This window comes from Ruditapes philippinarum, unplaced genomic scaffold (assembly GCF_026571515.1).
Source record: "Ruditapes philippinarum isolate M1 unplaced genomic scaffold, ASM2657151v2 ctg2096_1_1_1_1, whole genome shotgun sequence".
In the NCBI taxonomy this organism is placed as follows: domain Eukaryota; kingdom Metazoa; phylum Mollusca; class Bivalvia; order Venerida; family Veneridae; genus Ruditapes; species Ruditapes philippinarum.
This window is the reverse complement of record NW_026857858.1, coordinates 1-118549: the sequence shown is the minus strand read 5'-3', so window position 1 is coordinate 118549 and position 118549 is coordinate 1. Positions and strand designations below refer to the sequence as shown.

The 118549-nt window shown below is 30.6% G+C and overlaps 1 protein-coding gene and 2 long non-coding RNA genes across 7 annotated transcripts; all 3 read left to right on the top strand.

Annotated features, from left to right (window-relative positions):
- The first annotated feature begins 2913 nt into the window (after window positions 1-2913).
- Window positions 2914-4706, top strand: LOC132751265 (uncharacterized). The gene is made up of 3 exons (XR_009628664.1): window positions 2914-3079; window positions 3780-3817; window positions 4584-4706. It is a non-coding gene; the product is annotated as an uncharacterized LOC132751265 (long non-coding RNA).
- A 5248-nt stretch (window positions 4707-9954) lies between these two features.
- Window positions 9955-12492, top strand: LOC132751264 (uncharacterized). The gene is made up of 3 exons (XR_009628663.1): window positions 9955-10087; window positions 10767-10883; window positions 12441-12492. It is a non-coding gene; the product is annotated as an uncharacterized LOC132751264 (long non-coding RNA).
- A 31643-nt stretch (window positions 12493-44135) lies between these two features.
- On the top strand, window positions 44136-107178 carry LOC132751262 (cadherin-23-like). 5 transcript variants are annotated; one of them, XM_060741415.1, is made up of 6 exons: window positions 44136-44270; window positions 56238-56326; window positions 60892-61144; window positions 61515-61639; window positions 62744-62812; window positions 84656-86111. In XM_060741415.1, exons 2-6 carry the CDS (start codon window positions 56260-56262, stop codon window positions 84904-84906), a joined length of 765 nt encoding a protein of 254 aa, XP_060597398.1. In that variant the 5' UTR covers window positions 44136-44270; window positions 56238-56259; the 3' UTR covers window positions 84907-86111. The 5 variants fall into 5 exon arrangements, with proteins under 5 accessions (XP_060597398.1, XP_060597402.1, XP_060597399.1 ...); XM_060741419.1 differs by lacking the exons at window positions 60892-61144; window positions 61515-61639; window positions 62744-62812; window positions 84656-86111 and adding exons at window positions 103236-103485; window positions 104227-104351; window positions 105455-105523; window positions 106284-107178 and having other exon boundaries at window positions 44207-44270; XM_060741416.1 differs by lacking the exon at window positions 62744-62812 and adding an exon at window positions 83725-83793 and having other exon boundaries at window positions 44209-44270.
- Window positions 107179-118549: the final 11371 nt, after the last annotated feature.

The window sequence follows — 118549 nt, the reverse complement described above, 5'->3', positions numbered from 1 at the left end:
TTTTCCCTATAAGGCACATTCATGCCTTAGAATCATATAAATATTTACTTGTTTTTAGAAAAGGTCAAACATGTGTATTATAACGTTAAGATGATGCTTTCTGAGTATGTCCAGATGCTTTTACCTGAAAAAGTAGTGCTCTGTTTTTTTTTTACCATAAAAGTATCAAATGTAAACAAAGTAGAATTTTGACTTCCGTACAAACTAATAAATTACTATAACTGTAATAATTGCAAAAATGCAAAGAGCAAAAAAAAAAAATGGTTTAGATTAATTGGCAAATGATTAACATTCTGGAAACTATAGTACACTAAATATAAACAGCAGAAATGTAAATTAAAACATTTCTAAGGCATATTGGGCCTTTAACTACTTTCCATGGCAAGCAAAAAGATTCCGGAAGATTTACTCAGCATTTTTTAAGTCAAATTGCTGTATTTCTAGTTTTTGTATACATTTTTAAATTATTATAAATGACTTATTCAACACGTGTTTTTTTTATATTTTCTTCTAGATAATTCACTTCCAAACGTCAATCATCGATTACGGAGGGCGGCTGATCGAACGTTCGTGAATTAATGATTTTGGTAGACTATAGTCTGTACTCAATTGTATGTAACCTTTATAGTACTTTTTTAGAAATTGTAATAATGTTGAATTTCTACTTAAATTCTGTATTTTTATATTAAGAAAACATTTTAACTATTCCGTATTATTAGTCTTAGTATTTATTGTTAAAACGATTTTTTTTGTGTCCACTTGACCAACCTTTGACCAAGCTTTGAACTAGAATTTTAGGGACAAGTGTTGTAATGATTTAAGATTGCGAAAAAAAAAAAAAAAAAAAAAGAGACGGCGGACTTCTTCCTCGCAACACAAACAAACTGTTTCCTTATAAAACTGCGAAGATCCCAAAAAGAAACGAAAGTCAAGTCGCAAAAGTTTGAAAGGTTTCTTATTTTACAGTTGGCGAGCACAACTACCGGTACAGAAGTTGAGCGTGATGCGGCAGCCCTTGACCTTATACAGAAAATGTATACTTTCCTAGGAAATGGAGTAAGAATGATTGACTTTCTTAAGGATACATTGATTTAAGTTTGTCTGTTGGTCATACAAAGGCGTTTATAACTTCTCAATATTTCTATATTATAGCACCTCTGTCCATATTTTTTTTTTCGTTTGATGCTCACCAATCTTTTAAATCGAGCAAATATGATGTATACCACTGAAACACGTGCTTTGCATCAAAGCAACGTGTCTCCAGACTGATTCATGCTTGTTTCATGAACATTTTGAAAATGTATACGTTATAAAGAGTAAAATATTTTAAAGTGGCCAAAGAAGTTAATTTACACATTGCAAAGTGGTACATGTACTTACAATCCAATTAAATTACCAAATTAATGCCATATAAGTATGCATTAAATAAATAAATAAATAAATAAATAAATAAATAAATAAAAATATAAAAATATAAAAAAATAAATAGATGAATGGCGACAAATACAAATACTTGTTTATACTGCAAATCAGTAATTCATTTCGAGTAAAATGTAAATTTTATTTGAATTGTAAATATTTTTAATTTTCATAAAATATTAGTACATGTACATTTTTTCTTGAGGTTGTTTATATAGAGTTTTGGTCATCTCCAGCTTTAAACACGTGCATTCGCTGTGTCTGTAATTTGTCTAATATTAGAAGAATGTTTCTGGAAATTAGCTCGTATTGAGCGTTTCTACAAACCTAATCCATCAAGGTTTTGTTTAAAAAAATTAATGCAATTTGGCGTCAGAAATAAGAAGTTTGATTATCTCTTTGTGTTATTAACATTTCGTTCGACGTAAAATACAGCGTTACGTATATACTCTACGTTACGTATTTCTTACATATATGACGTGATAGTACAAACCAAAGTGTGTGTTTGGTTTATATACTATTTTTCATCATTGCATTAATCGCCATTGTAAACTACGGAAGACAACTGTGAACATTTCAACTTCATGAATCCACTATTTCAATTTCATGAATTCACGATTTTCAGTTTCATGAATTCACGATTATAACTTCACGTGATGAATTCATTAAGTTGAAATCGTGAATCAACGAAATTGAAGTCATGAATTTGCGAAGATAAACCCGAGAATTCAAAAAGTTGAAATGTCTCCCCCGGTTTCCGTGGTATTTTTAAAACCTTTTGAAATTTATTCTTTTGGTACTTTGGTTCCCCTTTTTCAAAAATAGTTTTTTTTTTTAAACCGTAGATTCTTTTTGCGGAAACCGGGGTTTTTACAGACTCCCAGGGTTTTGGAAATTTATCGACGTGGGGGCTAACTGGCTTTCTATGTCCCTTCGGTAGAGTTTAAAAATTTTCCCTTAAAATTTCTTTGAAATTGCATGCATAAAATTTTGGGCGTTAAAAATCAAAATTTGGTTATATAAAACAAAAATTTCTTTGGGTCTATTTGTCTGGGACGCCCTTTGGCGAGTTTTTAAAGGCCATTAAACATCAAATAAAACATCCCCTTCCCACGGTTTTTGGTTTCCCAAACCCCCAAAGGGGACTTTGATTTTTTCATGTGGAAAGCACCCGGGCCAGTTTTATGGAACGTTTGGGGGTTTTCTATTTCGGGTCCCCTTTCGTACCTGAAATCATGAAACGCGGGGTAATTTAAGGTTTTTCTCCACAAATTAAAAACGGGAAAGTTCCCCCATAGGGGCCCCCCAATGTGCTGTTGCGCCCTTAAATGTAAAAAAAGAGATACTTTGAATACGCTGTCAGGAGTGAAAGAAGAACAATGTTGCTGACATACCAAGATTTATTACGATCATTGCAAGATAAAAATAATAATTGCAAATTTAATTATTGGAAACTGTTTGTTTGATTGTTTTGTTTTTTGTTTTTTTTTAAGACAGCAGAAGAGTCGGCATTTACACAGAATGCGGACACAACATTATTTTCACGTGGAGTAATTGACGGAGAGATCCTCCTCGGCGAGTTTGAAAAATGGATAAAAATACAAAAAATCAGCAATCGGGACACATTTATGAATAAGGATCACTACATGCTTCTCACAGCGTATGTGTTGTTGTTTTCTTGTTTTTGTTTTGTTTTTTCTTGAAATCTTTTTCTATTTTTTTTACCAAAACTTAACAATATGTTGACCTTGTTGCAATTCACTGACCTTTTAATTGCATGTCACACCCACTACTTAGGTTTTGAGAACAGGACTGACGTGCTATATGAAAAAGGCGGTCTATAACAGGTTAAAAAAAGAAGTTTAGTGGTTTTTACTTAATTAAATGTCGGCTCATGCATGACACAATGATCAAATGCACACCGCCATCATCAAAACTGATCGTAAAATGACCATAGCATTGTTAATGTTGCTTAAGATATATGTTCATCATAACTTCACCTTTTGATAGGTTGTGAAAAAAACAACACAACTGATGCAGTTGAAACAAAATTATTATAATCATCATCATCATCATCATCATCATCAACAACAACAACACAACAACAACAACGACAACAAAAACAACAACAACAACATCATCATCATCATCATCATTATTATCAACAACATATTCATCATCATCATCATCATCATCATCATCATCATCATCATCATCATCATCATCATCATCATCATCATCATCATCATCATCAACAACAACAACAACAACAACAACATATTCATCATCGTCGTGATCGTATTTTATGGCCGCTATTATTATTTTTATCATTATGACTTTGTATTTATCATTTATTGCAGACGAGAAATTGCTCTGACCGGAAACGCCGGTGCTGCAGGTGAGATCTTCAAATGCTAAAAAAATAAATCCCTATTTGTAATAATTTCGTTAATATGATATTGTTGGGATGCCGGTGCAACTTATAGTATGAGGATATTATATTCACATTGTTGAGTACAAAACTGAATTCCATGGGATGAGTACACAGCTGTTAAACCTATATTGGACGAGGCGCAAATCGAGTCCGATAAGGTTTTGCAGCTGCGTATGGGTCCAGTATAATACGTATTGTTCTTTACAATGTATAATGATCACTATATTTGACACCACCATTTATTTGACATTTTGACAGAATTTTTTTTACTTTATGTACAATAAGGATTTGATATAAATTTTTGTACTCTGAAAATAAAAGCAAATCTTGATGAATTGATATGTATTTGATATAGTTATTTTGGACTCTGAAAATGAAAACAAGGCTTTATATGGTACAATATGCATTGAATATGGATTAGTTGGACTCTGGAACTAGAAACGAGGCTAAAATGATATGATTAGATACAATAAAGATTTATTTTGGAACATCACGTGGTTCGAATGCGGGAGTTTATTGATCAATTTTTTTTAAGGTGTGGAATAACATGACTTGTAATCTCCGTGTTGTACAGGCTTAAGTATTTCATTTGAACCTTAAAATCTAATTTGTTATTAAAGTTAGTATTTACAAACTGAACTATTTAATTTCTATTTCATACATAAATGTTATGTCAGAATGAAAAGCAAATTCCACTTACAAATCATTATAACTATTGTTTATATTCTAGGTTATGCATATACTGGAGAAATATGCACTGATAAGTCTGTATCAATCGTAGAAGACAAGATTAATTTTATATCCGTGGTAACAGCGGCACATGAACTCGGCCACAGGTAATTCTGAGTTTGTAGTTATATAATTACAAAATGTATGTGGTAATAGCGTTGCATAAGCTGGGTCATAGGTAGTTCTGTGTTTATATAATTATGTGGTAGCAGCGGCACATGAACTCGATCACAGGTAGTTCTGTTTTTATATCATTATGTGTAACAGCGGCCGATGAATTCGACCACAGGGAATACTGAGTATATAACATTATGTGGTAACAATGGCACATGAACTCGGCTTCAGGTAATTCTAAGTTTTGGTTTTATATGATTATGTGGTAACAGCTGCACATGAACTTGGTCACAGGTAATTCCGAGTTTATAATTATGTGGTACACGTGGTAAAAGCTGCACATGAGCTTAATCACAGGTAATACTAATTTTATTATTGTGGTAACAAGAACGTACTACTCGCACAAATAGGACATAACGCCCCATTAAAGCAACAAGGTACCAAGCGACATTTTGGCCAAAAATGACTTTTTAACATTTTTCATTATGTTTTAATGTTATCTTTAATCTGTAGAAATATCTAGGTAGTATCATGTTTATTTACAGACATATAAGGTTATGTAAAAAGGTACAATGTCAATATTTTCCCATTTAGTAATGCAAAAAGGTACCATATGTATACCAGTTTGAGCAAAAAGGTACCAAGTGTCACATAGTACCTTTTTGCATTGAATGACTATATAAGTTTTGAGCACTTATTTTGATGCAAATAGGAACCATGTGTCACGTGGTCCCTTTCTGCACACAAAGAATTGACGACCCTTAAGATTATTTTATATATTAAATTGTTTGCTTGGTACCTTTTAGCCTTTAATTTAATATACACAATCTAGATGTTGATAAGGACATTAAATATAACTTTATATCCCAGAGTATTGTTTATGTTTTAAATTGAGGAATGATAACAGTGTGAAGATAATGATAGTGTATAAATGACTTCTTCACAAAAACGTGGACATAAAAAGAAAAGTAATTGACTATACTCTTGCCAACAAGATACATGGGTTATATGGAAGGTTAAATATGACATGGAAGCGTACATCTGCAAATAAACTAGATTATGATGCAGTTAAATTGGTGAAACAGCATAAAGAGTAATTTCCTAAAATGAAATCTCATTATACAAGAAAAAAACTGAAAGAAACAATACCTATCTCATGACTATGACTTAAACATTAAAAAGATGTGGAAACTGTAAACTATAGAATGTGAAAAGAAGGAAATAAAACCTGTTAAGCAACATACGTATAGGAAGGCAGTTGGCAATATATTGAACATCAAAAACAGAAAGAAAATTCACAAGAAGAAAAGGTTAAAAATAAAGTTGGAGCAAAAGGTGACACATGCGTTTATGTTGCATGTTTTGATCTAAGGGCCGTTGTAACAATCTCATTAGTGAGTGAGCTTTACTATTCAAGAAAACTCTGTTGCTACACAACTTGACAGTATATTCCTTATGAGACAAAAATGTTGTATGTCATGTATGGGATAAAACCAACTGCAAAGAGAGGCATGTGGAAGAGCTTCCTGCTTGATAAAAACCCTTTTTACTTGCCAGAGTGGTAATGTTAAAGTCATATATTTTTCAGATTAATACGGAGGACAAAACAGAAATAGATTCGTAGCTACGTCTCTTCTTTTATATTATCACAAGTTCCAAGTTTAAGATTGATCATCACAAATTTCTTGCATCGGGTCTTGTATCGGGTCACTCACAGATGGAGTGACAACTTGACTCTTGAAGGGGCAAAGAAAATAATTCCTGTATAATTATGTATCATTCAGTTGTGTTCTCTTATATCACTGGCCAGAAAATCACAGTCATACACTGCTATGCGAATGAAATATAACCATGTTTTTGATTTCAAATACTTCATTTAGAATCAGTGTCTGGGACTCAAAACATCCATTGACGGACAAAGGGTAAACTGGCTACAGGTGAAATGTATACAGGTACCAAAGGAAAGCCCAAAGTCAGTAATTGTAAATTACAGCTTCAATGCTGAAGATTTTATGGAAATAGAAGTTCAGAATACAGAATCTAGACAGAAAGAAAGTTTCACTGGACAAATGGTGAACAAGATATGAAGTTATGATACAAAACCGCAAGTTTTTATTCAAAAGAAAAATGACTTCGTTACTTTGTGTGCAAAGAAAATTATCCCATACAGGACAGAAAAGGGTTATGTCACGATGGAATCTGATGAGAATAATTCTCATTTTGACTAACAATGTAAGAGATTTTGACATAGGCATTAAGATTGATCACAGAGGAAGACTTTAAAACAATGCAGTGTGATTGTTGTATCAGACATTTACTGAAAACACAAGAATTACATATTTTTATTTGCATCATTGTAGAATAAAACTGTAACCAAATGATGCTTTTTGTTAATATTGTTGGGACAAAAAGGTGCCAACTGCCATATGGTATCGTCGGATACCCACGGCCGAACCATAAACATTTATCAGCCGTGGGATTTTTAGCCGATATTCAGTCGATTAGAGGTGTGTAAAAGACAGCTATTTCATTGGCTGCCTCACGATTTCATGATGCGATTAAAACCAATCAAAACGCTCGTTCTGTATGACGTTCGGTATTACAGACACTATTGCGACAACCATAGACGACGTGAATAGTTCAACATCGAATAAATTAAACGATTTACAGCAAGAGAGTATTGATAATTTACTTTTACAGCGTGATATTTTCCTTTCTGATTAATAGCGAGCTCGACGAGCTTTACGGTAACGCGAGTACCTGCTAAGTGATGGTTTTGAAAACTTTCGTCCAAAGTACCGAATTGGACACATCGCAACCTTTCGAATTTAAAGATAACGATAAAAACTGAGGAATTCTGACTGAAAACGGATGCGTAGACTTGGTCACCCGCGCACGTCTATGAGAACCATAATTGGACAGGGAACCAGAATAACGGAAGCTGTGGTATAAAAATGAAAAAATCGAAGGCGCCATTTTGTTTTGAAATCTGATAAATAAAAACAATTTTTGTCGAATTTTGTTGTGAAAACTATCTAGAAATGAAAGAAAAGGGTCTAACTAAGAAAATGAATTCCGAACCAAACATATCTTTTATTCAGTCGTTAACGCTGTACAGACGTTTTAAAGTATTGTTTACGTGACGTCACAATGTAGCGCCAAAACAGCACGTGCAAAACAAACAAATCAAGTACGCTATTTTAATGTCGCAAACGTTTTAAGTTTACATTTATTTCACTTTAAATAATCTTTATTTCGCTTGAAAAATTATAGAGTGGAATAAAAAAAAACAAAGTTTTATCAACGTTTTTTCAAAACTCGTTATTCATTTCACGACAGGGGCGGATCCATATTGAACACAGTACGTGTGACGTCACACGCACTCGTTACTGGATTTTAAATAAAAATGAGCGATTATTTTCATACTATTTCACGTTCAAAAGTAATCGAGCTCGCTTTGGGGCTTTTGCCTTTTTCATATTATTGTTTGCAGGAGAAATGATTTTGGCGATACTCTTTGCCATTGATTTTAGCAAGACACGTAACAGTTTTTAACCGTGGGCGCTGCCATTTTGTTCTTATTGTTTTTTTAACTACGCTGTTGAAAGAATATAGATTTGCATAAACGCGATGCATTGGTAGATACTTTAACGCACCGGTTGCCGTATATCGACGCAAAATCGATTCAATTTTACCCAGTTTGATTGCATGTTATCGTAACAATGTTTTATAATTGTGGGTATCCGACGATGTGGTAAAACTTTATCTGTGATATAATTTTACAGCAAATTTTAAAAATCATACGAATGCAAAAAGGAACGAAGCGATCATATGGTACTTTTTGCATTTGTCAGTCAAAATATTTATTAGTGCAAAAACGGAACCATTTTCCTTTAATGATTAATTACACTAATTAGTAATATATAAGCTTTACAAACTTTTTTGAGCATGTACATTCAAATATAATCTAAATATATGTGAAGTTTCTTGGCATGTTAAAAAACCTGATTGATATGGAACTTCAAATCTTTAAACGCGATTTTCTCGAAAACATGAAAATGTCACTTGGTACCTTTTTTGCTTTAATGGGCGATAGATATATAACTACTAGTATTTACAGCTACACATAAGCCTGGTTGATGTTCTTCTGATTTAATAATAATATGTGGTATAAGCTTGATAAAAGCTCAGCCATAAATAATTATGCTGTAGAAACTGGATAAAAGCATCACATGAGCTCAGAACACATATATAATTAATGGTGGCTGATTGGCCCCCCCCCTTTTTTTTTTTTATTACACGTGCATTTTTGCCCCGCGACAACGACAAAATTTTAACAAGTTAAAATGGAAGGGGCAAGAGGACAAAAAACATGCTAAAAAGCAGGGGGAAAGGCAAAGTTAATAAATAAACCATAGGTAATTTAAATATTTTGGTTATATAAAATTGTAAAGCCTTAAAAATTTTTAAACCCCAAAAAACCCTTTTAATTTTGGGTTTTTATTATCAAGAGGTAAAAACGCACATAGGGCGACTTTTTCTAAAGTGAAGGGTGCAATAAATTATTAATTTTTTAGAAGCAACTAGAATTTAAGAAAGTATTTTATAAAAGAACCGGTAAAATTTTTTGATAAAATAAAAAACCTTTTTTGTAAATTTTTAGGGGTTTGCACGACAAAAGCCGGTGATGAAACGCCGGGAAATAGGGTTTTATACTTTCCTCAATCAATTTTTATATCACTCGGGGGGCGAACTCGAATTTTCCCATTTTCGCAAATGCCTTCAAACAAGCTGACATCTGAAAGCTTTAAAAATTATTTTTTTTTACAGCATTAAAGTACATCACGCTCATTTATTTCGCCGTCAAGTTGAGTTCAATAAGTAATATATATATATATCATTATTGCGGTTTACAAATAATTATAAATGAAAAATGTGCATGATACTATTAAAAAACTACATGCACTACAAAAATGAATTAGGCATTACCAATACATTTTGAGCAATGTTTATAGAAAATTGCAGTGGTCATCTGGATTATTGATTAATTTTTCCAAGCAAAAAAAAGAGAGAGAAAAAAAAAAAAAAAGGAAATTGATTCAATGCAAATTATTTCTTGAACTGGGAATATTTTTGTCTTGAAATATTTAATCATTTTTCTCAATGTTGACTTTCTCGAAATTGAAATAAGTTGTCTCATCTGGAGGCATGCAGCTTTAATACTCTCACTATATACTTTTTTCGTGTCTTTTATCTAGGTCAGGAAGTAACTGTTTGAAAGAAGACGACACCGAAACGGTTCTTCAACCGACCGGAAGTCCACCTGGTCAGTTATTTCCACCTGACAAACAGTGTCAGTTAATGCTTGACCCTGACTCAGTCATGTTTCGAGTATGTAGTGCCTTTTGATACTTTTATAATCATTTAATATACACTTCACAATATTAATGAGATTTTTCTAAAATTCATAACGTTATTAACTATTATCATCAAAGGCACACTATGCCTCAGAAATGGTTAATTTTTACCTCTTTAAATAGGGTAAACATGAATTAAGTAACATTTAGATAAAAATCATTATTAGGAAAGAAATATTGATAAACTAATATTTTCATTTAGGATTTTCTTTTTTAAAGTAGCGTATACATTTACAACTTCATTCATAACGGTAAAATGACATCAGTTTAAGAACGGAATTCATTCATAAAAGGGCGCGTGGTTTAAGTAAACGATTTATCTTACATGGGGGACAGGGAGGGACAGGGTGGTGTAAGATAGGATTTTCTGGCACCGGAGTAAACAGCATATAATCCTGTGTGATATGCAAGAATGTGTACTGTATCTTATTCACCCCCCCCCCCCCCCCCCCAAAAAAAAAAAGTTTCGCATCCATGTTAAAAAAATAAGAAATATATTCATAAAAAAGTATAAAAATGAAAACGAAATAAAATGAAAAAAATATTCTACAAGCATTATTACGTAGAAGGAGTTATAATCATACACTGGCCACACATTAAATAAAAATATTCGGGAATATCATTATATAAATATATATTTATATTTTCTCCAGCAAAGGCATTCTACTGCATGGGAGAGGATATGTACGGCCATGGCATGCACTCAACTTGGATTAACAAAAGTAACGTATGTTATACCTGCAGATGGTACAACTTGTGGAAATAAAAAGGTAAGAGTTTCTTTAAAAGAAGTTTTCTTTTTATGATTTTCATTTTTTTTTGTGATATAGGATTTTAAATTGAAAAAATGGAATATTACTCACGGTATTTTTATTTGTGAACGGCTTTTAAGTTTTTTACAATTATAACATAATTTTAGAATGAATTCAGGTTACATTGAACAAATGATAAACAGTGATTTCCCCATCGGCTTACTTGGGAAGTAACTGCGATTGAAAAAAATAGGATTGATAAAATTAGAAGACAGTTGCCTTCCTTTAACATAGTGATGATTGTCGATACAAGTAGAGTGTTTTTTTTGGATAATATTTAAGTGGTTTATCTACTGATGCACGAGGACGTTTTTAAAACCCGAGCCGATTGGGTCGAGTTATTAAAAAAAGTGTAAGGGCTTTTGCACAAAAATACTGCACTTGCGGAATAATTGCAGTGTGCTATTTTCAAATGACGCCCTGATTCACGCATATTCAAAATCGTGCAACGACGACACGTGTTCCAGTGATGTTACATCTTTGTCGTCTCCGTTTATGGTCTACTGCGTGCAAGAAGAAATTATATTAAATTGCGCAACATCCTTAAATATTCAATGCCAATTATAATATTGTTTTTTCTTAACAATTTGTTTTTTTATCACTTCACTTGCAAAGGTGTTTTTATCCATTGCAAATGTAAATATCAAAGAAAGGAATAAAAAAATGTAAAGTAAACGAGCCTTATTATCTCATTATATTGTTATCTTTACCTTTAAATTTGAAGTCATTTGATTTAATTGCCAACTGAAGATTGTATATCCCAGGCAACAAAGCTTCTGCGAACATCTAAACAATAAAAAAGAGTTTATGCACCTTTCTCTTAAGCATTAATTGTGCATAAACATCTGCAAAAGCACGTAGACGAGTTTAAAGCCGACGGTTTTAACCAGTCCGAGGGCACAATAAATGCATTTAAATGCGGTTCCGTAAATGTACAGACGGTAATGCACGAACAAATATGCTTTTTCCTATATTCAGACACAAATTAATGGAATTGTATTTATTAAACGTCTTCGTGGAGTGCAAATTCAATTTATGAATGCGTTTGGAAAATTACGGTAATGACAAAATTTCAAAAATAAGTTTGTTTGTTTTTATCAGAACAAAAAAATCATGAATTAGATTTGCATGTTTTTAAAATTTTGAGAAATTTTGTATGCTGTGAGATTAAAAAAGAACAAAATAACGTTTTAACAAAATAAAAATGGAATATGGTATAAAGTAAAAATGAAATCTTGATGATTTTATATGAGCCGCGCCATGACAAAACCAACATAATGGGTTTGCGACCAGCATGGACCAGACCAGCCTGCGCATCCGCGCAGTCTGATCAGGATCCTTGCTGTACGCTTACAAACCCTAGAATAAGTAGATAAACTGATAGCGAACAGCATGCATGTATCCTGATCAGGACTGCGCGGGTGCGCAGGCTGATCTGGATAAATGCTGGTCGCAAACCCTGTTGGTTTTGCTATGGCGCGGCTCATTATGTACTTTTTAATATTGTTTTAACAGTGGTGCTGGAATGGTAAATGTGTGGCGGCAGTGGAGGCCCCCGAAGCAGACGGTATGTTTCTGGCAAAAATTAAGAAAATCTTTATCAGTTACTATTTAACATAGATCGCCGGCTTGTGAGTAATATACGAACCGCCATTTTGGGTTTTCCCTCTAATAATGACGTAACATCGATAGCATCCTCTCACGTGACAATCATGTTCTAAATATAGGAAAAACTGCCAGCGGAATTTAAGCCTAAATGATTATTGGCATTTCGCTAACATGGTGTTGTCTACGAAAAGGAAATTGTCTTGTTTATCTAGCGTACGTTGACATCTTTATTCCTGCAATTAATGGTCAAGCTGTTTTCATTATTCAAACAAATAAAACGCTCCGCTTGACAAAACAAACCGTACTCCATATAGCTACATGTACTTGTGTATCAAAATTTGTTGGCCGTTTTCTGTACGAAATCTGCTGTGGTCAAAGTATTTTTTTTTACAATAGGTTTATCTCTTAGATTTGGTTTGCTATTGCTAATCATGGCCATGCAACTTCATAGTTAGGTAAAGAAGCAGACGCTTGTTTTGGTTGAGTCTATTATGTTTTGTTTGGGGGTGAGTTGTCATACACAAAATTCATACAATTTATAAAGCATTTATGTTTTTTCAAATGATTGTTTTAAATCTTAAATGCTCTGGGATTGTTGTTTTATCAATTCATTTGAAATAAAAGATTGTTATAGTGTCTATAACGGAATAATTTTTTATTGAACACGAAATTACGTTCACTACCTTTCTATAAATGTGTATTGACAACGTGATTGTTTAAGCCAAATAAAAACACAATCATATTATTACAGTCAGGCAGAAAAAAGTGTGGCAAAGAGTAATCGATAATCTTTATGTGGCAAAAAAAACTTTGAATTTTTGAGGTATTTTTTCATATCTTTTCGGAAGGATAAACTGTCCGAGAGGCAGGCATTTTTCGTATCGTAAAATGGCTTGCCATTTACAGTATCAAGTGATTATCCAAAGCACCCACCGCGACTTTGCGCGGAGAATTTTAATTATAGCTAACCTCGGGCCGCGTCTAAGGATGGAAAATACCTTTTTTATATTTTTTTGTAATAGATATTTTACAAAAACCGTCCTTTCGGTTTTTTTATATGTAACCCAATAAATGATGTTAATATGAATAAATAAATCATATCTCAAATCTGTGACTATGATTTAAAATAAAAAAAGTTGTCATTTGTTATGTTTTAAACGTCATTTTTTTCTGAAGAAGACAAAAGTCGAAAGCCTAAAAAAGCGTTTGTTTTTTATTTGAAACTGAATATCATGATTTACAGTGAAATTCTACCTTAATTGTATTAAAAAGGTTTTTTTAAATTTCCTGCAATTTTATTTTTGGGATTATGCTTCAAAGCATCAATTGACCGTGAAATTTTTTTCAATATTTTGAATTCCTTGAAATAATTTTTTCTTTCTGAGGCATGCAACTTTAATATGATGATACATTAATTACATTCCATGAAAATAATTTAAAGATATAAAAATTCTCATGACATGTTTTGTTCATTTTACATTACATAACCTTTAATTCAGCAAACATAAAGTCCTCACAAAAAGAAAGTTGCAATCGACCTATATTACATACAATTATGTAATATTTTTCTTGTTTATGACTTTGTTGTTATCAAAGGCACATTATATCACACAAAAGAATGAATTTAACGTTTTAAGATAGAGCAAACATGCATTTTACAATGTTTAAATATTGACTTTAGAGCATGTTATACAATTGTTACCGGAAGTGACAAAGCGCCAAATGTGAAAAAATGCCCTTCAAAGTAGAAAAATGCAAAAAAAGTTGTATTTCGTCCAAAAACAAAAAGAGAAAAAAAGGCAGTTTAGGTATTTGGCCAATGATCATTTTATCTTATTTATTTATTTATGTTTTTTATTTTGAAAATATAAAAAAAAAACATTCCTTGGGCAAAATGAGCCTTTAAAGTATGAAAAGAAATCAGCAACATGTCAATTATAAGTAAATGAATAAATGAATAAATATCTAAATAAATATTTAAATAATAAATAAATAAATAAATAAATAAATAAATAAATAAATAAATAAATAAATAGTTTTGACAAGTACATTACTATTTCTAAACACAGAATCGTGTTTACACGGAGCCCAAAGAAAGGGCAATTTTCCTTTCAGGGGGAAATCGAAATCTTGCGCCAAAAAAACCTCTTGCGGGGAGAAAAATTTTGGAAAAATTTTTAATCAGGGGGACTAAAAGAACACCCCTTTGGGGGTTGCGCAACGGTTTTTTTGGTTTTTGGTTGGAAAAAAAACCAAACTAGAAGGAAAAATTATTTAGTTTCTTTTAAAAGGAAAAACAATATCGGTTTTTTTCAAATTAAAGATACACTTTTCTCATCTATGAGAAAAATATTCTTTTTTTGCAGAAAAAAATTTTTAAAAAAAATATCTTTAAAATTCGAAACTGGATAAGCCCTTTTTTTAAAGAAGAAAACGAAAAGCTATAAATTGAAAAATGCGTTCCGTTTTAAACGGGTCAAAAAAGCTAAATCCTTTTTTAAAAAAATAAAAAACACAAACCCTTTTTTTAGTTCCAAAATTTTACGGGTCTTAAGTAAAGCTGGCTTTTAACAGAAGGTTGAACCTGCAGCCCTTGTTTTAAATTCCTGATGTAAAGAGTTTTTCAGGGCAAAGGGGTTATATTAAAACTAGTTGTTATTTTAAAATTCGTGTACTCTATTTTTTTTATTTCATTTTTTCCTTATCATGTAAATAATTTTGGGTTTTTCAAATAGGGTGATAAAAGGCGATTCCCTTTAAAATTGTTTAAAAAGTGCTACGACAAAAACCCATACACGAATCACAATGCGGGCAAAACATCCCACGATTTTGAACAAGCCCATACGTAAATTTTAACCGGGCGGGAAAACCCACTTTACTTTTTACAAACTTATTTTGGATGGGTTTGAGTGTTTAAATTCCCAACATCGATACGATTTTGAAAAGTCCAAATTATGGCGAAAACTGTCCAGCTTTCTGTGGTGAAGAAAGATGTTTTTTCGGGCGTAAATTTCGTGGCTTTATTTCGCATACTTCCCATAAGCTAGCTGGTTATCTTCCTCACATTTAAAGAATCATGGGATCCCTTGGCAGGGGTTTTGAACCAAAAAGTGGTAAAGGGCAAGTTGATTTGAAGTAAAGGCAACTTAACCAACTCGGGCTACGGAAGGAACTTAAACCTTTAAATCACTCTGTGTTGACCACAGGTATCGAACCAACGGATTCGTGGGTTGAGAAAGATACCAAAATTACTTTACAATTACTGGGATTAGGAAAGAAGACGCAAAAACAGCGTTAAGAAAGTCCCTATTACGTATGAAGATGTTTCTACATAAATGGTTACCAAGAACACGTTAAATAAGCACAAAAGCACTTAATCAAAATAGTTGTTGAAAACAATATATTAACTGTAAAATTAGATGTTTCCGCGAGGGATAATATTTCGCTAATTTCGCATGTTAAGACCAATATAGCTACGTATTAAAGTACCATGGTATGAATTTAAAGCTGCATGCCCCCAGATGAACCAAAATATTTCAAGAAAATTAAACTTGGAAAAACCATACTAAAACCTTGAGAAAAGTGATCAAATTAAAGATTCAAGTGATAATTTATATCTTAAGTGCAATTAATGACTGTATTTTGTCGTATTTATCACGATATTTCTACTGCGTTACTAACGCAGTAGGGGCTATTTATGCATATTTTGACCTCTTTTTGGTAAGTTACGTGGATTTTAAGTGCCTATTGTAATGTGCCAAGTACTGTCTTTGTTCACTTCACAATATTTTACCTTTAAATACATTTTCAAAATTTTCATGAAAATTTGGATGAATCTGGAGGCGTGCTGAAAAAACAAACAAATTAAGAACATCTAATCTCACTGAAATATTGAGTTCGCGGAAGTTTGACCTCGTAAAAATTTCTGAATTTACAAAAGGAGCCAAAATATCTTTTCGTTCTGTATAGATTGCAAGTACGGGGACAGGAAAGCAGGTTGCGAACGTTCGGACACGACCTGTTCACGTTTCTACTCAGATTGCTGTGCAACATGTAGTGGATATACGCCACCATCTACCCTAATAGCAGACAAAGCAACGACGCCACCAGTGACGTCAGATAATCAAAACACACCAGAGAAAACGACGCAAGAAGTCACGACGTTGGTAACACCTTTAGGAAAAAAGGAAGAGGGACTCCCGAGTAAGATATCTAACACAGTCCCTGTAAAATGCCGTTTTTGTACATGGTTTTATAATAAATGCCCGTTTTCCTAATACTGTTGTATATTGTTATAATATATTGTGATAATAAGGTCTGTAACAAAGCACTTTGGGGTCAAACGCACTTTGGGGTCTCAACCCAAAGTGAGTTCAAATTTTGACCCCAAAGTGCGTTACACAAGTACATACGCAATTTCTAACATTAGAAAAACGACCGCACTTTGTGGTCATACAAATCTAACCAATAAAAATGAATTTTAGAATATGTTGTTGTTAATGCCAAGGGTAAACTTAAAATAAGGAATGAAGTACTTGGCGAAATATATAAAGAGGATAACAATAACAGATGATCGCTCTGCTTATTTTCCAATTTGCAATTAATTATATTTTTATATTTCATTATGTGTGTCATAGAATGATGGCCTTAATGTAAGGTACATTTATATATAAATATGTTTGATGTGAATACAATAAATAACATTTACAGCTGTATACATCTTACACCGAAAGCAGCTTACCGTTAGCTGTAAAGGCCAAGATGATGCATATTATCGTATATACAATGTACTAGTAGCTCATTTTGTTAGATGATTAAACTTGTGATCGTCCTAACAACTTCGAGACCACAACAATGACAAATACCACGTTTATATTTTTGCGACTTTTAATTCGGCTCCGATCACTACGACTTCAATCACGACCAGGACTTCGTCTTCTACACCATTAACGACTACGAGTACAGCTATGACTACGAGCCCTACTCAAGTTACGATCACTTTTTTTTCTCATATGACACTAGTACCAGGAAGTGGACTAGAAAGTGATTTATATAAGTTTCAAAACTCGTTTCATAATCGAGCTAAATAAATATGTTTAAACTAACTAACAAAAATAGATCTTCGTAAGCTGTATACGTTTTCAACTAGGATTCTTTCAACTAACGTTTACAGCTCACGCGTAAGCTATATACGTCATAAGATGTTAACGGTGAATATTAAGATGAAATTCACGTGTATTTATGGCAGGAATTATTTTCAAACATACATGTATATAAAAGCTAATTTTTCCGAAAATACGAAATTATCTTTTTTTATATGGCAGTCATTTATAAAAATGAAGCATTTTTGGTTGTATATCAAAAAAGATGCATTTTGTAAAACCTTATAATTCTCCTAAATATTTCTGCAAGATTTCAATGAATCAAAATATGAAATGTCTGGTGGCGTAAATATACGTCTGCATTAAATTTCACTCGAGTCATTTCATTTTAAGTCTCAAGGTAGCGTTCAAAATGGCCACAAATCGAAAATAAGTCATTCCTGACATATCATTGTACAATGTATATCTAAGAATACTTAACATTTACTAATAGAAGCAGTTACTCCCATGACATAACATGTTATACCTGACTAATACCATGACATACGTAAAAGTCATTTCTATTTCAAAGCAGAAGTTTACGAGATAGCAACCAAAAACATTTACTTTAAGGCATTCACTGATCGAGTGATTCTGGTCATTCCCGTCGTTCATTATATATGAACGGAAACGTGAAAATTGTGAAATAGGTTTGAAATGAATTTACAACTGTAGCCCTCGCGCTACAATAATGAAAGTTACTCCTAACATACTTGTTATACAGAATTTTATTTACATGTTTTTGAAACTTAAGAAAATTGATGTTTACTACATTTTATTTATCATTTATCATGTTTACCCATTAAATTTAATTTGGAATTTAATATGACACCAAAACATCGAAACATCTGTTATTTTACACTTACATTTAATAAGCAGCAAAAACATTTTACTGATACATAAAAAATTCGGCGATTGCATAGTTGTGTATCTACGGTCATCTTGAACTTCACCTTAAATAATTTAAAATTTCAGATAAAAAATAAGTCAGTACTCAGTATTTAAGCAGAGATCGGTTAACATTTTTAGAACGATGGAACCCAAAGTGCGTTAATATGTAGCATATCAACGCACTTTGGTATTCATTTCTGGATTTTGACCCCAAAGTGCGTTTGGCCCAAAAGTGTTAACCCCAAAGTGCGTTTGGCCCAAAAGTGTTACAAAGGTCGACTATTCCAAAAATAGTGATAGTATAGGGATTACAACACTATAATATTTGCGTGCAAGTTCGTATCTCAAGAATTACTGCAGGCAATGAGTTGTAACTTTACACATACATGTATATTTGCTAGAATAATATTTATTTTTGTGTGTTTTGTTATTTCAAACACTAAACTGTATACATATAACAGTTGTAAATTTCTACACACTACAACTAATTAAAGTAAGCTACTTTTATTCTGAAAAAGCATCTGCTACCTCAAATGAAAAGTTAGACATATTCTCGAAACTTAATCAAGCATACCGACTAAAATGTTCCCTACTTTCAGCGTTTGGGAAGGCACATTCGAATGTCCAAGACGTTTATGTTTCTTTACTTGCAGGAAACGTTAACGAAGATAAGCGCTTAAATCTAATGCCATAAACAAAATAAATTAAATTAAATATAAAAATATGCAAAGAAAATATGTTTTAAGAGTCTTCTTTGGTAACTACAGTGGAACCTGTCTAATCCGATCCCGTTTGGACTAGAATAAAGTTCGGATTAGAAAGGTTTCCGGATTTGAAGGTAATTTTGCATATCTGTATATTAAACGATATATGAACAGAAATAACATAATTGTTCTGATTTTTTTCCATTCTAAAGGTTGGGAAATTCCGGTTGCGGGCAGGGGGCAGCAGGGGGGGGTTTTTATGTTCTTTCCATTATAATCGGATCTGTGCATACTGCATGAAGCAGAGTCCTAGTAAAAATAACAAGGCGAAGGAAAATACAAATTATAAGTAAAAGTCATTAATATAAAATTATATTAAAAAGTGTTCAGTAATGAAAATGAATAAAGAACAATATTGCATAAAAAGCTGCTGTTAAAGTGACATTATGCTCTTTTTTTATTGCACAGTTTAAGTTGAGCAGAATTGACTATATATTTCAAAAGATCGACTGATATAATGGTGACTGACCAAACAGTTGATATCGGAAAATGTTTGTTATAAATATAGATTTGCCTAAAATATAAAAAAGACTGGGCCCCATTTTTGTTTTTATATAAATTGAAAACCTTAAAGGAATTTCCGAAAGATATTTATTTTCTTATGTCATGTGAGTTTATTCTATCGTTTCACGGCCCCAAAGTTAAATTTTTTAAAATACCAAAATTGAATAGAATTAAAACAAAAATGTAAACCCTTATTTTGACTTTCACATCTTCACTCACTTTATAAAACCCTTCGATTGAACAAAAATGTCGCCTAAAGAAAGTTTAATTCGCTAAATCATAGGTCCGCCATTTGAGAAAAAAAAATCCTTTTACTGATTTAAAAACATCGTGGTAAAGACTAAATGCTTAATTTGAAATAAGCAATGAAAATCCAAAGATGAAAAAAATAGGGTATCATAGGAATTTTTTATACCGTATTATATAAATGATGCTGCGAGCTTATAGACATCATCTCGAATCCGATCCTGGTACGAACATGTAGTGAATAAAGGGTATTAAATAATCATGGTCAAGGAAACAACGGCATGCCCTTAACGGGGTTTGAACCCACGCGGTTAGCGATCCTTAGATTTTACAAGTCCGACGCATCAACCGCTTTAAAATCCCGCCGTTTTGCGAATTTATGCAGTTGTATTTGGCAACCAAATTTATCAATATATAATAAGAAAATTATATCATTTAGTTTATTTTAAATTCTCGGATACTGTCCACATTCAAGTGAAAGTAATAAGGGGAGGTAATTGATACCATTACAGTCATGCTGATTGTAGTTAGTGTCATGCCTAATAACAAATGGATGAAAACATGATCTTAGATGACATATTTATATATTCCAGATAGGAAATTGTTTTAGATTAACATATATTAATATTGTTCATACTTTATCTACCAGGCCTTTAGGTTATAAAACTTGAGACCTGTCTCGAATCTCAAGATTTTCATTGGTCAGTTTACATTCCGTGATAATTTCTGACCTATCAAATACCTGAGAAATGAGTTTTAGATCAGGTAATTTTTTATAACCTCTGACCCAGAATTTTATCAACATTATATATTAAGCATTATTTCCATAAATGTGACGATATCCAAATGCTATATACATTTTAATTGTAACATATATTTTATCAATATTTTGACATATGCCAACTGTGGACCAGTTCACTTTAAAGCGTTAAATATATAATTTTTTAAGACTGGAAGATATCGGCAAAAATCCTCGGTCGACACGGGGGATAAACGCAAACGACACCGATCCGAGGACAACCGACGAACGTCTGACGACAGAAGAGATAGGCGGCGTCGATCAGAAGATGTTAGGAGGGAAGATAGAAGAGACAGAAGGAGAAGTTCTGAAGATAGCAGAGGTGGTCACAGAAATTATGACAGAAGACCTTCTAACATGTGAGTGGCAAGAAGTGACCTGCAGTATTTATTTTATTTTCTTATTTTGTTGTACAGTCAACATCTGTTAACAAAAGCCATCCATCCAAAGGAGAGACTAAACTCAATGTCTTTATTAAAGTAACGTGTTTTGGAGGTTACTATATCTTTAAATTATTTAATCCATGAAAGGTTGTCGATGATTGGCATTATTAACAGGGTGAATTTTATCCGTATCTGGTTTTTATCAAATGTTAAACTGCATTATATGTATTCCCCCTCATCAAGGAATTTTAAAATGGTTTTAATAAGATTTATTCACCTGCAATGTACAGTTATGCAAATGCTTAGTTATATGAAAATATTTAAACAAAAGAATACCACGAAAGAGAAATGGAACAAAACTAAATACAAAGAAGACGTCTGTTCTGGAAAACCTCTTTCACTACCTAGCAATCGGCTAAATTAGTATTCAGTATCGCTATCTAATGAACGCATCTAAATCAATGAAAGTAAGGTTCCATTATTGTACTGCACATCCTGGCTTTCAATATATAACAGGTAGATCATTGTTTTGAAAGCAAGCCAAACACAATTTCTATTATATATATATTTCTATTATATACATATTGAAATTTCTCAAAACGTGTCTTAATTTTCATATAATTTCATTTGCATTGCTTCCGGGGGATAACCCTTTTCCTTGCACGCATCCCCTGGTAACTATAATAAATTTAAAAAAGATAGTGCACTATACCTGAAAGTCCTTGTTATGTAATTTCAGAAGTAACCACAGCAGATATTAGACGAAGGCAGACTGAAGAATACACTTCATTGATAGGAATATAGAATATGACTTTTGAAAAAAAAAACGCTCAATTCTCTTTCGAATAACAATGAAGGATACATTTTATCTGAAGCTTGTTGCGCAGTTGTGCGTATTGTGTAATATATAAAATTTATGTTCAACATAGAAGAATTATATATATTCTTTTTCCACTGTGGTTTGTTATATAAATATAGAATTTGCTTAAGACGTTGATAGAATGACATGTGTATTACGGATAAGATTTATTGTTTATTTGGTTTTACGGCTTACTAACATAATAGAAATCAGTCATATGTCACAGAAATATGAAAGATGACTTTGGCTAACCTCGGAAGTTACAAACTTTAAGCAACACCTAGTCCCGTGTTAACTAAGAAAAGATCAGGATCGGGATCAAATGACCCTGTCTCTATTTTCATTGTTTCATAAAACTAAAACTGATTATTTTGCTGGAATTAAATTGTACATATTAAAATGTACAGAAAATGCTGGTATGCTAAGACGCCAACCTATTTTGGGACAAAATCAACAAATAACATAACAAATACAAAAATATGCGGATTAAAAAAGGACCAATTCAAAGACTAATATCAATATTTGGATCAACATCTATCAAAAATAACTATAAATGTACTGAATTTCCTAAATTTCATAAACCAAGTTAATATGGAATGTTTATACGAGTTCACAGCTGTCTAACCTATATTTGACAAGTTGCTAGCCGAGTCTGATATGGGTTTTGCAGCTGTTTTCGAGTCCAATAGAATCAGTATTGTTCTCAAGATGTTTGATGACATCTTTATAAACACCACAACTTTTGGCATTATGACAGACCTTTGTTGTATAAGTACAATTTGGATTTGAGATGGTTTTTTTCCTGAAAATAAAACCGAGGCTAGTTTGGCATGCGATATGCGTTTGATATAGATATTTTGTTCTCTTAAAATGAAAACGAGGCTGAATCGATAAGATTGAATCCAACAGTGACTTTTATTGGAAAATCAGTTAAATCACGTGTTGCAAACATTAAAACGTCATTGGTTACATTTCATCAATTAATATTAATATTGCATTTTGTAATAATGAGGAGGAATCCCGGGAGGAATTAATAACCAATACTTATTCCGTTGAAGTGTGTAGTTTTATAAATTAGTAGTTTATTTCAATTCAGGCAAATCTAACCAGAGAATGATCAATTAAGTTTGAATTTGTTTTTAAAATGAAAAGAAAATATGAAACACATGAAATATCATTTTTTACTCTTTATATTATTATTATAACCAATATACATATATATTATAATACACACGACTCGTGTGCTAATTTAGAAATCAACCTTGTCCAATGTTAGGTATTTGTTAATAAACAGACAGTTGTAAACGGAATGGTTTCTTTAAGCATAATAATATCATATAAACATTTATCGTGCGAATATTGTCATTTTCCAATGGTACATAGTATAATTTCTATTAAACTGTTGTACTTTCCCTGATATGCGTGCAGAACTTGCGAAGCAATGTGAGCCCTACCACATTTTATCATCAAAATATAGCCGTAATTACAATGTAAATATTTCTGCAAACACAAAGAACAAAAAAAAAAAAAATACAATAAAATTAATACAATAAAATGTTACAACTTATGTAACCTAAGAATATATGTCTGAACCATGGTATTATGTTTAATATTAAAAGAAATAATGAAGTAGAAGATGATGATCATGAGGAGGAGGAAATAATGATAATGATGATCATTTTAATGATGATGATGTTACGTCAGTTTTTAATAGCGATATTGTGATGATAATTATGATGATGACGATGATGATGACGATGATGATGACGATGATGATGTAGATGATGATGGAAATGTGTTGTAAGTTTACAAAGAGACATGTTTCGATGGCAATAAGAAACAGCCAGTAAGCTGGTCGAGAGGGTCCGAATCAAACAGGCCGACGTAATATAAAAGATTGAAGTTGAACAAAATTGTAGAAGCTCGTCAGAGTATATGAGGTCAGTAATAAGTCAACGGGTGTTATTCCATTGATCTGATTTACCATAAATTGCTACGGAGAATGTCGAGTACTCTTTGAGGTTTCGCAATTTAAAAAAGGATGGGCAAAATCCATCAATTTGAATTCCATTTGATTAGACATCAGTGTATCCATGGGTCCCATCAATTTAACTTAAAACATGCTAATTGTTACTAATTAGATCTACCTTTGATCATTTTGTCACATACGAGGTATCGATATCTCAAAGGAAATAAATTCCCAGTCGACTTTGTTTTTTTTTCTAAACCGCTTTGTGGTTTGTAAACTTAATTAGATCACACTTTAAAAAACTATATGTCTCGGGGTGGAGGACATTAAGCGTTGTTAAACATGATTAAAAAGGATACCGGAAAGCTTGATCCGTGACAAAACATAACTGATAATGTACCAGCGGGAGCTATATTTGACGGAAGATCTAGATGGCGTAACTTTTGATACAAAGCTGTCAGCTAATATGAGCTTAAATAAATAATGTTTAAACCCATGATAAAACTACATTTAGCTAAACTCATTTAAGCATCGCACATTGCATTGGTTTAGATAATATTTCATCGTAATTATTTATAAATTGAACTTAAAAAACAATAAATTATAACGTTCCGCCACGTTTATAATGCGTAACCTTATAATGTGAAATGATTCCCAGACGTATTGTTAATATTGTTTGATTAGTAACCCTTATAGCCATATAAGTTGTTGACTTAACAAGTGGGTACTGTTAATGGTTTTGTTCGAAGAAGGATTAGTTCTTTAATCTAATATTAAACAGCTTAAGTTGACTGGCAACATGGCATAACATTGTGTTGTTGTTTCACAAAGAAGATACCTTTGATATCCATTGTTTACATATAGAATTGTTTTGACTTAGAAACATCAAGTATAGAGGTACGCAAAACAGCAAAACAAAACCAACAGCCGGCAGCAGCATAAGGAAAACAGAAAGAATAAATGAACAATTAAAAGATAAGAAAAACATGAACGTCAAATATTTGCAAAAAGATCTAATATTAAACAAAGATAAAAGAAAAGACAGTGAGAGAAAAGAAGGCATTGCCACATATGTATAGAAATTACATAAAAAGGAAATAAAGGTTTGATGTATTAACAATTAAGCGTTTAATCATTATTAATTATCATTTTTATATTTGGCTTTATAGTTCCCATTGATAAAAACAAAATGATATTAAAACTTAGGATTTACAGATATAAGATACTTCTACATATTGTGTTATACTATAAACTAAAACGAGACACATCCCGACCTGTGACCAAATTACCCATTGCTAAGGTTCTATGTTTATTCTATTCACCGCAAAGTAACAGTAGAATAATCCTGCAAAGAAAAAAAAATATTGTTTTGGCATAATTTTATAGTTTGCATACAGGACGTTAAGTACTTGCAAGCAATAATACCAATTGCAAATTCTGATAAGATTATCCATTCAAGTAAACTTGTTTTTCAATAGTATTCGCCAAAATCGAAATTCAACCGGGAACTTCGACAGATTGATTTGTTTACGCACGTCAACAAATAATAGATGTTTATGATGTCAAACATATGGTGAAGGTAATAAACATAAAATTGTGTATTTTGATCATGAATTACTTTTTTATCTTTTTTTTTGTCTATGGCCGTAATGATTCTAACTTTAGACTTATCATTTCAACACAAGCAATACATGTTTTTCAACAGAATCGGGGATATTCAAAATAACGCAAAATGCTATTATTTTATAAAGCTTTTAAAGCGGCCTTCAGCTTTTCTAAATGTTAAATATGTTATATAAAAAACATCGTTTTATATAATTGTCAAATAAAAAGGGTATAAAATAAAATTTGTCGTCGATAAAATACACAGACAATAAGGTACCCCATCGATACTTCTAATCTACAGGTCCGTTCTCAATATGTCATTTAGTTTAGTGGACGATTCGTTTCTTAATCTTCTATTTTTTGGAAAAAAAACATCACAACGCATAATAAATAGCTTTCGGGGAAGGCTTAATAGTGCATTGATACACTCTTCCTAGGTAAAATAACTGGAATACATAGTTTGCAAAAAAAAAACCAAAAAAAAAAACACAGAATTGTTCTCAACAAAAAAAAAAAAAAAAAACAAAAAAAAAAAAAAAAAAAAAAAAAAAAAAAAAAAAACACATAATGAAGGCCGCTTTAATAGAAAATGATTTAGGCCGTAACACTTTACTGCTTGAGCGGATGGAGCGTTTTTGGTCGTAAAACAGAAGCATGTATTTGATGTTTGTTTCCAACGTGGTTTAATGTATTTTTTATGTTAACGTTACATAAAACAAACGATTAATTTTCTATTGATTACCATTAAACAAGTCTGAGTACTTTGATAAATTGTTTGTCAATTATAAAATATCATCTTGTTTGCCTTTGCCAAAGCATGCGTTACTTGTACAATACCTAAAACAGTAAATAATTAATGTAAAAAAAAACACTGGGCTGCAAGATGTTTTCCATTTTATTATAAGATATATTTTGCTTATCTTTAGGTAACATACGTTTTTTTGTTGTTGCAGAAATGTATTCAACTCCATGATTTCTCTTCTGAATATGTCTAATTTCAATTAAAAATGCGTAAAACTATGAATGGGAAGCTGCATTTCCTAGTACAGGTCAAATAAAGGTAGTCCTTCCTGTAAAAATAATCTTTCATTTTGAATGACACTGTGTATTTTTACGGTTTTTTGTTCTATTTTGCGCTATCATATTAAGATTTAAGCCAAGAAAGAAAAAGTTATCTTTATCTTATGACTATGAATCTACATTAATCTTCATTGAACAACATGCATACCTATAGGAATGTGGACAAATATTTAAAGCTTGAAATATAAGTTAACTGTGTATTATAATTGTTGATGAAATATTTAAAAAGACAACAATTAGAAACCTTGAAAAAATGAAAAAAAAAATGATTAGAACGAATTCCCATTGAATTGAAAATAACGAAATTTGAAAATAAATTAGTTAAATAAGTATCATTAAAAATTTGTGGATACTTCATTTAGAAATATTACACTTTATTCTAAATATTTATGTATATAATTGCTATTTAGTGTAGTATGTTAAACGTCTTTAAACCTAGCTGCACATAGTTATAGTTAAAGATATACTATGCTCAAATTTGATTTTTTTTTAATTTTGATTATTGCTACATAGTCTTTTTGTACATTTTAAACTCCATATAAAATAGATATGTTATGTATTAAATCCTACACTCTATAAATGGACACTCTATGTATATATAGTGACATTTAATAACTGGCTTTTTTTTTCAAGACAGGACCAGCTTTATTTGACCCGCAATAAGGAACGTAGATGCCTATTACATAGTTTGAACGTTATATTATTTAATTTTAAATAAGAATCATTTAGTAATAATTTTGTAGATTTCAATAAATTTCTGCCATAAACATATTTCAATCAAAGATGATCACAGTATAGCTTTAACAAGATAATTGATCTTTATTGATCTTTATTCTTAAAAAAGGAGACTACTTTCCATATTACTCGAATCAAAGACTATGTTTGTATAAAAGAGCGAATGACACACATTCGAAATATTGCTAAACGGTCAAAATTCTACTAAGTATAGCAACATGCTAGTTTTTTCATAAACGTTTGATTCTGTCTATTAGTGGGGCGGGAAATAAGGCATCTGCTGTCAAAATAGTGCAAATTGTGATACAAGCATGAAACTTTTAGGAAATTATCTTTAGACCATGTAGATTTCAAAAGTGAAGTGGGCCCAAAAATATCTCTGCTCATTCAAGATGGCCGCCATTTTCAAGATGGCCACCATATAAATTTGACGTACATAATAGCTCATTCATTCCAATTTTTTGTACAGACCTGAAACTTACACCAAAGCATGCACTTAGTTTCCGCTTTTCAAATATTTAAATTTTAAGCAATTTCGCAGGCATATGTCTTCAGAATCCAAGATGGCGTCCAATATGGCTGACAATTTTAATGAAAACTGATATATCTATTTTGTAGTATAATTTTTTGCACACAGTATGCTTATTTCCATATAAAATTGTTAAGCACATTAGAAAAAAAAATCAAATTTTAGGTTAACCACATTGTTAGTCATGTTTTAAGTTGTAAAGTTGTAAAGTGTTGTTTGTTTTTTTTGTACAAAAAAATCTTCAAAATTATCAAAGAAAAAGTGCCATTTTTTGCATTTTTCTCTAACATGGTTCAATTCAAAAAATTCAAAAGTTACATACTTTCTTAAAGTGTATTTGATATTCAATCAACACTATGTTTTATTGTATGATTGTAACAAAAGCAAAAAATGTGAAGGTTTTATACTAATTCAAAGTGTGTGTGTGTGGGGGGGGGGGGGGTAAATTTATCAGACAATTTTAGTACAAAATAACGTCTGTTATGAATTCTTATGCAAATATTCACTGTAAAAGTATTTTATTGTATTAAGGTATTTTTGTCTTCCTTCAGGTCTAGAGGGTGTACAAAAACTATCAATAAATGCAGATACAATCATATGTATACATTCAGTAATTAAATGTGTTTGCATGATATAAGTTGTTTCAATATTCTTCAGTTAATGTAATGTGATAATTCACGGTACAGAATATTCACCAACGAACCATATGTTAGATAAAATCATGCCTGAACCTTAGTGAAATTTTGTCTTTTTATGAATACAATTATTTCCTGGACAATTTAGTCTTGTTATAAAGCTTGTAACAGAATGATTCAAAGTTATATTTACTTACACAACTAAGTAAAATTGAGTTAGTACTGTCCATTTCTAATAACTTATGTAGACATGATATTTTCAAAAGAAACAAAAAAAAAGGCGACTGATATTCATATTATCTATGTGTGCTAAAATAAGTATCAATAAAACCGCTTGACCCACATAACATAGCTTATGATTTGGAATATATTAACTAAATGTATTCATACTTTATTTTCCCCCATTAAACAATAGAGAATTGTTGACCCTAGATCACTCGCCTAAGATCCACTGCTGGAAAAAGTCTATAATTGAAATTCTTTAATACTGAAGAATGCTGAAATCATATAAGGAGTATTACTTTTTTTCACCAAATACAGTCATAATTTATAAACTATTTGAAAAGAAACATGCCCAATAACTAGGCTCTCAGAACTAAAAGAAGACTCATATGACTATTCTAATAAGAGTCCATGTAAACTAAGTGATTTTGACCCTATGCCAAAATAGTTCATAATCTTTATATAGCATCACAATGTGATAATATATGATATATTTTCTTCTCTGTGCACTGTAGTTTTTGAGAAGAATTTTAATATATAAGTCAATCTAAACTAAGTGACAGGTAAAGCCATTTTGGACTGCAGGAGCATGATTTAAAGGCCCTCACGAGGAACACAGTTTTTAAAGACCTGTGTAGGGAATCTTATTGAAGTTGTTTTGTTGTTGTTGTTATTTAAAAAAATAATCAACAAACAAACAAACTACAATGCCTAGAGCTTAGATAGTCACAATATAACCTTGCCAAGTAAAGAAGGCATCTTTTAAAGTTACATAATACACTTTTGGATCATTAAGTGTACATGCAAAATAAAAAGTCTTCTCAAAAATCAAAATGCACAGAGCACAGGCACTAAGCATGTAGCATTACCTTGTGTCTTTATTAACATATTTAAAGAATCATGCTCATAGAGCCACATGGGTTCGCAGACTTGTATAGGGAAACACATTAAAAACTTCTAGTGTTAAACTACAATGACTTGAACTAAGATATTTGGGATGTAGCCTGATATAACATGCATAAATTTGTATGATGCTACTGCAGTCTAAAATGGTTTTGCAATGAGTATCACTTAATTTACAAAGACTAATGTATTAAATCTCTTTTCTCTTAACCTACAGTATCCGACGCATAGACATTAATCACGTATGGTCATAATTTTGTTATACTCTACAAATATTTGATATATCATAGACAACATGGTCCAAATTTACCAAACACAAGATGTCACTAAGTTTATATGGACTCATATATGAATATATGTGATTCAGGGTCATCATTGCCCTTTTATTGAAAGAAAAAAATGAGATATGATAACTTTAGGAAATACACTTAGTTTGTATCTTAACTTTTTAGAAAACTGCATGTAGGCCAGGCCATATCATTGATATATCTGTTTCACATCACATACATTTTGTTGGCTTTTAAGCCATGTTTATATTATAAATATAAAATTGTGAAGGAGTCAAAAATATGCGTTAATGGACTACCTTTATACCTTACATTCATGTACATGCTTGCTGTTTTAAGCACATTCAGTTGATTTATTGTTTTCTTATATGTCTTTACAATTAACAATTAATATGTGAAATCAAATATATTGAAACAAGAATTATCATGCAACCAAATTTAATAACTGAATGTTACTTACACATGTTTGTATGTGCATTTCTTGCTTAGCCGCTTGGCCCGATTAGGAAGACAAAGATACTTTCATCCAATAAAAAGTACTTTTTAAGTTGGAACATATGCATGAGAATTCATAGAAAAGTAAAAAGGCAAAGAAATAGAATGAACTTAGCTATGTTTATTTTCTGTTGTTTTTTCTTTTACAATTATCGTACGAAATTAATTACCCCACCCACTTTCACAAAATATAAAACCTACAGATTTAATGTTTTTCTTACATTTTTTACAATAAACACATGATATAAATGGAATGTCAAATAAAGTTTAAGATATAAAGTAACTTTTTTAACTTTGTACTTTAATTTAGAAAATCAAATTTGAAAAATATGAAAAGTTGGAATTTTTTCTTGATCTTTTTAAAAGATATTTTAAGACAAAAACTTTTAAAATGTTTACTTTTATTGAGATTAACATATAATTTGATTATCTCTGATATGTTTAAACACTTTTTATCATAATTAACATAATTTGTGCAACAAATTATACTATAAAAATGATATAACAGTTTTGCACAAAATCGACGGCCATATTGGACGCCATCTTGAATTTGGAAGACGTATGATAGAGAAATTTTGTAAGATTTAAATTTTTGAATAGGAGAAACTTTATGCATGCTTTTGGTGTTAAATAAAGGTCTCTACCAAAAATTGGAATGAATGAGCTTGTATGTACGTCAAATGTATATGGCGGCCATTTTGAAAATGGCGGACATCTTGAATGAGCAGAGATATTTTTGGTCCCACTTCACTTTTGAAATCTACATGGTCTAAAGATGATTTCCTGAAACTTTCATGCTTGTATCACAATTTGCACTATTTTCTCAATTTCCCGCCCCACTATATATGTTGCACGTATTCATTATCCCTCATGTACAGACTAAATCAAACCGAGTCTGCAATTCTTATATGTGATATTGCTGTGATTAATGCTTCCGAGGGATACTTTGTTTCCGAATTTTATATATATTAAAAACAAGGACATAAAAACCAAAACATTGTAAAATGGATATAGAAAACCAAAATTTATCATACAGCCTTGATTTTGCCAAAGTATTGTTTTATTGTTCAAAACAAATTTTTACTATTTTCTTTTTGTTGAGAATTTACCATATAATAAAATCATCATAATTTTAATGTTGATATAATTTATAAAATAATTGTATTGGATATAACTTTATTCTCTTAAAGTTTCGTTTTCATCATATAAATCTTTACACTGGAAACGGTTAAACAATATATATTTAATTTTATCATTGTTAAAGGTTGTATCGATATCGGTACAACCTTAAACTGTGATATAGTATTTTTGGCTTACTTGAAAAATGTACCAGTTGTCAGGGAAACCATGCTGAGATATACCATTCATTGAATTCAAATAACAACAAAAAGCACTTTTTTTCCTACCAATATTGAAAGAGCCAACTCTCTAATGTTGTTCAACTTGTGGCCCTACCCTTTTGCTTTTTATGATTAACTTTTGCATCCATGAAATAAATGTAAATTGATTCGTTATTGTTTTTTTTTCATAAGTTTGCATGTGAAATTGTTTCTGTTCGTGTATAGAATGAAGAAAGGAATGTAATATGATTAAACTTAATTAAACTAGCCGCTATTTCTTCACATTATCAGATGGAGAAGTAACATCACCTGAAACGATCGATTTTAACAGTGTTATGAAACTGTGCACATCTCTAAATTGCCTTCATGGGCAATACGTCCCGGTTGAATTAATTGGGAGCAACAGATTAATCGATGCCTTATCTTACCAAACGAGTCGCACTTGATTACATTGTGTTTGGAATAGATCTATGCCTTTTTATCACAGAATGAAAGTTTTCATGATATAATTAACCATGCAGCAATAAAACAGACAACAGCATTGTTTTTCTTAGGGAACTGTTGCATGTTTCACGCTTTTTTTTACTGTTACGTGAACCTTCTTATTTTGATGTATACTCAGTTTTATAGGGTCACATTGAGATTGTAAATATTTAATGTTTGAACTAGAGTAGGTCAAGTGTGCATAAAACGGCGACTAAGGAACAGAGTTGAAAATAGTAAGCTTGGTCATTATTTACATAGTTTCACGAAGGTTTTTATTAATAAGCATACCGATTTATACAGAATTGAACTTTGACAAAACTGTACATATTGCATCTGGTTCTGTTTTCATAAAAACATAATCCGATTATCATACTTATTATCAAAATGATATTTAATAGATATAAGTTATTTCACAACAAGTGGTCTACCTTATATTCACTGTGCATGTTAAATCAGATAGTTCAACCCAAATCAAAGAAAAAAATATCAAATACATCTTAAAAAAGCGTTATATAAATTCTACTATCTTTATCCTGTTATTTAAAAAAATAAATTCATTCTGTATCTATCTCGTTGGATAATCGCCCTGCAAAGAAATCTGCATGTTATTTTCTAATTAATCATATTTAATTAAAGAGCAATTATCATAGTTTCAGGTTTCTTTATTTCCCACAATAAAACAACATCACCATCAATTATTGATACCAGGTACCTGTCTAATCAACTACACAGAAAGGTGTCAGGTGTTTGGGTTTTCAGCTGGCGCTATATCGATCGAGTCCCTGACAACTAGATGCAATTATTTTGTCTCCTGTTTGAAAAATGATAAATGATTTCTGTACACATGCCACTTATTTAATTTGAGAAGTTTTGAATCCGCGATAATTGAATCCTTTTTATTTCTCTACTAGTGTTAATAATAGACTATAATAACTGAGGCCGGTGCTAGCGGGCATGGACGATGTTGCACTTTTCTATAAACTGTACTGAATATACTTTATAAAATCGAGATTGCAACTTTTCAGCTTTTTAATTTGAGTTCATTTCTCTCGTAGACTTTTGTATTTTCCAATTTTATAACGTCAGTTAATGTTTAATGTTTTTGCTTTGAAAAAAGGGAGCGAAGATAATAATGTTGAGCATCCTATTGCATACACATTTTTGTATTATGAAATAAGAGTAGTAACAAATAGAATATTGATTAAAATAAAATAGTCGAAATTCTTTACCTGAAACGAAGTAAGAAATGTTATTAAACCCTTAAAAATAAACATAAAGCAGGGAGAACTTTATTTTTCTCTTAATGGATTACGCATATGTAATGACTGCTTGCTCATATAATCACATACCTAGTTTAATATTTCATTACAAAATTTGTCATGAAGGTAAACTATAAAAGCAGTCATACCTTCAAATAACAAAATTTATGTAATATATCACTAAGTCAACTAGAGGAAACAAACTTAAGGCCAGGTACCTGAAAATTTATCTTAATTAACATTAAGTAGGTATTTTAGAATTAATCATCAAAATGTCATGTGAGTTTTTTTTCAAATATCAACCAACATGTTTCTTTAGCAATAATTGTTTCGAAAGAATGAATTTACATTTTGCACACTGTTAACATTTTACAAACGTCTTTTAAAAACTAATTAAAATTGGTAGACTTTGCAAAATTACCACAGCAGAAAAGGACAATTTTAAGATATAAACATCAACTTATGATATGACACCATTAATATTTTCATCTTGACTCAAGTTTTAAAACTTAGAAATTTAAGTTAACTTTGCCTGTATTGTCGTTGTTGATGAAATGTTATCATTTGTAATGTTATAATGTTAAAAAACTAATTGCCATCGAATTGGAAACTCACAATTTTATAAAAAGAAATCAAGTACCCAAAATTTAATTTACATATATCATTATTTAATTCATAATAGAAACAAAAACTTTCATTACAGATAGTTTTGATTCAGTTTTGTTTTCATCATAATATATTTTTGTTAGTTTTTTTAACAGAGTTGATATCAAAATAGTTCCATATTATAATATTTATTTTGCCTCACTCTCAGAGGTTATGTCGGTCATTTATATCCTGTTTAGATGTACTATTAAACCAGCATTCCGGTATTCTTGTATAAAAAAGATAACAATCTATTTTATTACATGCTTAGCAGTGGAGCAGTGAAATTGAAATCATACTTACTTGAAAATTTTACAGAGAAATTATATTTGATTATTCTGTCGTATGCAAATTTTGCTTCTTTAGGAGAAGCAAGGAAATAACTGCATACATTGTATTAAAAATGTAACAAGTTTCGAGAAATTTTACAGAACTAAATTGCAACATTGATTCGTTGACGTCATGATGTCATAAAGAAGAACGCATGGCGTTACGCGGCAAAACAAGTAAAATTCACTTAAAATCACTAAAGTGCATGGAATAAATAGAAATTGTGTTTGTTTTTCATATAAGATTGATATATAGTCATTCGCCAACACCAACTATTATCTTTTTACTCGTGGCTACGCCACTCGTTATGTCACCAAGGATGATCAATTTTAAAATTGTATTGAAACTGTGAGACTCATCTGATTGTCGTCAAGGGCAAAACGTTCCGGTTAAATTGGTTTGGAATAACCGATTAATAAATGGGTTATCTTACCAAACGCATCAAACATGACTTACACTGTTTGTATCTGGAACAAATATAATATCTCAGGTGACAAGGTTTTAATGAAATAATGCAACTAACCATAAAGCAATAAAATTGACAATCACACTATTGTTAAAGAAAAAGTTGCGTTTTTTTTTATTTTGTTACAGTTTGAGTGAAAAAAATGGAAAATGTGAAAAACCTTCTTATTCGATACATTCACAGTTGTATGTAGCCACATTTAGATTTAAATTTTCTAATATTTGTACTTGAGTTGTGCAAGTATGAACAATTTCAATACGACGCCTGAAGTAGCAACGAGTAAGCTTTGGAACCCACAACAGCTTGGCCACTAATAACATCATTAAATAATGTTTTACTTAATTAAAAAATGTACTTCCAAAACGAGTTTTACAAAAAGCTTAAAAAGCATGGTAAGATTGTACTTTAATCCTGTAATGTAAAACATAATTTTTCCTTTTGTAAAAATAAAACAATCGTATTAGATAACCGCCCTGGAAGGAAATCTGCATGCTATTTTGAACTAAATAACATTAATTAAAGAACCATTATGGTTGTTTCAGGTTTCTTTATTTCTTTCAATAAGACAACATCAAATCAATTATTCATACTAGGTATCTGTCTAATTAAGTTCACAGAAAAGTGTCACGTGTTTGGATTTTCAGCTGGTGCAATGTAGTTTCGAAAACTACAGGCCCCAATTATTTTATCTACTGTTTGAAAAAAAAAGATTATCGAAACACATGGCACTTATTTCATAAACAATTTATAGTTCCTGGATTTCATTGCTCTTGGAGATTTCCATTGTTTTTGAGTTTTTTTCTTTCTTCAGTAATATAACAAAAGCTCTACATGATTCTGTTGAGAAAGGGAGAAAAGAAAAATAAAGTGACATTCTGAATTAAGAAACATCAGCAGATGTGTTCATACGGCGGTTATCATGGAACCGTCAATGAAAAGCATCGTATTGTGCTCTAAAGGAGAAAACAATGTAAAACTCGTAGTATTAATTGACCACTCTTTCCCAGTCTATTACTATGGTATATTGTCTCCGTGACTTAAAACTGAATATAATTCACTATACCAGTTTACAATATCCGCGGTTCTTTTCCAATCTCAACAACAGAATCGATATTTATCTATTTTGTATTAAAACTGCAATTGTCGGTACGGATGCCTGTTGCTAGAAACATATTAATCCCATTGTCATCAAAACATACTGATCACACTTAAATAATATAGTTTAACGCAGAACAACAGTTCGCTTTTGTAAGAAAAGGATAACCATTATCTGCTCCGGAAAAAAATGAGCAATCATGCAAGAATTGCAATAATTATATAAACGTAGTTTATGAACAACTTATGTAACATTAGAATATATGTCTGAACCATGGTATTATGTTAAATATTCAAAAAAAGATAATGAAGAAGAAGAAGATGATGAAGATGATGATCATGAGGAGAAGGAGGCTGAAGAATAAGACGATACTGATGGTGATGATGATGATAATTGTAATTGTGGTGATGTTACGTCAGTTGTAATAGCGATATTTCGATGATGATGATGACGAGGATGATGATGATGATGTTGATGATGATGATGATGATGATGATGATGATGATGATGATGATGAAAATGTGTTGTAAGTTTACAAAGAGACATGTTTCGATGGCAATAAGAAACATCCAGTAAGCTGGTCGAGAGGGTCCGAATCATACATGCCGGCGTAGTATAAAAGATTGAAGTTGAGCAAAAATTGTAGAAGTTCGTCAGAGTAGATTGTAATAAGTCAATAAGTGTTATTCCATTGATCTGTGATACTATAAATTGCCCCAGAGAATGACGAGCATTCATTGAGGTTTCGCAATGAAAAAGAAGATGGACAAAAACCATCAATTTAAATTCCATTTGATTAGACATCAGTGTATCCCGGGGTCATATCAATTTAACTTAAAAACATGCTAATTGTTACTAATAATCTACCTTTGATCATTTTGTTACATACGAGGTAACGTTATCTCAAAGGCAATAAATTCCCAGTCGACTTTGCTTTTTACAAGCCGCTTTGTGGTTTGTAAACTTAATTAGATTACACTTAAAAAAAATAACTTAATGTCTCGTGGTGGAGGACTTTACGCGTTGTTAAACATGATTAAAAAGGAAACCGGAAAGCTTGATAAAACATAACTGATAATGCTCCAGCGGGAGGTATATTTGACGGAAGATCTAGATGCCGTAACGTTTGATACAAAGCTGTCAGCTAATTTGAGCTTAAATAAATAATGTTGGAACCAATGATAAAACTAAGTTTAGTTAAACTCATTTAAGCATCGCACATTACATTGGTTTAGATAATATTTCATCGTAATTATTTATAAATTGAACTTAAAAAAAGCTATAAATTATAACGTTCCGCCAATTTTACATTGCGTTACCTGATAAAGTGAAATAATTCCCAGACGTATTGTCGGTATTGTTTGATTAGTAACCCTTATAGCCATATAAGTTGTTGACTTAACAAGTGGGTACTGTTAATGATTTTGTTTGTAGAAGGATTAGTTCTTTGATCTTATATTAAACAGTTTAAGTGGACTGGCAACATGGCATAACGTTACGTGAAGGTTTCGCAAAGAGGATACCTTTGGTATCTATTGTTTATATATAGAATTGTTTTTACTTAGAAACATGAAGTATAGAGGAAAACCAAAACAACAACAAGAAAAACAAAAACAATTACAACTTAAAAACAGAAAGAAAAAATAAACTAAATTAAAAATAGGAACATAAAGAACATAAAATATTTGCAAATATAAAAAAAAAAATAAGACAGGGAGAGAAAAGAAGGCATTGCCATATATATTTAAAATTTACATAAAAGGAAATAAAAGTCATTTTGATACACTTAATCATTATTATTTTTATATTTGGTTTCGATAAAAACAAATTGATATTAAAACTTAGAATTGACAGATATAAGATACTTCTGCACATTGTGTTATACTATAAACTAATATATGTACGCTACACTCCCCGACCTGTGACCAAATTACCCATTGCTAAGGTTCTATGATCATAATATTCACCGCAAAATAACAGTAAAATGATCATGTAAAGAAACAAAGATTGTTTCACATAATTTTATATTTTGCATAACTATTTTCAAAAGTATTCGCTATTTTCAATAGTATTCGCAAAAATAGAAATCCAATCAGGAAAAAACGATATATTTTATTTGTTTACTCACGTCATCAAATACTAGATATTTATGATGTCAAACATATGGTGAGGTTAATAAACTGTATCATAATAGATTTTGGTCACGAAGTATTTTTTTTATAACTGTGGTGATTCTAATTTTAGACTTGAATTTCAACACAAGTTATCTATGTTTCCTTTTTCAACAGAATCGGGACCAACGTAAATTGTTAATATTTTGTAGAGCATTATTAATGCGGCGTTCGGCTTTTATAAAGGTTAAATACGTTATTTTCAGAAAAATCGTTTCATATAATTGTCAAAAATAAAAAAGAACGTCACATCTCTCGGGCACTGTATTAATGACGCCTTTATAGTCAAACGATGCATTTTTTTTCTAGGTAATATTACTGAAATACTTAGTTTGAAAGAGCACAGAATTGTTTTATTTTTTCAGCAGAAAATAAAAGCTGATAGCCGCTTTAATAGAAACTACGAGGTTAAAATGATTTAGGCCGTAACGCTTTATTGCTTGAGCGGATGGAGCGTTTAGGGTAATAAAACAGAAGCATGTATTTGATGTTTGTTTCCAACGTGGTTTAATGCTTTTTTATGTTAACGTTACATAAAACAAACGATTAATTTTCTATTGATTACCATTAAACAAGTCTGAGTACTTTGATAAATTGCTTGCCAGTTATAATAAATTATTTAGTTTGCCTTTGCCAAAGCGTGTGTTGCACGACACCTAAAACAGTAAATAATTAATTAAAAAAACAACAATAAAAAAAAACAAACACTGGGCTGCAAGGATTTCAATTTTATTATAAGATATACTGTGCTCATCTTTATGTAACACACGTTTTTTTTGTTGTTGCAGAATTGTATTAAACACTATTATTTCTCTTCTGAATATGTCCAATTTCAATAATGAAAAAATGCACAAACTATGCATTTGAAGGTGCATTTCCAATTAAAGGTCAAGTTACGGTGGTCCTTCCTTTAAAAAACTTTTATTTTTAATGACACTATGTATTCATACTGTTTTTAGCTTATTGTACTATCTAAAGTTTAGGCATTTTTTATGTGTTATATTTTTTTTCGTTTTCATATAAAGGTTTACGCCAAGAAAGAAAAAGTTATCTTTATCTTATTTCTATGAAACTATTTAAATCTTCACTGAACAACATGCATGTGGCTTGAAATATAGATTAACTGTGATTTTGTATTTGGCTTGTTGATAAAGTATTTAAAAAAAAAAACTTGATTAAATGTTAATCTGATTAGAACGAAATCCCATTGAATAAAAATAACGGAATTTGAAAATAAATTAAGTTTATAAGTATCATTTTGTCAATACGTAATTTTAGAAAATTTAGATTTTATTTATGTATGTAATTATTGTTGTTTAGTATAGTATGTTAAACGTGTTAAAACCTAACTGATACACATAGTTAAAGATATACTATGCTCAAATTTGATTTTTGAAACTTTTGATAATTGCTTCACAGTCTTTTTGTACATATAAAATCTTCTTATAAAAAAAATATGTTATGCATTAAATCCTACACACTATATTGGACAATCTATTTATATATAGTTACATTTATTACCTGGCTGTTTTTTTTCAAAACAGAACCAGCTAGCTTGAACGTTATTTTATTCAAATAAGACATATTTAGTATTAGTTTTATAGATTTCCATAAACTTCTGCCATAAACATATTTCAATCAAAGATGAGCACAGTATAACTTTAATAAGCTAATTGATCTTTATAATTAAAAAAGAGAATACCTCCCATATTACCCAAATCAAAGAATATGTTTGTATAAAAGAGCGAATGACACAAATTCGAAATATTGCTAAACGGTCAAAATTCTACTAAATATAGCAACATGCTAGTTTCTTTCCTAAACGTTTTATTATGTCTATATGTTGCACGTATTCATTATCCCTCATGTACAAACTTAATCAAACCGAGTCTGCAATTCTTATATGTAATTTTGTTGTGATAAATGCTTCCGTGGGATCACTTTGTTTCCAGATTTTTATATAAAAATTATATTAAAAACAATTAAGGACATAAAAAACTTAAACATTGTAAAATGAATATAGAAAACAGAATTTATCATACAGGGTTGATTTTGACTAAGTATGGTTTTATTGTACAAAACTAAATATTTTGAGAATTTACCATATTATTAAATGATCATAATTTTAATGTTTATATAATTTATGAAATAATTCAGCGACATAGATAACATAGTTATTTATGTCTCTGAATAAATGAATTGGATATAACTTTATTCTCTTAAAGTTTCGTTTTCATTATACAATTCTTTATACTGGAAAGGGTTAAACAAAACTATTTTCATTATAAAGTATTAAATTTTATCATTGTCAAAGGTTGTAACATTAAAATGCTATATATTATCTTTTTTCATAAAGCATGTACCAGTTGTCAGGGAAACAAATCGACCGGAAAATCAGCGACACTTTTTCCAACCGTTATTTCTTTAAAAAAAAAATCTATTTCTTAAATGATATCATGTTGACTGCTGATATATACCAATTATTGGATTCCAATTTCAACAGGATCTATGCACATCTTTTTACTTCGAGTGAGGGCCAACTCTCTAATGTTGTTAAAACTTGTAGCCCTACCCTATTCCTTTTTTTTATGAATAACTATAGCATCTGAAAATCGTTATTGTTTTTCATAAGTTTGCATGTGATATTGTATCTGTTCCTGTAAAGAATGAAAAAAAAATCAACAATAAACTAAATTAAACAAATGGTTATTTCTTCACATCATCGGATAAAGAAGTTACATCACCTGGAACGATCGATTGTAACATTGCTATGAAACTGTGCACATCTCTAAATTGTCTTCATGGGCAATACGTCCCGGTTGAATTGATTGGGAGCAACAGATTAATCGATGCCTTATCTTACCAAACGAGTCGCACTTGATTACATTGTGTTTGGAATAGATCTATGCCTTTTTATCACAGAATGAAAGTTTTCATGACATAATACAATTAACCATGCAGCAATAAAACAAACAAAGCCATTGTTTTTCCTAGGGAACTGTTGCGTGTTTAACGCTTTTGCTACTGTTACGTGAACCTTCTTAATTTGATATATACTCTTGTATAGGGTCACATTGAGATTGTAAATATTTAATGTTTGTACTAGAGTAGGTCAAGTGTGCACAAAACGGCGACAAAAGAACAGAGTTGAAAATAGTAAGCTTGGTCATTATTTACATAGTTTCACGAAGGTTTTTATTAATAAGCATACCGATTTAGACAGAATTGAACATTGACAAAACTGTACATATTGCATATGTTTCTGTTTATCATAAAAACATAATCTGATTATCATACTTATTATCAAAATGTTATTTAATAGATATAAGTTATTTCACAACAAGTTGTCTACCTTATATTCATTGTGCATGTAAAATCGGATAATTCAACCCAAATCATAGAGAAAATGGCGGAGATATCTTAAAAATCAGGATAAAATTTCTAATATTCATCCTATTATTTACAAAAATAAATTCATTCTGTAACTATCTCGTTGGATAATCGCCCTGAAAGAAATCTGCATGTTTTTAATTAATCATATTTAATTAAAGAGCAATTTTCATAGTTTCAGGTTTCTTTATTTCCCACAATAAAACAACATCATCATCAATTATTGATACCAGGTACCTGTCTAATCAACTTCGCAGAAAGGTGTCAGGTGTTTGGGTTTTCAGCTGGCGCTATATCGATCGAGTCCCTGACAACTAGATGCAATTATTTTGTCTCCTGTTTGAAAAATGATAAATGATTTCTGTACACATGCCACTTATTTAATTTGAGAAGTTTTGAATCCGGGATAATTGAGTCCGTTTTATTTCTCTGCTAGTGTTAATAATAGACTATAATAACCGAGGCCGGTGCTAGCGGGCATGGGCGATGTTGCACTTTTCTATAAATTGTACTGAATATACTTTATAAAATCGAGAATGCAACTTTTCAGCTTTTTGATTTGGGTTCATTGATCTCGTAGATTTTTGTATTTTCCAATATCATAACGTCAGTTAATGTTTAATGTTTTTGCTTTGAAAAAAGGGAGTGAAGATAATTATGTTGAGCATTCTCTTGCATACACATTTTTGTATTATGAAATGAAAGTAGTAACAGATAAAAGATTCATTTTTAGAAAAGTCGAAATTCTTTACGTGAAACGAAGTAAGAAATGTTATTAAACCCTTAAAAATAAACATAAAGCAGGGAGAACTTTATTTTTCTTTTAATGGATTACGCAGATATAAAGACTGCTTGCTCATACAATCACATACCTAGTTTAATATTTCATTACAAAATTTGTCATGAAGGTAAACTATAAAATCAGTCATAGGCATACCTTCAAATAACAAACTTTATGTATTGTATCACTAAGTTTACTTAAAGCCACTTCATTAATATTTTAAATGCATTGACATTTCTGTTTCTCTATAATATCTTAAGACATAAAAATATTTTCTCAAGCCATTTAGTTTGTAACACTCATTATTTGACTATTCTTCTTTTGTATGTTACTATGTATATCGTCTATGAATTCGTGACTTAAAACTGAGTGAAATTCATTATACTATTATACAATTCCTGATGTTCTTCTTCAGTTTATTTCATCACAGCAACAACAGAATCTATATTTGTTTTGTATATAAACTGTATTTTCCTGTCCGGATGCATGATGTTTGAAACAAATAAACCGCAGTGCTATCCCACCAAACGGATTCAACTTAATTGATATACTTTGAACGCTGACCCAACCTTTAAAATATGTCTCATGATTCTGACTCAAGAAAGCATGGAACCGTAAGGTACATCTCTCTGCAATGTTGTTTTTACCATTTATGACAATTGTTTAAACTAAAATTGAAACTACGTTTTTGACTTGTATATCAATCTATTTCCTCATTTTTGCTAAATAAATTATAATTTATGCATATAAATTTAAATGCATTGCCATGAGATATTTCTTTGCTTAATTTTTAGAGGTATTATTAAGAGAATGATAGAGGTGGTTCAAGTATTTGTTTAGGATGTGGCTATTTTGGCAGTAGAGGGTCAATTATGTTCTGTTTTGGTTGGTGGTGACGTTGTGAAATATTTTTGACTTTCAGTTATCAATTTTTAACATTAAATTCTACCTTCTAATTACTTTCAAATTTTAGAGGAGTTATGTTGCAAAGTGATTAAAAGTCATCTCAAAATAAAAATAAACTCACAATTTTCAAATATTTTAAAAGAATTATTAAAAATGATTGGTCTATAATGTGCTCATACAATTTTAGGAATTTCAAATTTTGATGGAAAAAAACAATATAAATGTGTCATTTGGGTATTCGTATAACATATTGCTTGACACTAAAAAGTGTTGAAAAAGTCCTAAGAGATTGAGTATAAAGTTTTTAACATTAATATTATGAAAAATAGATTTTGTTGTGGAACATTTTATTTTTCTGCTATATAAGTATTTGACACATCGGGTCATATTTCTTACAATTACCAACAAAATCCATACATAATAATGTTCGTTGTTTGTTGTTACGTCTAAATATACTAAATACTGTCAACATAACTACATAGTGTATTTATTTACAGATCTTCCAGTATAGATCAATTCATTTTAAATCTTTTTAAATACATTTTTGCTTAATTATTGTTTGACTTAGTATTGTATTCATGCTTTTAGTTTTGTTTGTGTGATATGCAAACAATAAAACAATTTGATAAAAAAATATTTGTCCCAATAATATTCGCCTGTAATGACCAAGATAGGTTATGCTTCAGTAACTTTAATGAAAATCTGTGAAGATGAAACCAAATTGCATATTTGAAAGTATAAACATCGTTGCTTTACCCGGAAGATTTAGTAGCCTTCTATCGTTCTAAGACGTGAGTTTGGATATTATACTTTCCATCTAGTGAGTTTTTACTTATATTATTCATTCTATTAATGTTTAATCAAAACAATTAATCGCCAAGATTTTAAGTAATTTCTTATTTTTCCCAAACATAATACAGATAATTACGACTCCATTCATCCCACCTCTAGTTTCACATAGCACATGAATTCCTCAGAATTTACCTGTAAGTTCAACGTCTGACAATAATATTCTAAATTATTTATTAATTCTTGTAGCCCGTCCGCCGTTTCTGACAAAAAAAGGAATGAAAAAAACGGCGTCGTCAGCATATAGCAATAAGAAGATGGATAATTAATCTAATGTAAACAATAATCACTATTTGTAAGAAACATCTCTACATAATTTACAATGAGAGAGAAAAAATTATCTCCTCTTGTTATAAGCCTACGTCACAATTATGAATCAATAAGTAGAGCCTCTTTAAACAAAGATCCAATAACTTTGCAAGAATACAACGCATCAAAAGGGGTTGCTTATTATATTAAGAAATGCATTGCCAAGTACTTAGTAAGCTATATCAACCCATTACTTCACGAGCATTTTGTGAAAATTGGATTTTTCATTGAAAAGTCTCACATTACAAGTTCAACTTGCTATAAAACTATAAAAACTGCTTCAATACTAATCAACTTGGCACAAGTGTTGACTGAACCATTGCCTGCCTTTGCAACAACATGATCATTGCTTAAATTTCATGTTACCATGGCAACGAGGGGACATCTCAAAATTGCCAGAAATCACTATTATGCGTTGATTTTTTTCCATCAAAATTGATTTCAAAGTGCTGCAACTTCTCAATTGATTGAGATAGAGTCAATTGCTTTTCAGCGTTGGTTACACTTTAACTTACGATCGATCTGGGGTCATTTTTAGCTTCTTACAAGTCCATAATTTTCTTTGCGATGAGGGAGACTGCCGCCCCCATTCACAGCCCCCAAACAGAAGAGGGCACATCCCCCTTCTGGCAACCTCCTGATGTATCATTTGGTTGTGGTGGGGGGGGGCGCCGAAAAAGTGGTCACTTTTAAAAACAACATTTCTCAAACAAAGATAAGTGAAGGGGGCCCTTATAAGGCATTTTTTCACCATTTAAGACAACAAAATTAGGGTTGGGGTGAAGTTAAAAGGCGTGTGTACCGCGTAATGGTTTAAGAAATTTATTCACATCCTCTTTTATGGGTGATAAATATTAAACAAGTTTATTTGTTAAACTGTATCTTTCAAAGTAATATGACCTGTAAATCTAAAGTTAAAACCAGTTTTTAACGATTTACTACATTTTCTACCAGGAAAATTATGAAATACCTTTGTTCGTTTAATTTTGGTCATATGACAGTAAAAATGATTTTGGCTAACCTCAGGTGTTACAAACTTAAAGCAACATCCGGGATCAAAACCACCTCACCTGCTGTAATTCAAGACTATTTATATCAACAAATTAACAAAATTGTAGGTTTCAAATGAACGAGGACAATAAAATATGAATATAATTACTTAAACCGAGTCGTCTGTTTGCTTGAATAGAACGTTTGGCAAATATCTAAGTCACGATAAAATAAGTTGAAAATGAAAATTCTTTTCTGAATGTTGGGCTTGTACATCTATATAATGACTTGCCTTTATGATAGGATAGTATAAAACTGCAGTTAAATAATATCATGTTATGAACCGACTACGACAATTTTTCTCATGAATTTAGAACACGTGTGACAGTTGATAATTCTGAAAACCTCAATAAATGTGTGTAATATTCAAGGTGACTGGCGATATTATCATAAATTCCAAACTTTCTTAGTTATTAAGAAAACTAAGAAAAAGGAAAACATTAATAATGTAATAAGAAGAAACATGTTTATATTTAATACTTAAAAATGAATTACAAATCACGGAACAATAATTAAAGCAAAATGCTTTACTTACAATGGGGGACTACGTCAACTGCTGTCTTTTAATATTCATTTATTCCAAATCACCTGTCCATTTTTTTCTATGAATAATGTAATATTTTTTTATCTTTTTTCTTTTGTCAGATTTTGGCTCATATAAATTGTTTTTTTTTTCTTGCAACAGAACAATGGAAAACATTCATCAGAAATTTTACCCTTATTTTTCATAAACAACATCAAAGATCTTGTAACAACTCAATTCTTTAATGGTTTTGTATCATAAATATATTGCACAAGTGAAGTTTTATCAGTATTGTAAGTCCCAAAATGCATTATTTGTAAATATATTACCGAATTTTCATTTCATGTTAATAAAGAGAGGTAATATTAGAAATTTATTTTCTATAAAGTCAAGTTTTTCAATAAGAAATGAAAGCATATATATTTTAAAGATAACATTAAATGTGGATAAATATTTGCATTACATATTCTACATATTCTTTGATGTTTGAAGCATAATTATATACATATATTAAATTTCATTTAAGTGTTGTTACAACCTCAATGACAACATACAGGATCTTTAAATCAAATGTGCGGCTTTAAGATTAATGATAATTCGAATTTCTTTGAACATGAAACAATGTCTTAACTGGAAAAAAAACTTGCCAATAACTAAACATAAATGTATGAAATCTTAGGGTCATTTGTTTAAAAACCAAATGTACATAGATTAAATGTGATTAATTTGGTTTCAAGTAGAGAAAAAAAAATCATGCCTGGTACCTGACAATTTATCTTAATCAACATTAAGTAGGTATTTTAGAATTAATGATGAAATGTCATATGATTTTTTTTTCAAATATCAACATATTGTTTCTTTGCAATAAGTGTTTCGAAAGAATGAATTTACAATTTGCACACTGTTAACATTTTACAAATGCCTTTTGAAAACTAAATAAAATTGGTTGACTTTGAAAAACAACCATAACAGAAAAGGACAATTTTAAGATATAAACATCAACTTTATGATATGACACCATTAATATTTTCATCTCTACTTAAGTTTTAAAACTTAGAAAATTAAGTTAACTTTGCCTGTATTGTCGTTGTTGATGAAATGTTATCAATTGGAATGTTATAATGTTAAAAAACGAATTGCCATCGAATTGGAAACACACATCTTTATAACAACAATCAAGTACCCAAAATTTAATTTACATATATCATGTTATTTTGTTTCATAATAGAAACAAAAACTTTCATTACAGATAGTTTTGATTTAGTTTTGTTTTCATTATAATATGTTTTTGTTAGTTTTTTAACAGAGTTGATATCAAAATAGTTTCATATTATAATATGTATTTTGCCTCACTCTCAGAGGTTATGTCGGTCATTTATATCCTGTTTATATGTACTATTAAACCAGCATTCCGGTATTCTTGTATAAAAATGATAACAATCTATTTTATTACATTCTTAGCAGGGGAAATTGAAATCATACGTACTTGAAAATTTTACAGAGAAATTATATTTGATAATTCTGTCGTATGCAAATTTTGCTTCTTTAGGAGAAGCAAGGAAATAACTGCATACATTGTATTAAAAATGTAACAAGTTTCGAGAAATTTTACAGAACTAAATTGCAACATTGATTCGTTGACGTCATGATATCATGAAGAAGAACGCATGGCGTTACGCGGCAAAACAAGTAAAATTCACCTTAAATCACTAAAAATGCATGAAATAAATAGGAATTGTGTTTGTTTTTCATATAAGATTGAAATATATTTCATTCGTGAACACCAACTATTATATTTTCACGAGTGGCGTAGCCACAAGTGAAAATATGCATCTGGTGTACACTCAAGTGTTACATATTTCGATCTTGCATTCAGAACAAACAAATATCCACTATTCAGTCTGTAAAACGGTTATGTCTTCACATTTTGACATATGCAGAAGTTATGTCACCAAGGATGATAAATTTTAAAATTGTATTGAAACTGTGAGACTCATCTCATGGGCAAAACGTTCCGGTTGAATTGGGGTGGAATCACCGATTTATAAATGGGTTATCTTACCAAACGCATCAAACATGACTTACACTGTTTGTATCTGGAACAGATCGTATCTCTCAGGTGACAAGGTTTTTATGAAATAATGCAACTAACCATAAAGCAATAAAATTGACAATCACACTATTGTTAAAGAAAAAGTTGCGGTTTTTTATTTTGTTACAGTTACAGTGAAAGAATGGAAAATGTGAAAAACCTTCTTATTCGATACATTCACAGTTGTATGTAGCCACATTTAGATTTAAATTTTCTAATATTTGTACTTGAGTTGTGCAAGTATGAACAATTTCAATACGCCGCCTGAAGTAGCAACGAGTAAGCTTTGGAACCCACAACAGCTTGGCCACTAATAAAATCATATCTAATAATGTTTTACTTAAATAAAATAAATATACTACTATACCGATTTTAACAAAACAAGCTTAAAAAGCATGATAAAATTGTACTTTTGATCCTGTAATTAAAAAATATAAAATATTCTATTCCCTAAAAATGAGAACAATATGTCATTGGATTACCGCCCTGGAAGGAAAACTGCATGCTATTTTCAACTAAATAACAATAAATGAAAGTGCAATTATTTCAGTTTCATGTTTCTTTTTTCCCCACAATAAGACAACGTCAAATCAATTATTCATACCAGGTACCTGTCTAATTAAATTCACAGAAAAGTGTCACGTGTTTGGATTTTCAGCTGGTGCAATGGAGTTTCGAAAACTAGAGGCCTTATAGAGGAGTTATTTTGTCTACTGTTTGAAAAAAAAAGATTACCGAAACACATGACACTTATTTCATAAACAATTTATAGTTCTTGGATTTCATTGCTCTTGGTGATTTCCATTGTTTCTGAGTTTTTTCTTTCTTCAAGTAATATAACAAAAGTTAGCTCTACATAATTCTGGTGAGAACGGGAGAAAAGAAAAATAAAGTGACATTTTGAATTTAGAAACATTAGCAGATGTGTTCATACGGCTGTTATCATGGAACCTTCAATGTGACACTTCCGTGCCATTCCATAAAAAGCGGCGTATAGTCGCTATGGTCCCAAAATAAAAGAAAGCATGTGTCCTGAACGAGAAAACAATGTTAACTCGTAGTATTAGTTGACCACTTTTTCCCAGTCTATTACTATGGTATATTGTCTCCGTACACATGACTTAAAACTGAATATAATTCTATATACCAGTTTACAATATCCACTGTGCTTTTTCAATTTATTTTATTGCCTCAACAACAGAATCGATATCTTTTTTGTACTAAAAATGCAATTCTCTCTCCGGATGCCTGCTGTTAGATACATATAAATCACATTGTTGAATTCCACTTAATTGAACACAGAACAACAGTTCGCTTTTGTAAGATAGGATAACCATTATCTGCTTCGGAAAAAAATGAGCAATCATGCGAGAATTGCAATAATTATATAAACGTAGTTTATGCCTAAGAAACAAATATTTTTCTTCATCTTTATGAAACGACAAGCATTATTCTATATTGGATAAAGAGTTTTTTTTTAAAGCAGTACGCCTCACTATTCATGCTAATTTTCAAGAAAATTTTGAAAATGTATTTGAATGTTTATTTTTGTGAGGTAACCAAAAGAAAGCAATTTAGACATTATCAATGGCGCTTACAAAGCACGAAAATAACCAAAAAGTGGTCAAAATATGCATAAATAGCCTTGACTGCCTTAGTAACGCAATAGAAATATAGTTATAAAATTAATACTGAAAAATCAGTCATTAATCGCACATAAAATATTACTTGAATTTTGTAACTTTTACGGAATACAAATGGTGGAACGCGGACCAACCGATTTATACGAATACTTTAATACAAAATAGCGCTGAAGTACTTTTTTGTCGTGCAGTAACAGCTGCAGACGCCCTCAGATTTATTAAACCCCTCGTCCGTCCTGCTCAGGTTTTGATTGTATCCTCGTGCGTCTACAAATATAAAAGCGCGGAATATCTCTATTTACACTCTAATGATAAGTTCTTGCTCAAAGAAACAAGGTAACAACGACAGGGCCTTAACAGGACTTAAACCCGTGCTCCAAATCAACATCTGAATTACACAGTTAAGAATTATAGTAATCGATGGAATCATGTATTGAAATATCCAGATAAACATCAGTTCTAAAAAAGTAAAAACAAAAATCCCGATGAAGTGAATAATTTAAAATTCCTTAATTTATCATAATTAGACCATTGCCTACTGAAGATGCCGATGCAGATATTATTGACATACCCGGACAATTATTTTCTAAAACTTTTGAAAGTTTATTTACCATGCATGAAACATAAAATTAAATGTTCAACATGAAATTTAAATATCGGAAAAAATCATTCGAGCCTGTATCATGTTAAGCAACAGGCATAACAAATTGAATTGGATTATATTTATGAATCATCAAATGTTTCATTTTTAATCAGAACTGAATTAAATATAATCTTTTCATTGTTGTAAAAAGATCTGGAAACAAAGTGATCCATCGGAAGCATTAATCACAACAAAATTACAAGAGAATTGCAGACTCGGTTTGATTGAGTTTGTACATGAGGGATAAACCATCTAACGTTTCTAATTAAAAAGGTATGAATTGTATAACCCCGATAAACTATGTACAATATGTAAATATTATATTGTATAAGAATAACAAATACATATCCTCTATACTTTTAACCAAATTTATAAACAAATATGCTAAGATAGTGCAAGATATATATTTCTTTTATTCGGAGTTTAGTTACGTCCCGTTGGAATAAATATTGTCAACAACAATATGGCTTAGATCAACACAACCAGAGTGTTTTTAATCAAGGTAAACCTGTTTAAGAATGCAATAATTTGGTTTCAAATTTCTTTGGTTTATCAATAACGACTGCGACAAATCGATCATGAAAATGGTCTGAATCATTTCCTTTGTTGAAAGGTGTTAAGTATTCTAGAATGAACAATGTTGCATATTGATTGTGTCTCAATTTCCCGCTTTTCGTTTTCTGTTTGCTGTTGTTGTTTCTTCTATAAATCTCTGTTGTTTTTATTCTTCATATAATGCAAGATCATAATTTTAATACTTCCCAAGTCGTATCTAAATAAGACATACATGCAATGTTTAAGTGTTTTACTTATATCCAGCTTTGCCCAAATAGGAAGACAAAATGTATACGCCAAATATTTCTTGCATAGTTGTGATGACTAATTATTCCTGATAACATTTCTCTCTTATCATTTGCCTATCTTTTAGCTTTTTTAGTGTAAAAAGTCAAATTTAAAGATTCAGTCGCATTAACGTAGTACATGTAGTAGAGGTCATTGTAGCTTTGCTGGTAAAAGACCTCAGGCACGAGCGGGCATTTGAGAAAACCAACCGACGTTCCGTAAGCTAGCTGGATAGTTTTATCTAATTAAATAATCCAACAAATAGAGAAAAAGGGAATTCCTGAAGACCGCCAAAAATGAAAATGTTGCAGGTTCGGTTTGACGGAACTTTTCGTTGACGGTACTGGAAATTGCAAATAACGATCAAAGCCCCCTAGCACTGGCTTAAGCATACTTCAACATCTTAACACAAAAATGATAACATTTTGAAGTTAGAAACATCCAAAGATGTATTCATACGGCGTATGGTACCCAATTGAAAGAAAGTTTGCGCCCTTGAACAAGAATAATGGGCTGTACTAAACAAAATGGAATTTTGAAAGTGAATCAGAGGTTATGAAGCCAGCAAATCACAGACATGACATCAAAAGACAAACAAAAAGTTCAAAAGCACAAGAAAAAAACAAAAGAAAAAACCCACTAAAAATAGCACAATAATGTACACGAAACAATTACATGTATGTCGTGCTGGACGAATGATCGAAAATATAACAGGTCTGCCATCAAAGTCACTGGCGGGATTCAAACCAACAGCAGTGAGTGGTCTGCAGTCAACGACCTTAATCGCCTTGCCACGGAAGCCACTACATCATGTTAAATTGCAATACGTAACATTAATATCATAAAACTATCACAATCACATGATCACTAGAATTTGCTTCTAAAAATCTGACTAAAGTTTAGATCTGTTTATATCTTTTAAGAAGAACTGATGACGACCGTATTTACCCGATTTCCCGATAATTTTTTTTAGCCATGCAATCAAACCGGTTTTTAGATAGGCATAAGAAGAAGTATCAAAATATCGTTATCCATGGAAGTTAAACAAATTGTTGATTTTTGTAAGAACAAAAAATGTCTGAAGTATTTTGTAACAAATTGACTCGAAATAATATAGTAAATTTTAATAGCCAGTCTATATACCTGTCGGCTATATGGACAACGCTATATTTGTTCTCTTAATTGTGAAAATTACTACCACTCAGAATTGGTTTTCCCAGGGCTAAAATTAGAAACCACATCGCTTTCAAAATAATAAAAGCTCGCCGATGATTGCAAGTTAGGTAAACAGAAATAATTTCGTATTAAGTCACGGTCAAATTTAAAAGCGGGACATTTTTAGAGTTGATTTTAATCATATTGCTTGCAAAATATCCATTGATTAATTCCATGGCTTCGATTGTAATAGGATTATTACTTTTCAAAATTGATACTTGATAAATAATATACCCCGAACTATAATTGTATCGCTCAAAAAAATAACTGTTTCGAGTTCTGATGCAAAGAATTGCTACGCCCTCGTGACATAATGATGCGCATCCGAACGACAAACATGTATTCTATCAAGCGATAAAATCACCGATTTTGATATATTATTTCGATTTTAACACGACATCAACAAATAAATGCTGTCATATTAGACAGGCATTCAAAATTACGAAGTTGCACTCTAAATATTTGATGAGCTTGTACGCAGCTGCCAAGTTGCTGCAAAAACTGATAAGCAAAATAAATGTGATCACTTATTGCACTTGGTGAAAGTATTGTTATGAAACAACCACATTTCTCATAAGCATGCGTTTTTTTCTATGTTTGAAATAACACAAAACCTGTTCAATATTTTTTAATGAAAAATGATATAATGATTAACTAGCATCTTCAAAGCAATGGAGCAATCAGTTATTCATAAATATTTGTTCGGTTCCAGAAGTTCTATCAATATTTTAGCAACACAACAAATAACTCATTTTTATCATAAGAACGATACAGTTTCATTGATTGTTTGTTATTTCTATACAATTTGAGAATGCAAATGAGCTTGTTGTCTTTAATTATAAAGTGTGATAATAATCAAAGTTAGGTTTGAGCCATATTCTTGGAAATTTCTTTTCAGATTTAATGTGTCTATATACACACGTTTTGATACACATCTTGTTTACTACATTTTTTAAACAAACCGCTTGAAGTACACAATTGTTCTTTTTTGGATCCGTAATCACACAGATCAATAAAATAAGTCAAAAAGGAAACTTGGGAGGCCTGTTTGAAATTGTAACGCGTGACTTATGACCCAAGAAGGAAAGCGATAAAAACTTTTTATATAATTGTGTTTTTCGCTAAGAAGGCTTAAATTTTGTTAGACAGGCAGTACATAACTGTATTTTAGTATCATGTAATTTGTTCGTTTCATACATGAACTAGTTAATCGCGAGTAGAACGATCACATTATTTTGAAACTGCAAATAGCCAACATTATTCCACTTGTCTTTTTTAGCATTACGTTTGTATTGATCAGAAACATACAAGGTTGTTATCTAAATAATCCAAAACATCTGATTGGTTTCTTTTAGTATCGTATAATTATTTCGTGGCACAATAGTCAAAGCTGTTCGAAATGTTATAAAACAGACTTAGATATGTTTTTTCAAGGTATTTAATGTGTTTGTTATGCTCCACTTGCATGAAATAAGGTGATAAAAAGCTGGGTTATCTCTAGAAAAACACTCCCTGCGTAAATTCATCAAAGATTATAAATATTAAATGCTTGTAATCAAGTATGTCAAACGTGAAAGTCTGAACGATAATTTATCATCTAATTCATGCATAAAGCTGATAAAATGGAGAGATAAAACAATTGAGCATCAGAAGTTAAAAAAAAATTTTAGAATAATTTTCATTTCAATAACACAGGAAACAAAATTTCACCTTAGAGCAGTCATGCCGTCTTGTAAATCTATTTCTAACTATAATTTTGTAAATTAAAAATGAGCAGTCTACCCCTTAGAATCCAAACAAGAAGATTCAGCGGAAAGTCCTAATCTCCGTAATGAACGATATTGTTTATGTTGTAATAATTTAGAAATAGAAGATGAATATCATTTTAAATGTATCAAAATTATGGAAAAAAATACATAAAGGACATTTACATCAAAATAACATCTGTTATCAAATTTTTGAATCCTAATTATAAGATTTAGCTCATACATGTACAAATATCACTGCTCGTTAAAAACGCCCTTGCTTTAAGATACTTGTTACTAACTGTAGGAAGGTAAATAGTCACTGTTCTAGCTCCTTAAGCATTATAAATAGTTTTGATTTTCATGTATCGAGTCTCTAACATTTCTCTTACATTAAGTTTTTCTTTTCGTATCTCACGTTGACAAATATATGTATTTATATCTATAAATAAAATGAATCTGAATTAATTATCTGTTCTGTACAAAACAATTTTTGTTACACTTCTGCAAAGAGACATGAGATTTGGAATAATGAAACAGATAGACGGGAAAACAAATTGACGGACAGATATATCGATTTTATAATTCATTCTGGCTCCATAAACATTGATTACTAAGCTATAACAATAAATTCAGAGTCAGATCTTTTTTTAAAGAGTAACAAACTAGTTTTAAAATGGGATATATTTTTCACATATAAATTAATTATTATCAAATGTGCGTCATCCGCTCTGTGTTATTGTGTTGTTTTAAGCACTATTTTTACCTCACCGTCAATAGTGTTGAAATCAATTACCCATGACATGAAATGTAATGGCAAATTATAAACCAATTATATATCAATTTCGGGATGAGAAGTGTCCTTTTTGTCTGTAAGATTATCTGGGATTTCTACGCCGATAAAAACACATTTGTGTTAGTTATATCTCCACTGTAACCATAAATAACCGATATACAACTTGTCCGGGACCAATTGTTACGGTCGGGCCATTTAAACAGCTTGTACTAATTTTCTCCGCATGTGACCGACAACTTATTCGACAATTAACCATTTTACAAATTGCCCTGGACCAATTTTTACGGAGAAACTACACCTCGCTCAAATATCGAACCAGCGAACCCTTCATTACAAATTCGACGCTCTCCACAATGAGTTTAGCGGGCATATGAAAAGTGTTCTTATATTAGCTTTGTACGATCACATTTATTTGTGTCCCAGTTACTGGTAAATTACAGCCGCCTTATGTTTTGATATCGTAACTTACTGATGCTACAATATAAATTGCGATTATAATCTTGTAACCATTTTTGAATGCATCTTTGAAAGAAAGAATTTACCCGAGATATTGCACAAATTAAAATTGTTTACATAATTAGATAAAGCAAAATTGTCTGAAACCAAAATGGCATTAATAACTTGTAGAACTCGCAGAAGTTCATCTATGAGGAGGATGCGTCAATAATTTTTAACTATTTTCTGAAACAAGCAATCATGTAGACAACTGTAGCAATGGCAATTGCAAAAACAAGCTACAGACTTTATTTAATTTCAAACAACTAATCAATGGGCATCAAACTATTAACAAATTGATAATTTGTTATGTTGTTTACCTTAGATACGTTTTGTCACGGTAAATAAAGCCATCCCTGTTTTGCAACGTCATTTAATAATAGTCTGTTGGCGCATGCGCTAATAAATGATCATATGCGCAGTCTCTGTTGCCCCATAAATATCTGCAGAATTTTCCTGCAAGTTAATGTATTCTTAGCTATTTGTCCCAGTACCATGACAACCCCAGAACAACATGAACTTCAGGCTATTTATTGGGCTGCCAGAACCCGAGTGTTTTACTAGACATACTTTTTCTGCTGCAGGTAAATCTGCCTGTACGAAACAATGGCGAAAGGCGTTGGGACGAGTGCTTTTATTTGTCTGATTTTTCTTGGACTGTTTTTAAGATCAGGTAAATATAAAAATTTTGATATTGTGCTTTTTGCTCTGAGAGAAAAAAAACATTGACGTTTTATCGTTTTAATTAATATCATTCATTATCTGTTTTTAATTGTTTGACAATTTTTCGGTGCATCATGTTAAGCTTTTTATAAAACACTTATAGTAACTCGGGAAGTGTAATGATTAAAGGTGTTTTAGATAACAAATAACCGTGCAAAGAAATTACTACAATTTGAAATACTCAACTTTGAACAACAAATATAACAAAAATTTAACTTAAGTTTTCGATATAAACATAAACGTATTATGTTTTATAACAAATTAGAATCTATTTTAATAAAATAGCAGCCATAATACATAAGAATTTTTTTCTACCATAATAATTGTGAGCATGTGAAGCAAAGCAGGATTTTATAACATATTATATTCTCATATCAAAATATATAACACTGAACGGTTAGACTTCTTTCAAATCAAGCTTATTAAAAAATCGAAAGAAATAAGTAAAAAAAAAATATAGCAATATATAGTTCATCATTATTAATTTTTTTTTTGCAAAAAAAGTTAATAAAGTTTTTCAAGTGCCATCAGTATAATGTTACTTATCGTCAATCTACTGATTTGTTTTTATTTTGCAATATCTATGTATTTGTTTATATTATCTTAGTAAATGAATTAAGTTGATAATTAATTGAAATTGATTAATTATCAAATTAATTGATTTTATTTAGTAACTGACATTTATCTAGTAACTGACAGTTTTGTACGTGTCTAAGAATAACAACATTAAAATAAATTTAGTACATGTTATAAACTATGCTAAAGTGTCATCGCAGAATATCTATTGCTGTTATGATAATATAGAAAAAATGGAAATGAATAAAAATAATTGACTCCAAAATTATATCTATTTTACAAACCCATTTAAGTGTTCATTAACCTCACAAATACTTTTATATATAGGCAGAAGATATTAAACTTTTTTTAAATCTGTGTCAAACTATCTCTACCGTATTAAAACAACAAAGTTTATCTTTATACCAAAATAAAGCATCAGAATCAACAACATCGATCTTATAAGTAATTAAATTTTCAAACACGTCAGTTGAAACGTTCAAAAATATTTTCCCTACTACAATATTTTATACAACTTCAAAGTATGGAACGCCATAGCTGCCTTATATTCACTCTTATCAAGTCGTGATGTCCTTTGGATAAATGGTGATGTCGTTTTATAGATGGTGCTATGGTTTTGATAGATGGTGATGTTATTTTCATATATGGTGATGTCGTTCAGATAGATGGTCATATAATTTAGATATATGGTGCAGTCATGTTATAAACGGTGCAGTGGTTTTGAGATATGGTGATGTCATTTTAATAAATGGTGCTGTGATTTCAATACTTGGTTAAGTCTATTTGAAATATTGTGCTGTAGCACTGATCGATGGTGTTGTCGTTTTTACATATGGTGATGTCGTTTTGATAAATGGCGAAGTCGAATTGATAGATGATGCTGTAGTTTTGTTAAACGGTGTTGTGAGTTTTAAAGATGTTGCTGTAATTTTGATACCTGGTGATGTCGTTTCAATAGACGGTGCTGTGAATTGGATAAATGGTTATCTCGTTTTGTAAGATGGGGCTGTAGTTGTTATAGATGGTGCTGTAATTTTGATAAATTGTTATGTCGTTTTGTTAGATGGTGCTGTGGTTTTTATAGATGGTGCTGTAATTTTGATAAATTGTTATATCGTTTTGTTAGATGGTGCTGTGGTTTTTATAGATGGTGCTGTAATTTTGATAAACTGTTATGTCGTTTGGTTAGGTGGTGCTGTGGTTTTTATAGATGGTGCTGTAATTTTGATAAATTGTTATGTGGTTTTGTTAGATGGTGCTGTGGTTTTTATAGATGGTGCTGTTTTTTTTATAAATGGTTATGTCGTTTCGTTAGATGGTGCTGTCGATTTGATAAATGGTTATGTCGTTTTGTTAGATGGTGCTGTGGTTGTTGTAGATAGCGCTGTAATTTTGATAAATGGTTATGTCGTTTTGTTAGATGGTGCTGTGCTATTTATAGATTGTGCTGTAATTTTGATAAATGGTTATATCGTTTTGTAAGATGATGCTGTAATTTTGTTAAATGGTTATATCGTTTTGTTAGATGATGCTGTAATTTTGTTAAATGGTAATGTCGTTTTGTGAGATGGTGCTGTAATTTTGAAAAATGGTTATGTCGTTTCAATAGACTTTACCTCATATAGACGTGATTTGACGGCTTGGTGACCCCCCCCCCTTATGAGGCCTCAGACAGTACAAAATGCCCTATTTAAGCCTTAGACACTGTTTTTCGTTTGAGAAATGTTGTTAAAAAGTGACCCTATTTTCTTCGGCGCCGCTCCCATCAAAATGGTACATCAAGGGGTTGTCAGAAAGGGGATGTGCCCCCTTCTGTTTTTGGGGGGGGGTGTTGAAGGGGGCGGCAGTCCCCCTCATCACCAATAAAATTTTGGACATGTGACAGGCTAAAATGGCCTCAGGTCGATCGTAAGGTAACGTGTAACCAACGCTGAAAAGTCTTTTGCTCTATCTCACATTTATCCACATCAATTTTACAGGAAATTTAAGGTTGAGTATGCTGTAACATGTACAGAGGCTATTGTCCAGTCAACATTTGTGCCAATTTTCATCAGTATCGAAGCATTTTTCATAGTTCCATAGCAATTTGAACTTTTAACAGGAGACTTTCCAATGAAAACGGCCATTTTTGACAATTTGCTCATCAAGGAAAGGATTAAATGTTTTTCTCTGAGATTAATAAATTAAAATTAAACTGGTGGAAAACAAGGGAAGCAATTTTGAAAAACCTTGGAATGGGTAACTTGTGGACAATGTTTGAAAATGAAAAGATCACGCCTGATTTTATCTGCAAATTATTTATGCAGGAAATGAAATACTTAGGGATAAATAACAGTCAAGATGTGATGAAGCTCAGATAAGAGTGTATAGAATTTGGCGAAAAAACGTCTCCATTTTTTTAAAATAACCAATCAAAATGTTCCGGTAAACAAACAGGTCATCTATAAATAGTTCATCATCATCTTAATAAAAAATCACAAAACCATACATCAAAATAGTATCACCATGTATAAAAAAAAACATCACCACATAGCAAAATAGTATAACCATTTATAAAAAGAACATCATCATGTAGCAAAATAGTATAACCATTTATAAAAACAAATCACCACATAGTAAAATAGTATAACCATTTATAAAAAGAACATCATCATGTAGCAAAATAGTACATGTGTATAACCATTTATAAAAACAACATCACCATACATCAAAATAGTATAACCATTTATAAAAACAACATCACCATATAGCAAAATTACAGCACCATTTATAAAAACAACAGCACCATATATAAAATCACACCACCAGGTACCAAAGTGACACCACCATATATCAAAACGAGCTCACCATTTATCATTACTGCAGCACCATGTATCAAAACAACAGCACCATATATATAATTACATCACCAATATTCAAAATGACAAAACCAGCTAGCAAAACCACAGCACCATCTGTCAAAACGACATCACCATTTATCAAAACCACAGCACCATTTACTTAAACTACAGCACCATCTGTCAAAACGACATCACCATTTATCAAAACCACAGCACCATTTACTTAAACTACAGCACCATCAGTCAAAACGTCATCACCATTTATCAAAACCTCAGCACCATTTATTTAAACTACAGCACCAGCTGTCAAAACGTCATCACCATTTATCAAAACCCCAGCACCATTTACTTAAACTACAGCACCATATGTCAACACGACATCACCATTTATCAAAACCACAGCACCATTTATTAAATCCACAGTACCATTTATTTAAACTACAACACCATCTGTCAAAAACGACATCACCATTTATCAAAACCACAGCACCATTTACTTAAACTACTGGACCATCTATCACAACTACATCACCATTTATTAAAACCACATAACCATTTATCAGAACCACAGCAATATCTGTCAAAAGGACATGACCACTTTAGAAGTGTTTATATAAGGCAGCTATGGCGTTCCATATCAAAGGGTCTTCCCAATAGCATATGCTTGCAAGTAAGATATGTAAAAAGGAATGCATTTCATTTCACTTCCAGCTATGTATTTTACTTCATAATAAATTGTTTCCTCAAAGACGAGGTTCAAAAGACTTTTGATAAGGTTTTGTTACTGTTAATTCTATCTATTTTATTTTTTGTTCTAATGACAACTGAAACCTTATACTTTGTTACGTCTAAAACATCTTTATTCGTATACATTTTGTCTGTTTGTTTTCACACACACTCTGACGACTTTATCGAAAATATATCTTCACACTGAACATTGATTCGGTATTATCTTTTAAAAGTGTTGCAATTGAATTTTGTTTAAAATACATTTTGCTATAGTTTGATGTTTTCTTACACTTAATCGATATTATCCTATAAACTTGTTGTCTTCAACACTTTGTTTACATATTTCTAACATTTGCCTATCTTTAAATAGATGCAGACATCACATCATGGACAACACCTAGTATAACTGGGGATAGCGGTACGGGAACATTATCAGTGGATGAGGACCAAGCATTGGACACAACAATTAAAACATATGCTGCAGAGACAGACGAGACTGTTAAGACTATTACTTACGCATTGGTCACAGCGGTCGCACCATTTACTCTCGACTCTACAGGGGAGTTAAAAATAACACAGGCACTCGATCATGAAACTCAGGATTCATATACACTTGAGATAAAGTATGTACATAGTTGTATTGTTTTAATCAGTTTATTAGTCTATTATTTATTTATTTTGTAATAAATCATTTAACAATAATTGATATAAACACTTGATTAATTAATTAATTAAATTATTTAAAATCAGTAAATTTATTTAGGCTCTGTTAGTAACATATGTCTGTACTTGTTTCATAAAAGTAAGATTAATGTTAATGTAAGTTCCAACATTGCATTTGAAAAATGTTGATTTTTTTTGTGAACAACTGAGATAATTAACTTGACACACTGTAACACTGACAAAACTGAATTTTTGTATACTTAAACAATACGAAAAATCAATTAAGATAATAAATGATATGATAGTTTATAAGAAAGAAGTGTGTTTCAGGGCCACAGACAATAATGATGAAGTAGGTATAGCGACTATTACAGTCACAGTGGGAGACGTAAATGAGGCACCATCCTTTGCAAAGGCTACAAGCGGCAAACGCATCTCCAAAGACTCCGCAACAGGTACAATTAGTTTTCCAAATATAAAAGTATATGACTGTGATATGATACACTGGCTATATTAACAGAAAAGATAAATTAAGTTATGTGGTTTTTTAAATCTTGTATTCATATTTGCAAGCTACAAATACAGGATAATTATATTCACACTATTGTTGATAAATTAATTGCTTGCTTTAATTTAAGAAAACAATAAATCAATGTAGAAAGAACATTTTCTGAACCAACAGTGGTGATTGGCAAGTCTTTTAAACTCAATTGCATTGACAAATTGGCGACATCGCCCCTAGTCTTTCATTGAACGTTTTTGTTCTTTAAGAACGAAACAAATGAGCTACCATGCCTTTATAAGTCTTTCAATTGGTAACTTTTACAAACCCTTTTTGATAATTTATTCAAAATTACACTTAACCATTTTTAGTAATAGTTATCTTTGATTTTTGACCGGCTTTATTACCCTATTGAAACGGGTTTTTTTTCTTCTTCATAAACATGTGTATTTCTATTGCATACGGACATCTGATTTTCAAAAAAATATGAATTTATATAACACCAAACTTCCTTTTTAAAAGGGGCAAAATGATTTTTTTCATAAATTGAAAGCGGTATTTTATATAAAACCATATAAATGTCACTATTATCTAACAAACGAACATAATTATTATCAAAACTAAAAAGTGAAGCATGTCATTATATGTGAATTATCATTTAAATTGGAATAAAATCAACGGAATCTAATCACAAATACGGTCAATTTTTTACATGCCAATTTTCAAAAACGCTACTCGAAAGCTCGCAAACTGCTGTGTTCTATATTTAATTGAATGTACATTATTAAAGCTATAAGTTGGAACATTTACGACAGTTTTTCATAAGATATGTATATGTTCATATCGGTGTAATTGTTCGTTGAAATATTAATATGTAAATTTGTTGAAATTCTCATGTTCTTCCTTTTTGTAATTATTATACCGTCTTCTTAACGCCATTTTAATTTTACATAAATTTGATTCTACGTACTAACTTAAGGATAATTACAAAATTGTTTTCTAATTGATGAATAATTATATTCTCATTAATGCATGTTTTTTAAAATTTTATGTTAAGGTACAACCATTATGACAGTCACTGCAACTGATCCTGATGACGGTGATGTTTTGAAATACAGTATCCATTGTAAGTATGTCTTATAGATGAAGGACTAAGAAATATTTAGTTAATTTTCGACTGATGGGAGGTAACACTCGGCTAATATGCTTTGCAAGAGACCTGTGACATTATAAAACGACAAAACATAATGTTTTGAAACTTTTCAGTCACACAATTCCGCCATTACTTTTGTTTATGATAAATTATGATGTAAGTTGTAAACATGCAAAAAAATAGCCATTATTTATCGTTGTTTACGGGACACGGGTCAATGGAAAAAATAGAAGAAAACTTTAAATACTAAAGATGATGTTTTTACGTTTGAGTGAAATATGGTAATATTTTCACGAAACATGATCAAATTCAATATATGTTTCACGGGGGCTGGAACAGCTATTGTAACAATAGCATTTTTAATTTTAATCAATATCCCAAAAAAATGCTGTTTACGAATACAGGCTACTATATTTTCTACGACGTTGCAATTGTAAAGCGCGCGTTCACACATTGATTATTAAAAGATGCGTGACTCGGCTCAAATTCAATGCATAATTTATCACAGCCATAACTGTCTTAAAAAATAATACATGGTATTTTTGATAACAAATACTTTCCGATGATGGATAGAATAGCTGAAGATACTCATTGCAAAAGATAAATATCTGAAAAAGTAGTTCAATAGATAAATAGGAGTATTGAACAATAATATCATTGTAATTATCACTTATTATCGTTGTAACTGCGTATAATATTGCCGTTATATCTCAATAAGTAATACGTTTCATTTATATAGCCGGAGATACAAATAGCGACTTTACCATCGACGAGGCCAGTGGACTTATCAAAACTGCTAAAGCTATTTCTGGTACCACCACAAACGTATACTCCCTAGTTATACATGCAGTCGATGATGACACCACAAAAAAGACTGGGATGACTACAGTGGTCGTTTTGGTAGAAGATTGTACATGCTCAGGGGCAGCATCTGTTACTGCTGGACTAATTTTAGTTCTTACAGGGCTTTTGAAATTTCTGTACTAAAATCGTTCAAGAGATACAATCACATTGCCTATGGTTAAATACCCAAATTTCTCAAAGGACAGTTAAAAACCTAGAAATTAAGTATCGATAAAAATTCAAGAACTTGAAACATTGTTAAAATCATTTTTGAAATTACTATCGTAACGAGTACATCAGCTTGCATATAAAAATTCATTTTGGAATAATCTCATTAAACCAAATGTATTTAAAAATTCTTTTCGTTAAAGTGTTAAATAAATGTCATCATCACTTTAATGTGCAATTTAAACCTGTATGGGACTCTATAATTTGAACATGGGCTAGTCCTATTTATCATATACCGCCATATGATTGCCATATGATTGATTCAGAAAATCTGTAATAAAAAATTTGTTGCTGTGATAACATCCACTGTTTATGCTCAGATACAAAGAAGATGCCGTTTAATATTTAAAGGGACACGACTGTGTTTGTTTCGAGATGTTTTCTTTCATATAAATATTTAGGTCTGCACAATTTAAGATCATTGATTTAATCCCCCTCATTTTTCAAATTAATTAATATCTAAAAGGTACAAAGTAACATAATTCTTAATAAAAACAAACACAATCATTATCTATATTATTCTTAGTATACTTCTTTTGCAAATCAAATTAAAGAACCCAAACTTTTGAGGCATTTGGATTCCAGTTGAACAATGGTCCAGGCAATTAAACATTTCATCTATAAAGGCACAAGTCTCATCACTTTTGTTTTCTGAATCGGATAACCGTCATTTATAGTTGATTTTATAATATTATAATATTTAACTTAATATTTAACTGCTCATTTCTTGAAACCAATTATAAAACATACATGTATAAATAAATGAAAAAATATAGCGGATATCAATATCAAATCTACCTACGTAGCAAACAAAATCATACTAAGATGACTTTTGAATAACTGATATTTAAAAATAAATAAATTAGGTATGCCTTTGAAGGAACGTATCCGAAATCTTGATTTCCATATCTTTATTCTTCGTTTGAAGAAAAACAAACTAAAAATAAATGTTGTTTTAATAAATCTTACTTTTATGTTTTATTGTCATTTATTTACAAGTCTTGGATTACTCTGAAAGCCCATTAATGATATGTTTGAATAACATTGAGACATGGGCTTTCCTTTTACAGTTGCTTTGTGTTTGTATTAGCACGGATACTTATTTTTGATAGAGCTAGTGGTTTGTCTCACGGTTTTGAGATCATAGGTTAGAGCTCTACTCGAGTCACAACCATGCTGTCTTTAAATGACAGCTTTACTGATGAGATTGAAGTTAAAATTGGCTTTAATGCTTTTACCACAATCGAACAGAAACATTTTATTATAATGTATATGCACATATATTTTGATTTGTCTATTTTTATGTTTTACTAATTTACAAATAAAACTTTTGCTAAAAAAGGAAACAATCGTTTATCATTACTGAAGTCCATCTTCATGTCCAGTGTTATTGACATGAACAAGGAATGTTCAAAAGCAATAGAAGTTCAAATCTACGTACACGACTATATTGTACTTTAATATTTATATCGTAGAGGAGTTTGAATGCATGTATATTTAGAACAAATGATATTAATTATGACAGCATTGTTGTATAATAATGCATGGATTGAGTTTAAATGCACGGGGGCTTACATCTTACACAATCGATCAATATAACATAAAAAGTATATCTTAAAATATATAACGAAACTGGTCCATACAATTTCCTGTCATCAAAAAGTATAATTAAAGTATTCTCATATAGGCTTGTAGTATTTACTAACTCAATTTGAAAGGAGACCGGCTATTTACTATTTGATTTATAGTATTTTCGGTCTTCTTTGAACAAATAAGTGAAATTTATGATCTACACCAAAATCGCTAAGCATGCTTATATTAGTCTAGGACTGTGATTTATTAGACAATTTGCAGGAGTTTACGCCCTAAAGTCCTATACTGAAAACAAAATGTTACTATGTCTAAAACATGCACACATACCAATGATATTTTATTGCAGCACTTAAAGTAAATCGTTCTATTATTGAAGGCTTGTTATACAATAAATAACTATGTTAACAGTATTTTGTAAAAGATATATCAACCAACAACGAAAGATATATGGATTTTGTTGACAAGTGTGATATATATCGTACATTATCCAATATTAAATATATCAAATATATCTATATAGTAACCTATTTTCAGGCTAAGACCAAACCTTTCTTAAAATATCTATGAATGTATAAACTGGTTCATTACAATAATCTCAAGGACTGTAACCATTCTTTGGTGCGCTACATAATTTTTGAAAGTCTTTCTATTTCTTATTATTTATATACTTTACCTTCAAATCGGCGGATTTTCTGCAGGAAATGGTCAGAGTGGGAGCATTCAGCAAGTGCTCGATGACATAGTATCTGCCATTGATTTAGCACCTTGGAAATTCTGTAAAAAATCATAGGTATGAATATTGGAATTGATGTAATTATACTTCATTGGAAGCCGGTATTTGATTTTATAATAAGCAATATTTGTTGACAATTAAATAACCTAATAAAATTATGTACTATCCATTGTCAATATGAAACATGCTTGCATACAAGCTGCATTTTAGATTCCTTAATCTTCATCAAATAAAGGAGGTGACCTCATTGTTTTGTATTAATGATACAGGTTGAATTGTTTCCCTTGGATACTTTTTTCCAACTGAATTCAATTATCGCTTACAATCAGATAATTCCAGCTATGCGAATTCTAGGATTTGTATTTGTATGCTATATGGTTCTGTCACGAATTATCAAACATGAATAAATAATTATGCCATAATTTAATTTAAATTGGGTCCAAATCAATTGGACAAACAAAACGATTGTTCTGTTCACATTGCTCTTAAAGTCCTCACAAATATGTAAGCAATTCTAATTATGACATCCCGCTATGTCAGGCGCTTGCTTATCATTACAATTAATGACATTGCTTACCAGATTTTTTGCGATAGTTTTGTTTGATTTCTTAACCTTTCGAATGATTTCCTAAAATGTCTTCATATTCACTGCTGAAGACCATTAATGAACTGTATGTCTGTGAATGGATGGATGAATTCAAATTTGAAATTTTAATATGAAATATTTAAGATATTGGTATTGCTCATGAGGAATGAAATGACTGATGAACAATAATTGAGCACAATTAAAAGTTTTTATTCAAAGTCTCCTCTCTATTGACTTACTTAATCATTTAATGTTTTATTCTTGTGGAAAAAATTGAGACCCCAACTAAAGCAATTATAGCGGAATAATATTAGATGAAAACTGAAGACTCAATTGCATTGAGTATCAGCCTGAACACCAGCAATAAATGTAGCATCACTACACCTCATTGTACCTGGGATTATTTAATCAACACTCACAGTTGCATTACACCCAACTTAGTATAAAATTGGGAGTGAAAAGGTTAAACTAAACATTTCTTTATATTTTGTTATGGTTGTTTTAATTTTGTTATCTTCTTTGCCTAAAAAAATTAATAAAGCCCGTACCCCACTGAAATTTCGATTCGTAACTTTCAAAATATTTCAATCCCGTTCAAATTATTTTGAGAATGAGACAGCCTTTGTATAGTGTGGTCCGTGTTTTAAGTTTATATTTAGCATTTACCTTTTTAATTATTGGCTAATCACAATTTTAATAGCTAATCGTTTGCAAAAAGCATATTCAGCTCATGTTAACAGCGACACAATAAGGATCATACAATTTTAAGCATTAGAATCTTTGATCTAGATAGAAAACATTATCATTTAAACATAAAGCACTGCAAAAATGTACAGGACTTCCATGGTTATATTCCAACTAACTTTTTGAAAATGACAGGTATGGAAAAAGTGAGCCCTAAAAACCGATGATTAGAAAAACAGGTGGATCAATGGCCCAAAAGCGCTCACCTGAGGACAGACTTTTGTTTGTGTAGAAGGTTAATTACAATTATTCGAATTATAGCGTTTGTCACTAGACCATGCATCATGCAAAATATTTTTTATCCCTTTTTACATTACACGTGGTCTTTCTACATAGCTGTACACCAAAAACAAGGAGTTAGGTCTTATTCAGGCCATCTAATACGAGGGTTGTTCAAAAAGTAATGGGACTAAGAGTCTTGCCTCTTTATATTCAATTCAATTTAGAATATTTTTATATTTACAGAGATCGAAAATGTTTTCTTTAATCTAAGTATAAAATTATTGAATTCTTGTGCTTAACGCGTGTTCCCTGTGTTATTGAATAACTATGGTAACACGCACCTGGCGCATAACATAAAACAGTTAATTGAAGCTTAGTTGTACTTCTTTTTTTTATAAATTATTTTCTTTTTTTCCCCGTTCATTCCACCAACATATTTTTTCATATTTAGGTAACATTATTCCCAAATTTGATGTCATTCAAACATGAAACGGCTAAATCATCAAGTTTTAAACCGCAGTGGTCATTACGTTAAATGTGGAAATTTGACGTTCACTGAAAATGTGTGCAATCGTTAAACTTTGCCAACAAATTCGCGATAATCCTTCAGATACATACGAAAACATAAAATTAACACAGTACAATTAATATGCTATCAGGAATCTCATTTTAAGTTTGTGCAAGCAATTTAAAAACTGCACATACGAGATCACAAACGATGAAAGGATGAAAATGATAGCGGGAAATTGACGGGACGGTAGTGACGTTAAATGAAAAAGCGCTACAAAATGATCGACGGTAAACAGTCCACGAACTGTCTGTCCGGCATGTTTGATTTCTGCATCGGGTCTCTTGATTCAGTTCTACCCAAATGTTTTGTTTCAAACAAAATTATATTTCATTTGAGTAGATATACGTGTTATCAATAAATTAATGTAATAATGATTCTCGCTTATTATTTATATTTTTCTTTTAAAAATGATACGCTGTTCCTAGTAGGAAAATATACTTTTCAGTTGATAAATATTGTTATTTATCTTACATAATGATATTATTTTAAGAACGTACGATTATATGTGTAAATTAATGCGCTTTTTCATTAACAGCATACGTTCATGCCTGTTTAATCTATATTGATTACAATAAGAATACAAGAATACGAGAAAAAGCGGAGAGTGGCCGGCTTTCGGGACGGAACGAAAATGTGATCTTTTTCTTTCTCGCTTCATCTCCACATATGAGGTCTGGTCATAGTTACATGATTTAGACACCTAGAACATTATGGAGAATTATTTAATAAGGGATGACGCTTGTTACATTGTGTTTTATTTTTACGACGTCATAAATGTTTTATTGTGCCGTTAGCGTGCGCCGGGTCGAGTACCCCTTGTCATTTGAATTTTTTTACAGACTCGTTATTTTTAAACATATTTTATTGATTTTTTCTCTGTATATAGAGAATATGTTCCGATATCAATATTTTGTAAAATTGCGCACGTAAATTAAAAAATGTAAACAGTAGAACTGCAGTCCTATTACTTTTTTAACAACCTTCGTAGCAACAGACCTGAACCATTTGCACAACGTTTAACTTTTAAAGGGCCAACCTGAGGACCATTCCTGTTAAGTTTGATTAAAATTGTAATCATTGGTTTCAGAGATATTGTTTAAAGAAAGTGTTGTCGGGACACGACGACAAATGACAGGCGGTTGAGAATCTTAAAATGACCGCGTTGTGGTCTGGTAAGCTAAAAATTGAAAGGTGACATATTGCAGATTATTGATTATTGAATCTGTATATGAACATGTCAAAAGATGTAAATATATATGTATTTTAAAGGTGTAATAATTGCTTGGATTGTTTCAAGTGTCAGTCATTTTTAGCTGCTTTATATTGGCAAAAGAACGACATTATGCAAGTATCAAAATTCATGATATTTATAATAACATGCGCACGCAGGAGATGCCTGACAACAATGGTGTCATCCAAATGTTGGATTTGAATATACCAGTTACAAAGAAAAACCTAAAGAATAAGACAAAAAGATCTAGGAAAGGTGAAAATCTTCATCTTCATTAAAAGTACATACTTATAAGGAATGTTAAAGGTATTACTTCAGAAATAAATAGATTTTTCATTTTTGTTGAGATTTAACATTTATAGTGTTGGAATAATTGATTGAGAACACGCAGGATGCTTATAATTTTAAGAAATAACAGAAAGTTACACTAAATGTGGATTTCTTTATTCGAAAAGAAGCAAAATGAAAACAAGGTGGATTTTGATTTCCATTCAAATTACTCACTCACTACAACGCTACAAATTAACAAAGCGCAAAAAGGAAAATATATTTCAGACATGTGGCCAATGTCTTACTTCATGAAACTGTTATAGGTCACAAATCAAGAATTGCTTTTATCAAAATTGGAGGCTTAATTTAATACAATTTGGATTTAGGACAAAAAGATAAATAGTGAAAGAAAATAATAATGACATTCAACAAACACACCGAAACAATGACAAGACCGAAATGCTAACAAAAGGTATGATATTTAGTTTAATGCAAATGCGTACCGGCTTTGCAATATATCATACCATATCTATCTAAGCAGGAAGGTGAACGGTGAAGGATATGTCTGCTGTCTGAAAAGCGCATTTTTTTAAAATAAACACACATGCATTTACCAATTTAATATCGTGTCAAGTCTAATTTTGTAATGTCATGACAAACTACAAAGTCGTATAATAATAAAAAAACGACATTTTGTTCAATGATTAATTGAGGCAATAACAATCTACGCTGTTCTTTTTTCAACTAACCTCATTACATTGACAACATAATCGACATCATTCTGTTTTTTATTTTCACATTCCGGTTTTAAGATTTTAGTAAATATTAATGAAAAATAAATATAAAAATAAAAACAGTGTACTAACAACAAACGGATTCCACTTAAAGGATCTAGTTAAAAAACGCTCCCAATGTTTACTTAAAATGTGTCTCAAGGAATCAATGTAACATAGGGTACATCTCTGTGTTCAATTGAAATTACGTTTATATTTGACATTCCTTGGATTTATTAAAGAAATAAAAAGTAATGTACATGTATATAACTTAAATGTCTTTTCATTTTGTATTTCTTTCCGTTAATATAATATTGATTAAAAAGAATACGATAGTGGGGATGGCGAAAAAGTTGTTGTTAAAGTTTGTTTGCACAACAGTTATCAATTTTCATAACTATCTTTGCCCCTCACCGCTGTGGGTTCGAATCCCGACAGGGACTTTGGATTCTTTCATGTGAGGAAGCTATCCAGCTGGCTTACGGAACGTCGGTGGTTCTACTCAGGTGCCCTTTCGTGCCTGAAATAATGCACGGAAGGGCACCTGAGGTCTTCCTCCACCAATAAAGCTGGAACGTCGCGATATGACCTATACTGTGTCGATGCGACGTAAAACCCAAAACAAACAAAAACAAATCATAACTATCTGCCGCTTTTTCAAATTTTAGAGGATAGATATTGCAAATGATTAAGAAGTGATATCAGAATAAAAATTAATTCACAAAATTTTCAAACATCTGTATAAGATTTATAATATAGGATTAGTATATATTGGACTCATTCTCAATAACAATTTCAAAACTTGATTAAAAAATATATCATTTGGATATTCTTATAAAATATTGTTTGATAAAAAATATGCTGATAAAGTTCTAAGCAATTAAGTATAACATATATATGAAGAATTATAATATTCTGTCCAAAAACATTTCTCATATCTGCTACATAGATATATGCCATATCGGATCAAGTATCTTGACTTACAAATAAAATGTATATATAATGTTTCGTGGTTTGTTATAACGTCTTATACAAAATACTGTCAACGTAAAAAAACATAATACTGTCAACTTAATTAATTTATTGTATAACATAACTTCCATTATAAACCTATTCATATTTTCATTTTTCAGTTTCTTCTGTGTGATATGCAAGCAATGTAACAATTTAATCAAAAGTATTTGTTGCACTAATATTCGACTGTTATGGCCAAGTTTGTTTACGCTTCTGTAATTTTGATGAGGCCGTGTGAAGATGAAACCGAATCGCCTACTTAAGATTAAAATTTGAGACGTATAACACTGTTGCTCTACCCGGAAGATTTAGTAGCCTTCTGTAGTTCTAAGGCGTGCGTTTGGATTTTAAACTTTCTATTGAGTGAGATTTTCATTTTATTATTCATTTTCTTAAATCTTTAATCAATTGAAAACAAACATGTTTTATTTGATTTCAAACATGTATAAATTTGACTGAATACGTTTTCACTCTAAATAACTGTTCGACGTTGTATGTAACTCTTTCAAATGTATCAAAGCATTATAGTGTTGTCATATAATTATTTGAACGATCATTAAAGGTTACTATGTATGCCTAATACAAAAATTAAATGGTAATTTAAACAATCAACCTCACATCAGCAGAATATGAGTAGACTTAATTTGGAAATCTCATTAATTATTCTGAAACAAAGTAAAATAATGTATAGGATTAGTCTGAATAAACTTAAGCTCAACCATTTGTTTAAATTTCTCTGGTATTTAAGTTTTGTATATTAAACCCTTTTTCCTCCTAAAAATATTTTACACTATTTTCTGAATCTAATGATGTGTAATAAATTGTATCGAAATAAAGAGTCTACCAATAACGTTAACAATCATATAAATAAATGCCAATAAAAAGATAGAAAATCACACACCAACAAAATACGGTACTCTCAGTTTTGTATAGTAAGTAAGTGATTGATGTGTTCAATTGATATAAAGTTTATATATATTTTAGACTTTTTTGCATAAGAATAACTATCTTTACTAGTTGTAACCGCCAACGATGATTTCTTAATTGTATTTGTTTTCCAAAAGTTGTTTGATATTACAAAGTTAGGTAAAGACAAAACGTTATTATATATAAACGTCTATTATAATTTTGATTTAATTAAAACTTCAAACGCTGAAGTAATTCTCAACGAACAAAATGGCATTCAGAACGTTTTACATATCTTGATAGGTAAATACCGTTTTATCGAAAGAACATTGAATTGCATTTTCTTGAAGCGACATACGCAATGATAAAATGAATTGAAGAGAACATATTGAGTAAGAATAAAATCACATTGTATATGTTTTGTACATGGTGATTGATTAGTGGACCTGTAATGGTAAACCTCATTTTGGATACGTCAATATGGGTGAAAACTGTAATTAAATATATCATTCTAAACATTAATATATTACTTTCAAAAGTACAAGATAGGTCAAGAATATATCAGAAACCGATGACCATTGAGATTCATTGCATCCATGAAAAAATAACATAAAAACAACAAAAAATAATATGCTCCTACGTCGTAAAGAATGCATTAATAACACATTATATCAACTCGAATTGTCTATCTATATTACTACTGATTCCTTAAATGGACAGTGTCAACTAATGAATTCAAAAATCCTATATCAATTTTGCAAGTAAATACAAATTATTTCGACAGAGTATCTTTTTAAACAGTATTTTTGTTTGCTTCTTAATAAATTGATAAAGAGTGGGGTAGTCTTTTTATATTTTAGGCAGATATTAAATCTTATCCTAAACATTTTCGAATATAATCTGTTGGTCAAACATCATTTAAACAGTCAATCTTTTGAAATATAAAGTCAATTCTGCTCAACTTGACAATGAAAATATGAGCATAATATCACTGTAAAATTGAACGTAAAAGGTAAATTGTAAATGATATTTACAGAAATTTCGTTTGAATCCGGTGGTTATTTATTGTTTATGCGAAGTAAATCTTTAAAGCAAAAGGAATTATGGCAACATGAAAATTTATTTTGACTCTCACCTCTTCACTCACACTATACCTTTAGATGGGCATACTGTCAATTCATTATAGATACTACAGAACAATAAAAAAGAAATATTTAGAGTATTAACATTCACGCGCACTAATAAATCTCTAGATATATAAATGAGATGTCGTCAGCAAAGAGAAATAGGTAGATTGAAAGCTGAAGTAATGTCAAACAAAAATAACTCTGTTATTTGTAAAAGTATCTCTTTATCGTTTACGGAAAGTGAGAACAAACTCGGCGAAATTATCTACCCCTTTTTCAAGTCTTCGTCACAGTTGAAAAAATCTGACAATGAATCAATATGTCAAACACCAAATGTTTTAACTCTTAATTCAAAAATATTACAGCATTGAATAGTCTTACATTTACACATTTACACCATGATTTGTTTTATTAATTTTTCAAAAAGGGCATTTCTGTATATAAATCAAAACATAAAAATCATTACAAGTCCTCAAAACAAATCTAGTTATATTTTTTCCATTTAATTTAGATGTCTTTCAATAAAATAATGTAAGAGAAAAATGGCATCGACTGTCTTATAATATGATTTAAAACGATACTAGGCCTCAGTCAGAATATCTTGTCATTTTTTCAAATACGAGGGTTGATCAAAAAGTAGTAGGACTACAGTTCTATTGTTCACATTTTTTAATTTACGTCCTGAATTTTACAAGATAATAATATCGGAACATATCCTCTATATACAGTGAAAAAAATCAATAAATTATGTTTAAAAATAACGAGTCTGTGAAAATTTCAAATTACAAGGGGTACACGACCCGGCCCATGCTAACAGCACAATAAATGACGTTTATGACGTCGTAAAATAAAAACGTCATCCCTCCTGAAAATGTGTTAATTTTATGTTTTCATATGTATCTGAAGCAGTATCAACAATTTGTTGGCAAAGTTTAACGATCGCACACATTTTCAGTTTTTTAACGAACGTCAAATTTCTACAATTAACCATTCAAAGCTTGATGATTTAGCAATTTCATGTCTGAATGACGTCAACTTTGGGTATAATGTCACTTAAATATAATTAATTGTGTTGGTGGAATAAATGGGGAAAAAATGAATTATGAATAAAATAAAAGTTCAACTCAGTTTCAATAACTTTTTATGTGCTGCGCCAGATGCGTGTTTCCAAGGTTATTCAATAGCACAGGGAACACGCGTAAAGCACAAGAAATGAATAATTTTATGATTAAATTGAAGGAAACATTTTTCGATCGTTGTACATATAAAAATATTCTTAATTGAATTGAATATGAAGATGCAAGACTCTTAGTCCTATTACCTTTCGAATAACCCTCGTATTTACTGTTACAGTGTACCCCTCTTTAATTTATAGGAAAACTTGAATCATCTTTTTTTTTCAAAAAAATATTATAATGCATATGTCTGTATAATTTATGTAAAAAAATGTGCTAATAAAAGACCTTGCAGGTCAGTTATATTAATTTCATTGCATGCAAAGAATATAATGCTTTATAATATGAAGAAATTTAAGTAAGTTATGTGAATTTATTTATTCACATCGCTTTTATGCATGACAAACATTAAAAAAGTTTATTTGTTAAACTGCCATAGTCAATGTAATATTAAGTGTAATTTTAAAATTTAAAGCAGTTTTGAATGGTAGTCTACGTTTAATAAATAGTTCCTACCAGGTAGATTTTGTGATAATTTTAAGATATAAAATAACCGTGAGAAAGTGTGTTATTTAGGCGGGCTTTAAGGTAAGAACCCATCTTGACATCATGTATTCCTTGTTAAAGAAAATTGGTCCATATTGAAAGAATTGTAAAACCATTAAAATGTTGAGAGCATTTTGTATCATAATTACCGTACTTGACAATAAACAACGAACGTTTTAGATTTATGTGGATGTTGTTAGAATATATTACATGAATTGAAACGTCATGTGTTTAAGTAGATACATATCTATATGGTAAATACAAAGAGTTTTACAACAAAAATATCTTATCGTAAAGAAGATCATACTAAATCACTTAAAACTCTAACTACAATTTTTTACAGGACATATTTGATAGGCTAATTCAAATAATACATTTTTATAAGTATTAATACGTTTTGAAAAAGTGCCCATTGAAGACCAATAAACTCTGAAATAATTTTAGCTTTTATCATTGAAATATTTTTGTCATTTTATTATTCCTTCCTCCCCTTATTGCAGAATTGTACAAACTAAATATTTGCTGTTTTCATATTGATGTGAAGCGTATAGTACATTGTTGTTACATAGCATTTTAATCACACGGAACAGAGCATTTAAACTTGAAACTATTTAAAATGCTTTTCTATAAAACTGAGTGAAAAGTGTATGCTGTCTGTTAATTTCTAATTTAGGATTTAATTAATATAAACTTTAAGAAATACAATTTATATATTAACATTCTTTAGAAAAACATAAATGTATTTAAGAAAAAAAATTGCATCATAACTAGCTTACCATTGTTAGTTAGCTATTTGATTTTAACAAAATTGTAGCTTTAAATTGAACGGAAACAATAAAGGGTGAATATATCTGCAAAATATTTACATGATCCTGTTTCTGCTTGAATGCATAAATATTAAATCGTAATCTAACTCTCAAACATTTTACAAAATTTTGGAAAATTAGCTCTTTGTAAGGGTGCATTTTTCAAAATTTTAAGGTACAATGAGTTGTAAAGAATGAATGTCGGGCTGTGTGAATAATTATGTACAATGATTTTCATTTATGATTTGAAAGTATAAAACTGCAGTAACTGTTAAGATTATATTAACAAGGCTGAAATAAATACATAACCTTAATTTATGACAAATATATTAAACAAGAAATAAAAAATAGAAACAAGAGCTCAACAAATGCAGAGCAGTCTACGCACAAATGTAAATTTGTTGAGTTATCAAATAAAAACAAATCGACAGACAAAATATTCTATGTTGATTATCCTGAGGGCACTAAATGACCTCTATTGTGGAGGTATATTTTACCCTAAGTGCATAATTTATAAAACTTTAACAGAGGTCTACCAGGGAATAATGTTTATACTAAATATAGAGGCATTGTATTCACCCACAAAACAGATAAGATATGTTTTTTCTTTACCTTGTTCTAAACACGGAATAATTTTTGTAATGACTAAGTGTGACCTTGACCAGATAAACTTCAAGCCTGTGCTCTACACATTGTTTCATTATGATTAACATATTTGCAGAGTAAGTTAGATTTCCTTCCATCGGTTCTAAAGAAACAGACCGACCGCGTAACCTGCTAACAGGCGGACAAACGATCATTGCTTCTGGCGTATAACACGAATGACAATCATAAAATGAATGTTTATATTTGATAATAAAAATTGAACTAAAACCCAGTAAAATCATACATTTGGCGGACATGATAAACTTTATTTAAACGAGTAACTAAGTCAAATGGTATTTTGACTTTATGTAAATAATGTATTTTTTATCCGTTATTGTACGAATATTGCCGATACCAATTTCTTTCGAACCAAAAGCGATGGATTTTTTACAAAAAACATTGATCAGAGGATAAACTTTGACATTTTAAACAACATTAAATTAATTTTATTTACTATAACCATTAAACAATGTCTTTAGCAAAGGGCATGTGCTTACTTGATTAGATGTAATTTATTTGGTCTCAGGGTTTTAGTCAAGGAAAAATGTCTTCTTTGTCAGATACCTGACAAATTATCATGGGCAACAGGAAACAGTTATTTTAGGATTGATGACTGAAATGGCACGTGAGTTTCGTTAAATATCGAATAGGTCTCGTTTGCAATAATAGCTTCAAACAGAGGAAATTGACGCAAAAAGCACTCTGTTCCCATTTTACAAAAACCTCTTTTTATTAAAAATGGTAAACTTTGGTACTATGTAAAATAGGTACAACAGAAAATGTATGTCTAAAGATATAAACTAAAAAAACATGTTAATGGAAATTAATTATGTAGATTGTACGACAAAATAAGGAAATGCTTTATTATGTAATGTTTCCTTTTGTGTGTAAACCATTTGTGGTGTCGGAGGCCGAGTGTGTGAATTCCTTTACTATGTAAAAATCTGAATAAATTATTTTGTGTGTTCTGTCAAATCTTGCCTTTGTGTTACTTCTGCAAAAACATGAAATTTGGAATTATGAAACGGATAGGCGGGAAACAAAGTAAAACAAGTTTGACATCGGCTGTGTTGGATATATTGATTAACTTTTAAATAATAACTATTCCTAATTTCAATGGTTTATATACTATAAATACCTCAACCTTAAATTGAAATCAATTACCTATGACACAAAATGTAATAGCTAATTATATACCAATTTCGGGATTAGAATTGTCCTATTAGTTAAATAAGAAATAATATATCCCAAACAGTGGTTTTATCGCTCAATAACATCACTGCTTGGAGTTCGGATGCGAGGAATTATATCACAAGGGCGTAGCCCGAGTGATAAAATGATGCGCATCCGAACGACAAACAGTGATGTTATCAAGCGATAAAATCACCAATTTGGATATATGTTTTTGATTCTAACACGACATCAACATATAAATGCTGCCGTATTTGATATTAACCTAATTTGTGTTTGATTTGTTTCCGTACTTATTTTTCAGCGCGTCACATTTTAGTGGTTACGTCACGTGTATAATGATTACGTCACGTGTCTAAATATAGAACGTCAAACTGTGATTTTATTGCATAATAACACACACTTTTGGTTCTTCTTTGTTCAATAGGGAAACATGCGGGTCGTGTTAGAATCTGTAGTTTATAACGCTGATTTTAACAGGGTTGTTTTCGTCATATCCCGACGGTCGAGACCAGCTTGTACTTATTTCTCCGCAAATGACCATTCAACTTAATGTACGAGACAAATTTTCACGGCAAAATACACCTCGACCGAGGAACACACCAGACATCCCTGGATTGAACATTCCATTGTTTTTGTTAACATTGTTTAGACAATCGTGAAGATAATTTTAGTAATTGCAGTTTGGGATAAAAAACTAAACTATTTGCTCCAGTATCATGACAACCCCAAAAACAACATTAACTTTAGGCTTTTTTTGGGTTTTTACAATCTGAGCGTAATACTAGACATATTTTTTCTGCTGCAGGTGAACACAACAATGGCTAAAGGTTTTTGGACGAGTGTTTTAATGTGCCTAATTTTTCTTGGACTGCTGTTCAGAACAGGTAAATTAAATTTTGATATTGTGCTTTTCGTTCTGTGAAAACAATTTCCCGGAGCATCATGATAAGCTTTTTATAATGACACCCATAGTATATCCGAGAGTGTAACGATTTCAGGTGAGTTAAATGAATAGTAAAATTGATTATGCAAATAAATTACTACAATTTGAAATACTCAACCTTGTATAACAAATGATTTTCTGTTGCTGCTTTTAAGTTAAGATAACATAGTTTTTGAGAAAAAAAAGACATCAACGTATTATGTTTTATAACAAAAAAGAATCTATTTGAATAAAATCAATCATAATGCATTTAAATCTATTTTATACAAAAATAAGTGTGAGCCTGTGATAGCAGGATTTCATAACATATTTTATATTCTCATATCAAACTATGTACATGTATCTCGGAACAGAGAGACTTATTTCAAACACGCTAGTAAATAACCCTTTCTTTAAAACAACAATAACAACATCAACATTACATGAATAATAGAAAAGCTAAGAAAAAAAAATTGAGAAAAAAATAAAACAAAACAGAAAAATAAACAAAAACGCAGAAAAATAAACAGTCTATATTGAATGTTTTGTGTCAATTAAGTGAATTATTTGCAATATAAAAATGATGAAGTTTTTATGTAACAACAGTATAATGTAACCTTATCGTCGACATACACAGATTATTTTATTTTGCAATATCTATGTATTTGGTAAGATTGTTTTAATTAGTCAATTAATTTAATAACAAATTAATAATATCAATAAATCTATAAACAAATTAATTTATTTCATACAGGAAACTAACATTTTATTAAGTAACTGATATTTGTGTACGTGTCAAGGTTTAACAACATTTAAATCAATTAAGTGCATGTTATAAACTAGGCATAATTTATCTTTATGCTTTAAACCTGACGAAATGCTTTATATGGGGACTATTCTAATTCGAAGTAGATGTTTAGGTGATACCAGGTATGAGACTTGAGAATCTACGGAAGGTCGGAATTTTGCTTGTTTTGTTTTTATTTTTCGGGGCAACCACACAAGCGCTGAAACAGGAAGGGTGTTTTGGCTACCATTGAGTTAAAAAATTCCAAAGCAACACCAGAGGTCAAAACCAACTCGTCCGCTGGGGCTGAGATATGCATAGACTCCTGTTAGTTAGTACCATTTAGTCGCGTCTGATGAACCCATCTGCGAATGTTTCTTTTTTCAAAACCACTTTCGGGTTTAAATGTTGAATTCTGCATAGGTCGGTGCTAGGTGGTGTGGACGGTATTTTGCTTTTTTCCAGTAACGTCCACGATAACGCTCAATCAAACCGAGCCTGCAACATTTTCAATTTTACTGTGTTGGGCTGTTTTTGGGAATTCTTTTCTGCTTTTCTCAATTTCACGATCATGCCAAGATTAACAGTAGCTGCAATGTTGATTCCCTAAATATTTAAGGAAACCTCTCCAACACAAAGGGGTATTGTGTACCTATCTCATACTTTTAATTGTTGAGTCTACAAGAATGACAAAAATGTAAATAGCCATTGACGTATACACTTAATGCTGTTATGATGATATAGAAAAATGGAAATGAATAAAAATAATTGACTCCAAAATTATATATATTTTTCAAACCCGTTGAACTGTTCAATAACCTCACTCAAACTTTTATATATTAAACTTTTTTTTAATCTGTGGCAAACTGTCTCTACCATATTAAAACAACAAAACTTATCTTTTTACCAAAATAAAGCATCAGAATCAACAACGTCTATCTTATAAGTAGATAAATTTCGAACACGTCAGTTGAAACGTTCAAAGATATGTTTCCCTACTACAACATTTAATAAAACTGCAAAGGGTCTGCACAAAAGCATATGCTTGCAAGTAAGATATGAAAAAAGAAATGCATTTCAATTCATTTCGAGCTATGTATTTTACTTCATGATAAATTCTTTTTTGTTCTCTCAAAGACAAGGTTCAAAAGAGTTTTCTAAAGGTTTTGTTACTGTTAATCCATCCATTTTATTTTGTTGTTTTTTTCTACTGCCAATTGAAACCTAAAACTTTGTTACGTCTTAAACATCTTCATTCGTACACATTTTGTTTGTTTGTTTACACAGACACTGTGACAAATTTATAGAAAATATAAATGCACACTGAACATTGATTCCGTATTATCTTTTTAAAGTGTTGCAATTGTATTTTGTTTAAAAATACATTTTGTTAAAGTTTGATGATCGATATTACCTTATAAACTTGTCTTCAATACTTTGTACTTTGTTTACTTATTTCTAACATTTGACTATCTTTAAATAGATGCAGCCATCACATCATGGACAAAACCTGTTATAATTGGGGAAAGCGGTACGGGAGAATTATCAGTGTATGAGGACCAAGCATTGAACACAACAATTGAAACGTATGTTGCAGTGACAGACGAGATAACTGATACAACTATTACTTACTCATTGGTAACAGCGGTCGCACCATTTGCTGTCAGCGGTACAGGGGAGATAACAATAACATCGGCACTAGATCATGAAACTCAGGAGACATATACACTTGAGATTAAGTATGTACACAGTAGTTATCAGTTTATTATTCTTTAATTTATTCATTTATCAATAAGTCATTTAACAATAATTGGTAAACACACTTGATTAATTAATTAATTAAATAATTCAAAATCAGTGAATTTATTTAGGCTCTGTTAGTATATATGTCTGTACTTGTTTCATAAAAGTAAGATTAATGTTAATGTAAGTTCCAACATTGCATTTAAAAAATGTTTATATCTTCTTTTTTAAACAACTGAGATAATTAAATGGACACACTGTAACACTGACAAAAACTGATTTTTTTTATACTTAAACTATACGATTATATTTACAGACTATCGATTTTTAGGACGCGAGTTCAGCAATTCCTAATATGCAATACAAATCATTTCTGATCAATCTGAATATAAAATTGCATGTAATAAACACGTGTAAAACCGACTGTATTATTTAAGTATAATACGTCTTTCCAGTTTTCTACACATTTATGTATACTTTTGTTCATGTTGACGGGGTGTATATCTTTATATTTTTATCTGTTTACAAATATAAAGTAAACAACTTTTTTAATTTTGGCCCCTATGTGAAAATTTGGCTCAAAAATTAATAAAGTCAAATGTAACTAAGTAAATTTTCTATAACCAATACAAAAAAGGGGATCTTTTAAAACTGAAATTTAATTTATTGATAAAAGGTTTATAAGACAAAAGATTTTTTTAGGCCCGAAATTTTTTGGTAAGAAATTTGGGTACAGTTTACTTTTAATTTCACAGGGAAAAACGTAAATGAGGCCCCTTTTTTTTCCCAAAATTTACAAGCAGCAAAAGGCATCCCCCAAAAACTCAGTATAGGTCCCAAAATTTTCCCCAAATAAAAAAGGGATATGACTTGATATGATTAACACTGGCTATTTTAAAAAAAAAGGGTTTAATTAAAATTATGTAGTTTTTTTATTTTTCTATTCATATTTGCAACCCTACAAATACAGTAAATTTTACACATTTTGTTAAAAAAATTTTAAATTGCTTGCTTTTTTTTTTAAAAAACAAAAATGAATGTCAACGCTTTTCTTTCTTTGCGGGTCTGTTTTTTCAATTAGCTTTTAAATTGCATTCAATATTGCATGGGGTCAAATGTGATTTCCCAAGTTTTTACTGGAATTTTGCAGTAGGAAAAAATTCACCTTATCCCATTTTTTAAAGCAATTTCTGCCCCCAAAATTTAAAAACCCACCAATTTCTATTTTTTATTATTTTTTAAATTTCCTATCAAAAAACAAATCCAATTTTACAAAAGACAATTTATATCATTATAAAACAGAATTTTTTGCTTTTATTTCCCCTTTGCGGGTTAGAGAAAAGGGAAACATTATTGAACAAACCCAGGGTTGAGGGCAAGTCTTTAACTAAAATTCTTGAAAAATTTGACTACATCACCCCTAGTCTTTCATTGTTTTTTTTCTTTAAGAACGAAAACGAATGAGCTACCATGCCTTTTTAAGTCTTTACATAGGTAATATTTACAAACATTTTTTAATAATTTATTTGAAATTACACTTACATGTAACCACTTTTTAATAATAGTTATTAAGATTTATACAGGCTATATTACCCTATTGAAACGTTTTTCTTTGCATAAACATGTGTATTTCTATAGCATACGGACATCTGATTTTCAAAAAAAATATAAATTTATAAAACACCAAACTTTTTTTTTTAAAGGGGCAAAATAATTTTTTCATAAATTGAAAGCGGTATTTTATATAAAACCATATAAATGTTACTATTATCCAACAAACGTACAGTATTATAATCAAAACTATAAAGTGAAGTATGTCATTATATGTGAATTATCATTAAAGTTGGAATAAAATCAACGAAATCTAATCACAAATATGGTCAACTTTTTACATGCCAATTTTCAAGACGCTACTCGAAAGCTCACAAACTGCTGTGTTCTACATTTAATTGAATGTACATTATGAAAGCTATAAGTTGAAACATTTACAACAGATTTGCAAAAAAATATCTATACGTTCATATTGGTGTAATTGTTTGTTGATATTTTATGTCTATTTGTTGAAATTCTCATGTTCTCCTTTTCGGAATTATTATAACGTCTTCTTAACGCCATTTTAATTTTTACATTCAACGATCAACTAAAATTTTATTCTACGTACTAACTTAAGGATCAATATAAAATTATTTTCTAATATTCTCATTTATGCATATTTTTTATGTAAAGGTACAACCATTATGACAGTCACTGCAACTGATCCTGATGACGGTGATGTTTTGAAATACAGTATCCATTGTAAGTATGTCTTACAGATGACGGACTAAGAAATATTTAGTTAATTTCGACTGATGAGAGGTTACATCCAATTTGATATCCTCGGCTAATATGCTTTGCAAGAGACCTATGACAAAATAAAACGACAAACATAATGTTTTAGAAACTATTCAGTCACACAATTCCGCCATTATTTTTGTTTATGATATGATGTCAGTTGTAAATGTGCAAAATTTAGCCATTATTTTTCGTTGTTCAATAAAGGGATCGGGTCAATGGAAAAAATAAAAGGTATCACAAAGAAGAAACCTCTAAATACTAAAAGAGGATATTTTCACGTTTGAGTGAAATATTGAAAATATTTTCACGAAACATGATAAAATTCAATATATGTTCACGAGCTGCAACGGCGAGTGAAATATATAAAATCGTATCATGTTAAAACAAATATATTCCATATTTCAAGACAATTGATTGAAACAATAATCTTTTTACTTAAATAAACTTCCAAATAAATGTTGCTAACAAATGCAATTACTAAGCTACTAATTTTTTTACGCAGTTGCAATTGTACAGCGCGCAGTAACACATTGATTATTCAAAGATGCGTGACTCGGCTCGAATTCAAAACATAATTTATCACAGCTTAAATTAATTTAACCGTCTTAAAAAAAAATACATGGTATTTTTAATAAAAAATAATTTCCGATGATGGAAAGAATAGCTGACGATACTCATTGCAAAAGAAAATATCTGAAAAGTTGTCTAATAAATAAGTATGAGTTTTGAACAATAATATCATTGTAATTATCTGTTATTATCGTTTGAACTGCAAACAATATTGCTGTTATATCTCAATAAGTAAAAGGTTTCATTTATTCAGCCGGAGATACAAACAGCGACTTTACCATTGACGAGGCCAATGGACTAATCACAACAGCTAAAGTTATTTCTGGTACCACCATGAACGTATACACTTTAGTTATACATGCAGTCGATGATGACGCCACATCTAAAAAAACTGGGACAACTACAGTGGTCGTTTTGGTAGAAGATTGTACATGCTCAGGGGCGGCATCTGTTACTGCTGGACTAGTTTTAGTTCTTGCAGGGCTTTTGAAATTTCTGTACTAAAATCGTTCAAGAGATACGATCACACTGTCTCTGGATAAATACCCCAATTTCTTTAAGGACAATTAGAAACCTAGAAATTCAGTATCGATAAAAATTCAAGAACTTTAATCATGGTTAAGATCGTTTTTGAAATTACTACTATAGAATCGTAACGAGAACATCAGCTTGCATATAAAAAATCATTTCCTTGGCATAATTTAATTAAACCAAGTGTATTTAACAATTCCTTTCGTTAAAGTGTTTAATAAATGTCATAATTACTTTAATGTGCAATTTAAACCTGTATGGGACTCTTTAATTTGAACATGGGCTAGTCCTATCTATCATATACCGCCATATGATTGCCATATGATTGATTCAGAAACATTGTAATAGAAAATCGTTGCTGTGATAACATCCACTGTTTATGCTCAGATACAAAGAAGATGCTATTTAATACTTAAAGGGACACGACTGTGTTTGTTTCGAGATGTTTTCTTTCATATAAATATTTAGGTCTGCACAATGTAAGATCATTGATATAATCCCGCTATTAATAAATGAAATGCTCAAATAACCTGATTCTTAATAAAAATAAACACAATCATTATCTATATCATTATTAGTATAGTTCTTTTGCAAATCCAAATACATAGCCCAAACTAAAAAAACAAAACACACAAAAAAACACTAAAACTTTTATTTTTTTACCTTTTGGAACATTTGGATTTCAGTTGAGCAATGGTCTAGACAATTAAACATCAAAACTATAAAGGAAAAAGTCTCAGCACTTTTGTTTTCTGAATCGGATGTACGTTAACTTAATATTTAACTGCTAAATTCTTGAAACCAATTAAAAAACATACATGTATAAAAAAAATAAATAAGAACATATAGCGGATATCAATATCAAATCTACCTACGTATGTTTTTACATAAACAAAATACAAAACAAAAAAAAAAGACTTTTGAATATCTGATATCTAAAATGCAATATTCGGTATGCATTTGAAGGAACGTATCCGAAATCTTGATTTCCATATCTTAAAAACAAACTAAAAATAAATGTTGTTTTAATAACTCTTACTTATATGCTTTTATTGTCATTTATTTAAAAATCTTGGATTTCTCTGAAAGCCCATTAATGATATGTTTGAATAACATTGAGACATGGGCTTTCCTTTTACAGTTGTTTTGTGTTTGTATTAGCACGGATACTTATTTTTGATAGAGCTAGTGGTTTGCCTCTCGGTTTTGAGATCATAGGTTAGTGCTCTTTTCGAGTCACAACCATGCTTTCTTTAAATGACATCTATACTGATGAGATTGAAGTTAGAATTGGCTTTAATGCTTTTACCACAATCGAACAGAAACATTTTATTATAATGTATATGCACATATATTTTGATTTGTCTATTTTTATGTTTTTCTAATTTACAAATAAAACTTTTGCTAAAAATAGAAAAATCGTTTATCATCACTGAAGTCTATCTTCATGTCCAGTGTTAAAGACATGTACAAGGCATGTTCAAATGCAATATGAGTTCAAATCTCCGTACAAAACTGTATTGTACTCAATACATATATCGTAGAGGAGTTTGAATGAATGTATATTTAGAACAAAGGATATTAATTATGACAGCATTGTTGTATAATAATGCACGGTTTGAGTTTAAATGCACATGGATATACTAATGAAGGCCGATAGACGCAAATGATTTATTACAAAGCATTTGAACGATAAAGCTTACATCTTACACAATCGATCAATATAACATAAAAATATATATATTAATATATAACGAAACTGGTCCATGCAATTTCCTGTCATCAAAAAGTATAATTAAAGTATTCTCATATAGGCTTGTAGTATTTACTAACTCAATTTGAAAGGAGACCGGCTATGTACTATTTGATTTTTTGTATTTTCGGTCTTCTTTGAACAAATAAGTGAAATTTATGATCTACGCCAAAATCGCTAAGCATGCTTATGTTGGTCGGGTACTATAACAGTGATTTATTAGACCATTTGCAGAAGAAAACGCAATAATAAAGTCATATATTGAAAACAAAATGTATCAATGTCTAAAACATGCAACATACCAATGATATTTTATTGCAGCACTTAAAATAATTCGGTCTATTATTGAAGGGTCGTTATACAATAAATAACTATGTTAACAGTATTTTGTAAAAGATATATCAACCAACAACGAAAGATATATGGAAATATATCTATATAGTAGATAATAAAATGTTTAAGAACCAAATATTAACTTTCATCATAAAAGTCCGTGGCCGAGTGGTTAATGTCGTTGACTTCAAATCACTTGCCCCTCACCGCTGTCGGTTCGAATTCCCGACAGGGACTTTGGATTCTTTCATTTGAGGAAGCTATCCAGCTAGCTTACGGAACGGCGGTGCCCGTTCGTACCTGAAATAATGCACAGAAGGGCACCTGAAGTCTTCCTCCACCAGTAAAGCTGGAACGTCGCGATATGACCTAAACTGTGTCGATGTGACATAAAAATCCAAAACAAACAAATCTAAACATTTTAGACATATCCACGTTAAGAAAAGAAAAGAAAGAGAGAGAGAGAGAGAGAGAGAGAGAGAGAGAGAGAGAGAGAGAGAGAGAGAGAGAGAGAGAGAGAGAGAGAGAGAGAGGGAGAGAGAGAGAGAGAGAGAGAGAGAAAACGAGAAAAAAACAACAAACAACAAATAACAACAACAACAACACAAATACGATCTTGTTTACTTGGTTGATTAAAAAGCCAAGAAGCCTTAACTATGAGGGACCGACTTGAATATTAATATTTGAAACAATCAAGAAAAATGTGTCAGCGTGACTCAGTTTATGATCTGGTACGTAAAAAATGAAATTTCAAGAAGGTGTTCAACCTGACTTCTTATAGGTTGTGGGGAAGTCCGAGTGGGAGCATTCAGAGATAAACACTTAACCTATTTTCAGCCAAGACCAGACCTATCTTTAAAATATCTATGAATGTATAAACTGTTTCATTACAATAATTTCAGGGACTGTAGCCATTCGTTGGTGCGCAACATTATTTTTGAAAGTCTTTCTATTTCTTATTATAAAATTGTACTGTACCTTCAAGTCGACGGATTTTCTGCAGAAAATGGTCAGAGTGGGAGCATTCAGAAGGTGCTCGATGACATTGTTATTGCCATTGATTTAGAACCTTGGAAATTCTGTAAAAATCATAGGTATAAATATTGGAATTGATGTAATTATACTTCATCGGCAGCCGGTATTTGATTTTCAAATTATCAATATTTGTTGACAATTAAATAACCTTAGTCTAATAAAATTATGTACTATCCATTGTCAAAATGAAACATGCTTGCATACCAGCTGCTTTTTAGATTCCTTTATTTTTATCAAAAAAGGGAGGTAACCTCATTGTTATGTATTAATGATACAGATTGAATTGTTTCCCTTGGATATTTTTTTTTTTCGAACTTAATTCAATTATCTCTTAAAATCAGATAATTCCAATTATGCGAATTCTTCGATTTGTATTTGTATGCTATATGGTTCTGTCACGAATTATCAAACATAGATAAATAATTATGCCATATTAAATTTAAATTGGGTCCAAATTAAGTGGACAAACAAAACAATTGTTCTGAGCACATTGCTTTTAAAGTCCTCACAAATATGCAAGCAATTCTAATTATGACATCCCGCAATGCCAGGCGCTTGCATATCATTACAATTATTGACATTGCTTACCAGATTTTTGCAATAATTTTGTTTGTCGAATGATTTCCTAAAATGTCTTCGTATTTACTGCTGAAGACCATCAATGAACTGTATGTCTGTGAATGGATCGATGAATTCAAATTCGAAATTTTAATTCTGAAATATTTAAAATATTGGCATTGCTCATAAGGAATGACTGATGAACAATAATTGAGCACAATTAAAGTTTTTATTCAAAGTCTCCTCTTTATAGACATACTTAATCATTTCATGTTTTATTCTTGTGGAAAAAGTGGAGACCCCAACTAAAGCAATTAAAGCGGAATACTATTAGATGAAAACAGAAGACTCAATTGCATTGAGTATAAGCCTGAACACCAGCAAAAAATGTAGCATCACTACACCTCATTAAACCCTGGCTTATGTAATTAACGCTAATAGTTGCATTATACCCAACTTAATGTAAAATTGTGAGTGAAAAGGTAAAACTAAACATTACTTTATATTTTGTTATGGTTGTTTTAATTTTGTTATCTTCTTTGCCTAAAAAAACATTAATAAAGCCCGTACCCCACTGAAATTTCTTTTCGTATCTTTCAAAATATTTCAATCACGTTCAAATTATTTTTAGAATGAGACAGCCTTTGTATAGTCTTGTCCGTGTTTTAAGTTTATATTTAGCATTTACCTTTTTAATAATTGGCTAATCACAATTTTAATAGCTAATCGTTTGCAAAAGGCATTCTTGGCATATTCACCTCATTTTAACAGCGACACAATAACGATCATACAATTTTAAGCATTAGAATCTATGATCTAGAAAGAATACATATAGAAACATAAAGCACTGCAAAAATGTACTGCACATCCATGGTTATATTCCACTGTGCGCCAACCAACTTTTTAAAAATGACGGTTATGGAAAAAGTGAGCCCTTAAAACCGATGATTAGTTGGTTGTGTAGAAGTTTTATAACAAATATTCGAATTCTAGCGTTTGTCACTAGACCATGCATCATGCAAAATATTTTTTACCCCTTTTTACATTACACGTTGTCTTTCTGCATAGCTGTACATCAAAAACAAGGAGGTAGGTCTTATTCAGGCCATCTAATAGCAACAGACCTGAACCATTTGCACAACGTTTAACTTTTAAAGGGCCAACCTGAGGACCATTCCTGTAAAGTTTGATTAAGTTGCAATCATTGGTTTCAGAGATGTTGTTTAAAGAAAGTGTTGTCGGGACACGACGACAAATGACTAGCGGTTGAGAATCTTAAAATGACCACGTTGTGGTCTGGTAAGCTAAGAATTGAAAGGTGACATATTGCAGATTATTGATTATTGAATGAACATGTCAAAAGATGTAAATATATATGTATTTTAAAGGTGTAATAATTGCTTGGATTGTTTCAAGTGCCGGTAATTTTTAGCTGCAATATATTGGCAAGTAAGTACGACATTATGCAAGTATCAAAATACATGATATTTATAATAACATGCGCACGCAGTGGGTGCCTGACCACAATGGCGTCATCCAAATATTGGATTTGAATGTACCAGTTACATGGAAAACCTAAAAAATAAGACAAAAAGATCTAAGAAAGATGAAAATCTTCATTTTATGTTTATTTTACGGGTTACAAGATGTTACTAAGAGAAACGGTCCAAAAGCCTTTAGCATAAAATTTCAAATTCTTATAAAGATCGATTAGGACTCATACATACAAATGAAAATATGTTAACGATAAAAACTTGTAAATCAGTTATGTTTAAAAGATTCTAAGTAAGATTTGAGTTAAATGCGCCTAAACTATTTACATTTTCTGGTTATTGTACACATTCATAATTAAATTATATGAATATTATGGAAAAGTGGAATTAGCGAATATTGCACTAAAGTTAAAAATTAAGGCTCACACCAAATGGTATGCTCATATCGAAAAATCATGACCAGTCATACATGTCAAGAAATCTAAGTCTCTTTTATGATATGATGTCACATGAATACACATTGATGCTTATAATACAATGTTGAATGATATTGAAGTTTTTTAACAAAAACTCTTCTTCTAACGATACTGTCATATTGTATTTAATTTATTTTCGAAACTTAGACATAATGGTTTCGATGTTCATAATTCAAGGATTTTGAAAGTGATAACATTAGATCAGTCTGTTGAGTCGAATAAAAAGCAGAATTTGAATCAATGGGAGACCGACTAAAATCTTTAAAATAGGAGATCTCCTCGAAAGAAATGCAAACAACAAAATAGTAGAAAAAATACAGACTCGAATTGATTCTGTTTGTTCTTGAAAGGAAATGTTCAAGCGCCACATCCCTCATGACCACAAGCATCAGCTTTAGCAGCAATTGATCTTAAAAAAACTATCTTGCTGAAATCAATCATCCCGAAGACAAGGAATTGCATCCCTGCAAAAGACGCATTGTAAGCTACTTTTTCTAAAAAAAGCTATTTGTATAGTCACAAAAGCACATTACTATTAAGAAATGTTAAAGGTATTTCCTCAGAAATTTAACTTTTATAGTGTCGGAATAATTGATTAAAAACACGCGAGATGCTTATAATTTGAAGAAAATAACATACAATTACGCTGAATGTGGATTTCTTCATTAGAAAAGAAAATGTAAACAAGGTGGCTTTTGATTTCCATTCAAATTACTACATCACTACAACGCTTCTAATTGAAAAACCGCCAAAAGGCAAAATATGTTTCAGACATGTGGCCAATGTCTTACTTCTTGAAACTGTTACAGGTCACAGATCAAAAATTGCTTTTATAAAAATTGGAGGCTTAATTTAACACAGTTTGAATTCAGGACAAAAGATAAAAAGTAAAAAACTAATAATGACATTCAATTCAAACACACCAGAAACAATGACAAGACCGAAATGCTAACAAAAGGTATAATACTAAGTTTAATGCAAGTGCGTACCGGCTTTGCAATATTTTGATAATTCCGTCTAAGCAGGCAGGTTTACGGTAAAGGATATGTCTGCTGTCTGAAAAGCGCATAAATAACATACATATGCCAAATTAAATATCGTGTCAAGTTAAATTATGATGTAATAATGAAAAATGACATTTTGTTCAATGATCAATTGAGGCAATAACAATCTCCGCTGTTCTTTTTTCAACTTACCTCATTACATCGACACATAATCAACTTCATTCTGTTTTGTATTTTCGAAGTCCGGTTTTAAGATTTTAGTAAATATTAATAAAAAATAAATATTGAAATAAAAAACAGTGTACTAACAACAAACGATTTCCACTTAAAGGATATAGTTAAAACACGGTCCCAATGTTTACTTAAAATGTGTCTCAAGGAATCAATGTAACATAGGGTACATCTCTGTGTTCAACTTAAATGGAAATTTTTATTTGACTTTCCAGGGATTTATTAAAGAAACGTCATTTCATCTGATATTTCTTTCCTTTAATATAATATTGATTTAAAAGAATATGATAGTGGGGATGGCGAAAAAGTTGTTGTTAAAGTTTGTTTGCAAACAGTTATCACTTTCCATTATTATCTGCCGCTTTTTTCAAATTTTAGAGGATAGATGTTGCAAATGATTAAGAAGTGATATCAGAATAAAAATTAATCCACAAAATTTTCAAACATCTGTATAAGATTTATAATATAGGATTAGTATATATTGGACTCATTCTCAATAATAATTTCAAAACTTGATTAAATATATATATATATCATTTGGATATTCTTATAAAATATTGTTTGATAAAAAATGTGCTGATAAAGTTCTAAGCAATTAAGTATTACATATTAAAATGAACCTCTTTATTTCTTCAGTCTGCATTTCTATTATTGCTATCTTAGCCTGTCAGAAAATCAAAACATGGAAAAACGAAAAAGAATAGAATTAAATTTAAAAGAGAAAGTTAAATTGATAAATGAAAGTGAAAAGGAGGGTAAAAGCCAGCGGAAGTTGGCTGAGATATACGGCATTGGAAAAACTCAGGTACATAATGTAAAAAATGAATGATAAATTTACAGAAAAAATAATCTCAGATAAAAGTGACATTAAGGGAAAACTTTTATAATTAAACAAACACACTGTCAAGTTATTTGATTCTTCAAACCTTGATACCGAATTTTTCTATCAGTATCCTTACAAAATGCAGTTAACATTATGTTTAGTTTCTGTCGTTATTGGAATTTGTGTATTTTTATTTTATTCTTCAGGTCCAGAACATTTTGAAGCGTAAAGCAGAGATAATGGAGGGTTATGAAGAGAATGCCAGTGCTGATAGAAAAAGGCTTCGTGTCCAAACCCCGAACGAGGAGCTCAATAGTCTGATGTGGGCATGGTTCCAGAAAGTACGGGCAAACGGTATAGCGGTGACAGGACCTATACTTCAAGAAAAAACACTTATGTACGCTAGTGAACTAAGTTTGACTGACTTTAAGGCATCAACTAGTTGGCTGACCATGTTCCGCCAGCGACACAATATCAGCTTTCTATCTGTGTGTGGAGAGAGTGCTTGTGTTTCTCAGGACACTGTAGAAGACAGGAAAGATAAACTCTCTGACATCATTGAAGGTTATAGTGCTAGGGACATATACAATATGGATGAAACAGGTCTGTTCTTCCGTGCTCTTCCGGATTAGACTTTAAGTGTTAAAGGTGAGGATTGTAAGGGCGGAAAGAGATCTAAGGAGAGGATTACTCTATCACTATGTGTTAACATGGAAGGTGACTTTGAAAAACCAGTTGTGACTGGACGCGCAGCAAAGCCTCGTTGTTTCAAAAACTTAAAAACTAAAAATCTTCCAGTGACATGGTACCACAATCAGAAAGCATGGATGACCAAGAAATTATTCAAAAACTGGTGCATGGACTTTAATGAACGAATGAAGAGAGCTGGAAGACATGTGATATTATTCTTGGATAATGCGCCTGCTCATCCTGACGACCTGGTACCTTCCAACGTGAAACTCGTGTTTCTTCCAAAGAACACCACATCCAAGCTTCAGCCATTAGACTAGGGTATCATTTACACTGTCAAACAGCTGTACAAGAAGCGTTTCCTGAGAAGGGTCATCACATCAATTGACCAGAACAGTTCATCTACAACTGAAACCATCTCAAAACAACTTAATATGCTTGACGCCATCCAGTGGGTCAATGCAGCAGTGAAAGAGGTGAAAAAACAGACTGGTTTAAAATGCTTTGCGAAAGCTGGACTTTCTAGTGATGTAGTAAATGTAGACGAGGATGACGATGTACCTCTTGGTGAACTTGTTGAGCTTGTGAGGGCTGCCAATGAGAGACTGAACATATCTAAACAGATGTCACCAGAGGAGTATGTCAGTACTAATGATGAGGCTCCAGCCCATGAGGAACTGACAGACAATTGGGAGCAGGATTTGTTGGCTGCTCATAGAGACAATATAGAAACCACTGTTGAATCCAATTTTGACCTATTATGTGATGACCAGGACTATGATAATGTTGACTTTCAATGTCAAATAAAATCACATCAAGAGGCACTACAACACTTACAGCAGCTTAAATTATACTGTGGACTTGAGTTGTGTCCTTCCATCCATAAATGAGGCAGAAGAATTACTGTAAAAAGTGACAGTGAAATCAATGTGTAAGACAAAGCAAGTGACCATTGAGAGATTCTTCAAGTGAAAACAAAACAAGTGCTTGTTAACAAAGATTTCATGTCATTTACTAGCTTTGCATTGTATCAATGTTTTTTGTTAATATAAAACATCTTAAATGTCATTACATTAATGATTTTATTTTTCATTTTATCAATGATTTGTATATGTTTAATATTTTCATTATATTAATGATGTATCATAATTATTATCAAGCATTAAAAATGTTTTTGTTTAAATAATTTACTGTATATGAAGAATTATAATATTCTGTCCAAAAACATTTCATATATCTGCTACATAAATATATGCCATATCGGATCATGTATCTTAACTTACAAATAAAATGTATATATAATTTTTCGTGGTTTGTTATAACGTCTTATACAAAATATTTTCAACGTAATTATTTATTGTATAACATACCTTCCATTATAAACCTATTCATTTTTCCCGATCTTTCATTATTCAGTGTCATGTGTATGATATGCAAGCAATGTAACAATTTAATCAAAAATATTTGTTGCACTAATATTCGACTGTTATGGCCAAGTTTGTTTACGCTTCTGTACTTTTAATTAGGCCGTGTGAAGATGAAACAGAATCGCCTACTTAAAATTAAAATTTGAGACGTATAACACTGTTGCTCTTCCCGGAAGGTTTAGTAGCTTTCTGTAGTTCTAAGACATGCGTTTGGATTTTAAACTTTCCATTGAGTGAGATTTTTATTTTATTATTCATTTTCATAAATTTTTAATCAATTGAAAACAAACGTGTTTTATTTGATGTCAAACATGTATGAATTTGACTGAATACGTTGTCACTCTAAATAACTGTTCGACGTTGTATGTAACTCTTCAAATGTATCAAAGCATTATAGTGTTGTCATATAATTATTTGAACGATCATTAAAGGTTACTATGTATGCCTAATACAACAATTAAATGGTAATTAAACAATCAACCTCACATCAGCAGAATATGAGTAGACTTAATTTGGAAATCTCATTAATTATTCTGAAACAAAGTAAAATAATGTATAGGATTAGTCTGAATAAACTTAAGCTCAACCATTTGTTTAAATTTCTCTGGTATTTAAGTTTTGTATATTAACCCTTTTTCCTCCTAAAAATATTTTACACTATTTTCCGAAACTAATGATTGTGTAATAAATTGTATCGGAAATAAAGAGTCTACCAATAACGTTAACAATCATATAAATAAATGCCAATAAAAAGATAGAAAATCACACACCAACAAAATACGGTACTCTCAGTTTTGTATAGTAAGTAAGTGATTGATGTGTTCAATTGATATAAAGTTTATATATATTTTAGACTTTTTTGCATAAGAATAACTATCTTTACTAGTTGTAACCGCCAACGATGATTTCTTAATTGTATTTGTTTTCCAAAAGTTGTTTGATATTACAAAGTTAGGTATAGACAAAACGTTATTATATATAAACGTCTATTATAATTTTGATTTAATTAAACTTCAAACGCTGAAGTAATTCTCAACGAACAAAATGGCATTCAGAACGTTTTACATATCTTGATAGGTAAATACCGTTTTTATCGAAAGAACATTGAATTGCATTATCTTAAAGCGACATACGCAATGATAAAATGAATTGAAGAGAACATATTGAGTAAGAATAAAATCACATTGTATATGTTTTGTACATGGTGATTGATTATTGGACCTGTAATGGTAAACCTCATTTTGGATACGTCAATATGGGTGAAAACTGTAATTAAATATATCATTCTAAACATTAATATATTACTTTCAATAGTACAAGATAGGTCAAGAATATATCAGAAACCAATGACCATTGACATTCATTGCATCCATGAAAAAAACAACAACAACAACATAAAAACAACAAAAAATAATATGCTTCTACGTCGTAAAGGATGCATAAATAACATATTATATCAACTCGAATTGTCTAATTATATTACTATTAATTCCTTAAATGGGCAGTGTCAACTGATGAAATAAACACTCCCATATCATTTTTGCAAGAAAAAAAAAACAAATTTACCTCGACAGGGTATCTTTATAAACAGTATATTTTTTTTTGCTTCTTAATAAATTGAGTGACATTATGCTCATATTTTCATTCTCAAGTTGAGCAGAATTGACTTTATATTTCAAAAGATTGACTGTTTAAATGATGTTTCACCAACAAATTATATTCGAAAATGTGTAGGATAAAATTTAATATCTGCTTTAAATATAAATAGACTGCCCCACTCTTGTTTAAAAAAATGAACGTTACATGTAAATTCTAAACGATATTTACTGAAATTTCGTTTGAATCCGGTGGTTATTTATTGTTTATGCGAAGTAAATCGTTAAAGGAATTATGGCAACATGAAAATTTATTTTGACTCTTATCTTCACTCACTCCATACCTTTAAATGGGCATAATGTCACTTAATTTGAATAATTCATTATAGATACTACAGAAAAATAAAACAGAAATATTTAGATTATTAACATTTACGCGCACTAATAAATCTCTAGATATAGAAATGAGATGTCGTCAGCAAAGAGAAATAGGTAGATAGAAAGCTGAAGTAATGTCAAACAAAAATAACTCTGTTATTTGTAAAAGTATCTCTTTATCGTTTACGGAAAGTGAGAACAAACTCGGCGAAATTATCTACCCCTTTTTCAAGTCTTCGTCACAGTTGAAAAAATCTGACAATGAATCCATATGTCAAACACCAAATGTTTTAACTCTTTATTCAAAAATATTACAGCATTGAATAGTCTTACATTTACACATTTACACCATGATTTGTTTTATTAATTTTTCAAAAAGGGCATTTCTGTATATAAATCAAAACATAAAAATCATTACAAGTCCTCAAAACAAATCTAGTTATATTTTTTCCATTTAATTTAGATGTCTTTCAATAAAATAATGTAAGAGAAAAATGGCATCGACTGTCTTATAATATGATTTAAAACGATACTAGGCCTCAGTCAGAATATCTTGTCATTTTTTCAAATACAAGTATTCACTGTTACAGTGTACCCCTCTTTAATTTGTAGGTAAACTTGAATCATCTTTTTCTTTCTAAAAAAAAATAAATATATAAAGCATTTTCTATGTAGAAAAAAATGTGCTAATAAAAGATATTGCAGGTCATAAATATAAATTTCATTGCATTCAAAGAATATAATGTTTTATAATATTAAGAAAATTAAGTAAGTTGATATGTGAAGTTATTTATTCACATCGCTTTTATGCATGACAAACATTTAAAAAAATTTATTTGTTAAACTGCATTAGTCAATGTAATATGAAGTATAAATTTAAAATTAAAAGCAGTTTTGAATGGTTGACTACGTTTAATAAAAGTTTCCTACAAGGAAGATTTTGCGATACTTTTTAGATATAAAATAACCGTGAGAAACTGTGTTATTTAGGCGGGCTTTAAGGTAAGAACCCATCTTGACAACACGTATTCTTTGTTAAAGAGAATTGGTCCATATTGAAAGATTCGTAAAACCATTAAAATGTTGATATTTTTTTTATCATACTCACCGTACTTGACAATAAAACACGAACGTTTAAACTTTATATGGATGTTGTTAGAACCCATTACATGAATTGGAATGACATGTGTTAAAGTAGATACATATCATTTACTATAAATATAGAAAATGCAATAAGTTCTAGAACAAAAATATTTTATCGTAAAGAAGATCATACAAAATCACTTAAAACTCTTACAACATTCTTTTCAGGACATATTTGATAGGATAATTCAACTAAATAAATACATTTTTATCAGTATTTGAAATACATTTTGAAAAAGTGCCCATTTACGACCAATTAACTTTGAAATGATTTTAGCATTTATCTTTGAAACATTCTTTTTATTTTATTATTCTTTCCTCTCCTTATTGCAGAATAGTACAAACTAAATATTTGCTGTTTTCAAATTGTTGTTAAGCGTATAGTACATTGTTGTTACATAGTATTTTAATCGCACGAAACATAGCATTTAAACTTGAAACTTTTACGAAATGGATAAAACTGAGTGAAAAGTTCATAATTGCTGTTACTCATAATTTAGAATTAATTTATATAAACTTTCAGAAATACGATTTATATACATATAAACATTCTTTAGAAAAACATGAATGTTCTGAAGATAGCTAACTAGCTAACGTACCATTGTTATTTAGCTATTTTATTTTAACAAAATTATAGCTTTAAATTGAACGGAAACAATAAACGGTGAATATATCTGCATATAAAATATTTACATTTTCCTTTTCTGCTTGAATACATAAATATTAAATCGTAAATCAAACCCTAACACTTTTCACAAAATTTTGGAAAATTAGCTCTTTGTAAGGGTGCATTTTTCAAAATTTTAAGGTACAATGAGTTGTAAAGAATGAATGTCGGGCTGTGTGAATAATTATGTACAATGATTTTCATTTATGATTTGAAAGTATAAAACTGCAGTTAAGATTATATTAACAAGGCTGAAATAAATACACAACCTTAATTTATGACAAATATATTAAACAAGAAATAAAAAATAAGAAACAAGAGCTCAACAAATGCGGAGCAATCTACGCACAAATGTAAATTTGTTGAGTTATCAAATAAAAACAAATCGACAGACAAAATATTCTATATGTTGATTATCCTGAGGGCACTAAATGACCTCTAATGTGGAGGTATATTTTACCCTAAGTGCATAATTTATAAAAATTTAACAGAGGTCTACCAGGGAATAATGTTTATACTAAATATAGAGGCATTGTATTCACCCACAAAACAGATAAGATATGTTTTTTCTTTACCTTGTTCTAAACGCGGAATAATTTTTGTTATGACTAAGTGTGACCTTGAGCAGATAAACTTCAAACCTGTGCTCTGCACATTGTTTCATTATGATTAACATAGTTGCAGAGTAATTTAGATTTCCTTCCACTGGTTCTAAAGAAACAGACCGACCGAGTAACCTGCTAACAGGCGGACAAACGATCATTGCTTCTGGCGTATAACACGAATGACAATCATAAAATGAATGTTTATATTTGATAATAAAAATTGAACTAAAACCCAGTAAAATCATACATTTGGCGGACATGATAAACTTTATTTAAACGAGTAACTAAGTCAAATGGTATTTTGACTTTATGTAAATAATGTATTTTTTATCCGTTATTGTACGAATATTGCCGATACCAATTTCTTTCGAACCAAAAGCGATGGATTTTTACAAAAAACATTGATCAGAGGATAAACTTTGACATTTTAAACAACATTAAATTAATTTTATTTACTATAACCATTAAACAATGTCTTTAGCAAAGGCATGTGCTTACTTGATTAGATGTAATTTATTTGGTCTCAGGGTTTTAGTCAAGGAAAAATGTCTTCTTTGTCAGATACCTGACAAATTATCATGGGCAACAGGAAACAGTTATTTTAGGATTGATGACTGAAATGGCACGTGAGTTTCGTTAAATATCGAATAGGTCTCGTTTGCAATAATAGCTTCAAACAGAGGAAATTGACGCAAAAAGCACTCTGTTCCCATTTTACAAACCTCTTTTTATTAAAAATGGTAAACTTTGGTACTATGTAAAATAGGTACAACAGAAAATGTATGTCTAAAGATATAAACTAAAAACATGTTAATGGAAATTAATTATGTAGATTGTACGACAAATAAGGAAATGCTTTATTATGTAATGTTTCCTTTTGTGTGTAAACCATTTGTGGTGTCGGAGGCCGAGTGTGTGAATTCCTTTACTATGTAAAAATCTGAATAAATTAGCTCGTGTGTTCTGTCAAATCTTGCCTTTGTTTTACTTCTGCAAAAACATGAAATTTGGAATTATGAAACGGATAGGCGGGAAACAAAGTAAAACAAGTTTGACATCGGCTGTGTTGGATATATTGATTAACTTTTAAATAATAACTATTCCTAATTTCAATGGTTTATATACTATAAATACCTCAACCTTAAATTGAAATCAATTACCTATGACACAAAATGTAATAGCTAATTATATACCAATTTCGGGATTAGAATTGTCCTATTAGTTAAATAAGAAATAATATATCCCAAACAGTGGTTTTATCGCTCAATAACATCACTGCTTGGAGTTCGGATGCGAGGAATTATATCACAAGGGCGTAGCCCGAGTGATAAAATGATGCGCATCCGAACGACAAACAGTGATGTTATCAAGCGATAAAATCACCAATTTGGATATATGTTTTTGATTCTAACACGACATCAACATATAAATGCTGCCGTATTTGATATTAACCTAATTTGTGTTTGATTTGTTTCCGTACTTATTTTCAGCGCGTCACATTTTAGTGGTTACGTCACGTGTATAATGATTACGTCACGTGTCTAAATATAGAACGTCAAACTGTGATTTTATTGCATAATAACACACACTTTTGGTTCTTCTTTGTTCAATAGGGAAACATGCGGGTCGTGTTAGAATCTGTAGTTTATAACGCTGATTTTAACAGGGTTGTTTTCGTCATATCCCGACGGTCGAGACATTTAACCAGCTTGTACTTATTTCTCCGCAAATGACCATTCAAAATAACCAATCAACTTAATGTCCGAGACAAATTTTCACGGCAAAAATACAACTCGACCGAGGATCAAACCAGAGACCCCTGGATTGAAAATTCCATTGTTTTTGTTAACATTGTTTAGACAATCGTGAAAATAATTGTAGTAATTGCAGTTTGGGATAAAAATCTAAACTATTTGCTCCAGTATCATGACAACCCCAAAACAACATAAACTTTAGGCTTTTTGGGGGTTTTTACAATCTGAGCGTATTACTAGATATATATTTTTTGCTGCAGGTGTACACAACAATGGCTAAAGGTTTTTGGACGAGTGCTTTTATGTGCCTGATTTTTTTTGGACTGCTGTTAAGAACAGGTAAATTAAAAAAAATGATATTGTGCTTTTCGTTCGTTCTGTGAAAACAATTTCCCGGAGCATAATGTTAAGCTTTTTATAATGACACCCATAGTATATCCGAGAGTGTAATGATTTCAGGTGAGTTAGATGAATAGTAAAATTGATCATACCAACAAATTACTGCAATTTGAAATACTCTACCTTGAAGAACAAATGTTTTATTGTTGTTTTTTTAAGTGAAGCATAACTTTGTTTTTGAAATAAACATCAACGTATTATGTTTTATAACAAAAAAGAATCTATTTGAATAAAATCAATCATAATGCATTTAAATCTATTTTATACAAAAATAAGTGTGAGCCTGTGATAACAGGATTTCATAACATATTTTATATTCTCATATCAAACTATGTATCTCGGAACAGAGAGACTTATTTCAAACCACGCTAGTAAATAACCTTTCTTTAAAACAACAATAACAACATCAACATTACATGAATAATAGAAAAGCTAAGAAAAAAAATTGAGAAAAAATAAAACAAAACAGAAAAATAAACAAAAACGCAGAAAAATAAACAGTCTATATTGAATGTTTTGTGTCAATTAAGTGAATTATTTGCAATATAAAAATGATGAAGTTTTTATGTAACAACAGTATAATGTAACCTTATCGTCGACATACAGATTATTTTATTTTGCAATATCTATGTATTTGGTAAGATTGTTTTAATTAGTCAATTAATTTAATAACAAATTAATAATATCAATAAATCTATAAACAAATTAATTTATTTCATACAGGAACTAACATTTTATTAAGTAACTGATATTTGTGTACGTGTCAAGGTTTAACAACATTTAAATCAATTAAGTGCATGTTATAAACTAGGCATAATTTATATTTATGCTTTAAACCTGACGAAATGCCTTATATGGGGACTTTTCTAAATCGAAGAAGGTTTTTAGGTGATACTTGGGATGCAACTTGAGAATTTATGTAAGGTCGGAATTTTGGCTCTTTGTATGAAATTAAGGAGCAACCCCACAAGCACCGAAACAGAAAGGATGTTTTGGCTACCATTGAGCTTAAAAATTCAAAAGCATCACCAGAGGTCAAATCCAACTCATCCGCTGGAGCTAAGATATGCATAGACTCCTGTTAGTCAGTACCATTTAGTCGCGTCTGGTGAACCTATCTGCGAATGTTACTTATTTAAAATATCACCATTTTCGTGTTTAAACGTTGAATTCTGCGTAGGTCGGTGCTAGGGGCGTGGACGGTATTTGTTTTTTACCAATAACGTCCATGATCACGCTCAATCAAAACGAGCCTGCAACTTTTTTCAATTTTGCTGTGTTGGGCTGTTTTTAGGAATTCTATTCTGCTTTTCTCTATTTTACGATCATGCCGTGATAAACTGTAGCTGCAATGTTGATTCCCTAAATATTAAAGGAAACCCCTCCACCATCGTCCATCTTATAAGCAAATAAATTTCAAATACCTCAGTTGAAACGTTAAAAATATTTTCCCTACTATTTATAAAACTTCAAAGGGTTATCACAATAGCACATGCTTGCGAGTAAGATATGAAAAAGGAATGCGTATATCCTTTCGAGCTATGTATTTTACTTCATGATAAATTCATTTTTTTTCTCTCAAAGACGAGATTCAAAAGACTTTTCTAAAGGTTTTGTTACTGTTAATTCTATTCATTTAATTTTTTTTCTACTGCCAATTGAAACTTAATAATTTGTTACGTCTATAACATCTTCATTCGTATACATTTTGTTTGTTTGTTTACCCACACACTGTGACGATTTTTTCAAAAGTATAACTGGACACTAAACATTGATTCGGTATTATCTTTTAAAAATGTTGCAATTATATTTTGTTTAAAAGTCATTTTGCAATGGTTTGGTGTTTCTTACACTTCATCGATATTATCCTAAAAATTGTTGTCTTCAATACTTTGTATTTTGTTTACTTATTTCTAACATTTGCCTTTCTTTAAATAGATGCAACCATTACATCATGGACAACACCTACAATATCTGCGGCAAGCGGCGCGGGAACATTATCAGTGAATGAGGACAAAGCATTGAACGATGCAATTGAAACATATGTTGCAGTGACAGATAAGGCATCTGTTACTTACGCATTGGTCACAGCGGTCCCACCATTTGCTGTCAGCAGTGCAGGGGAGTTAACAATAACATCGGAATTAGATCATGAAACTCAGGATAGATATTATACACTTGAGATAAAGTATGTACATAGTTGTATTGTTTTAATCAGTTGATTAATCTATTATGTATTTATTTATTAATGAATCATTTAACAATAATTGATATACACACTTGATTAATTAATTAATTAAATAATTTAAAATCAGTAAATTCATTTAGGCTCTATTAGTATATATGTATGTACTTGTTCCATAAAAGTAAGATTAATGTTAATGTAAGTTCCAACATTGCATTTGAAAAATGTTGATAACTTCTTTTTTGAACAACTGAGATAATTAACTTGATACACTGTAACACTGACAATAACTGGATTTTTGTAAACTTAAACTATACGATTTGATTAACACCTGCTTTTCTGTAGACTTTCGATTTTTTACGTTGCGTTTAGCAATTCCTAACATGCAATACAAATCATTTCTGATCAATCATTAAATTGCATGTAATAAACACGAACAAAAACGAAAGGCTCGACAGAGCCTCGTCCTTTTTTTCTTAGCCTTGTCTGATAAATTTTGTAATATCAGACACTAGCATGGAATGGAGAGAGAGAGAGAGAGAGAGAGAGAGAGAGAGAGAGAGAGAGAGAGAGAGAGCAGAAAAAAGTATACCAACATTTTCCAAAGATCCATGTGAAACATTTGTTCAACATATATCAAATCAAATGTCAACTAAAGTCATTTGTATCAATATACAATTGATCATTATTATACTGAAAGATAATTATTGATATGATAGTTTATAAGAAACAAATGTGTTTCAGGGCCACAGACAATGACGGTGGAGAAGGTACAGCGACTATTACAGTCACAGTGGCAGACGTAAATGAGGCACCATCCTTTGCAAAGACTACAAGCGGCAAACGCATCTCCAAAGACTCAGCAACAGGTACAATTAGTTTTCCAAATATAAAAGTATATGACTTTGACATGATACACTGGCTATGTTAACAGAAAAGATAAATTAAATTATGTAGTTTTTTTTATCTTCTATTCATATTTGCAAGCTACAAATACAGGATAATTATATTCACACTATTGTTGATAAATTAATTGCTTGCTTTAATTTAAGAAAACAATAAATCAATGTAGAAAGAACATTTTCTGAACCAACAGTGGTGATTGGCAAGTCTTTTAAACTCAATTGCATTGACAAATTGGCGACATCGCCCCTAGTCTTTCATTGAATGTTTTTGTTCTTTAAGAACGAAACAAATGAGCTACAATGCCTTTATAAGTCTTTCAATTGGTAACTTTTACAAACCTTTTTTGATAATTTATTTAAAATTACACTTAACCATTTTTAGTAATAGTTATCTTTGATTTTTGACCGGCTTTATTACCCTATTGAAACGGGTTTTTTTCTTCTTCATAAACATGTGTATTTCTATTGCATACGGACATCTGATTTTCAAAAAAATATGAATTTATAAAACACCAAACTTCCTTTTTAAAAGGGGCAAAATGATTTTTTTCATAAATTGAAAGCGGTATTTTATATAAAACCATATAAATGTCACTATTATCTAACAAACGAACATAATTATTATCAAAACTAAAAAGTGAAGCATGTCATTATATGTGAATTATCATTTAAATTGGAATAAAATCAACGGAATCTAATCACAAATACGGTCAATTTTTTACATGCCAATTTTCAAAACGCTACTCGAAAGCTCGCAAACTGCTGTGTTCTATATTTAATTGAATGTACATTATTAAAGCTATAAGTTGGAACATTTACGACAGTTTTTCATAAGATATGTATATGTTCATATCGGTGTAATTGTTCGTTGAAATATTAATATGTAAATTTGTTGAAATTCTCATGTTCTTCCTTTTTGTAATTATTATACCGTCTTCTTAACGCCATTTTAATTTTACATAAAATTTGATTCTACGTACTAACTTAAGGATAATTATAAAATTGTTTTCTAATTGATGAATAATTATATTCTCATTAATGCATGTTTTTTAAAATTTTATGTTAAGGTACAACCATTATGACAGTCACTGCAACTGATCCTGATGACAGTGATGTTTTGAAATACAGTATCCATTGTAAGTATGTCTTATAGATGAAGGACTAAGAAATATTTAGTTAATTTTCGACTGATGGGAGGTAACACTCGGCTAATATGCTTTGCAAGAGACCTGTGACATAATAAAACGACAAACATAATGTTTTGGAAACTTTTCAGTCACACAATTCCGCCATTATTTTTGTTTATGATAAATTATGATGTAAGTTGTAAACATGCAAAAATAGCCATTATTTATCGTTGTTCACGGGACACGGGTCAATGGAAAAAATAGAAGAAAACTTTAAATACTAAAGATGATATTTTTACGTTTGAGTGAAATATGGTAATATTTTCACGAAACATGATCAAATTCAATATATGTTCACGGGCTGGAACAGCTATTGTAACAATAGCATTTTTATTTTAATCAATATCCAAAAAAATGCTGTTTACGAATACAGCTACTATATTTTCTACGACGTTGCAATTGTAAAGCGCGCGTTAACACATTGATTATTAAAAGATGCGTGACTCGGCTCAAATTCAATGCATAATTTATCACAGCCATAACTGTCTTAAAAAAATAATACATGGTATTTTTGATAACAAATACTTTCCGATGATGGATAGAATAGCTGAAGATACTCATTGCAAAAGATAAATATCTGAGAAAGTAGTCCAATAAATAAATATGGGTTTTGAACAATAATATGATTGTAATTATCACTAATTGATCGTTGTAACTGCGTTTAATATTGCCGTTATATCTCAATAAGTAATACGATTCATTTATTTAGCCGGAGATACAAACAACGACTTTACCATCGACGAGGCCAGTGGGCTTATCAAAACTGCTAAAGCTATTTCTGGTACCACCACAAACGCATACTCTCTAGTTATACATGCAGTCGATGATGACACCCCAAAAGAGACTGGGATGACTACAGTGGTCGTTTGGGTAGAAGATTGTTCATGCTCAGGAGCGGCATCTGTTACTGCTGGACTAGTTTTAGTTCTTGCAGGGCTTTTGAAATTTCTGTACTAAAATCGTTCAAGAGATACGATCACATTGTCTATGATTAAAGACCCAAATTTCTCAAAGGACAGTTAAAAACCTAGAAATTAAGTATCGATAAAAATTCAAGAACTTGAAACATTGTTAAAATCATTTTTGAAATTACTACTTGAATCGTAACGAGAACATCAGCTTGCATATAAAAATTCATTTCCTTGGAATAATTTAATTAAACCAAATGTATTTAACAATTCCTTTCGTTAAAGTGTTTAATTAATGTCATAACTACTTTAATGTGCAATTTAAACCTGTATGGGACTTTTTAATTTGAACATGGGCTAGTCCTATTTACCATATACCGCCATAAGATTGCCATATGCTTGATTCAGAAAAACTGTAATAAAAATTCGTTGCTGTGATAACATCCACTGTTTATGCTCAGATACAAAGAAGATGCTGTTTAATACTTAAAGGGACACGACTGTGTTTGTTTCGAGATGTTTTATTTCATGTAAATATTTAGGTCTGCACAATGTAAGATCATTGATTTAATCTCGCTCTTTTTGCAAATTAATTAATATCTAAAAGGCACAAAGTAACCTAATTCTTAATAAAAAAAACAAACACAATCATTATCTATATCATTCTTAGTATACTTCCTTTGCAAATCCAATTAATGCCTTTGAGAGCCCAAACAAAAAAAAACACTAAGAATTTCATTTTTGTACCTTTTGGAACATTTGGATTTCAGTTGAGCAATAGTCTCATCACTTTTGTTTTCTGAATCGGATGTACGTCATTTATAGTTGATTTAATAATATTATAATATTTAACTTAATATTTAACTGCTCAATTCTTGAAACCAATTAAAAAAACATACATGTATAAATAAATAAATAAGAAAAAATATAGCAAATATCAAATGTCAATATCAAATCTACCTACGTATGTTTTAACATAAACAGAATACAAAACAAAATCAAACAAATATGACTTTTGAATAACTATTTAAAAAATTAAATTAGGTATGCCTTTGAAGGAACGTATCCGAAATCTTGATTTCCATATCTTAATTCTTCGTTTGAAGAAAAACAAACTAAGAATAAATGTTGTTTTAATAACTCTTACTTTAATGTTTTTATTGTCATTTATTTGCAAGTCTTGGATTTCTCTGAAAGCCCATTAATGATATGTTTGAATAACATTGAGACATGGGCTTTCCCTTTACAGTTGTTTTGTGTTTGTATAAGCACGGATACTTATTTTTGATAGAGCTAGTGGTTTGCCTCTCGGTTTTGAGATCTTAGGTTAGAGCTCAACTCGAGTCACAACCATGCTTTCTTTAAATGACATCTATACTGATGAGATTGAAGTTAGAACTGGCTTTAATGCTTTTACCACAATCGAGCAGAAACTTTTCATCATAATGTATATGCACATATATTTTGATTCGTCTATTTGTATGTTTTACTCATTTACAAATAAAATTTATGCAAAAAATAGAAAAATCGTTATCATCGCTGAAGTCCATCTTCATGTCCAGTTTAACAAACAAATACAAGCAGCTCAAAGGAAATTGGAGTTCACATCTACGTACATGACTGTACTCAATACAAATGTCGTAGAAGATATTGTATGAATGTATATTTAAAAAAGAATGATATTAATTGTGAGAACAATGTTGTATTATAATGCACGGTTTGAGTTTAAATGCACAAAGGTTTACCAACGAAGGCATTTGAACAATAAAGCGTATATCATTATACACTCGATCAATATAATATAAAATAACATATATACATATATAACAAACACCTTCATGCAATTTCCTGTAATCAAATAGTAGAATTAAAGTCTTTTATAGGCTTGTAATATTTACCTATTCAATTTTAAATGACACCGGTTATGTTCTATTTAATCATATTTTATTTTCGGTCTTCTTTGAACAAATAAGGTCATCTTTCTGATTTTAAAGTTAAATATATGTTCAAAGCAAAAAAACCGTTAAGCATGCTTCTGGTGTTCGTATTAATAGAAGACTAAATGTTTTACAGTGGTTTATTGGAACATTTGCACCGGTTATGTTCTATTTAATCATATTTTATTTTCGGTCTTCTTTGAACAAATAAGGTCATCTTTCTGATTTTAAAGTTAAATATATGTTCAAAGCAAAAAAACCGTTAAGCATGCTTCTGGTGTTCGTATTAATAGAAGACTACATGTTTTACAGTGGTTTATTGGAACATTTGCAGAAACGCACTTATAAAGTCCTATACTGAAATCAAAATGTACCAATGTCTCTAACTTGCAGACATACCATTGATATATCATTGCAGCACTAAAACTTAATCGGTCTATAGTGGTTTAGTATTTTGTATCAACAACAACAACAACAACAACAAAACCAAGACTATCGCGTTTACTTGGTTGATAAAAATGCCAATAAGCCTTAACTACGAGTGACCAGGTGGGAGCATTTTTCATTTTTATAAAAAAAAAAAACAAAAACGAAAGGCAGACATTTGAATATAAATATTTGAAAAAAATCAAGAAAAATGTGTAAACATGACTTGGTTTATGCTCTGGTACGTTAAAAATAATTTTCAAGAAGGTTTCCAACCTGATTTCTTATATATTTTTGGGAAAAGTCCGAGTGGGAACAGTCAGAGAAAAAGACTTTTCCTGTTTTAAGGCCTAGGCCAGGCCTATCTATAAGCTATCTATAAAAATATAAACATTTTTGTTACAATTATCTCAAGGGCTATAGCAATTCTTTGGTGTGCTAATTATTTTTACATTGTTAATTTTCTAAACTCTTTCTATTTCTTATAATAAAATCGTATTTTACCTTCCAATCGACTGGGATTGTTCAGCAATGTCTTAGACATTCTTAAACAAAGTAATAGGTATAAATATTTGAATGTTTGGAATCAAATCTCATTGGCAGCCGGTATTGGATTTTCAAAAATCATTTTTTACGATAAAACAAAACTATCTGTTGTCAATATGAAACATGCTTGCATGCTAGCTGTTTTTTGATTCCTTAATCTTCACCAACTAAGGTAGGTAACGTCATTGTTATATTGTAGTGATACAAATTGAATTGTTTCCCCTGGATGTTATTTTTTTCTTACTGTATTCAATTATCCCATAAAATCAGATAATTCCAGTTATGCGAATTCTTCAAGTTGTATTTGTATGCTATATGGTTCTATCACGAATGATCAAGCATGAATAAATAATTATACCCTAATTAAATTTAAAATTGATCCAAATTAATTTAACAAACAATACATTTGTTCTTTTCAGATTGCTTTTAAAGTCCTCACAAATAAACAAACAATTCTAATTATGACATCCAACAATGCCAGGCGCGTGCTTATTATTACAATTAATGTCATTGCCTACCATAATTTTGCAATAGTTTTGTTTGTTTACTGCACCTTTGGAATGATTCACCTAAAATGTGTCCGAATTCACTACTGGTAAAGACCATTGTTGAACTGTTTCTATGTGAATGGATCGATGAATTCAAACTAAAAATTTTAATACTGAACTAGTTTCGATATTGTCATTGCTCCTGAAGAATGACTGATGGACAATAATTGAGCACAATTGAGAGCTTTTATTCAAAGACTTCTCTCTATAGACGAAGATCATTCCTCTTATGTTTGATTAAGTTGCAATCATTGGATTCAGAGATGTTGTTTGAAGAATGTGTAATCGGGGTATGACTACAAATGACAGGCGGTGGAATCTCAAAATGACCACGTTGCGGTCTGGTAAGCTAAGACTGAATCTGTATATGAACATGTCAAAAGATGTAAATATAGATGTATCTTAAAGGAGTTATAATTGCTTTGATTGGTTCAAGTGTCAGTCACTTATAGGTACTATATTGGCAAAAATACGACATTATGCTAAGATGTATAGTATCAAAATTCACGATATTTATAATAACATGCACGCGCAATGGTTGCCTGACAACAATGCCGTCATCAAAATATTGGATTTGAATACACCAGTTACTAGGAAAAAACCTAAGGAATGAAAACAAATCTAAGAAAAAGTGAAAATCTTCATTTTAGATTGATATTTTACAAATAACAAGATGCTATGAAGAAAAATGGTCTAAAATCCTGAAGCATAAAATTTGAAATTCTTATATACACCAATGAGTATTCCTACCTTGTAAAATGAAAATATGCTAAAAAAAAACAACAAAAAACAATTAATGTAAAACATGATTTATATGTGTAAGATTCTTAGTCATAATTGAAATCTTGCACTTAAGTTATAAGTTAAGACTCACATCAAATGGTGTGCTTATATCGAAAAATCATGTCCAGTCATACATTTCAAGAAATCTAAGTGGAGTACCTATTATATATGATATTATCTGAATGAACATTGTTGCTTATAACACAATGTTGAATGATATTTAATTTAAAGAGTGTTTTTTTAAAGAAAATCTAATTTCCCTTTCGACACTGTTATATTATATTTAATTCTGTTTCGGAACTTAGACAGAATGGTTCCGATGTTCATTATTCAAGAATTTTGAAAGAAAAATATCTTTGAATCTGTCTGTTGAGTCGAAATAAAAGCAGATGTGAGACCGATTAAAATGTATGAAATAGGAGATCTCCCCAACAAAATGATAGAAAAATTACAGACTCAATTTGATTATGTTTGTTCTTGAGAGAAAATGTTCAAGCTCCACATCTCTCACGACACCACTAGCATCGGCTTTAGCAGCATTTGATCTTTAAAACTATCTTGCTGAAATCAATCATCCAGAAGACACGGAATTGTATCCCTGCAACAGTTTGCAAGTTAGCTTTTCTCAACAAAGCTATTTGTATAGTCACAAAAGCTAATACTTTTATACTCTCCTGCACATCGGTCGAATGTTCCACTAACGCTCACTTTCTAAGTTACGTGAGTGTATTCAGTGAGCTGCGAAGGGAGCGTAATACTTATAAGAAATGTTAAAAGTATTACCTCAGAAATAAATAGATTTTTCATTTTTGTAGAGATTTAACTTTTATAGTGTTGGAATAATTGATAAAGAACACGCAGGATGCTCATAATTTGAAGACAAAAACAGTTAATTACGCTGGATGTTGATTTCTTTATTAGAATAGAAACAAAATGAAAACAAGGTGGATTTTGATTTCTATGCAAATTACTAAATCACTACAACGCTACCAATTAACAAAGCGCAAAAAGGCAAAATATAGTTCAGACATGTGACCAATGTGTAACGTTTTGAAACTGTCACAGGACACGACTATAAAAAGCTTTTATCATATATTTAAAGATTTGGCATTTCAAGGCTTAATTTAACAAACACAGTTCCGGACAAATAGTATATTGTAAACACTAATAAATAAATAAATAAAGAAATAAGTAAATAGAAAAATAAATAAATAAAAAAATGAATAAATAAGATACAATACAATAGTAAAAGCAGTTGTGGTAAGTAAATGCAGCAAGAGAAAACATGAACAAGAAATCTATAGACGATATGTCTTCAGCTGGAAGACTGAAGCTTGGCAAATTCACGAAATACGTAAACACACATCAACAAGGAACGCACCCCAAACAATAACAATGTCAAAACGTTAACAAAAGGATATAATAAATTAACAAAAGATATCTACTTTGATAAGTTTAATGCAGGTGCGTATTGACTTAGCAGTTCTTTGGTCATTTTTTCCTGAGCATGAAGATTTGTGGTAAATGGTATGTCTACAATCTGAAAAGCCTATCAATCAAGACACGTGTCAAATTTAATATCGTGTCAACTTTAAATATCATATAATGTTTGTGATTTAAAAAAAACATGTTTTTATTGTTTAAAGGAACTCCACTAATTTTCAAAATCCTAAAATCATAAAAAATTATTTTTTTTAATTTGTCAACTGGGGAGGCAAAACAGAAGATATCAAATATGTGTACTCAAAATGAAAAAAAAAAAATCCTTTTTTTAAGATATTCTTATCATGAATTTATATTTTATGTGTTTAACATATTTTGAATTATGACTTTAATTCATAAAAAAGAGAGTGAGCGAGCGATCTGAAATGTTTACCCACACGTGTTTTGTTTATATAGAATTTCATAAAATAATTAAAATATAATGAAAAACAAATCGTGACCAGCCATTTGACTATCATGGCAAAAAACTTTCTATGGAATCAATTTAGCGTCTAAGCGTTGTCATGTTACACATAATCACAGCATTATTAAATAGTAATCATATATCATATAAAATTGATAAAACAAGGATAACCCCGCGAACAATACATACAAAGTTTAAACAATTACACAAACATTTTGCCCTTAATATAATATATGTAATTTCAAGACAACAGCAACACAGAAAGAAAAAAGATGAATTTTATACCCTTTTATAACCTTTTATACCCTTTTATAATTACCCTTTTCGATATATAGTTGTTTTATTCTTGTATTGGAGAGTTACTACTTAGCTGATTTTAAAAGAAGTCTTCTACGATGATAACATTACACTTTAAGTTTTTGTTTTATTTGATTTAGTTGACTCGTTGCTTTCTTTTTATAGGTGCAGTTAGACATACATAAGTCCACTGTTAACTGGTTTCCTAGCAGTTTTCGTCCCCTTTCAGTTTTCCGGCCGTTTATCATCTTCGCCCAGTACAGTCTATTTTTACCAGTAAGGCATCCACATTACTTCGTCAATCAGAGATACTTTTCTTTCAATGCTAAACAGCATTTAAAATAGTACAACAATTGATATGTTTTGAAGTTTTGCCTGTTATTTAAAGTTACATAGAGAACTTGCGACTTTCAAAAATAAGTAACACCTGGGGAATTCTGGTTTGAGTATCCATGCGCAATAACTAAGACCCCATTTTAGGTAAATCAATACTTCGGAAAATATTGTTGCAGACGACACGGACAAGGTCGGGAAGTTCTGTTTGTCTTGTAAAACCATCTTAACATTGCCTTATGATACTGAATTATATTCAAAATAAAAAAGGTCCGGAAAACTGCTATGAATTTTTGAATAAAGGTGAAAAAAGGTGTTACGTTTCAGGCCTATATTCAAATTAAAAAGTAAAATGAAAGTGCAACATTAAGCACATGGCAATGCCGGACAGGTACCTAACTTTGTCCTGTCAAAGTTGTGTACCCCTCCGTAGACTGATTTTTATTTAATTTGTTAAAAAGTGCGATTTGTGGCCGGAAACTGCTAGGAAACCAGTAGTGGTTTCTATTAATTTCCCCATTTAAGCATTTGTAAAATGAATATAAAATAAACTTGAATGTATCGGTATATTGCTTTAGTATGACAATAAGATTGTGCTGAAATTAAAAATTCAAAAATAAATTTTACTTGATATAGATCTTAAACGTACATTATAATTTCCCAATCGTTTGATTGTCAGCTGCTTAAAGTGACATAATGGTCAGCCATTATGGTATGTAGTAAGTGAACAGTTTTAGGTCAAATTAACTTCATATTTTGCAATGATAATTCCTTTTATTTCTTTAACTATAAATAACTCATGTTGTCCAAGGTAATTTCTAAAAATATCAACCTGCATTTACCTGTCACAGTTCAGTTTATAAAAGAGTGTGGCAGGCATTTTATATTTTAGACATATTTATATTTTATACAAGACATGTTTCAATGTCAACTGTTGGTCAATCACTGGTAAATGTAGTCAATGTTTTGAAATATATAGTTAATTTATCAAAATTTAGCAATGAGTATAACTTTGAGCATAATGTTACTCCAAATATGTGTTCTAAATATTATATTTTCTTTCTAATTAAGCTAGGTATGAAACAAGAAGCACATTTAATACGATATCCTTCTATTAACATTTTTGTGATATAAAATATATTACATTATTAGAAGAATATAATGTGATATACATACACTTAAACCGATGCATTGATGAGGCTGTTCAACTTTAGGGTAATCGTTAAATAATTGTATTATAACATATTAAAGTCAGTGAAATTATGCCGATTTGCGTCATTTTTTAAATGACATTTCCTATTGTATGTAACTTAAGGTGACTTAATTTTACTCAAATGAACTACAAAATTGTTAATGCTGATTTTACATTTTTATGGACATATGTTAATGTCATGTGAACCTATTTTATTATTGTGTGCTAAAAACGAATTAAATTTCAATAATGTGAGACGTTTACGTGACTACATGTATTAAAAACCATAAAAAGGTCATGGCTATATTGTAAAAGAACCAATCACATGGTTACAGTCACGTTCAAGTTCAAAGTCATAATATCATATTCGAAAAACTGGCGGTTTAAAATATTTGGCGATGTAATTATCATGGGTAACCAAAATTTGAATTTTCTCATATGATTTTGCATAATAGTTTCAAATAACAAATACAATATGTGGTCCCACATGATAAAGTGTTATTAAGTGTGTAATTTTGTTGTACATTTTGTATGCTATTCCTTTATGTTTTTAGTTATGCTTTTTGTTCTATGTTTAACTTATTTGTATATCATTTCATGATAATTTCACTAAATTATGTTTTTCGTTTTACCCGAATTAAAACATGAATTGTACGAAAACTAGAAATAGACAGACATGCAACTCAAATAAACCGTATAAAAATATATAACACCAGATGTGAGTGAACAAATTTTAAAAATTACTAACTTCTATTATACTTTATTTTTCAAAGTTAGGGATCCTGTAACACATTTTTAAAGTTTTTTTTTTCATAACTATAATTCTCAAATTGGGATTTAGCAATAATTTAAGTTGCAAAAAGCACTATTTGTAAAGATATAATTACCGAATTAACATTTCATGTTAATGAAGGAAGGTAATTAGATTTTGTTTCGTAACGTCTGAATCACAGTTTTCAATAAGCAATGAATGCATAATTATTAATGATCACATATAATGTGGACAAATATTTGTAGTACATATTGATTGAACATATTCTTCGATGTTTGAAAATTGTTTCCGAAGCATAATTATATGCATAAATTATATAAAGTTTCACTTAATGTGTTAACAACCAATTCAATGTGGCTTACTGCCATGATTCGGAGTGAAAACTACCAACACCACCACCATGGTAACAACCTTAATTACAACATACAGGATCTTTAAGTTCAACAGCAAACACAGTGTTTCGTGTTCTTCTTTTCCTGAAAAAAGCTTATATAATTGCATTCGAACAACTAAAAGGACCACTTAGACAGAAGCTATAATCTACCAACACTGACAAGGAAACAAAGTCGCTTGACATAATCGTTGACAAATTCTTTTTTTATCGCCAGCGTCACTTTATGTACCATCAATCATTGTGTATTTCAAAATCCATGACTAATTGGGCAATTAGTTTGAAGGCAATTTCTGCCTCAGAAATCCAGAACTCCCATATTATTTGTATTCTTTTAGAAATGGCCATAATGTGTTTTGATAACATTTTTATAATGGAATAAGAGCAATACAACAACTGGAAAAAAGTAGCGCTGAACATGCAGTGATGTGTTGTAAATGTATCAAAAGTCAACAAAAAAGTATTTTTTAACTACCGTACATACAATAATTCACTCAATATACAATTTTACACAGAGCAAAGTAAACAAGAGATAGTTTATGGTTTCGTCAAAAAACACTTCCTTGAGAAGAAAAAGGCTTAATGAGACGTTAAAAAATTTCATTGTGCCAATAAGTTCCAAGGGTAAGCTTGCGCTCAAGATATTTGTGTCCTCTATTTATGAACATTAAGTCCATTTTCTCACACCAATAACATAAATACGCGCTTGATATTCAAAAACAGGTTAAGTTGTTTGATATTTCAACTGTTCTAAATTTTAATAAATGTCAGTTTCACTCAATAAAACAAAGTCAACAGAAATATCGAAAAGTTGCATGAATCGGTTTGAAATTTGGGAACGATATAATATGACATTAGCTACAAAAAACGTTCAAATTTAGTGTAGTTAATTGAGTAAATCTAAAAAATGCATGTCATACGTTAAAACTGTTAAGACAACAAAGCAAAAAACAAAATTTAAATCTTTTGTGAAAAAAAAAACAACACAAAAAACAAATATTACTTGATAAAGAAACTTATATTAAGTTTTGATGCTATAGCAAAACATAAAATTTGTGTGTAAATTTGTGAATTATTATTTAATAAATGACGCTAGTTAGCAATATATATAATGCACATATTAACCTAATTTTAAGTTTAAATGTAAAAATTTGGAATATGATGTACACTCGATTTTTATTTAAAAATTGAAATAAAGTCTGGAGTGTACTGGTAAATGAGTGCGACATACTACTACCGTTCCCATCGCCCCTGCACTATTGGCAATTAGCAGAAACAAGTAAGTAGCGAAAGCCTTAATGTAGAAACATTTTTGAATTTTAAGTCAAGTGCCTAAATACATTCTCGCAGACATTTCTAGGTTTTAAAACATTCTTAAAAATCTAATTTTATAAACTTTCTTTAAACATACAAACAAACAAACAGACAAAATATGTATAGTTTATATATGCTTGCTTAACCTACATTTCAGATTAACCTTATTTCGCTTTGCGAGGATTCATTTTATATATACGAGAGCTGTTCGAAAATAATTGCTTATTGTCCTCTTTCTCGTGATCCACGTGGGACACGATAAAAAACAATACATACCTGTATAGGGTAATTCAATACCTACATAATTCATAACCTACGAATAATTGCTAAACGGTATTTGAGTGCAAAGAAGGTTTTGTATGCAATTTTCTTCTCTGGTGAAGGAGTCGCAATAAAAGTGCCGGTGAAAAAGGGCAAAAGTATCACTGGGAAGTACTACAAAGACGTAGTACTTAAGAAACTGAATAAAGTATTATAAGAAACGACGCCCTGTCACTGGTTTTAAGCATATCCGTCTTCTACATGACAATGCCCCCGCACATACATGTACCTCCGCAATAGTTTTGGCGTTTTTGAAAAAAGAAAAAGTAACTGTTTTACCTTACCTACCATATAACCAGACCTTGCCCCATGTGATTTCTTTTTGTTTCCGAAATTGAAAACCTTCCTTCCTGCGCGGACATACAAGTCCCGACAGGCACTTGGATCTGCCATTTATCAGTACCTTATAACTGTGTCCAAATCAGCGTACAGTGAAGACGTTGACAGACATCGGTTTGAAAACTTTGAATTTTCTAGCCACCGGGAGTACTTCGAGGGCATGAAATGGACACTTTTGAGTTAACTTGACTACTTGAAGTATCCAAGAAAAAACTAGCAATACTTTCGAACATCCCTCATAATGTTTTAAATTGATTGGAAATAATGGGGCTAAGAGTAAGTTTTGCTACACCATTAACCGATTTAAACTATACAGCAGTGCTTATGCTGCTGACGTTCAAAAGCTTTGTATTCTAAGACGTAACTATGTTTTGTTTGTTGTTACATACAATTGTGGTGACACTTTTGTATCACTTTTATGTTTTCGTCTACGGTAAGTTTCTCCCTTTTCCTAAGATTTGTGTCAATTTTACAACCCATCTCCCCTTACCCCGTTCTGCTGCCCCCCTTCACCTTCATGCTTAATTGTTTTAATTATTTTTTATCTTTAACTTTTCTCTTAGGTTTCTATGTTTTCCTGTTTTATATTGACATACGGTACATAGTTTGTCCGTGTCCAATGTTGTGCGACTCAATTAATATAATGGAAGTACTAAATGAAGCAAATGAATTAATAAAGCAATATTGAGTGACATTTTGTAAACACAATACCAAGAATTGAATGTTTCTGTTTCTAACAATTTCAGTTGAAATTGATATTTTCTTGTAAATGTTGTAGTTAAATTGATTTGAGAGTCACTGTTTAATTTTTGAACCTGATAAACAGATAAAGGCTTATAAATCCGCCCTATGACAAATTTAAATATAAACGATGTTAAGTGACTGAAGTTTTATGACCCTTTATTAACAAAATTAAACATGACTACATGAAAAGAAGGAAACATTCGCTCCATATTATTAAC

Bases quoted from the DNA above. Each gene is read 5' to 3' on its own strand.
- LOC132751262 (XM_060741415.1), top strand. From the start codon at position 56,260: ATGGCGAAAGGCGTTGGGACGAGTGCTTTTATTTGTCTGATTTTTCTT. The intron at 56,327-60,891 runs GTAAATATAAAA...ATCTTTAAATAG, and splicing joins TGGACTGTTTTTAAGATCAG to ATGCAGACATCACATCATGG. The intron at 62,813-84,655 runs GTAAGTATGTCT...TCATTTATTCAG, and splicing joins TTTGAAATACAGTATCCATT to CCGGAGATACAAACAGCGAC.